The 124946-nt window shown below is 37.7% G+C and overlaps 1 protein-coding gene across 7 annotated transcripts; it reads left to right on the plus strand.

Moving 5' to 3' along the window:
* The first annotated feature begins 2336 nt into the window (after nucleotides 1-2336).
* Nucleotides 2337-110360, plus strand: LOC137236860 (organic cation transporter protein). Of its 7 annotated transcripts, XM_067759955.1 has the most exons (7): nucleotides 7701-7998; nucleotides 99407-99565; nucleotides 99633-100236; nucleotides 100310-100464; nucleotides 108883-109386; nucleotides 109442-109582; nucleotides 109667-110360. In XM_067759955.1, the coding sequence occupies exons 2-7, from the start codon at nucleotides 99544-99546 to the stop codon at nucleotides 110077-110079; spliced, it is 1839 nt and encodes a 612-aa protein (XP_067616056.1). In that variant the 5' UTR covers nucleotides 7701-7998; nucleotides 99407-99543; the 3' UTR covers nucleotides 110080-110360. The 7 variants fall into 7 exon arrangements, with proteins under 7 accessions (XP_067616010.1, XP_067616056.1, XP_067616015.1 ...); XM_067759909.1 differs by lacking the exon at nucleotides 7701-7998 and adding an exon at nucleotides 2337-2517 and having other exon boundaries at nucleotides 99407-100236; XM_067759914.1 differs by having other exon boundaries at nucleotides 99407-100236.
* Nucleotides 110361-124946: the final 14586 nt, after the last annotated feature.

The raw sequence follows: 124946 nt of genomic DNA on the forward strand, positions 1-124946 counted from the left end.
AACAAAAATAAATATTTTGTGTTATACACTTAAACACATATGAAATTTCACGAAATCCAAACAAATCATTATTTTAAAAAATATCCTAATCATATTAGAGCACTTACTTGATAGTATGATCTGAATGACTAGATTTTTACTTGCTTCAAAACAACCGGCAAATAACATCTTTCCACGTTGGTAGGTGAAATTGTTGTTAACATATTGTAACGAATTTACTTGCAAATACTCTTATTTGCAATCCTCTGCTAAGTTCGAATCACTATACTGTTGAATAAATAACTCCAATTTGTAATAATTCAAAATGGCCTTTATTAAAGTACTTCACAATAACACTCAAACTGTGCAACGAATAGTTTGCTTAATAACCAAACTGATTGACAACTCAAATCAAACTGAATTTCAGCGCCTCTACAATTGTCGCCTTTTATACTCTTTGATTTCAACCTTCGCATCTTCTAGGCGCTTCCAGAATCTACTAGTCCAGCAGCTCTCAAACTTTTCAGCTGTAACTACAATTGCACAATTTGATAGTTTTTCTCATTGCATACTTATAGGAGTATCTCAGATATATGCATGTGTTTGTGCATTGACTCTCCGCTGCTCGTATACGTACATGGTACATATGTGTAGACGCGATTATTGTTTCGTTTATGTAGATACATAATGATTGATCTATGGATGTGAATTCACGTCACTGCTTAGCATCGGCTTAGAGATGGCATTACTCCTTAGTTTTGCTAATATTCGTAACAATATTATACATCAGGCATGCTTAACCAACGAACCGATATCATTTCGTTACGTTAAGAACGTCAAATTAACGAAATGATTTCGTTTCGTTTTCCGCCATATCAAAACGAAATCAAATCGTTTATGTTGATTATAAATTTCAAGCTATGCTGGCAAAGCTGATTGGTGGCGGAGTAATTAAAGGTGGAAGCATTAGCCAAGCTGATTGCAACTTTTGTCATGAATTTTGACAGTACGAACATTTCTCAGAGAATTTTTGACATTACCAAAAACGAATTACACAAACAAATTACATGGAGTTTGTGTGTGCATGTCCGCTCGCTGTTGCCACCTTACGGCTTCACCATGGCTATAGCATTGCCAGCACAATTCAAACATAAAGTATCACGTTTTTGTTAACATTTTTAACGTTAACGATAGCTTTTCGTTTCGGTTAAAAACGAGATACAATTTATCTTGATAATTTCTTTATCGATAATATTTCGAAGTGTTTCAACGGAAACGGTGGAAATTTTTTGATAAACGATTAGCTTCACGTTACGGTGCATCCCTGTTATACATCATTTCTAAAGGTAGGCTATGAAATATAAATAAATAAATAAATGTAAGGCGCTATAACCTCCGACGAGATTTTAGGCCGAGCTTTTCTTCCAATTTGCGCCATGCTCATTTTTAATTTTACCTTCAAATTGGAGGGACGGGACCTACATATTTAACGACGACTCCGAACGTCATCTCCAAGTCAGATGAGTTTTCACTGAGAAGCTTTTCATGGCAGAAATACACGAAATATACTGGTTATAAAAATGTCTATTTCCCATGAAATCAGATTATTGAGACTTGCAACGTCTAAAGAAGGCTGTTTTTGTCATGAAAGAGGACTTCCTTTTGCCTTAGAATTAGAACTTTCCAAAAATAAAAACCAGGGATACCATTAATCAATTAAAGTTTTTTTGTACTATCAAGTGCCCTTTGTTGATTTTAATGTATCAAAACATTTTTTAAAGCATTTTTATTTTTTTGTTAATTAAAAATTTTGAATTTATTTAAATTTTTCCCAATTTATTAAATAAAGTTTTTTAAATTTGCAATATAAAATCTCGCGAATCCTAAGGACCCGGGATTTTAATAAATATAGTCCCGTGATTTCGGGATGGCAAAATAGGTCGGGAGTTCCGGGATCGGGGTTCACTGACTTGGTGTCTTAGCTGCGATACACCAGCATGAATTTTTCAATTTAACAACAGAAGTATCAAAAAAAGGCGACAAAAGTCGGCTTGATTAATGATCACTTTTCCCATTTTAATGTTTGCCTGTTAATAGCATTAATTCAAGGGCTTGGAGTTAGGAGTTGTTTACAGCATATGAATGATATCTGCTCCCTTTCTTCACGCTATAACGCCGACCGCACGCACTAACCGGATTGGTTGCGAACTCACTTAAATACCTACCAACTTTCGTTCGTACTTATACCCACTTGAATGTCAATGTTTTTTCTCCTTTTTTTGTTCTAAGTTAAATTGATCATCGTCAATGTTGATTGAAATTATTTTAGTTGCATATTCGTTGTCGAATCGGTTAGACAATTTTACGCAAGTCAATTCAAAAATATATAAAGAACCGGGCTAACTTCACTTGCGCGGGAGTTGCTTTTATACCTACTCGTATCAATAAAGTGTTTGTGAAATTTATTTTGAAAAGGATTTTTTTGCTTTTATTATTTATGCGCCTGTGCGGAAAACGCATTTTATATATGCTGCACAGGTACTGTATTCTTCCTCAGTATCTTCATCTATACATCTAAGAATTTAAAGAGTGTGTAGAACTGCATATTCCTGAAGCGAATAAGATCCAGGATGATTGAAAGTAAATGTATATCCGAAAGGTTGCCAATAGATGGCGGTGTGACCCAAGAAAAGATAAAATTTAAACTGTGGATAACCCCCGTTCATGTTTAGATCAGTTTAATAAAATTTCGATGTTGGAGGTGGTGCCATGCCCGCCAGAAAGTGTGTGTGCGGTAGACAGAAGAGAATGAGAAAATATTTAAATTTATGACGGCCAAGGTTAGGTCGGGTTGGGTGGCCTTTGCCCAGTTAAAGGCCACCTCACTTGGAAAATTTAAGGGTTCGATGTGTTACTACATTATCTAAACACATTACTGGCTTTCAATTATTTAGCGAATCGCTGCGTAGAAACAGTAAAGTTAGGGACAAGGCAGACATCGACGATATTGGACGATTTCTTCTGGTATCACACAAAACTGGGGATATTGAGACATACGTATAGACTCCCATTAAGAAATTGCCATGAATAGATAAACGTAAGTATACCTTAACATTTCCGCCGACCGCAAAAGTATCACAAATCAGTATGGCGTCAGCATAGCGCTGACCAAATTGGCTCGAGGCCCGCCTGTGCAGAAGCAAAGAGCAACTGACGAACGTAATTTCAAAGTCCCTGATGCCAGGCCACTTTAAATTCGCAGCAGACCAGCGCGACAGCTGCCAGGGATGTCACAATGTCCTGGCACCAAGTTAAATTTTATAACAAATAATATAAATATGTATAGTTCAAAAAAATGAAAAAAAAACGTAAATATGGTGCCGTTTTAAGCTGGAGACATTGGTGCTTTATCGGTAACCATATCGGTAACCTTATAACAGCTGATTCGACCAACCTTATGGGAATCAATGCAATCGATTATTGGTGCCGCTAAGGTCGTAACCGTATCGTAGCCAACCAATTGGTTTTTGGTTTACCGTCGTAACGATAAACAGCTGATTACGTTAGGGATACGACTACAGCGATACGACAAATGGCACCAATGACTCCCGCTTTAGTATATACAATCCACTTAGATATTTGATGTTGGTAGCATGGTAGTACATAGGTTCGTGTCTCCGCTATTAAGCACAACTCGTTTTGTAGCGAGTTATTTAACCACTTCAACAATTGCCGCTACGTGGGTATAACTCTCCTTTGCGCGCCTAGGCTAGGGAGAGAGTTACAAACAAGCATACATACAGGTGAAGCTAATATAAGCGTGTTGACTATCCCAGTAAATATCGAATTTCATAAGAGTTGAATTAGCTGATAAACATTCCTACGGCAGAATTCTTATTTTCGGCGGACTCCGCTTGGAAGTCGCTGCGTGATCGGGAAGTCTCCCCCAACCCTCAGCTTGGATCCATCCGCGAATAAGTTTCCCAGACCCCAGGTAGTAGTTCTTCATACCATTCCTTGATTAAGAGAGTTTATATTGCAATCTTAAAAGATGGTTAATAGCCTCAACAAATACACAGTGAAATCTGCTGGCTCTGTTGGTTATTATTATTGTTTTTCTTAATCGAGAATTTAGGAAATTACTTATAACTCAAGTACTTACCTGGAATTGAGTCGTAAACAAATACCTAATTATCTTTGTTTCCGTTTTCGCAAGCTCCAGACTGAGTCATGCTACTTTAAAATAGCTAGCACAACAACAGCTGTCAGAATTGTATTACTTTCGCCAAATCGACCGTTAAAATTATAGCGGCATACCTATACGGCAAACAACTCTTTTGTGTGATTTAAACCGGGATAATTTAATTATAATTCAAGACACTTCAAATTCGGGCGAATGTCAATGATAAGAGAACCGATATCGGTCATTTCTTTGTCGATTACAAAGGTGTTACTAATAGCACGAAAGAAAGCTACGTATGCATGTAAAGCTTATAGGGCTGCGCTAAAGACGTTGAGTAGTGAGTTGGGAACGGACCTGTCAGAGAAGTTGAAGACCAAACTAGGTTTATGATTTGACGACTCCCCATTGTACGTTCTTTGACCTTATGCTGTACAATATAACGGAACAGAAAAACTATATGGGACAGCTACATTATTTCGAATAAGAAAGATGCAAACGGCAGATCATTTTATGAACGAAAACGAGGCGTCGTAATTGTTGTCATCAAAAAAAGAAAAAGCGCACTTTTGCGAAGGAAAATAATGAAAAATATTTTCTATCGTTCTGTTTAAGTGAAAACCATAGTTTCTTTCGCAGAACTTTGATCTGAATGTACCTATTTAGTCAAAACCTGTACATGTACTGGGTTAGTTCCTATACGAAATAAAAGAAGTTGCCAAACTCCGTCCTAAATTTGAAGCTTATGTTGAGAGGGTCTCGTTTTTCATATAACTGGTTTTGCTATAATAAAGCCACCTCCGAGCACAAAGGACATTAAACGAATTTATAGAAATTCTCAAGAATTATGACATATCAAATTTAAAAACGAGACATGTATAAAACAACCAAGTTACAACAAAAACAATTTCAGCTAAATTTACAAGGATCTAAAAAAATTTCCGAGATCCTCTCAACATAAGCTTCAAATTTAGAGGCGAACTTTTGCAATTTTTCTTTTCGACCCAGTTTACTGACCATAGATACAGATGTTTGCCTCGCCTGTGTAGATTGCTCACAGGACTCGAATCATATTTACACATACCTGAGCGGGCGAAGTGTTGGTAGGTACTATAACACCAACCATCATCATCAACGCAAGGAAGAGCCCTCTACTTCAAGTAAAATTATTCCTGCGATATACTGTCCAAATAACCACCGAACTCTTCAAACACAGAGGCGAAGAGTTAATAAAGAGCATGCATCAGTACCAAAATACGGTCAGATGAGCGCTTGCCTCCAGATTGGAGCTTGCGTGTACTCTGCACAGTCTGCTTAATATCGTGTATAAAGTTCTACTAGCGTATTGTTCGAAAGACTGAAGCCCACAGTTAACCAACTGGTTGAACCTAATCAGTGCGGCTTCTGACCCGGAAAATACTCACGATAAGGGAATCGACACTCACCATCCTTTCGTCAACTTCAAAGCAGCCTTTGGCAGCATGAAAACAAGCTGCCCGTATGCTGTTATGTCTGAATTTAAGTTCCGAGCCATTCGAAGTCAGATAAGGCGACTCCCTTTCGTGGGATTTCTTTGATATAGTGCTGTAGAAGATAATTTTAGCAGCATAACTAAAACGTGGCGGTACATTATAATATTAATATTTATGCGACCTTTGCTTGAAATTATATTTATTGACTTTTGGCTGGCTCTAGGTCATTAGGAATAAAAACGCACGTTTGTTAAGTTTTTCCCCAATATATATTTCGGTACATTATATTTAAGAGTAGACAACTACTGGCGTATGCTGATTATATTAATATTACTAACAAACGCACTGTGAGTTCTGACTGTTCTGGATTAGATAAAGAAGCAAGAAAAGTGGATATTGCGGTAAAGAAGGACAATCAGAAATACTTACTGTCATCTAAGAAAGAATCGGCGCATTCGGAAGGTCTAACCTTCCCCCGCTTGCCTCTCCTAACGCAATGGAGGCCTTACCCTCCCTTTGCTTCCAAACTGCGGTGTCGACTGAAATACTTTCTTGGCCGGAGCATCTTCGTCCATTCGCTTAAAATGACATAACCAGCGAAGCTTTTGGGTTTTTATACGCTGCACTACCGTTATATCTGCGTAAAGCTGATACATATCATCATTATACCTCCATCAATACTCGCCGTCGGCATTGTGGACAGGGCCATAGATCCTCCGGAGAACATTTCTCTCGAGCACTTCAAGAGCCACCTCATCTGCTCTCGACACCGTCCATGATTCTAAGCCGTACATCAGGACAGGAATGATGAGCGACTTGCAGAGCGGGATTTTTGTTCCTCAAGAGAAGACTTTAATTGTCAGTTGATCTCCGTTTGATTTCTAAGCTGAATTTGTTTTTGCTTTTAATCCTGGTTCCCAAATACGACGAAATCCTTTACAGTCTCAATTTATATCCGTCAACAATGACGTGGCTGCAAAGGCGCGAGCGCGCCGATTCTTTCTTGGATGACTTCGGCATGTCCTCGTTTACCGCAAGACTCACTTTTTTTGCTTCTTTATCTTATCCAAAGAAATTGTACGCTCTTAAATATATTATACCATCACGGTTTAATTCTGCTGCTATTGTTATCTTCTGCAGCACTATGTTAAAGAAATCCCACGAAAGGGAGTAGCCTTATCTGGTTTCGGATGGCACGGAGACGTCTTTACCAATCCTTAAGGAGCTAGTGATGTTGCTCAGCGGTATTTGGCAGAGCTTTATTCACTTTGCAGGAAACTTAACTTCAGACATGGCAGCATACAAGCAGCTTTTTTCCGCGCTGTCAAAGGATGCTTTGAGGTCGACGAAAAGATGGTGAGTGTTCCAGCGCATCGTGTAAATCTGGTCGATAGTAGATTTACCAGGTCTGAAGCCACACTGATAAGCTCCACTCAATTTGTTGACAATGGGCTTCAGTCTTTCGCACAGTAAATTAGATAGAACCTTATTCGCGATATTAAGCAGGCTGATTCCGCGGTAGTTGACACGGTTCGCGGGATCACACAAGATTTATGCTGTAATAAAAAAGATCGGTCTAATTTAACTAATGAAAAGCCAAGCTCGATCAGTGCAACATCTTCCAGGAATCAATCCTACAACTAATTTATGTGCATTTGTATGTTTTTATATTTATTTAACAATATATACTCAATTGCGTGTCTGAATATATGTTTGCGATTGGCTTAAATATACACAATATAAGACAACTTGCGTCAATTAAATGAACAATTAAACAAATGTTAGTACGAAAGTGAAACTGCTGTATGTCATTAGCAATTTTTTTTTTAATTTTAGTTTACTAACATAATTGAAGAAATTTAAATAATAATTAACAGCTGTTACTGAAACGTTAACTGGGTATTATTCGCAAGCATTAAGTGGCTCAAATAGATTTTTATTGTATGTTAAATAAGAGAGAAAGCCAAGTGTAAATATTTAATTAAAAAATAATTAAAGATAGCAATGAATTTAGAAAACTAACTCTTTGGTTGAATAATAGATTAGTTAGTATAAGCAGGAAATGGGAATCATGCTGATTACCTACTGGCCGCTCTATTGTCATTGCATTTGTTTTAAATTTTAATCTGAAAGTAAATCGTGGACAGTCGGCATACATTGCTATTAATTTAATATCGTATGTACCATTTTACGAATTTTCGGAATTAAAGTTTGGAATAAAATTTTTCAAAAAAGTCGATTATCTTAAACGTTTGGGAAAACAAAGAAAAACAATGAAGGATTAAATGTTGGTAATTTATCTGAAAAAAAGGTTACAAAAATCTGTCACATACCTACTATCGTGCGACGTTACATACCTACTATTTCGTGAGTGATATGCAAAATCTATTTTCTATTAATATTATAAAATGCAGTACCCAAAAGGTGACCGGGCAAAACTGCCGAACGGCTTTACCGATTTTCAATGAACAAAGGTTTCGATCACAGAAGAGTATGTGCAAAAAAAAAAAAAAATTGTATAAAGTTATGGCGGAAAGGAGTTAGAGGGCTTTTAATTATAAGCCCCGACACATAAGTAGTTTTTCATATAGATAAGTTTAACACAAGCTTATGCATTATGAGTAGATTGCGCGTATTTTTATGGAGAACGGTAGATTGAGCGACACTGGCGCCATCTGACATGCAAAAAATGAAGACAATTCCCAAATTTTGTTACAAGCAAAGAAGCATAAGAAGAAGAATTTGACATTTGCTTTGGCTAAGGGTGTTGGCACACTTTGCAAGTGAAACTATTTTTCCCACTCGTTGGTAACTTTTATAAAATTTTTCGCAAGTAAAAACTGCAATATAACAAATGAGTACGACACAAAATATGTGGCGAATCCTGTTACATTAACAACCGAGGCTCTGGCGAACCCGATCTAGGGCGTGGGAGGGCGATATGGCCTAGAAAGTCGCATGTGGTCATAACAAATCGTTCCCGAGATGGTCGGGCTTGGTACCGGAACGTACCGGATCTGCATCCGCCGAAGGGCCATCAACATCGATAACACTCCCCAAGACCTTCGGGAAGTGTCCTTATCGCTACAACAACAACAACACAAAATATGTTAGCAAGTATTTTTGTTGTATAGGGAGAATGTTTATACCAGTGCTTCGCGAAATTTTGTATGTAAATGTAGAAGGCGAAATAAGGTTCAGTTGCCAAGTCTGAAGTTCCTTCATATTTACAAACGCAACATCTTGGTTGATTGTGGCGATGTTTTACTGGAATGTATAAGCTTGCGTTAAACGCATCTATGTATATGAAAAATGACGTTGTGCCGCGGCCTTCATGTCCCTTTGATTTCCTTACGTGTTGTCTCTCTGTTTATCAATGCACACACAATCGAATACACAAAAGCATTGGCTTGATAGAAGCAAATCTCTTCTTTTTATTTGTTACATGTCTACCAGTCTACGGAAGTTGCAAGGTAAACGCAAATCAAACTTATTTAGCTTCGCTTTCCCAGCTCGTATTAATTTTTATTTCTCATTACATCTGAGAAAACAATTTACCAAGTCCACTCACTGTCTGTAAATCTTATAAAATCAAGTCGCTAAATACCGTTGAACGCCCATCACTTCACGTGAAATGCTCTGATTTTAAAACAGTTGTTTTGCAGTAAAAAGTTATGAAATTTTTGTTTACATAGCTATTGCTCAAAAACGGATGCATCGATTTTAATATTTCCTCTTTGCAGTAAAACATTGAAACATTTACCTTCGTTTTGCATCAAAACCTATGTTATAAAATAACTCCGTCCTCTTGGCAAATACTAGAAGCTTCTTAGGACTTAAGCCACTTGCTGCTTCTATATCTGACAGCTGTATCACTCCTAATAGCTGGGGTCCTAGCCTGGCAAGTGCACGGTACGAGCACAGAACGTGCTCGATCGTTTCCTCCTCCAACCCGCACTTCCTACATCTGCTATCACTGACCAAGCATTAGGCATGTGATGCCAGAAAGCAGTGTACAGTCAGAATACCCGTCAAGAGTCTACAGTCCTATCTTTTTAATGATAGAAGCAACTTTGTTAGTCTAAGGTTGTAAGACCTACACATAATCTTCGACACTTTACAGCCCCACGCTTGAACCCACGCCTTTCCCGCTTGGTCGATCATGTGCACATCTCACCTTCGCTTAATCTCGTGGGACGTCTACGGAGCAAGCTTCAAGGAATGCGCCCTTTTTAGCTAGTTCGTCCGCTTTTTCATTCCCATCTATTCCCATATGCCCTGGGACCCAATATAGATGTATGCTTCTTCCTGTCCCAATTCTCTCCAGAGACTGCTTACACTCAAACACGGATTTAGATGCTGTGCTATGCGAGATTATTGCCTTAATTGCTGCTTGGCTGTCAATATAAAAGTTAACACGGTTGCAGCTTAAGCTATTCTCTTCCAGGGTTTTTACTGCTTTGGTTGCGGCTAATATTTCCGCTTGGAAAACGCTACAGTAATCCGGCAGCCTGTAGGATCTGCTTATTTCCGGATCAGCACAGCATACCGCAGACCATCTGTGTACACATGCATCGCCTCGTCCGGCATTTGCGCACCCTTGCGCCAACTGTCGACCTCTATTGTTGGCCTTAAGATCTCCCTCGAATCGCAGATAGGAAATCAGGTAGTCTGTTCGTCTTGTGATTGATGATGCTATACTACTATGGCCATATGGTCGGCGCTCAAGCTGCACCGAGGCATCGAGCCTGGTTGCAATTGTTAATGCTATGTTCTTTCCTACCAGGTCTACAGGTGGAATGTACAGAATGGCATATAGTGCAGCCGTCGGGGTTGTTTTCAGGGCTCCCGTAATGCTAAGCATCGATAGTCTGCATACCCCCTCTAATTTTTTGAGGTATGTTGTTTTTTGTATGGCTTTCCACCAAACAAGAACTCCATAGTATAGAATACGGCTTACAATCGCTGTAAAAATCCAATGAGAAAGAGAGGGCGATAAGCCCCACGTCCACCCCAGCATTCTTTTACATGCATAGACTGCCGTTGAGGCCTTCTTCACCCTCGCCTCCACGTTGAGCTTCCATGACAGCTTACTGTCTAGGATGATTCCTAAATATTTTGCGCAAGGTTTCTCTTGTAAGGTCACCCCTCCTAACTTAGGCCTGGTCCAATTTGGGACCTTGTACCTTTTTGTAAACAAGACCATATCCGTCTTCTCCGCATTCACTTTAAAGCCGACATTAGATGCCCAGGTATGAATATCCCGAAGCGCCCGATCCATCAAAGAACTAATCGTTGGAAGGCACTTTCCACTTATGACAATTGCAACGTCATCTGCGTAAGCCGTACGTTTTACGGGTCCCTCATCGAATCGCCTGATCAGTTGGTTGATGACCAGCGTCCACAGCAGAGGAAATATACCAAATTGAGCTTTATTTTTAAAGTACTTGATTCTACGGCAATTAGATTGAGAGTGACTAATTTATTTTACTTTTATTCTGATACTAGCAGACCCGTCAGAAGTTGTTCTGCCCTAAATTTGGTCTATCTGCATTCATTTTAATAAGCTTTTTCCGTCTAACTCTACGCTCCCCGCTCTTCGCTTTTTCTTAGTCTTTTTATTCACTCCTCCCTCCGTCTTTTTCGCTTCATCTATCTCTATCTTCGTCTCACTCTATCTCATTCTCAGTCTCCTCCTTCCCTCTTCCCTCTTCTCTCAAGTTCTTCTCATTCTTCTTCATCTCTTATTGCCAGCCCCAGAGGGCGGTATGTATTTTGTTCCAGTCCCAATCCCACTCCGAGTCTCAGTCCAAGGTCTAGCCCTAATCTCAGTCCAGTCCGTATCGTCTACTTCCCGGAAAAAAGGATCGTAAATACTAATATAGGCAAATTTATATACCAAACTTCAGGCAAATCGAATAGGACGTATGTAAATAGGTATGTGGGTATTATTAATTCATGTCGTTATTTCGGCTTCGCATGCACATTTATCAGTTTTGCCAGGTTTATGCAAACTACCCTGTACTAAAGCACTCATCAACAGCTTTCATTTGTTATCCATATTCTATAAACACATTCGAGGGGTACCCGGGTCCACGTTTTCGCCTATATCTCGAGACCCTAGTCAGCCAGGGGTAAATAACCCGTATCAAAGTACTCATAAACAGCTTCCATTTGATACCCATATTGTACAAACACATCACAGGATTACCCAGGTCCACATATTGATCTCAAGTCCCTAACCAGAACGGGATAACGTACCCTATGTCCTTCTCCTGGTTCTAGGTTACAATTCCACCAATTTTCAGCCAAATCGGTTCATCCGTTCTTGAGTTATAAGTAAGTGTAAGTAACACCACTTTCTTTTATATATATATATTACATTAGAAACTTCAAAAATAACAGTATTTCTCCACTATTTAATGGATGTTATTATACATATTCTCTTCAATCACTCTATCTATTAAAAAAAAACCGCATCAAAATCCGTTGCGTATTTTTAAAGGTTTTAAGCATTCAAAGGGACATAGGGACAGAAAAAGCGACTTTGTTTTATACTATGTAGTGAAGACGGCACTAAAAAATTCAGCGTTATCATTTAGCGTTTGCTAGTGAATTTAAATTGCATTATTGAAACGATTTCGATTACAGTACGGAGTAATTCAAAGTGGCCTCTGAGATAAATTATTTATTATTCAGTGGCCAACAAATTTTTGTCCTTTTGTGGTGCTAACCTTTATTGATTGGGAACGTTTTTATAAATATAAAAATTATGACTATACCAAGTGCTTTTACACTTAAATTTAGGATTTTTGAAAAAGTGGAGTTAGTCGATTTGTGCAGTGAACGGCTCATATGTATGTATATATAAAGAAGAATGTATGATTTTATGCAGCTTATGGACTTCAACTCAGCAGATTTTATTAAAATTTGCTGGGTCGCACAGCAGCTCGATGATTGTTCCTGTGAAGTTTCTTCCCAGGAAGTGGACCAGGGACTGATCTATTCGAACAAATTCTGTTCACGGTTCGATTTGCCTGAAATTTGGTATTGGTTAGTATTTACGATACTTTTTTTCCCGGAAAATGGACCAGGGTCCAAATGGGACTGGGGCTGATACTCGGACTGGGACTTGAACTTGGACTTGGGCTAGAAATAAGGGATGGAGAAGAATAAGAATAACTTGAGGGAAGAGAAAAGAGGGAAGGAAAAGGAGACTGAGAAACAGAAAGGGATAGAATTAGACTATGATACATAAATAGGGATAGATGGAACGGAAAGAAATGGGGGGAAATACGGAGAGGGAGAACGAGACGAAGATAAAGAGAAATGCAGAGGAAGGAGTGAATAAAACGATGAGGAAAAGGGGGACTTACGTCTTTACCCTCAGGAGAATTTTAGAATTTTCATTGCAAAAATTATTTGTTCAGGCTATTTGCACAGCTGGGTAATCAGTTTAAAAATTGAAAGGAATCAACGTTGAATATAGACTTCATGGATTTTATCATAATTGTACAATTTTCGAAGTATGAGTCTGAAATCAAAAACCGGCGGTGGAAATGGGAAAATATAAATGGTACACAAGAAACTGCTTAACGATGAGTGTTTAAAAAAATTTATTAATTTAGTTTTTCTTCTGGACAAGAAGTACGTATCACTTTCGGAAATTTAGTAGCGTGATTCACACTTGGCTTTGAAGTTTGTTAGTTGACAGTTGGGAGTTTTTTTTTATATATAATTTGTTTTCATAAAACTAGATTTGATAGTTTTACAAAGATTTGATGGGCACAAAAAAGTATGTATATATAAAAAATTCGACCGCCTAGCGATCCCGGTATGTATCATGGTATTAAAAATAAGGCATGTATTTCCATTGTCAATTTTCGGTCGCCATATTTACTACCTGACATTTAAACAGATAGAGACGTTTCGTGCTGCCATTTCGCCGGAAAAAACCAGTTATATATACATAAAAATTATCCGTTGTTTATTTCGATAGGGTATATATGCACATATCGTTAGCTTAATGTGAAAACGTGCTAAGTAACTTTTTACGAATTTTACAGGAGACGAAAAAAACTCAATAATTTTTGAAATAACCTTCTTTTTTAAAAACTGTGAATGAGGTTACCTTAGTTGCAATACTTTTGAGTGTAGAAGCTTTGAAAAAAATAAATAAAAATCATGTATGCTAACCCAGCAGCTATTTTATGACTTAGCACAATTTCCTCACTCAAAAAAAAATTTTTCTCCTGACTTAGCACTTTTTACTCAATATGTTTTCCCATCTCTTCTCGCTTATAATGATTGAAATAAAACACTAAAACTATATATTTCACAAAAAAAACTATTTATTTGTCAAACTATTTCCAACTATTGGCGACCACCGTGGTGTGATGGTAGCGTGCTCCGCCTATCACACAGAATGCCCTGGGTTCACACCCCGGGCAAAGCAACATCAAAATTTTAGAGATAAGGTTTTTCAATTAGAAGAACATTTTTCTAAGCGGGTCGCCCCTCGGCAAGCACTGCGAGTGTATTTTTGCCATGAAAAGCTCTCAGTGAAAACTCATTTGCCTCGCAGACGCCGTTCGGAGTCGGCATAAAACAAGTAGATCCCGTCCCGCCAATTTGTAGGAAAAATTAAAAAAAAGGAGCACGACGTAAATTCGAAGAGAAGCTCGGCCTAAAATCTCTTCGGAGGTTATCGGGCCTTACACTTATTTATTTATTTTATTTTTAACGGTTCTGATCTGGACTCTTTTGCCGGATGGTGCGCAGACAATAACTTATTTTTAAATTCAAACAAATGCTGTGTTGTGTCTTATTCCATAAAGACAACTGCCACATACTTTATCTACAAACTAAATGCTAAATCTCTTAATCGTTGTCAAGAAAGTAAAGACTTGGTTGTAGTTCATGACTCCAAACTCTCTTTTTCTAGTTATTTTGATTTCGTTGTTTTAAATTTTGTTGCAATGGCTGTGTTCAGTAAACGTAACTCCAGTGACTTTAAGGACACTATGACGTTGAAGGCACTTTATATATCCTTGGTCAGAAGTGGTATTGAATATTGCTCAACAATATGGAATCCTTTCTATGAATCTTAACTCCTATAAAATTGAGAAAGTTTCAAAAATTTTTACAAAATTGCTTTACGTATGCTTCACTGGCCAGACGGCCTCCCATCATATCAGTCACAAATTGCTTGGTCTTCAGGCTTTGAATGACAGAAGAACTTTTATCTCACTCATGCTTGCCTATAATGTAATAAACTTGAGCATAAATTGCTCTGACTTGTCTACTTTGTTCATTCCATATATTCCACTGCGTGATCTTCGGCATGATAGATTATTTATCGAAATAACTCATAAAACGAATTATGCTATGAATGAACCTATAACTAGGACTATACATCTAGCAAATCAATTCAGTATAGTATTATTAACACAACATATAATAACAGCTTAGGTATATAAGTTTAAGCTTGAATTGTTTTCTATTTTTAACTAGTCTGTAAGAAAGCATGTAATTATCGACATGTAAGAATTGAAGTAGATTATACTCAGCGCAAAGCATTTATCATACACTAAAGGCATGTCTCAATTGGGTAAATCCAATTTCAAGGGGTTGCCAGCACAATATATAGCTTCTCCAACCCAATCGTCAACTCACCAAACCGTGGCGAATCCTGTTTCATTTACAGCCTAGGCTCTGGTGACCCCAAGTTCCTCATGGAACTAGGGGGTGGGGAGGGCGGTATGGCCTAGAAGGTTTAATGTGGTCATATAAATCGTTCCCGAGATGGTCGAGCTAGTAGTACCTTAATAGTGCTTTGTTACCGGAACGTACCGGATCTATATCCGGCAATGGGCCATCAACATCAGTAACACTCCCCAAAGCCTTCGGGGAGTGTCTTTATCGTTAATACAACAACAACAACAAAGCATGTACTTTTAGACTGAATGAATTTAATAAATAAATAAAATGCGCGCACAAAGAAATGACTAGTAATCAGATTGATATTATTGACAGGTTGACTTAGCACATTTACACATCATTGCCCACAGCACGTAAAAATGAAAAATTTAAATATGTTTTTTCACATTAAGCTAACGATATGTATATTGCGAGTAAAGGGCACTTATCGTCGGGAACTTCCGAGACAGACAGCCACGATTTTGTTGAAACAACTGGGTCTTAAGGAAGCGGTTTATTGTACCAAAAGTTCAAATTTATTATGGGAAACTGATTTGACTACTGGGACCAGGAAAACCCGGCAAATCAAGAAGAACTGTATTCACCGAAATCTTTCCTCGGCGTTTTAACGAGCTGGGCACAGTCAACGCTCAGATAGTACTAGTGTATTACTTCAATCAATTGCGACCCTGCCAGAGTACCGCTAAAAGCTTTAAAAATATCCGACGTGACGGTTGGAAGGCATCGGATGCTTTAATTTAGCTTGAAAACAGTGCTTCAAGGTGGTTTCCCATTAACATGTCGTAACCTACAACTTTGGCGTCATGAAACCCCTAACCAATGCAAGATCCGGTAAAATATCAACCAAGCAAATACCTTTCTGAACTCAGCCCATTATTTCAAAAGCTACCGGCGCACTCTATCGCCAGAAAAAATAAATTAAAGTTCAAGTGAACATCCTCGATAGATAATACTTTGTAAGAATAAAGAGATGACTCTAGCAACCTATAAGGTGATAAGCTGGACAGCTTTAACACTAGCCCCAACACAATCCCCAAGGCCTCTATTGGTGCCTTCTCATATGCCCCGAAGTATAGTATTGGGGTTCAACTTTATCTTGTACGCTCTCATTTTAAAATATGGATCTGTAAAACTTTAAGTAAAATATTTTGAAAAATCCACACTATATATACGTATGTACCTTTAACCATGATGAAATGTTCTCATCCCGTTGACGTTTTCCCTTATTCTGACAAGTTTGGCATGCATATCTTAGAGGGTTGTGTATCATACATAACTGCCTTTGAGTTCTACTACGATCGGAGCAAATTATACTATACGTTTAGAAATATAATAACTATGTATATACATACATATGTATGCCGCTACTAGAACTGTTTAGCCAAAAAGATTAACGTAACTTTGTGTTGCCTATAACAATATAGACAGGATTTTGCAAAAAAAAAAAAAACTATTTTTTGGGGAAATTTGTATGAAAAATGAAGCAATCAAAATTTAATACTTTGTAATACAAGTAAATATTGGAAAATAGAGCTACCGAAAAAGTGAGGTTGTGTTGTTGACATCACCTTTGTAATTACATCATGCCTTGAACAACGCCTCTTTGACCTCTGTGCTACACTCTTTTACAATCGGAACCAAAACTTGATATATACTTACATATATATAATATATATGTACATATATATGATATTTTTGGCATACATAGATATTATCATCAGAAGGGGTGAGAATTGAAAAGTTCATTATTTAATTTATAAGGACCATCCTCATCTACATATACATATGTATATACGTACACATATTTCCAAGTTCCGCATTCCAAATAAGATATTTAAAAATAAATTCACCGAATTTCTTTACTTTCATGCAACCGGTAGGTATATGTAACTGTATACGTTTCATGATACACTTTTCGATAGACACAACCTCTTACGGATCGACTACATGCGTCAGTTGTTTATATAAACAATTAATCAAATAAAATCTTTATTAAAAAGTCATTGATCGAAAGTGCAAAAGACGGTTATATTTACTTATTCTGGGTATTGCAATAAACGAAATTATACAAATGCAGCGAACACGAGCGCAAGTTAAATGCTCCTACAAATATACGTTTCCTTTATTTATGCAACTGTCAAAGAGATCGAATTGCATTTTGTAGGTGATATAAAAAACGTGCTTAGTTACTTTTATGTGTCAGACTTTATAAACCAGTATTTTTCTGTTAGTACTTCTTTTTCCCATTCAAATTCATCATTTACCAGTCGAAAGTCTTAGAATTGGTTTATGGTAATGTGCCAATTTGAAAAGGAACCTACTTATGAGTAGCTATCAAAGCATTGAACACAAATCTTTACTTTTGACATAACGGTATCTGCAGTATCAACACATCGCAAATGGTTAATGGTTTGCGTTTCATGGCCTCGTCACAATGAAATTTTTTATCTTAATATATAAAACACACGTGTCACAGGCTTGAAGCCAATGGACTGCTAAACTACTGAACCGATTTTGAATTTGTTTTGCACCCCGTGCGTAGTTTGATCTAACTTGAAATATAGGATAGGTTATATCTCAGTTTATAGTCGCAATATTATTTTATTGCATTTTTTTTTATTTGTTTATACGTAATATTAAAATGTACGTATACGGCACTCACATTTTCAGGTGATGCGGATATACTTCCGTGCAATTGCTTGGTATTCAATTAAAAAACTTGCTTATCAATAAAAAATATTATACCGAATGATATCAAGTATAGCACATGACGAGGCCCGCCGAGAGAGGGGGGGGGGGGGGGGGGTTCTGAGGGGGGCCGCGATTTCGAGGTACTATGACATTTTTTTTTATACAGGAGAGTCTTTAGTTGTTCCATGTGCAATTTTTAAGCCGAATTTCAAAAGCAACGAAAATCTGCATTTCGTTTTAATATTATAGTGAAGTATGAAAAATAAAAATCTATATATATAAAAATATATATTATTCTGTTTTATGAGCTCTAGGCCTGTTTTAAATAAAACAACTCCGTTTGTTGCTTATATGTATTTAATTTCGATATTTCGATCTCAATCTGAGATCATCATCAGGAATCTTCCGCTGTGATGCTGTGATGCTTTGCCTAGAGCTCATAAAACAGAATAATATATATATTTATTCATTAACGGCCAATAAACAAATTAATTATATATATATAAAAAGAAGGCTAAAATGTGTGTTAGTTGGTCGCCGCTGTTTGAAGAGATGCGTCGGGCGATTTTGTTCAAACTTTCACACAAGTTGCGTAAACCTCACGCGGTGGCTACTACAGGTACAGGGTCTCGAGATATAGGCCAAAACGTGGGCCAGTAAATGCCTAGACAGTGTTTATACAATATGGATATCAAATGAAAGCTGTTGATGAGTGCTTTGGTACTAGGGGTGGGACTATCCGAATAAAAATTATTCGAATAATAAACCCTTTTATTCGCCACGTATTCGTAATCCGAATAATATTTATTCGGATTTTTTATTCGTTTATTCGGATAGTACTATCCGGATAGTGCGCACTATCCGGATACTTCGAATAGTAAAATAAAAGACATTGCGTTTATGTTACGCTCATCGCTTGTGCTGATGAGCATGTACATATATTTATACGTACATATATTTATGTGTGTATAGATGCATATATGCTTATATTTTTTTTGTTTGGGGTTGCTTCGTTAATATTCATTTATTTAGTTACATATATTTACCTAACCAAAGTTGTGCTTGAGGCTTAAGCTAGAAATAGTTATCGGGGTCGTTTAACACTGTACTGATCATAGAACTTTGTTTATTAGTAAAGAGGTGTGGAAATGTTCATACATAATGGTACATGTAAAATATGTACCTAATTTTAATAAGATTAATATTTTTTTTTTTTATTTAATATGGTAGGGATTTTGGTTTCCCATATACATACTGTAACGAATTTGCTGCAAATCCTCTTATTTGCAATCCTCTGTTAAGTTCGAATCACTAAACTGTTGAATAAATAACTCCAATATTGAATAATGGAAAAATGGCCTTTATTAAAGTACTTCACAATAATAACACTTATACTTTGCTACTCGCTGGCTTAATAACCAAACTGATTGATAACTCAAATGAAACTCTACTATTGGCCGCCAGATCGCGTGCTTAATCAAACTGATTGATAGCTCAACTCAAACTAAATTACAGCGCCTCTACATCTGTTGCCTTTTATACCCTTTGGCCTTTGGTTTCCTGGTTCGCATTTTTCCAGAATCTACTAGCATTGTCCATAAGCTCTCAAACTTCTCAGCTATATGCATGTGTTTGCGCATTGACTCCCCGCTGCTCGTATTCGTATATGGTACATAGGTGTAGACGCAATTATTTATTCGTTTATGTAGATACATAAAGATTAAATTATTGATGTGAATGTTTGTAGTTTACAGTCTCTCGCTCGCACATAGGCGTATAAGTAAATGCATCTGTGTGTGACATCTGTCAGCTGCCTTATATATGTGTATACATGATTTGATTATTGACGTAAACATCGCTTAGCATGGCCTTAGTGATGGTATAGCTTAGTGATGCTAATATCCGTGACAATACATATGTATATACATATGTATGTAAGTTGTATGGAAAATTTTGTTTTGTTTTGATATCTTTTGGTTTGTATAAACATCTAATTGGTCACCATTAAAAAAATAAATTTAAATGTCATTGTCAACATTTTTTGCGAAGTCTGATGGATCAAAAGTTATTTAAGGTCAATGTTAACTTAATGAAAACTTTGGAAAAAAATTTCCTAAAATAAAGTTTGAAGCAATCCATTTTAAACGTAACAAAATTCTAGTGGAATTAGTGACTAGTTTCAAAAACGGCTGTCTGTCTGTTCTTGCCGCTCCTTAAAATTTTGATTGTCCTTGAACGCGTTAAACGCTGTAATATAAATACCCAAATGTGCATGTAATCACATTCTAACATATGTACATGTTGTATTCTTGCAGATTCCTTTGAAATTAGATTCATATACAAGTTCATGTGGGTATCTCTATGTGTATGTATATGTATTCAAGAAAATGCGCAAAGGGTGATAAGAAATAAGAATCCCACCTACTTTTACGGTTAGTGTGGGTATTATGTTTATTTTTTTATACTCAATTGAGCAGAGCTAACAGAGTATATTAACTTTGATTGGATAACGGTTGGTTGTACAGGTATAAAGGAATCGAGATAGATATAGACTTCCATATATCAAAATCATCAGTATCGAAAAAAAATTCGATTGAGCCATGTCCGTGCGTCTGACCGTTAACACGATAACTTGAGTAAATTTTGAGGTATGTTGATGAAATTTGGTATGTAGGTTCCTGGGCACTCATCTCAGATCGCTGTTTAAAATGAACGATATCGGACAATAACCACGCCCACTTTTTCGATATCGAAAATTTCGAAAAATCGAAAAAGTACGATAATTCCTTACCAAATACGGATAAAGCGATGAAACTTGGTAGGTGATTTGAACTTATGACGCAGAATAGAAAACTAGTAAAATTTTGGACAATGGGCGTGGCACCGCCCACTTTTAAAAGAAGGTAATTTAGAAGTTTTGCAAGCTGTAATTTGGCAGTCGTTGAAGATATCATAATGAAATTTGGCAGGAACGTTACACTTATTACTATATGCCTGTTTAATAAAAATTAGAAAAATCGGAGAACGACCACATTAGAAAAAACTTTATAAAATGGTTGTGAACCTACCATATTAAGTAGAAGAGGTATTACATATATAAATAAATTAGCGGTATCCAACAGATGATGTTCTGGGTCACCCTGGTCCACATTTTGGTCGATATCTGCAAAACACCTTCACATATACAACCACCACCACTCCCTTTTAAAACTCTCATTAATAAAAACATATTCTAAAGTCACCCCTTGTCCACCTTTATGGCGATATCTCGAAAAGGCGAACACCTATAGAACGAAGGCCCACTCCCTTTTAAAAATACTCATTAACACCTTTCATTTGATAGCCATATCGCACAAACAAAGTCTAAAGTCACCCCTGGTCCACCTTTATTGCGATACCTCGAAAAGGCGTCCACCTATAGAACTAAGGCCCACTCCCTTTTAAAATACTCATTAACTCCTTTGGTTTGATACCCATATTGCACAAACGAATTCTAGAGTCACCCCTGGCCTACCTTTGTGGCGATATCTCGAAACGGCGTCCACCAATGGAACTAAGGATTACTCCCTTTTAAAATACTCATTAACACCTCTCTTTTGATACCCATGTTGTAAAAACAAATTCTAGGGTCACCCCTGGTCCACCTTTATGGCGATATCTCGAAAATGTGACCACCTATACAACAACCACCACTCCCTCTTAAAACCCTCATTAATACATTTCTTTTGATACCCATATTGTACAAACAAATTTTAGGGTCACCCCTGGTCCACCTTTATGGCGATATCGCGAAACGGCGTCCACCTATGGAACTAAGGATTACTCCCTTTTAAAATACTCATTAACACCTTTCATTTGATACCCATATCGTACAAACGCATTCTAGAGTCACCCCTGGTCCACCTTTATGGCAATATCTCGAAAAGGCGACCACCTATACAACAACCACCACTCCCTTTTAAAACCCTCATTAATACCTTTCGTTTGATGCCCATATTGTACAAACAAATTCTAGGGTCACCCCTAGTCCACTTTTATGGCGATATCTGGAAACGGCGTCCACCTATAGAACTAAGGCCCACTCCCTTTTAAAATACTCATTAATACCTTTCGTTTGATGCCCATATTGTACAAACAAATTCTAGGGTCACCCCTGGTCCACCTTTATGGCGATATCTCGAAACGGCGTCCACCTATAGAACTAAGACCCACTCCCTTTTAAAATACTCATTAACACCTTTCGTTTGATGCCCATATTGTACAAACAAATTCTAGGGTCACCCCTGGTCCACCTTTATGCCGATATCTCGAAACGGCGTTCACCTATAGAACTAAGGCCCACTCCCTTTTAAAATACTCATTAAAACCTTTCGTTTGATGCCCATATTGTACAAACAAATTCTAGGGTCACCCCTGGTCCACATTTGTGGCGATATCCCGAAACGGCGTCCACCTATAGAACTAAGGCCCACTCCCTTTTAAAATACTCATTAATACCTTTCGTTTGATGTCCATATTGTACAAACAAATTCTAGGGTCACCCCTGGTCCACCTTTATGGCGATATCTCGAAACGGCGTCCACCTATAGAACTAAGGCCCACTCCCTTTTAAAATACTCATTAACACCTTTCGTTTGATGCCCATATTGTACAAACAAATTCTAGGGTCACCCCTGGTCCACCTTTATGGCGATATCTGGAAACGGCGTCCACCTATAAAACTAAGGCCCACTCCCTTTTAAAATACTCATTAATACCTTTCGTTTGATGCCCATATTGTACAAACAAATTCTAGGGTCACCCCTGGTCCACCTTTATGGCGATATCTCGAAACGGCGTCCACCTATGGAACTAAGGATTACTCCCTTTTAAAATACTCATTAACACCTTTCTTTTGATGCTTATATTGTACAAACAAATTCTAGGGTCACCCCTGGTCCACCTTTATGCCGATATCTCGAAACGGCGTCCACCTATAGAACTAAGGCCCAATCCCTTTTAAAATACTCATTAATACCTTTCGTTTGATGCCCATATTGTACAAACAAATTCTAGGGTCACCCCTGGTCCACCTTTATGGCGATATCTCGAAACGGCGTCCACCTATGGAACTAAGGATTACTCCCTTTTAAAATACTCATTAACACCTTTCTTTTGATGCCCATATTGTACAAACAAATTCTAGGGTCACCCCTGGTCCACCTTTATGGCGATATCTCGAAACGGCGTCAACCTATGTAACTAAGTATTACTCCCTTTTAAAATACTCATTAACACCTTTCTTTTGATACCCATATTGTACAAACAAATTCTAGGGTCACCCCTGGTCCACCTTTATGGCGATATCTCGAAACGGCGTCCACCTATAGAACTAAGGCCCACTCCCTTTTAAAATACTCATTAATACCTTTCGTTTGATGCCCATATTGTACAAACAAATTCTAGGGTCACCCCTGGTCCACCTTTATGGCGATATCTCGAAACGGCGTCCACCTATGGAACTAAGGATTACTCCCTTTTAAAATACTCATTAACACCTTTCTTTTGATACCCATATTGTACAAACAAATTCTAGGGTTACCCCTGGTCCACCTTTATGGTGATATCTCGAAACGGCGTCCACCTATGGAACTAAGGATTACTCCCTTTTAAAATACTCATTAACACCTTTCTTTTGATACCCATATTGCACAAACAAATTCTAGGGTCACCCCTGGTCCACCTTTATGGCGATATCTCGAAACGGCGTCCACCTATGGAACTAAGGATTACTCCCTTTTAAAATACTCATTAACACCTTTCTTTTGATACCCATATTGTACAAACAAATTCTAGGGTCACCCCTGGTCCACCTTTATGGCGATATCTCGAAACGGCGTCCACCAATAGAACTAAGGCCCACTCCCTTTTAAAATACTCATTAATACCTTTCGTTTGATGCCCATATTGTACAAACAAATTCTAGGGTCACCCCTGGTCCACCTTTATGGCGATATCTCGAAACGGCGTCCACCCATAGAAGTAAGGCCCACTCCCTTTTAAAATACTCATTAACACCTTTCTTTTGATACCCATATTGTACAAACAAATTCTAGGGTCACCCCTGGTCCACCTTTATGGCGATATCTCGAAACGGCGTCCACCTATGGAACTAAGGATTACTCCCTTTTAAAATACTCATTAACACCTTTCTTTTGATACCCATGTTGTAAAAACAAATTCTAGGGTCACCCCTGGTCCACCTTTATGGCGATATCTCGAAAATGTGACCACCTATACAACAACCACCACTCCCTTTTAAAACCCTCATTAATACCTTTCGTTTGATGCCCATATTGTACAAACAAGTTCTAGGGCCACCCCTGGTCCACCTTTATGGCGATATCCCTAAATGGCGTCCATCCATAGAACTATGGCCTACTCTCTCTTAAAATACTCTTTAATACCTTCCATTTGATACACATGTCATACAACCACATTACTGGGTTACCCTAGGTTCATTTTCCTACATGGTTATTTTTCCTTATGTTGTCACCATAGCTCTCAACTTAGTATGTAATGTTCGGTTACACCCGAACTTAACCCTCCTTACTTGTTTTTATTTCATTTTGTTGATGCTTGGACAAGCTGAGTATTCTACCTGCTACTGACTGATCACAGTCCTACAACCATAAATACGTACGTGTAGGTAATTCTAAAATAAATTTGCATATACATAGATGGAAATATTCAGGCAAACTTTTCCTTCCGTTTTTAGTTGTGGGTTTTTAATCGATTATGTATATGTTCTTTGTCTTTCTTTAAATGTCGCGCTTGGAAATTTCGTTAACAATGAATATTAACCAGCATTGTCCTTTTATATCCTGCATCGCATTGTTTATATGTACATAAGTATGTACGCATTTCATCGAATAGAATAGAAAACTTTAACTGCTACTGACTGACCTAACTACGATCGTTACAGCAGATCGCTTAAAAAAAAGATGCTTAAAGTAAAAGAGTTTCACACCTCAAGCAAGAACGTTCTGTTGATCCAAGCATAAATCAAGACATTTAAAAAATCACAATGCCCAGAAGAAAAGTTTGGCAACATTTTACAATCGTGGAAAACACTGGTGAAGTCTCCTGCAATTATTGTAATGCTGTGCTAAAACACATGGGATCCACTACTTGTTTATGGAACCATTATAACTTCAAGCACAAACTCAGTTATGGAGTTGATTATCAGCAAGCAACTTCAAGCAGCAATGCTACTGATGATTTTGTAGAAATTTTGCCACCAAACCGGAAACGGCAGTCACGAGTTAGTACATCAATCAGCAATTCCTGGAATATCAGTCAAGACCGGCAGGAACTGATAACACAGGCGTTAACGAAAATGTTGACATTGGATATGCTGCCGACGTCGTTTGTTGAAAATGAAGGATTTAGGTCTTTAATGAGTACTTTGGAGCCAAGCTACAAAGTTCCTTGTCGGAAAACTATTCGGAAACGAATTGAAGCTCTGTACTTTGACGAATTAGCCAAAGCTAAAGATGTCATTGGCAAGGTTAATACATATATAGCCCTAACCACAGATGGTTGGACTTCAAGGGCGTTAGATTCCTACGTCAAAATAACAGGTTAGTTGTCTACAATATATCTATTTATGGTTGGCTTGCGGCCAGTCTTATGTAAATAATTTTTTTCATACGTGGAATTTTTTCGAGCGTTCTAAGAGTTATGCCAAAAAATAATTTCTTAAAATAAAATTTCTTATATTGTAATTGAAAAACTGTTTTGGAAAAATAAAAAGTTATAATATATATAAATTTTTTTTTTATAAAAATATTTGTCTGTAGCGCATTATTTTGATTCTGATTGGATCCTACATTCAATGAATTTGAAACAAATGAATAGGGTTCAATTCACACATCGGAAAACTTGCGCAACTTTCTTCTGGACTCCATAGAGGTATGGGGAATTTCCGGAAGAATATCAGCTGTAGTGCACGGTAATGTGACAAACGCGGTTCGGAATTTGCAAAGCAAGGACATAGGCAACGTGGCTTGTGCAGCACATACGCTGCAGTTAAGCATTAAAAAAGCCATGGAGATGGAAGACTGTAGCAACCTCTTAAAAAAGGCATCAAATTTAGTAAGTGCCTTCAACCATTCGGCAAAAAGAACTGCAGCAGTAGAGAAACACCTTGAGCAACTTGGAAAACCGGCACTGTCTCTAATACAAAGTTGCCCCACAGATGGAATTCCAGTTTTTATATGGTCGAGCGGTTAATAAGCCTGAGACTATTATTGGAGGCAGCGCTTGCAGATAGAAAATTTTTTGATGGTCGAACGGCCCAAAAAATGGAAGTTTTTGAGGACGAGCGGCTGAAGCTAAGTGACGTCTGTAATTTGTTGCAGCCTTTAGAGAAAGCAACAACTGTGTTGTGCTCTGAAGCTATTATAACAATATCTTTAGTTCAGCCAATTGTAAATAGTTTAGTATACAAACACCTCAGACCGAACTGTAGTGATTCCAGTTTTGTAAAGGATATCAAAAACAAAATTTCCGATGACTTGGTTCAACGGTTTGGGCTTTATACAACGTTGGAAACATGATCCGTCGAACCATGTCACATCGCATCATTCTTAGATCCGCGATATAAAAATTTACTTTTTGAAAGTTCAAAGGAGTTAAGAGCGAAGATATGTACAACGGCAAAAGAACTATATAAATCCGGCATAAACACGCCGTCAACTTCGGTCGCTCAGGATGCACCAACAGTGATGGATATACTTCTTTGTGGCGAAAACATAAACGAAATGCAGGATGAGTACGAAAGATATATTTCAGAGCCTCAAATAAACCACAATTTAGAGGCAAGAATTTGGTGGAAGGATCATGAAAAGCAATATCGCTTACTTTCTATGCTGGCAAAGCAATATCTTGCCATACCAGCTACTTCAGCAAGTTCCGAGCGAGTTTTCTCAAGTGCTGGTTAAGTGTTAAGCCTCCAAGAAGTAAACTTAAACCATATCTTGTATCAGCTTTAATATTTTTACATCAAAATAAAAAAAATTAAATATTTACACAGATTTTAGAACTAAGTCATCATTTACATATATATAAATAAGAAAATCAACTTTATGTGACACTGAAATGAGTAATTAAGCACACATACATACAATAAATAAATAAAATTTTATCATGAAATTAAAAAAATTGTTCACTTTGAAGGGCAGAGGTTAAGGTTTTTTGCTTTTTTAATGTCTTATAACTCGAAATAAACCTCAAAATACTACTGATTATTTGCGATAAGTGATTTGTCTTCGGTTCAATTCCTTAGTATAGGTACCCACACCATCAACAAAAAGAAGGTGGTATCCTCATTTTATACTTTCCATTGTGTCGTTTTTTAATTATGAATAAGTTACGCGATGCAGGATATAAAAGGACGTTGCTGGTTAATATTTATGGTTAACGAAATTTCCAAGCTCGGAATTTAAAGAAAGACAAAGAACATATACATAATCGATTAAAAACCCACAACTAAAAACCGAAGTAAAAGTTTGCCTGAATATTATGCAAATTTACGTCTTAGAATTACCTGCGCGTATGTATTTATGGTTGTAGGACTGTGATCAGTCAGTAGCAGTAGTTAGGTCAGTCAGTAGCAGGTAGAATACACGATTATGCACACATAAAATTATTGCAAAAACCAAAATATTTAAAAGAAAAGAATTTCATCCGCAAGCAAGAATACTCAGCTAGTCCAAGCATCAACAAAATCAAATAAAAAAATAAATAACCAATACCCACACTAACCGTAAAAGTAGGTGGAATTCTTATTTCATATCACCCTTTGCGCATTTTCTGGAATACATATACATACTCATAGAGATACCCACATGCACTTGAATCTAATTTCAAAGGAATCTGCAAGAATACAACATGTACATATGTTAGTGCTTATATGCACATTTGGGTATTTATATTACAGCGTTTAACGCGTTCAAGGACAATCAAAATTTTAAGGAGCGACAAGAACAGACAGACAGCCGTTTTTGAAACTAGTCACTAATTCCACTAAAATTTTGTTGCGTTTAAAATGGATTGCTTCAAACTTTATTTTAGGAAATTTTTTTCCAAAATTTTCATTAAGTTAACATTGACCTTAAATAACTTTTGATTAATCAGACTTCACAAAAAATGTTGACAATGACATGTAAAAATATTTTTCTTAATGGTGACCAATTAGATGTTTATACAAACCAAAAGATATGAAAAGAAAATTTTTCCATACAACTTACATACATACATATGTATAAATGTATGTATATGGGAAACAAAAATCCCTACCATATTAATCTTATTAAAATTAGGTACATATTTTACATGTACCATTATGTATGAACATTTCCACACCTGTTTACTAATAAACATAGTTCTATGATCAGTACAGTTGTAAACTACCCCGATAACTATTTCTAGCTTAAGACTTATGCGGCAGTTACCCACCGACGTGTGCCGTACGTACGGACGTTTGTCGTACGAAGCACGTTTGACCGAATTCTCAAGCCCGTAGGAATCAATGTGTGCGTCTTTGTACATGTACATAACATATTTGTGTGTGTATTGTTTACAACAAAGCACTGTTGCCATTGGCCAGTTTGCATGCATGCTTATGGAAACATCAACTTTTTCCAATTTAATTTTTGATATTGTAAAAGGCCGGAATAAATATTAAATAAGTATAAATAGATTACATATTTATAATCTGCACTTTTACATAATTATTTCGAATTATTTTCACAATTTTTCAAACCTTAATTAGGTGTTTTTGCATAAAAGTGCAAACGATCAAAAATTAGCGCACAAAAGTTTACTAGGCAACTCTGTCTAGTGAGAGAGCGATCAGCTGACACGTTCTTACGGAAAAAATCAAAATTGTTTTGATTTCTACGTTCCGGGCTACGTACGTACGGGCGTTGCACGTCGGTGAGTTTTCGTTTACATTGCACACTCATAAGATAGGTCGTGTCAGCTGACACGTTTTTGGTACGTACGTTCGTGAGTAACTGCCGCATTAAGCACAACTTTGGTTAGGTAAATATATGTAACTAAATAAATGAATATTAACAAAGCAACCCCAAACAAAAAAAAATATATGCATATATGCATCTATACACACATAAATATATGTACGTATAAATATATGTGCATGCTCATCTGCACAAGCGATGAGCGTAACATAAACGCAATGTCTTTTATTTTACTATTCGAAGTATCCGAATAAACGAATAAAAAATTCGAATAAATATTATAAGGATTATTTGAAACGAATAAATTTATTCGTTTATTCGAATAACGTTTATTCGAATATATTTCGAAAATAATCCCACCACTAATCCAAATTGATGGTGAGTTTTGGTGAGCGGAGAGAATTTCGACGGGCATTAACACAGCCACAACAAATAAAATCTTGACCGCTCTTGAGTTGATAATCAAGATTAGCTGAACGGAATTTAACACATTCTAGGTGGTAGAGTCCATTCAATAGGGTCTTTAGGTACAATAAAACATCTTTAGGTAGTAAGTGTGGAGCAGGGATTGAATTACTTGAATGCAGTTCAAAAGGATATTTCCCAGGTGGCAAAGCAATTTCGCTGGAATAATTAGATTTGAAAAATTGAGCGAAAAAATTCGCCATCTCTTGACTGTCGCTAGAAATGTTACCATTAAACTTCATAGCGGAAGGAAACCCCTTACCCCACGTTTAGAATTTTCGAAACCACAAAACGACCGCGGGTTGCTAATAATTTTCTTCTTAATTTTACAGACGTAAGCTTTATAGCACTTTGTATTAAGTTCAAGATAGATGCGTTCATGATGCACCCATTTTTATGAAGAACGGCATCTGACATACTATACACTATACCATCTGACATACAAAATTCGGCAATCTTCAACTTTATTTACATTTGCTTTGGCTATGAGTGGTTTCACACTTTGCAAGTGAAATTATTTTACCACTCACACTAAAACTGCATTTTAACAAAAGAATAGGAGACAAAATATGTTACCAAGTATATAGAAATAAGTTCCAGCTGATAAATCAATATTGCGCGATTGACGATATTAATGTGTTGTTGTTGTTGTAGCGATAAAGACACTCCCCGAAGGAGAGGAAAGAGTGTTATCGAGTTGATGGTCTTTTGCCGGATGCAGATCCGGTACGTTCCGGTACCAAGCCGGACGATCTCGGGAACGATTTGGTATGACCACTTGCGACTTTCTAGGCCATTCCGCCCTCCCACCCCCTACATCCATGAGGAGTTCGGGGTCGCCAGAGCCTCGGCTGTTAATGAAACAGGATTCGGCACGTATAGGTGAGGTTGACAATTGGGTTTGGAGAAGCTATATATTGCGCTGACAAGCTGAAAGGGTTGCGCTACACAACCCCTTGAATCTATTTGGTATTTTAGTCGCCTCTTACGACAGGCATACCTACCGCGGTGCGATGTTACTGTCATGCTTAAGATTGCGTTGAACGCACCTTTATGAAAAAGTACATTGTGACGCCGCCATCAATGTGTCAATTGAATTCAATTGAATGTTAAATAAGATGCAGGCAAATTGATAACTAGTAGTTATAATAAGAATTGGGAAATACCGTAACTTTTGACAATGTTATTTGCGGGGACTTTGATTCGTGACTGTGACTGATAGAAGGGTATTCGTATGTATGTATGTATATATTCTCCTTAAGCGTAACTTCAATGGAATTATATCCATCTTTGATCTTGCGTTTCGATAGCTGAAAGATCTGGCTATGTCCGATGGGAACCTAATATATTTTCGGTATTTCTAGGTTTTCTCCTTGTTTTTGACTTCCCAGTATTTACTGACTTGCTGTGAAGAGAACAGATTATCGTCCATGTTCGGCTTTAAATAGCCATTATTTATATTAATCTCTCCAGGATTTTACATAGAAAAGATGTTTAGGAAACGTGCGTATAAACGACTGTGTTTTCGCACCTATACCAGCAGATTTGACGCGCGCCGTCTTCAATCCATCAATATAATAATATGGAGGTATTATACTCATGATTGCTTTACTTGCCATTTGTAGCATAATAGGATCAGCGGTTTAAATTCTAAAAATTTAATCTCAATGAGCTTGAATATGTATTTCAACCGTGAAACTGGCGGGATAACACAAATCCGTTGGAGTTGCCTGCTCCCATTCAGAAAAGTAATTTTCTGGCGGCCAAGTCGAGTTAAATTCGTCTTTCGTCAGTCATATGCTAAAATCTAATTAGGATAGGATAGGATAGGTTAGGTGGTAGCTGCCCTGATAAGGATAGCTCACTTGGACAACACGAAGGTCCGTTGTGATACCACATACACCAAAAATAACGGTGACCTAGATCCAGCTACTTAGAGAATCGTTGGGTAGCAACGATAAAGCTCCGAATGATACCGATCTCAACTTTGGATATATCCTCGGGAGATCCAAGTGAGTCGCGACCGAAGTACTTTCGCCTAATTCTGGCAAAAGCTGGACAATCAAGCATAAAGTGATTTGGTGATTCCACCTCATCATCCTCCATACAGCTGCAGCAGGATGGAGTTTCCAGTATATTGAGACGTACCGCATGGATACCCATGGGACAGTGCCCTGTCAAAACCCCAATGACCATTGATAGGTGAGCCTTAGTGAACCCAATTATTTCAGCAGACCTCCTGCCATCCACTTTCGGCCAGAAAGATCTTGCTACCCTGCAAGACGTGGTATCCGCCCAACGTTTGCTGAGCTGATTCGAGGCCCAGCTATGGAGGAGCAATCCACAGGTGGCCAGCGGGATCCCGAAGTCCCTACAGCCATCTTCATCCGGTTCAGTTGTACCGATGCGGGCTAAGAGATCCGCTTGACAGTTACCCGGGATATCACTATGGCCCGGGACCCAGATAATCTTAATTGTAAAATAATTCGATGCAATCGCAAGCGAGGTCAGGCACTCCCAGACCACCCTCGATCGCACTGTAGTTGAGCTCAAGGCCTTGATAGCCGATTGGCTATCAGAGTAGATGTTAAATTCCCTAACCGTGGTAGCACTGGATAGCATTCCATCCACCGCATCCTTAATCGCAGCAATTTCCGCTTGGAATACACTGCAGTGATCAGCCAACTTAAACTTGCGGCTTAAATTTAGCTCTTGACAAAAGACCCCCCCACCAACCTTTCCATCCAGCTTTGACCCATCCGTGAACAAGTTAACCCGTCCCATGCCCCAGATAATTCCTCTTCCCCAATCCTCTCTCTCTGGAATAACTGGGGTGAAGGTTGTATAGGGAGCTGTTATCGGCATACAGTAGTCCGTTCTGTCCGGGATGAAGTCGAAACTGGTAAGAAGGCTAGAGTGTCCGCGGTCAGAAAGTCTATATCCCATATCACGAAGCCTGACCAACGACCTTGCCGCGGCTGCCTTTCCCGCAATATCTACTGCGTATATGTTCAGCATGACGTTCAGTGCCAAGGTAGGCGTTGTTCTGAGAGCGCCACTGATACCGATCAGCGCCGTCCGTTGCACTGACACTAACATTTTGGAGGTGCTCGCCGTGTCCAGTGCTTTCCACCAGACCAGCACCCCATATAGCAGAATCGGTTTGACCACCATCTCATAAAGCCAGTGTACTATTCTTGGCGAGAGTCCCCATCTCTTTCCGATAGCTCCTCTGCAGCAGTACAAGGCAATGGCGGCCTTCCTGGCCCGATCTTCCGCATTGGGTCTCCAGGACAGTTTCTTGTCCAAAACAATCCCCAAATATTTAACCCTATCAGAAAGTACCAACGGTACCCCTGCAATCGAGGGAGTTCTGAAATCGGGCACCTTATATCTTCTTGTGAAAAGGACCAATTCCGTTTTTCCCGGGTTGACCGCCAATCCACATGATTCAGCCCACCTAGCCACAGTATCCAGGTAGCCCTGAAGAACATCGCGCAGGGCGCCCAGAAATTTGCCTCTGACTAGGATAGCGAGGTCATCTGCATAGGCAACCACCCGACAACCATTGGCTTCCAGCTCCACAAGAAGCTCGTTGACTACCACAACCCAGAGGAGAGGAGATAGGACACCCCCCTGTGGCGTGCCCCTGCACACCTTCCTCTTAATTATGGCCCCTCCCCACTCCGCTGCGACAATTCTGCCGCATAGAAGTTTGCTAATAAATTCAACCAGAGCCGCCTCGACTCCTAAACCCACCAGAGCTCTTTCGATTGACCCCGGTAAGACATTGTTAAAAGCTCCCTCGATGTCTAGAAAGGCACCCAGAGCATACTCTTTGTGTTCTAGGGACCCCTCTATTTGCTTTACAATCGAATGGAGAGCCGTTTCCGTCGATCTGCCCTTGCAGTACGCATGTTGTGAAGCCGACAGTAACCCCCGAGGTATCCTTTCCCGTAGGTACAGGTCAATCAACCGCTCAAACGTCTTAAGAAGAAACGACGAGAGACTGATTGGCCTGAAATCCTTAGGTGATACATGAGAGCTTCTGCCGGCCTTCGGAATGAAAATAACCCTAACCGTGTGCCAAGACTTCGGGATATAGTTAAGCCTGAGGCAGTTAGTATATATGATGGCCAACCAGCGGCAGGAAATCCCCAAAGACCTTTGAAGCTGCGCAGGAATGATTCCATCCGGGCCCGGAGACTTATAGGGCTTGAACGACCCTATAGCCCAGGTTATCTGACTTTCCCGTATTGGAATGGCAGGCACTTCTGCATGGCCAACGACCGCCGACCATGCAGGCGAAGATCCCTGCGCAACTGGGACATCGGGAAAATGATTGTCCAGTAAAAGCCTTAGGGACTCCTCGCTACTCATCGACCAGTCCCCACCATCATCTCTCAGATACCCCAGAGGAGCGGGGTTCCTAGAGAGTATTTTTCTAAATCTCGCGGATTCATTGCAGCCTTCTACGTTTTCGCAGAAGCTTCGCCATGCATCTCGCTTGGCTATCCTTATTTCATCCCCAGACTCACCTTATAGAGCTCCCAGTCCGAGGGTAATTTACTCCTCCTGGCTCTGTTGAAGAGCCGCCGACTGGACGCTCTTAGGTCGTCAAGAGAATCCGACCACCAGGGCGGCTTGCCCTTCCCCCTGTAAGTTTTCAATGGGCAGGACAGCTGAAAGGCGCTATTGCTTGCCGAGGTGAAGTTTTCCACCAGAACGTCTATCTCAGATTCGGACAGGCCCGAACTAATGATAGGCACCGCAGGCAGTAGCTCTCCCAGCTTCCTACAATACAAGTCCCAGTTAGTACTTTTAGGGTTCCTAAAAGATATTTTACCGGGACGTTCTTCGTTCACTGAGAACTGAATATATCGGTGATCAGAGAAGGAGTGCTCGTTGAGAACCCTCCATCCAGATATCCGACCTTCCAGTTCTCTACTAACCAGGGTGAGGTCCAGGACCTCCTCCCTTAACGCAGTAATAAAAGTCGGGTCATTCCCCCTATTACATATACAAAGTCCCTCATCTACAATAAAAGTAAATAAAGACTCACCTCTAGTGTTGGTATCCGAGCTTCCCCAAATGCTATGATGGGCATTTGCATCGGCACCGATGATCACGCCAACACCTCTCCGCCTTGCTTCAGCGGTGATTTCACCCAGTATCGCAGGTGGTGGTCCCACTACGTCCCCGTGGGGCATGTACGCTGAGACCACCCACATTTCATTACTTCCTCGCTCGAGGCAGACCGTGGTTACGTCAGCATTGCTGAAATTAGAGAGAATAAAGGCTTTAATCTCTTTTTTAACAAGCACACAGGATCTAGGCCTACTTGCCTCCGTATGCACCAAGGTGTTGAATTTTCCAGTCCTTAATCCAGAAATCTTACTGCCGTTACTACTCAGCCACGGCTCCTGGACAAGGACTATATCCACTCCGCCTTTTTCAAGGCAGAGCAACAAATTTGCGGAAGCCGCCTTAGAGTGCTGAAGATTGATTTGACGGATTTCCATCAAAAGCGCTCTTCTTGCGCACCCCATCCTTGGCGGATTCGTATTAGTATTGTCCATTCTAAAAAAGTCCCCCCTCAAGGCCGCTATCCGGAGCCGATTGTGTAGTCGCCCTTTAACGATCTCGTGGTTATCTATGCTACGCAGGGAGGCCACGCGAGGGTTGACGCATTACCTTATGAGTAATGCGTTCAGAGCCAGACCGGACGCGAAGCGGGAAAATCTTCAACCGCACCTACACCACCAACTTAACGGCGACGGAGCCGGAACGTACCTTGAGGCCCGCCACGGTTTTAACGGGACGTGGGCAGGTGCAGCATTAGCCTACCAACCATTTTGGTAGGGTTTCACCCCGACCTACTAAAGTGGCAGAATACCGCACCTACCAGCCCAATGTCATCAAGTCAAAATGTAAAGTGAAATCAAAGTCCTTAAACAGTCCAGTTCGTCACCGTTGTGTACCGATCTTGACTCTCCCTCCCCTGAGCTCGGCACAATGACTCGAGGGGTGCGGGTTTTATCGAGTTGTCCTCTCTAGATCCGCCATTATCAGTAGAAGCAGGGGCACCTCGTGCAGGACGTGATAACTAATCACGCGTGACATTCGTCACTATGGCCGGTCTAAGACTGATATCAGTCCCTGATCCAGAGCCTGAAACCACTTATGATATCCAAGCCAAGTATCTTAGCCCCCATTAATCCTTCTTAAAAAATCCTTGCGCAATTTCTGGATGTCTGTATCAAATATACCAAGAGCTCTTCCGTTGCTTATGATATACTTGTTGACTTAAAATAAAGAATATTGTGGTAGAATGTACATATTGTGGCGAATATTGGCATCACTATGCTATTAGTAAATTATCACAACAAGAAATACAGTAAGCACCAAAACTTATGTACATGCATACACATAACCAGCAGCTCGAAGTGAAGAGAAATCTCACATACACACATGTAGTCATCAGCTACCCTGCAAAATATCGTGCGATATATCCATAGAGAGAGCGGTCTGCGATTGAACTCTTTTGTCCACAATGAGGTATAATTATCCCCTATAGTCCCTTTTGGATATATTTGGCATCAGTCAGTTTGAAATTTATGTAACCAATTGAAAAAAAATAACAATAATAAAAATCAAACATCAACGAAGTTAATAAAATATAAAGATTAAATGTGATTGAATAGCATTATTTAGGTTCAGTTCAGTTGCCAAGTCTGAAGTTCCTTCATATTTACAAACGCAACATCTTGGTTGATTGTGGCGATGTTACTGGAATGCATAAGCTTGCGTTAAACGCATCTATGTATATGAAATATGTCGTTGTGCCGCGGCCTTCATGTCCCTTTGATTTCCTTACGTGTTGTTTCTCCGTTTATCAATGCACACACAATCGAACACACAAAAGCATTGGTTTGATAGAAGCAAAGCTCTTCTTTTTATTTGTTACATGTCTACCAGTCTACGGAAGTTGCAAGGTAAACGCAAATCAAACTTATTTAGCTTCGCTTTCCCAGCTCGTATTAATTTTTATTTCTCATTACATCTGAGAAAACAATTTACCAAGTCCACTCACTGTCTGTAAATCTTATAAAATTAAGTCGCTAAATACCGTTGAACGCCCATCACTTCACGTGAAATGCTCCGATTTTAAAACGTTTTTTTTTTGCAGTAAAAATTATGAAATTTTTGTTTACATAGATAGCTATTGCTCAAAAACGGATGGATCGATTTAATATTTCCTCTTTGCAGTAAAAAATTGAAATATTTACCTTCGTTTTGCATCAAAAAATGACCTACGTTATAAAATAACTCCGTCCTCTTGGCAAATACTAGAAGCTTCCTAGAACTTAAGCCACTTGCTGCTTCTATATCTGACAGCTGTATCACTCCTAATAGCTGGGGTCTTAGCCTGGCAAGTGCAGGGCACGAGCACAGAACGTGCTCGATCGTTTCCTCCTCCAACCCGCACTTCCTACGTCTGCTATCACTGACCAAGCCTAATTTAAAGGCATGTGACGCCAGAAGGCAGTGTACAGTCCTCTCTTTTTAATGATAGAAGCAACTTTGTTAGTCTAAGGTTGTAAGACCTACACATAATCTTCGACACTTTACAGCCCCGCCTTGAACCCACGCCTTTCACGCTTGGTCGATCATGTGCACCTCTCGCCTTCGCTTAATCTCATGGGACGTCTACGGAGCAAGCTTCAAGGAATGCGCCCTTTTTAGCTAGTTCGTCCGCTTTTTCATTCCCATCTATTCCCATATGGCCTGGAACCCAATATAGATGTATGCTTCTTCCTGTCCCGATTCTCTCCAGAGATTGCTTACACTCTAACACGGATTTAGATGCTGTGCTATGCGAGATTATTGCCTTAATTGCTGCTTGACTGTCAATATAAAAGTTAACACGGTTGCAGCTTAAGCTATTCTCTTCCAGGGTTTCTACTGATTTGGTTGCGGCTAATATTTCCGCTTGGAAAACGCTACAGTAATACGGCAGCCTGTAGGATCTGCTTATTTCCGGATCAGCACAGTATACCGCAGACCCTACTCCTTCCACTACTTTGTAACCATCTGTGCACACATGCATCGCCTCGTCCGGCATTTGCGCACCCTTGCGCCAACTGTCGACCTCTATTGTGGCCTTAAGATCTCCCTCGAAGCGCAGATAGGGAATCAGGTAGTCTGTTCGTCTTGTGATTGATGACGCTATACTACTATGGCCATATGGTCGGCGCTCAATCTGCTATGCTAATGCTGTGTTCTTTCCTACCAGGTTTACAGGTGGAATGTGCAGAATGGCATACAGTGCAGTCGTCGGGGTTGTTTTCAGGGCTCCCGTAATGCTAAGCATCGATAGTCTGCATACCCCGTCTAATTTTTTGAGGTATGTTGTTTTTGTATGGCTTTCCACCAAACAAGAACTCCATAGTATAGAATAGGGCTTACAATCGTTGTAAAAACCCAATGGGAAAGAGAGGGCGATAAGCCCTATGTACACCCCAGCATTCTTTTACATGCATATACTGCCGTTGAGGCCTTGTTCACCCTCTCCTCCACGTTGAGCTTCCATGACAGCTTACTGTCTAGGATGATTCCTAAATATTTTGCGCAAGGTTTCTCCTGTAAGGTCACCCCTCCTAACTTAGGCCTGGTCCAATTTGGGACCTTGTACCTCTTTGTAAACAAGACCATATCCGTCTTCTCCGCATTGACTTTCAACCCGACATTAGATGCCCAGGTATGAATATCCCGAAGCGCCCGATCCATCAAAGAACTAATCGTTGGAAGGCACTTTCCACTTATGACAATTGCAACATCATCTGCGTAAGCCGTACGTTTTACGGGTCCCTCATCGAATCGACTGAGCAGTTGGTTGATGACCAGCGTTCACAGCAGAGGAAATATACCAAATTGAGAGTTATTTTTAAAGTACTTGATTCTACGGCAATTAGACCGAGAGTGACAAATTTATTTTATTTTATTGTGATATTAGCAGACCCGTCAGAAGTTGTTCTGCCCTAAATTTGGTCTATATGCATTCATTTTAATAAGCTTTTTCCGTCTAACTCTGCGCTTCCCTCTCTTCGCTTTTTCTTAGTCCTTTTATTCACCCCTCCCTCCGTCTTTTTCGCTTCATCTATCTCTATCTTCTTCTCACTCTCTTTCTCAGTCTCCTCCTTTCCTCTTTTCTCTTCTCTCAAGTTCTACTCATTCTTCTTCATCCCTTATTGCCAGCCACAGAGGGCGGTATGTATTTTATTCCAGTCCCATTCCGGGTCCCAATCCCACTCCGAGTCTCAGTCCCAGGTCTAGTCCTAATCTCAGTCCCAGTCCGTCTCGTCTACTTCTCGGAAAAAAGTATCGTAAATACTAATATAGGCAAATTTATATACCAAACTTCAGGCAAATCGAATAGGACGTATGTAAATAGGTATGTGGGTATTATTAATTCATGTCTTTATTTCGGCTTCGCATGCACATTTATCAGTTTTGCCAGAATTATGCAAACTACCCTGTACTAAAGCACTCATCAGCAGCTTTCATTTGTTATCCATATTCTATAAACACATTCGAGGGGTACCCGGGTCCACGTTTTCGCCTATATCTCGAGACCCTAGTCAGCCAGGGGTAAATAACCCGTATCAAAGTACTCATAAACAGCTTCCATTTCCAAACACATCCCAGGATTACCCAGGTCCACATTTTGATATCAAGACCCTAGCCAGAACGGGATAACGTATCCTATGTCCTTCTCCTGGTTCTAGGTTACATTTCCACCAATTTTCAGCCAAATCGGTTCATCCGTTCTTGAGTTATAAATAGTGTAACACCACTTTCTTTTATATATATACATTACATTAGAAACTTCAAAAATAACAGTATTTCTCCACTATTTAATGGATGTTATTATAGATATAAACCTTTCTCTTCAATCACTCTATCTATTAAAAAAAAACCGCATCAAAATCCGTTACGTATTTTTAAAGGTTTAAGAATTCAAAGGGATATAGGGACAGAAAAAGCGACTTTGTTTTATACTATGTAGTGAAGACGGCACTAAAAAATTCAGCGTTATCATTTAGCGTTTGCTAGTGAATTTAAATTGCATTATTGAAACGATTTCGATTACAGTACGGAGTAATTCAAAGTGGCCTCTGAGATAAATTATTTATTATTCAGTGGCCAACAAATTTTTGTCCTTTTGTGGTGCTAACCTTTATTGATTGGGAACGTTTTTATAAATATAAAAATTATGACTATACCAAGTGCTTTTACACTTAAATTTAGGATTTTTGAAAAAGTGGAGTTAGTCGATTTGTGCAGTGAACGGCTCATATGTATGTATATATAAAGAAGAATGTATGATTTTATGCAGCTTATGGACTTCAACTCAGCAGATTTTATTAAAATTTGCTGGGTCACACAGCATCTCGATGATTGTTCCTGTGAAGTTTCTTCCCAGGAAGTGGACTAGGGACTGATCTATTCGAACAAATTCTGTTCACGGTTCGATTTGTCTGAAACTTGGTATTGGTTAGTATTTACGATACTTTTTTCCCGGAAAATGGACCAGGGTCCAAATGGGACTGGGGCTGATACTCGGACTGAGACTTGAACTTGGACTTGGGCTAGAAATAAGGGATGGAGAAGAATAAGGATAACTTGAGGGAAGAGAAAAGAGGGAAGGAAAAGGAGACTGAGAAACAGATATAGATAGAATTAGACTATGATACAGAAATAGGGATAGATGGAGCGGAAAGAAATGAAGGGAAATACGGAAAGGGAGAACGAGACGAAGATAAAGAGAAATGCAGAGGAAGGAGTGAATAAAACGATGATGAAAAGGGGGACTTACGTCTTTACCCTCAGGAGAATTTTAGAATTTTCATTGCAAAAATTATTTGTTCAGGATATTTGCACAGCTGGGTAATCAGTTTAAAAATTGAAAGGAATCAACGTTGAATATAGACTTCATGGATTTTATCATAATTGTACAATTTTCGAAGTACGAGTCTGAAATCAAATACCGGAGGTGGAAATGGGAAAATATAAATGGTACACAAGAAACTGCTTAACGATGAGTGTTTAAAAAAATTTATAAATTTAGTTTTTCTTCTGGGCAAGAAGTACGTATCACTTTTGGAAATTTAGTAGCGTGATTCACACTTGGCTTTGAAGTTTGTTAGTTGACAGTTGGGAGTTTTTTATATATAATTTGCTTTCATAAAACTAGATTTGATAGTTTTACAAAGATTTTATGGGCATAAAAAAGTATGTATATATAAACAAGTAAGGAAGGTTAAGTTCGGGTGTAACCGAACATTACATACTCAGTTGAGAGCTATGGTGACAACATAAGGGAAAATAACCATGCAGGAAAATGAACGGAGGGAAACCCTGGAATGTGTTTGTGGTGTTAATGAGTATTTTAAAACGGAGTAATCCTTAGTTCCATAGGTGGACGCCGTTTCGAGATATCGCCATAAAGGTGGACCAGGGGTGACTTTAGAATATGTTTGTACGATATGGGTATCAAAAGAAAGGTGTTAATGAGTATTTTAAAAGGGAGTGATGCTTAGTTCCACAGGTGGACGCCGTTTCGAGATATCGCCATATGGGTGGACCAGGTGTGACCCTAGAATGCGCTTGTACAATATGGGTATCAAACGAAAGATGTTAATGAGTATTTTAAAAGGGAGTAATCCTTAGTTCCATAGGTGGACGCCGTTTCGAGATATCGCCATAAAGGTGGACCAGGGGTGACCCTAGAATTTGTTTGTACAATATGGGTATCAAAAGAAAGGTGGTAATGAGTATTTTAAAAGGGAGTGATGCTTAGTTCCACAGGTGGACGCCGTTTCGAGATATCGCCATAAAGGTGGACCAGGGGTGACCCTAGGATTTGTTTGTACAATATGGGTATCAAAAGAAAGGTGGTAATGAGTATTTTAAAAGGGAGTGATGCTTAGTTCCACAGGTGGACGCCGTTTCGAGATATCGCCATAAAAGTGGACCAGGTGTGACCCTAGAATTTGTTTGTACGATATGGGTATCAAATTAAAGGTATTAATGAGGGTTTTAAAAGGGAGTGGTGATAGTTGTATAGGTGGTCGCCTTTTCGAGATATCGCCATAAAGGTGGACCAGGGGTGACTCTAGAATGCGTTTGTAAGATATGGGTATCAAATGAAAGGTGTTAATGAGTATTTTAAAAGGGAGTAATCCTTAGTTCCATAGGTGGACGCCGTTTCGAGATATCGCCATAAAGGTGGACCAGGGGTGACCCTAGAATTTGTTTGTACAATATGGGTATCAAAAGAAAGGTGGTAATGAGTATTTTAAAAGGGAGTGATGCTTAGTTCCACAGGTGGACGCCGTTTCGAGATATCGCCATAAAAGTGGACCAGGTGTGACCCTAGAATTTGTTTGTACGATATGGGTATCAAATTAAAGGTATTAATGAGGGTTTTAAAAGGGAGTGGTGATAGTTGTATAGGTGGTCGCCTTTTCGAGATATCGCCATAAAGGTGGACCAGGGGTGACTCTAGAATGCGTTTGTACGATATGGGTATCAAATGAAAAGTGTTAATGAGTATTTTAAAAGGGAGTAATCCTTAGTTCCATAGGTGGACGCAGTTCCGAGATATCGCCATAAATGCGGACCAGGGGTGACTCTAGAATTTGTTTGTACAATATGGGTATCAAAAGAAAGGTGTTAATGAGTATTTTGAAAGGGAGTAATCCTTAGTTCCATAGGTGGACGCCGTTTCGAGATATCGTCACAAAGGTGGACCAGGGGTGACCCCAGAATTAGTTTTTTGAACAATATTGGTATCAAAAGAAAGGTGTTAACCAGTATTTTAAAAGGGAGTAATCCTTAGTTCCATAGGTGGACGCCGTTTCGAGATATCGCCATAAAAGTGGACCAGGTGTGACCCTAGAATTTGTTTGTACGATATGGGTATCAAATTAAAGGTATTAATGAGGGTTTTAAAAGGGAGTGGTGATAGTTGTATAGGTGGTCGCCTTTTCGAGATATCGCCATAAAGGTGGACCAGGGGTGACTCTAGAATGCGTTTGTACGATATGGGTATCAAATGAAAAGTGTTAATGAGTATTTTAAAAGGGAGTAATCCTTAGTTCCATAGGTGGACGCAGTTCCGAGATATCGCCATAAATGCGGACCAGGGGTGACTCTAGAATTTGTTTGTACAATATGGGCATCAAACGAATGGTGTTAATGAGTATTTTAAAAGGGAGTGGGCCTTAGTTCTATAGGTGGACGTCGTTTCGAGATATCGCCATAAAGGTGGACCAGGGGTGACCCCAGAATTAGTTTTTTGAACAATATTGGTATCAAAAGAAAGGTGTTAACCAGTATTTTAAAAGGGAGTAATCCTTAGTTCCATAGGTGGACGCCGTTTCGAGATATCGCCATAAAGGTGGACCAGGGGTGACCCTAGAATTTGTTTGTACAATATGGGCATCAAACGAAAGGTGTTAATGAGTATTTTAAAAGGGAGTGGGCCTTAGTTCTATAGGTGGACGCCGTTTCGAAATATCGCCATAAAGGTGGACCAGGGGTGACTCTATAATGTGTTTGTACGATATGGGTATCAAATTAAAGGTATTAATGAGAGTTTTAAAAGGGAGTGGTGGTAGTTGTATATGTGAAGGCATTTTCCAGATATCGACCAAAATGTGGACCAGGGTGACCCAGAACATCATCTGTTGGATACCGCTAATTTATTTATATATATAATACCTGCCAAGATTTTAAGGGTTTTTTATTTCGCCCTGCAGAAGTTTTTCATTTTCTTCTACTTAATATGATAGGTGTCACAACCATTTTATAAAGTTTTTTCTAAAGTTATATTTCGCATCAATAAACCAATCCAATTACCTCACCATGTTTCATCCCTTTTTTCGTATTTGGTATAAAATTATGGAATTTTTTTCATTTTTCGTAATTTTCGATATCGAAAAAGTGGGCGTGGTCATTGTCGGATTTCGTTCATTTTTCATACCAAGATAAAGTGAGTTCAAGTAAGTACGTGAACTAAGTTCATTAAAGATATGTCGATTTTTGCTCAAGTTATCATGTTAAAGGCCATGCGGAAGGAGAGACGAACGACTGTGTATAAAAACTGGGCGTGGCATTAACCGATTTCGCCCTTTTTCACAGAAAACAGTTAACATCATAAAATCTATGCCCCTACCAAATTTCAAAAGGATTGGTTAATTTTTGTTCGACTTATGGCGTTAAAAGTATCCTAGACAAATTAAATGAAAAAGGGCGGAGCCACGCCCATTTTGAAATTTTCTTTTATTTTTGTATTTTGTTGCACCATATCATTACTGGAGTTGAATGTTGGCATAATTTACTTATATACTGTAAAGATATTAAATTTTTTGTTAAAATTTTACTTTAAAAAAATTTTTTTTTAAAAGTTGGCGTGGTCCTTCTCCGATTTTGCTAATTTTTATTAGGCGTACATATAGTAATAGGAGTAACGTCCCTGCCAAATTTCATCATGATATCTTCAACGACTGACAAATAACAGCTTGCAAAAGTTTTAAATTACCTTCTTTTAAAAGTGGGCGGTGCCACGCCCATTGTCCAAAATTTTAGTAATTTTCTATTCTGCGTCATAAATTCAACTTATCTACCAAGTTTCGTCGCTTTATCTGTCTTTGGTAATGAATTATCGCACTTTTTCGGTTTTTCGAAATTTTCGATATCGAAAAAGTGGGCGTGGTTATAGTCCGATATTGTTCATTTTAAATAGCAATCTGAGATGAGTACTCAGGAACCTACATACCAAATTTCATCAAGATACCTCAAAATTTACTCAAGTTATCGTGTGAACGGACGGACGGACGGACGGACGGACGGACGGACATGGCTCAATCAAATTTTTTTTTCGATCCTGATTATTTTGATATATGGAAGTCTATATCTATCTCGATTCCTTTATATATGTACAACCAACCGTTATCCAATCAAACTTAATATACTCTGTGAGCTCTGCTCAACTGAGTATAAAAATTCCACCGCCTAGCGATCCTGGTATGTAAGTTAGCACCAACTAAGTCAACATTCGAGCTGACGCTAATGTAAAGAGCTTAGTCAGCAATACGCAAGTTGATGGCTCAAAATACTTAATAATAATTTTGAAGCAAACAGGAAAAGGCCCAGACGCCTGATCAGCAAAAACACAAATATTGTGAACGACATCCGGAATTGAATTGGGAACAACATCCGCCATGCGCCGAACGAAATAATGCTGGCACAGGTAGAATTAAGTTATATTTAGAACTAATTTACCATTTTTAAGTCAGTCAGTTGTAAGCAGTTAGTTGTAAACGTTTAGTTTTAATTAGTGAGTAACAAAGTAAGGTCTTACGACCAATAATTAAATTAGTGAATAAATAATAATAAAGGTCTTGAGACCCAAAAAAATTATTTTTTTAGTAACCTTAACAAAGGATATAATAATTGGCGCCCGAGCTAAAAGGCTTGGCTTGGTAAACTTATAGTGTTGTAAAATCGGTATAAAGCTTAATAAAGTGCCGCGAAGGAAACTGTTATCAAAAAATTCCCAAAGTGCCACCAGTATAGCATTAACTTTCAAAAAAAGTGCCACAATACAAAAAGTGCCACAATAGAAAGAAAACCGGTAGAAAAAAACTTTCAATAAGTACCACAAATAATAAAGTGCTACGAAAGAAAAACTATTCCAATATGTATTACTAAACGATACCTATAAGAAGAGGCGTGAAAGGGGTAGCGAAAACTTACAAACTTCCCGGACGCCCCAACGATACCAGCCAAGGAGCCACCCCCAGCAACAAGGTATAAACCAGTGTACCACGAGTACCGCCAGGAAAAGGGAAGAATACACACTTATCGAGATGGAGCTGAAATTAATGTAAGAAAATATTTATATATTTAAGAAAAATATTTAAAAACAAAAAAATTCAAATCTACTACATTTTGAAATTTCATCTTAAAAACGCATATTTGAAAAATTTAGAAAGTAATGAGCGAAAAAAATATTGGAAAATAAGTAACTTTCAAAAAGATTTATAGGAATTAAAAATTATAAAAAATAAGAGAAGTAAATTACTACATAAAAATTACAATTACGAAATTCGAATACTTATTGTGGAAGTCACTCAAAAATTTAAATAATTTAGAATTTAATAACTTAGATATTTCATTTTAAAAGTGAAAGTGCGGAAATAAAAAAAAAGAAAAAATTTAGGAAAATCCTTTTCAAGACAATCGTAATTTTTTTTTGTGATTTAAGAAGTCCAGAAAATCAAATCCCTTACCGAAAGAAAAAAATCAAAAATTCCTTACAATGTCAAACCCAAACAATTTGATTAGACCCTCAATGCTTGGAGCTAACCCTCCTGCTGCACCACCAGCACCGCCAAGCGCTAATAACCAAATTTCACCAGACTTGGCCAATATGATAAAAAGCATGATATCCCTAGCCATAGAGGCAAGCGTGCCTAATATAGTACAGAGTGTCCTTAACAACACAACAAATCCTATCATAACTGATCAAACTATAGACGCCCAATTCCAAAATAATATGAGTGAAATGGATAAGATTTCAGATGTTGTACGTTCATTAAGAGAATTCTCAGGAAATGCCTCAGAGTTTAGCTCCTGGAAAAAGAGTGTTGAAAGAATTTTGAGAATTTATGAACCCTCAAAGGGCACACCTAGATATTTCGGCATTTTGAATGTTATTAGGAATAAGATAATTGGAAAGGCAGACATAGCTTTAGAATCGTACAACACCCCTTTAGATTGGACAGCAATTTCCCGCTGTCTAACTACCCACTACGCCGACAAACGAGACATAGGCACTTTAGAGTACCAAATGACATGTCTCATACAAGGACGAATGTCCATTAATGAGTTCTACCAGAAGGTATACGGACACCTATCACTACTTTTAAATAAAATAGGCTGTATGGAGATAGGTGAAGAAGCAGTTCACCTGTTAACTGAGAATTACCGAGCTAAGGCCCTCGACACCTTCGTCAGAGGACTTTCGGGTGATCTCCCCAGGTTACTTGGCATAAAGGAACCAAAGAGTTTGCCAGAAGCCTTACACCTTTGCTGAAGCTCGAAAACCAAAACTTCAGGGCATACCACGCGAACAACCAGATGGCTAACTCCCGTCAACAAAGCTTTAATTCTCCGAATCCACGACAGCAGCCCTTCACGGTAAAATACCCCCAGCCGCAATCTTACCAACAATTCCAACCACAGTCAAGGTTTTATCCCGAACTAGCACACCTACCTCAACCCATATCAAATCCCATTCCACAAAACTATCATCAACAAAATTTGAATCCTCCCAACTATCAGCTATACGCCAACCAAAACTCAAACCAGGTAAATAGATACCAACCACAAAACCCTTTTAACCAACAACACCACGCTCCTCCAAGACCACCTAAACCACCTGAACCCATGGACGTAGACGAAAGCGTCAGGACAAGAGCGGTAAATTATATGAACCGCCCTAAAGCTCAAGAAATGGGCAAACGGCCACCTAATACATCAATGATAAACCATCCCCCTATCAAAGTTCAAAGGAACTTTCACATAAACACCGACGGAGCGACGGATAGCCAACACTACCATAACCAACACTACCATGACCAATACTACCAAGACCAATACTACGAAGATCCAAACGACCACAATCAAAACACAACCTTTAACAACGAAAAGGAAGAACCGCAGGATCTGAGTGATGTACATTTTTTAGATTGAACAGCTCTTCGTTACCCTACTTTAGATGCAGGACGAAGAGCGGCGAAATTTTAAACATTTTAGTGGACACTGGATCTAACAAAAATTATATCCAGTCCAGCTTAGTAACAAAATCAATAGAAAACGACAACCCCTTTTTTGCAAATTCTGTCGGGGGAAAAATCAAAATTACCCATCACACATATCTCAACCTCTTCAACTTAGAAAAGTACAAGCTTAAATTCTTCTTACTACCCACTCTCAAAACCTTTCATGCAATACTAGGCAATGACAGCCTAAAAGAACTCTCAGCGGTCATACATACAAAAGAAAATTTTATGGTTATAGCAAACATAAAAAAAATCTTTTTAAGACAATACAGTGTACAAAATGTTAACACAATACAAATTCGGGACCAACACATGACCACGGAAGAAAAAAACGAAATTAGATAATTAGCACAGAAACACCGTAATTTATTTTCAGAGCCAAACGAAAAATTAACTTATACAACAAAAGTAATTGCCGAAATTCGCACAAATTCTGACACACCAATATACTCAAAATCATACCCATATCCCATGAGCCTTAAGCAGGAAGTTGAAACTCAGGTAAACAAACTGCTAGAGGACGGAATAATACGCAAATCAAGATCCCCATACAACTCACCCGTCTAGGTCGTGCCTAAAAAGGACGATGCCTCAGGGGAAAAAAAATTTCGAATGGTCATTGATTACAGGAAACTTAATCAAGTAACAATCGCAGATAGGTACCCAATACCCGAGATAAACGAGGTACTTTCCCAATTAGGAAAGAATCGAATTTTCTCAGTGATTGACTTAAAAAGCGGTTTCCATCAAATCCCTCTTAAGGAATCCGACGTGGAAAAAACAGCCTTTTCAGTGAACAACGGAAAATACGAGTTCACGAGACTTCCTTTTGGCTTAAAGAACGCCCCTGCCATCTTTCAACGGACACTGGACGACATACTTAGGGAACACATAGGTAGAATTTGCTATGTATACATAGACGATATAATTATATTTAGCGGGGACGAAAAAACGCACGCTGAACATATCGACACAATTTTCGAAACTCTTAACAAGGCAAACATGAAAGTCCAGATTGACAAATGCGACTTTTTCAAAAAGAAAGTCGAATTCCTGGGATTTGTCGTCTCTTCTGACGGAATCTCTACAAACCCAGCCAAAGTACAATCAATAACAGACTTCCCCTACCCCAAAACAATTAAAGACTTACGCTCATTCTTGGGTTTATCCGGATATTATAGAAGATTCATCCAAGATTATGCGAAACTAGCAAAACCACTGACATCCCTACTTCGAGGAGAGGAAGGAAGAATGTCTAAAAGCAGTTCAAGGAAAATTCTAATAAATTTGAATGAAAAGCAAAAGAAGCATTCAATAAAATTAAAGCCACCCTCACATCCAAAGATGTTATCCTACAATACCCCGATTACAGTAAAGGTTTCGACTTAACTACAGATGCCTCACAATATGCCATAGGCGCAGTTTTGGAACAGAATGGCAAACCGATCACATTTATTTCAAGAACATTAAACAAAGCTGAAGAAAATTATGCAGTAAATGAAAAGGAAATGCTTGCAATAATTTGGGCTTTAAATTCCTTCAGAAATTACCTATACGGCACAGCGAAAGTTATTATACACACTGACCATCAGCCACTCACCTATGCCTTAAGCAATAAGAACACTAACTCTAAATTGAAACGATGGAAAGCAATACTAGAGGAATATAACTACGAAATACAATATAAACCAGGAAAGGCCAATGTAGTTGCAGATACATTATCAAGGCCATTTGAAGTAAATTCCTTATCAGTCGCGACGCACTCAGACGACAGTTCATCGCACAACCTAATCCCAGCAGTAGAAGGACCCATAAATGCCTTCAAAAACCAAATTTGGATCTCGCTAGGAGATGAAGACAGCTATCAGTTTAAAATACCATTCCCGACCTATCATAGACACTTAATTTGTAAACCCCAATTTTCAACCGACGATTTAACAGCACTACTAAAACGTTACCTAAATCCTTCAGTGATAAACGGCTTATTTACCTCTGAAGAAATAATTGGAAAAATTCAGGAAATCTATCCCCTTCATTTTTCCAATTACAAAATTCGCTATACCCAAACAAAAGTACAAGATTTAGTAAACGAGGATGTTCAAAATGAGGAAATATTAAAAGAACACACACGAGCACATAGAAACAGGGATGAAAACAAAAAACAACTAATACAAAAACATTACTTCCCAAAAATGACAGCAAGAATAGAAAATATAATTAAACAGTGCAAAGTTTGTAAAGAAAATAAATATGACCGTCACCCTAATAAACCACATCTACTTAAAACCCCAATTCCACAGTACCCTGGTGAAATAGTTCACATAGATATCTATAATACGGAGAAACTCCTGGTACTAACAGCAGTAGATAAATTTTCTAAATATGCCCAGGTAAGAATAATGCAGTCAAAGGCAATAGAACATATCAGAGAACCTTTGCGACAAATACTCTTCGCATTTGGTGTACCTAAGACAATAGTTATCGACAATGAAAAGTCCCTAAACTCACTATCCATACAATTCATGGTAGAAGATCAACTTGGAATTAAAATCTTTAAAACACCCTCATACGCAAGCACAGTTAATGGTCAAGTGGAAAGGTTTCATTCCACCTTATCGGAAATTATGCGCTGCCTCCAAACAGAACGCACCCATCGTTCATTTCAAGAACTATTAGATAGATGCACATATGAATATAATTACTCCATACACTCTGCAACAGGAAAACGACCTATAGAAACATTTTTCGGTAGACGAGTCTCGATAGACCCAGAACAATACGAGAATTCAAGGCGAGAAAACATAGAAACCCTTCGGAAAAGACAAGAAAAGGATTTAGAAATCCATAATAAAACACGGAAACCCATTAAGACATACACCCCTGGTGACATAATTTATGTTAGGATTAATAAAAGAATAGGATCAAAACTCACTGCTAGATACAGGAAGGAAATTGTGAAAGAAGATAAATCTAGTGTAGTAATTACTGAAAAAGGAAGAATAGTACATAAGAGTAACATTAAGACTTAATATGATTTTAGTAAAATAAGAAACTCCCCTTTCAAAATTCTCTCTTACAGACTTCTCGTGCACCTAGTGTACGCGGACTTTAAAATAATAGATTACTCCAACTCTCAACTTGCAACATTTAATACGGGACAAACCAAAATTCAAACAGGAACTTACAAAATTATACATAAAATAGATCTGGACGTATGCCAAAAGACACTAAATGAACTTAGCCATACCATTAGGACACAAATCAATGAAGGAAACCCCCTCTTGCCCATTCTCAATAATGAATTAAGATCAATACAAGATTATTTGAATTAGCTTAAACCAAGGAAATTTAAAAGAGCAATTAATGAACTAGGAACCATCTGGAAGTGGATCGCAGGAAATCCCGACCACGACGACCAAGTCATCTTAGAAAATGAAATAAATAATATAGTTGAAAATAATAACCAGCAAGTGGTAATTAATAAAGTAATTTTTGATAAAATAAATGAAATTACAGCAATTTCTAATAAAATCGCGAAATCCATACAAACGGATGAACACACTCAACATAATTTTGCTATTGAAATGAAATATAAGTTAAAAATTATCAAAGAAGAAATAATTAATATAGACTATGCGATACATTGGGCTAAGGCCGGCATAGTCAACTCCTATATATTTTCAAATGAAGAAATTATGTTAATTAAATCAATATATGAAAAAAACAATTTTACCCTAAGTAGTATAGAAGAATCACTAGAAATCGGAAGCGTAAAAATTGCAACAAACGATAAAATGTTATTTTACATAATAGGATTACCAATAACAAATGAAGACATTTGTGAGTCAATTTTGATAAAACCTATAAAGATAGGAAAATTCATTAATAGAGTCCCTTACGAGGACATTGTAACATGTAATAATAACGTAGTATATGGAATTGAATCTAAATGTAAAGAAAATAATAATGTAAGAATATGTAACCGTAAGGCTATAGTAGACATTAGCAACACTACCTGTGTCCCACCTCTACTGAGAAGGAAGCCAGCTGAATGCGTTTTTGTTAACAACCAGCACATCCCAACCGTAGAAAGCATCACTCCTGGCATCATACTATTAAATCAATACAACGGCACTATAGATATCGACAACCAAAAAGTAAACCTGACAGGGTCATACGCAATACAGTACCATAATTCCACAGTTCGTATCAATAAACAGATATATTCTTTTAACGAACTACTAACCAGCAAACCACTACCTGCAATTCTCCAGTCAAATGTCCCATCAAAGCAAGAAGAAGAAATCCTAAGTTTGGAAATGATGAAGGAACTCCATATAAATAACACAAATCGTATAAATTCATTGCGCACAAAACACAAAGCAGCCATAATCACAAATTTTTCTCTAACAATCATGATAATAATCTGCCTAGGAGGACTCATATTCGCACCAGTAATAAGAAGATATTTTACAAAGGAACCAGAAGAGCTATCAAGCTACAAAGTAAGCATCCAGGTAAACGATAACAAGGAACCTGTAGCATCCGAAATACCTACCTTAACAAACGAGGACGTTCGTTTTTGGGGTGGAGGAGTTAGCACCAACTAAGTCAACATTCGAGCTGACGCTAATGTAAAGAGCTTAGTCAGCAATACGCAAGTTGATGGCTCAAAATACTTAATAATAATTTTGAAGCAAACAGGAAAAGGCCCAGACGCCTGATCAGCAAAAACACAAATATTGTGAACGACATCCGGAATTGAATTGGGAACAACATCCGCCATGCGCCGAACGAAATAATGCTGGCACAGGTAGAATTAAGTTATATTTAGAACTAATTTACCATTTTTAAGTCAGTCAGTTGTAAGCAGTTAGTTGTAAACGTTTAGTTTTAATTAGTGAGTAACAAAGTAAGGTCTTACGACCAATAATTAAATTAGTGAATAAATAATAATAAAGGTCTTGAGACCCAAAAAAATTATTTTTTTAGTAACCTTAACAAAGGATATAATAATTTGTATCATGGTATTAAAAACAAGGCATGTATTTCCATTGTCAATTTTCGGTCGCCATATTTACTACCTGACAGTTAAACAGATAGAGACGTTTCGTACTGCCATTTCGTGAGCGTTTGGAAATTCGAGAATCTTGCCGGAAAAAACCAGTTTTATATACATAAAAATTATCCGTTGTTTATTTCGATAGGGTATATATGTACATATCGTTAGCTTAATGTGAAAATGTGCTAAGTCACTTTTTACAAATTTTACAGGAGACGAAAAAAACTGAATAATTTTTGAAATAACCTTCTTTTTTCAAAACTGTGAATGAGGATACCTTAGTTGCAATACTTTTGAGTGTAGAAGCTTTGAAAAAGATAAATAAAAATCATGTATGCTAACCCAGCAGCTATTTTATGACTTAGCACAATTTCCTCACTCAAAAAAAAATTTTCTGCTGACTTAGAACTTTTTACTCAATATGTTTTCCCATCACTTCTCGCTTATAATGATTGAAATAAAACAATAAAACTATATATTTCACAAAAAATACTATTTATTTGTCAAACTATTTCTAACTATTGGCGACCAGCGTGGTGTGATGGTAGCCTGCTCCGCCTACCACACCGAATGCCCTGGGTTTACACCCCGGGCAAAGCAACATCAAAATTTTAGAAAATAATGTTTTTCAATTAGAAAAACATTTTTCTAAGCGGGGTCGCCCCTCGGCAGTGTTTGGCAAGCACTGCGAGTGTATTTTTGCCATGAAAATCTCTCAGTGAAAACTCACCTGCCTCGCAGACGCCGTTCGGAGTCGGCATAAAACAAGTAGGTCCCGTCCCGCCAATTTGTAGGAAAAATTAAAAAAAAAGGAGCACGACGTAAATTCGAAGAGAAGCTCGGCCTAAAATCTCTTCGGAGGTTATCGGGCCTTACATTTATTTATTTATTTTATTTCTAACGGTTCTGATCTGGACTCTTTTGCCGGATGATGCGCAGACAATAACTTATTTTTAAATTCAAACAAATGTTGTGTTGTGTCTTATTCCATAAAGACAACTGCCACATACTTTATCTACAAACTAAATGCTAAATTTCTTAATCGTTGTCAAGAAAGTAAAGACTTGGTTGTAGTTCTTGACTCCAAACTCTCTTTTTCTAGTTACATTGATTTCTTTGTTTCAAATTTTGTTGCAATGGTTGGGTTCAGTAAACGTAACTCCAGTGACTTTAAGGACACTATGACGTTGAAGGCACTTTATATATCCTTGGTCAGAAGTGGTATTGAATATTGCTCAATAATATGGAATCCTTTCTATGAATCTAACTCCTATAAAATTGAGAAAGTTCCAAAATTTTTTACAAAATTGCTTTACGTATGCTTCACTGGCCAGACGGCCTCCCATCATATCAGTCACAAATTGCTTTGTCTTCAGGCTTTGCATGATAGAAGAACTTTTATCTCACTCATGCTTGCCTATAATGTAATAAACTTGAGCATAAATTGCTCTGATTTGTCTACTTTGTTCATTCCATATATTCCACTGCGTGATCTTCGGCATGATAGATTATTTATCGAAATAACTCATAAAACGAATTATGCTATGAATGAACCTATAACTAGGACTATACATCTAGCAAATCAATTCAGTAGTATTATTAACACAACATATAATAACAGCTTAGGTATATAAGTTTAAGCTTGAATTGTTTTCTATTTTTAACTAGTCTGTAAGAAAGCATGTAGTTATCGACATGTAAGAATTGAAGTAGATTATACTCAGCGCAAAGCATTTATCATACACTAAAGGCATGTCTCAATTGGGTAAATCCAATTTCAAGGGGTTGCCAGCACAATATATAGCTTCTCCAACCCAATCGTCAACTCACCTAACCGTGGCGAATCCTGTTTCATTCACAGCCGAGGCTCTGGCGACCCCAAGTTCCTCATGGAACTAGGGGGTGGATAGGGCGCGATGGCCTAGAAGGTTTAATGTGGTCATATAAATCGTTCCCGAGATGGTCGAGCTAGTAGTACCTTAATAGTGCTTTGTTACCGGAACGTACCGGATCTATATCCGGCAATGGGCCATCAACATCAGTAATACTCCCCAAAGCCTTCGGGGAGTGTCTTTATCGTTAATACAACAACAACAACAAAGCATGTACTTTTAGACTGAATGAATTTAATAAATAAATAAAATGCGCGCACAAAGAAATGACTAGTAATCAGATTGATATTATTGACAGGTTGACTTAGCACATTTACACATCATTGCCCACAGCACGTAAAAATGAAAAATTTAAATATGTTTTTTCACATTAAGCTAACGGTATGTATATTGCGAGTAAAGGGCACTTATCGTCGGGAACTTCCGAGACAGACAGCCACGATTTTGTTGAAACAACTGGGTCTTAAGGAAGCGGTTTATTGTACCAAAAGTTCAAATTTATTATGGGAAACTGATTTGACAACTGGGACCAGGAAAACCCGGCAAATCAAGAAGAACTGTATTCACCGAAATCTTTCCTCGGCGTTTTAAAAAGCTGGGCACAGTCAACGCTCAGATAGTACTAGTGTATGACCTCAATCAACTGCGACCCTGCCAGAGTACCGCTAAAACTTTAAAAATATCCGACGTGACGGTTGGAAGGCATCGGATGCTTTAATTTAGCTTGAAAACAGTGCTTCAAGGTGGTTTCCTATTAACATGTCGTAACCTACAACTTTGGCGTCATGAAACCCCTAACCAATGCAAGATCCGGTAAAATATCAACCAAGCAAATACCTTTCTGAACTCAGCCCATTATTTCAAAAGCTACCGGCGCACTCTATCGCCAGAAAAAATAAATTAAAGTTCAAGTGAACATCCTCGATAGATAATACTTTGTAAGAATAAAGAGATGACTCTAGCAACCTATAAGGTGATAAGCCGGACAGCTTTAACACTAGCCCCAACACAATCCCCAAGGCCTCTATTGGTGCCTTCTCATATGCCCCGAAGTATAGTATTGGGATTCAACTTTATCTTGTACGCCCTCATTTTAAAATATGGATCTGTAAAACTTTAAGTAAAATATTTTGAAAAATCCACACTATATATACGTATGTACCTTTAACCATGATGAAATGTTCTCATCCCGTTGACGTTTTCCCTTATTCTGACAAGTTTGGCATGCATATCTTAGAGGGTTGTGTATCATACATAACTGCCTTTGAGTTCTACTACGATCGGAGTAAATTATACTATACGTTTAGAAATATAATAACTATGTATATACATACATATGTATGCCGCTACTAGAACTGTTTAGCCAAAAATATTAACGTAACTTTGTGTTGCCTATAACAATATAGACAGGATTTTGCAAAAAAAAAACAAACTATTTTTTGGGGAAATTTGTATGAAAAATGAAGCAATCAAAATTTAATACTTTGTAATACAAGTAAATATTGGAAAATAGAGCTACCGAAAAAGTGAGGTTGTGTTGTTGACATCACCTTTGTAATTACATCATGCCTTGAACAACGCCTCTTTGACCTCTGTGCTACACTCTTTTACAATCGGAACCAAAACTTGATATATACTTACATATATATAATATATATGTACATATATGATATTTTTGGCATACATAGATATTATCATCAGAAGGGGTGAGAATTGAAAAGTTCATTATTTAATTTATAAGGACCATCCTCATCTACATATACATATGTGTATACGTACACATATTTCCAAGTTCCGCATTCCAAATAAGATATTTAAAAATAAATTCACCGAATTTCTTTACTTTCATGCAACCGGTAGGTATATGTAACTGTATACGTTTCATGATACACTTTTCGATAGACACAACCTCTTACGGATCGACTACATGCGTCAGTTGTTTATATAAACAATTAATCAAGTAAAATCTTTATTAAAAAGTCATTGATCGAAAGTGCAAAAGACGGTTATATTTACTTATTCTGGGTATTGCAATAAACGAAATTATACAAATGCAGCGAACACGAGCGCAAGTTAAATGCTCCTACAAATATAAGTTTCCTTTATTTATGCAACTGTCAAAGAGATCGAATTGCATTTTGTAGGTGATATAAAAAACGTGCTTAGTTACTTTTATGTGTCAGACTTTATAAACCAGTATTTTTCTGTTAGTACTTCTTTTTCCCATTCAAATTCATCATTTACCAGTCGAAAGTCTTAGAATTGGTTTATGGTAATGTGCCAATTTGAAAAGGAACCTACTTATGAGTAGCTAGCAAAGCATTGAACACAAATCTTTACTTTTGACATAACGGTATCTGCAGTATCAACACATCGCAAATGGTTAATGGTTTGCCTTTCATGGCCTCGCCACAATGAACTTTTTTATCTTAATATATAAAACACACGTGTCACAGGCTTGAGGCCAATGGACTCCTAAACTACTGAACCGATTTTGAATTTGTTTTGCACCCCGTGCGTAGTTTGATCTAACTTGAAATATAGGATAGGTTATATCTCAGTTTATAGTCGCAATATTATTTTATTGCATTTTTTTTTATTTGTTTATACGTAATATTAAAATGTACGTATACGGCACTCACATTTTCAGGTGATGCGGATATACTTCCGTGCAATTGCTTGGTATTCAATTAAACAACCTGCTTATCAATAAAAAATATTATAGCGAATGATATCAAGTATAGCACATCACCAGGCTCGCCGAGAGGGGGGCGTTTCTGAGGGGGGTCGCGATTTAGAGGTACTATTACATTTTTTTAAATTTTTCTCTTAAAATACTCTTTAATACCTTCCATTTGATACACATGTCATACAACCACATTACTGGGTTACCCTAGGTTCATTTTCCTACATGGTTATTTTTCCTTATGTTGTCACCATAGCTCTCAACTTAGTATGTAATGTTCGGTTACACCCGAACTTAAACCTCCTTACTTGTTTTTATTTCATTTTGTTGATGCTTGGACAAGCTGAGTATTTTTGCTTGCGAATGAAATTCTTTTCTATTAAATCTTTTGGTTTTTGCAATACTTTTATGTGGGCATACTCGTGTATTCTACCTGCTACTGACTGATCACAGTCCTACAACCATAAATACGTACGTGTAGGTAATTCTAAAATAAATTTGCATATACATAGATGGAAATATTCAGGCAAACTTTTCCTTCCGTTTTTAGTTGTGGGTTTTTAATCGATTATGTATATGTTCTTTGTCTTTCTTTAAATGTCGCGCTTGGAAATTTCGTTAACAATGAATATTAACCAGCATTGTCCTTTTATATCCTGCATCGCATTGTTTATATGTACATAAGTATGTACGCATTTCATCGAATAGAATAGAAAACTTTAACTGCTACTGACTGACCTAACTACGATCGTTACAGCAGATCGCTTAAAAAAAAGATGCTTAAAGTAAAAGAGTTTCACACCTCAAGCAAGAACGTTCTGTTGATCCAAGCATAAATCAAGACATTTAAAAAATCACAATGCCCAGAAGAAAAGTTTGGCAACATTTTACAATCGTGGAAAACACTGGTGAAGTCTCCTGCAATTATTGTAATGCTGTGCTAAAACACATGGGATATATATGTATACATGTATGTATATGGGAAACAAAAATCCCTACCATATTAATCTTATTAAAATTAGGTACATATTTAACATGTACCATTATGTATGAACATTTCCACACCTGTTTACTAATAAACACAGTTCAATGATCAGTACAGTTGTAAACTACCCCGATAACTATTTCTGGCTTAAGCCTTAAGCACAACTTTGGTTAGGTAAATATATGTAACTAAATAAATGAATATTAACCAGGGATGCACCTTAACGTTAAGCTAATCGTTTATCAAAAAATTTCCACCGTTTCCGTTGAAACACTTCGAAATATTATCGATAAAGAAATTATCAAAATAAATTGTATCTCGTTTTTAACCGAAACGAAAAGCTTTCGTTAACGTTAAAAACGTTAACAAAAACGTGATACTTTATGTTTGAATTGTGCTGGCAATGCTACAGCCATGGTGAAGCCGTAAGGTGGCAACAACGAGCGCACATACACACACAAACTCTATGTAATTTGTTTGTGTAATTCGTTGGTGGTAATGTCAAAAATACTCTGAGAAATGTTCGTACTGTCAAAATTCAAGAGAAAAGTTGCAATCAGCTTGGCTAATGCTTTCACCTTTAATGACTCCGCCATCAATCAGCTTTGCCAGCATAGTTTGAAATTAATAATCAACATAAACGATTTGATTTCGTTTTGATATGGCAGAAAACGAAACGAAATCATTTCGTTAATTTGACGATCTTAACGTTAATAAACGAAACGAAATGAGTTCGTTTCGTTTATTAACGTTGATTATCGTAACGAAATGATATCGTTTCGTTGGTTAAGCATGCCTGAACAAACAAAAAAATATATGCATATATGCATCTATACACACATAAATATATGTGCATGCTCATCTGCACAAGCGATGAGCGTAACATAAACGCAATGTCCTTTATTTTACTATTCGAAGTATCCGAATAAACGAATAAAAAATCCGAATAAATATTATAAGGATTATTTGAAACGAATAAATTTATTCGTTTATTCGAATAACGTTTATTCGAATATAATTCGAAAATAATCCCACCACTAATCCAAATTGATGGTGAGTGGTGGTGAGCGGAGAGAATTTCGACGGGCATTAACACAGCCACAACAAATAAAATCTTGACCGCTCTTGAGTTGATAATCAAGATCAGCTGGACGGATTTTAACACATGCTAGGTGGTAGAGTTCATTCAATAGGGTCTATAGGTACAATAAAACATCTTTAGGTAGTAAGTGTGGAGCAGGGATTGAATTGAATGCAGTTCAAAAGGATATTTCCCAGGTGGCAAAGCAATCTCGCTGGAATAATTAGATTTGAAAAATTGAGCGAAAAAATTCGCCATCTCTTGACTGTCGCTAGAAATGTTACCATTAAACTTCATAGCGGAAGGAAACCCCTTACCCCACGTTTAGAATTTTCGAAACCTCAAAACGACCGCGGGTTGCTAATAATTTTCTTCTTAATTTTACAGACGTAAGCTTTATAGCACTTTGTATAAAGTTCAAGATAGATGCGTTCATGATGCACCCATTTTTATGAAGAACGGCATCTGACATACTATACACTATACCATCTGACATACAAAATTCGGCAATCTTCAACTTTATTTACATTTGCTTTGGCTATGAGTGGTTTCACACTTTGCAAGTGAAATTATTTTACCACTCACACCGTTTTTCGCAACTAAAATTGCATTTTAACAAAAGAATAGGAGACAAAATATGTTACCAAGTATTAGAAATAAGTTTCAGCTGATAAATCAATATTGCGTGATTGACGATATTAATGTGTTGTTGTTGTAGCGATAAAGACACTCCCCAAAGGAGAGGAGGGAGTGTTATCGAGTTGATGGTCTTTTGCCGGATGCAGATCCGGTACGTTCCGGTACCAAGCCGGACGATCTCGGGAACGATTTGGTATGACCACTTGCGACTTTCTAGGCCATTCCGCCCTCCCACCCCCTACATCCATGAGGAGTTCGGGGTCGCCAGAGCCTCGGCTGTTAATGAAACAGGATTCGGCACGTATAGGTGAGGTTGACAATTGGGTTTGGAGAAGCTATATATTGCGCTGACAAGCTGAAAGGGTTGCGCTACACAACCCCTTGAATTTGGTATTTTAGTCGCCTCTTACGACAGGCATGTTACTGTCGTGCTTAAGATTGTGTTGAACGCACCTTTATGAAAAAGTACATTGTGACGCCGCCATCAATGTGTCAATTGAATTCAATTGAATGTTAAATAAGATGCAGGCAAATTGATAACTAGTAGTTATAATAAGAATTGGGAAATACCGCAACTTTTGACAATGTTATTTGCGGGGACTTTGATTCGTGACTGTGACTGATAGAAGGGTATTCGTATGTATGTATGTATATATTCTCCTTAAGCGTAACTTCAATGGAATTATAACCATCTTTGATCTTGCGTTTCGATAGCTGAAAGATCTGGCTATGTCCGATAGGAACCTAATATATTTTCGGTATTCCTAGGTTTTCTCCTTATTTTTGACTTCCCAGTATTTACTGACTTGCTGTGAAGAGAACAGATTATAGTCCATGTTCGGCTTTAAATAGCCATTATTTATATTAATCTCTCCAGGATTTTACATAGAAAAGATGTTTAGGAAACGTGCGTATAAACGACTGCGTTTTCGCACCTATACCAGCAGATTTGACGCGCGCCGTCTTCAATCCATCAATATAATAATATGGAGGTATTATACTCATGATTGCTTTACTTGCCATTTGTAGCATAATAGGATCAGCGGTTTAAATTCTAAAAATTTAATCTCAATGAGCTTGAATATGGATATCAACCGTGAAACTGGCGGGATAACACAAATCCGTTGGAGTTGCCTGCTCCCATTCAGAAAAGTAATTTTCTGGCGGCCAAGTCGAGTTAAATTCGTCTTTCGTCAGTCATATGCTAAAATCTAATGAATCTTTCTTAAAAAATCCTTGCGCAATTTCTGGATGGCTGTATCAAATATACCAAGAGCTCTTCCGTTGCTTATGATATACTTGTTGACTTAAAATAAAGAATATTGTGGTAGAATGTACATATTGTGACGAATATTGGCATCACTATGCTATTAGTAAATTATCACAACAAGAAATACAGTAAGCAGCAAAACTTATGTACATGCACACACATAACCAGCAGCTCGAAGTGAAGAGATATCTCACATACACACATGTAGTCATCAGCTACCCTGCAAAATATCGTGCGATATATCCATAGAGAGAGCGGTCTGCGATTGAACTCTTTTGTCCACAATGAGGTATAATTGATCCACTATAGTCCCTTTTGGGTATATTTGGCATCAGTCAGTTTGAAATTTATGTAACCAATTGAAAAAAAAAAATAATAATAAAAATCAAACATCAACGAAGTTAATAAAATATAAAGATTAAATGTGATTCAATAGCATTATTTAAGAAAAATGTGGAGCTCTATACCGAACCTAAAATACTAGAACCATATGTTCTATTATCATAATATTTGTTTTGTTTTTATTATTCTACAACACCAATACGAAACAAATTAAGAATATTGTATTATATTGTGAGTTTAAAAAATTATAAATCCGTAAGAAATTCCGTCCGACAGTTCCCATAGGCGAGCAAAATAGACTTGTGTGACTGTGGCTGTAGGGCCAGGAAGATAATATGTCCGACACTACTCGTATGGATACAAAGAGGGCCTTCCGGACACTTCCCATAGGGGTACAAAGAGGAAGTGTGGAACATTACAAAAAGGATCCATCCGACAGTACCCTTAGGGGTAAAAAGGTGTCGTGTCGAACAGTACCCAAAGGGGTAAAAAGAGGAAGTGTCTAACATTACAAAATATCCGACACTACCCGTTCAGGCATAAAGAGGTACAATTGCTCTCCATAGGACATACTCAAACAAAAGGGGCCACTCCAACCCATATAAAGAGATCAGAGCTAGCTATAGTCGCATACTCCTTTGCGACTCATGCCGGATTCACCCTAGACTAGCCGAATTTTTTGCAGGGTAAGAGCAGAACTTTTTACTCACACATACACACGCATATGGCTAGTAGGAAAGCATAAACTACAAATATACATGTACATATATGTAAAGTATTATATTTTAGTTAAGCAAACGAATGATACAAAGTTAATAAAAAGTATTAAAACAATTAACAATAAAAAATGACTGCTGGTACTTTAGTGATTGCTTTCTAGTATTACGGCTGTCTGCTGTTCGGCTGTTAGTCGCAATCTGTCTCCACTGACTCTCTTTATGTGCCTTGATTGTGGTTAACAGATGCAGCGTAGATAATTGTGTATTGATGCCACCATTTTACACTCGGCCAGCCTGATCATCATCTGACCCGGATGACCACCCGTCTTCTGCGGTCTCAACGAACCTCCATAATTTAACATTGTCTGCACTTGTCGATGTACGATTGGGCCCCTGAATGTCAGCTGATTTTTCTACGTCATAGCGGCTGTTACGTTTAACCTTCACGATTTTGTATGGCCCAATATATTTGTTTGCTAGCTTTTTACCAGCTCTGAACTGTGTGTACTTAATTGCAACAAGATCTCCGACTCGATACGCATAGCTTGCTTTGCGTTTTTTATCGTACTGTGCTTTGTATATTTCTTGTGCTTTCGATATCTGGGATCTAGCTTCTTTCCTTATGGTGCTACGTTCGTCGTTTAAAGATTGAATACTTTCTTCTCCCAACATCTTGATTAACTCCGCATTCAGCTCGTGCCTCATTTTTATGCCGAACAAAACCTCAAATTGTGTGTGTTTAGTTGAATCGTGGACATGCGCGTTGATCGCTTTTGGCACCTGGCCTGTGTGCTTAAACCACTTTTCGGGCTCCGCTGCTGACAACTTCGAAGTATTGATAATATTACCCGGTTTACGCGTTCTATCTGGCCGTTGCCTCTTGCTACACCAGTCGTAACTTCAATATGGTTAATATTGTTGTGTGTACAGAAGTCCTTAAACATGTTGGACGTGAACGCAGATCCTTTGTCGCTTACCAGTATTTCTGGACTTCCAAAGATATTTACCCAAGTCTGCATGTGTTTTACAACTTCTTTTGCATCAGTGGACTTTGTAGTAAACAACCAAACAAATTTCGAGAAACCATCCACTATGGCAAATATGTATTTATACCCCTTAACCGTCGCATCAAGTGGCCCAAGATGGTCAACATGAATAGTGTTTAGCGGCACTTGCCCTTTGTCTATGCAATGAAGGAAATCTTCTTGTTTACCTAATTTTCTATTATGCGTTATACACTGTATGCAATTAGCTATGTGCTGCTTAACTTTACTTTCTAAATGAGGGATAAAATACTCCTGCTCGATAGCATGCATCGTTTTTTTTACTCCCATGTGACCAAAGTTGTGTGCACTCGTAACGATTTCTTTCTCCATACATTTCGGCAAAACGAGTAGGTTTTGACCTTGCCGCTGTTTGTAGAGTAGCGAGCCTATCATCTTGTAGTCGCCAAACTGACGTTGTTTTAGCATTTCTTTAACTGCTTGTATATGTTCGTCGCTCTGCTGCGCGTTGTGTATTCGTGCCTGCAACTCGGATGTGATGACCATAATAGGAAAACGGCTTCACGAATCCACATGTTTCATCCGACTTCCCGGTCTACGCTCGACGGTGAAAGAAAAGTCTTGCATGTACATTATCCACTGCGCTACCTCCCTGGACAAGTCTTTCTTTTGCGTAGTCTGTTTAAATGCTGCACAATCTGTCACGAGTGTAAAGGTGTTTCCAATTAAATACTGCCGGAACTTCTTAATAGCTATGTATGCTGCTTTTACTTCGAGTATGTAGCTGTGCATTTTTTCTTCGGTTGAAGAGGATTTCTTACTCCAATAATACGTCGGATGCCATTCTCCTTCGAACTTTTGTAAGAGCGTTCCACCAAATCCGTGTTTAGCAGCGTCTACGTGCAGCTGTGTTTCAGCGTTTTGATTGTAAATTTTTAAAACTGGCTCTTGCGTTAAAATTGTATCCAGCTCTGCGATCGCTAGCATTTCCGCTTCACCAATTTTGAACTTAGATTCCTTTTTCAACAGATTTGTAAGGGATCTGGCAATGATGGCGTAATTCCTCACGAATTTGCGAAAGTAGCCGGTTAGTCCCAGGAAGGTCTGCACACTCCTGACGTCTGTTGGTACTGGACAATTTTTCATAGCCTTTATTTTCGCTTCGCCTGGCCAAAACTTTCCGTTCTGTACTGTGTGGCCGAGAAATTCGATTTTTTCTTTCAAAAATTTACATTTCTGCCATTTAATTTCCAACCCGAAACATTGCGCCCTGTCTAACACCTTCTGCAAATTTTGAAGACAACTCTCGTTTGACTGACCGAAGACAATGATATCGTCGACGTAAAGTTCCATGATACCATCGTTGACTAGTTGCCTGAATATATGGCTGATGTATCGCGCAAATGCCGCTGGCGAGTTACAGAAGCCGAAAGGAGCTCCGTTAAATTCATATAACTCCTCTCTTGTGATGAATGCCGTATATTTTTTGCTGCCTTCATCCACCGGTACGTGAAAGAACCCGTTTTTAAGGTCCATCACGGCGAACACTTTTGAGGTTTGCATCCTCTCTAACACTTCATCAATTAGCGGAACGGGGTATCGGTCTTTTAGAACACAGGTATTCAATACGCGATAGTCAATGCATACTCTATACGATCCATCTTTCTTTTTGGCAAGTACAACTCTGCTTGCTACATCTGAGCTCGACTCTCTGACTATACCCTGTTCAACCCACTCTGTAACCTGCTTTTGTATTACCGCATGTTCAACTGATGCCAATCGTGTTGGGCTTTGCCTAAAGCTAAGATCTTTGCACGGTAAAATCTTCAATTGTGTCGGACACTCCTGCTGAGCACTTGCTGGGTTATAATTACTAATCATCGTTTGAATAGCTGCCTTGTACTGCGCTGGCACTTCAATTTCATCGATTATACTGCTTATGTTATAAACATTGAAACCTACTTTATCGACATCTGCTTCGCGACTCAAAAATTGATAGCCATTCGCATTCAGCACAACCGTGAAATTTTCAATAAAATCATAACCCATTATCACATCATAATTTATTTTGCTGTCAGGAACGATTAAAAATTTGTGCTCGTGGTGTAATCCATCTACCTCCACTCTCGCTATAAATGTCCCGAAAACTGAGGTGGGGATGTTTCCCAAACCATACAAAATAACACTGCTTTTTTGCACAGCTAAATCAGCAAACATTGTTTTATAAACATTTTCTTGAATAAGTGTCACATCCGCGCCTGTGTCAACAAGACAGCTTAGCTTTTTGTCGTTTATTTTGATTACTTTTGTACGTTTCTTTTTGTCGATTACGTTCACCTCGTTCTTTTTCGTTCCTTGGTTACAATTTTTCGCCATATGACCGCTGCCATTACACTTAAAACATTTTGTCTCTGCCTTGCAATCTGATCTTTTATGACTCGATGATCCACAGTTGAAGCAGTGCTGCTTACGCTCGTTTTGTTTTTGTTCATCTTCGCGCTTACCTTTATGTACCTTTTGCCTGGTTTCGCCCTGTTGTTTGCCAATCGCCAATTCCATCAAGTCGTGTTTGTCGCGTAGTTCTTTAAATGTTGTTACTGCGTATAGTTGCATTGCTAACTCTGCTCTCAACGCCAAACCATCTACAATATAGCGAATGGTCGATTGCTCGTCTACTGCACCTAACACAGCCAACTTTCGCATTTGTAAAATGTACTCGTGAAAACTCTCACTATCGCGTTTTTTTCTGCTACTTAGTAGTCTGTGCACCTCTGCGCTATTAAGCTTTTTATCAAATTCTTCGATTAGAGCTTTTTGCAAGCTTTCGTAGTTCGAAACAGACACTGATTCCAAAAACAATTTCGCTGTTCCAGTCAACTTGCTTCTTGCATTGACATATTTCTGTTTATCGCTTAGCTCATACGCTTCGGCATTTTGGTTAAAGTTTTCCAGCCATTGTCGTATTGGAATTGAAGCGCCGTTGTATTCTGGAATAACTTTACCGAAATTTTCCACTGATATGTTGTTCTTGGTTTCGTATTCTTTCTCTAATTTTGCGGAAAAAAGCCGTATTAAGTCGCCTAAGTTCTCCATCGCCGTTTCGTTACCTGGAGATGATTCCTGCTGCGCTTCTAGCGGATATTCCTCTTTATATTCGGTAGTGTCGTTTTCTTGTTGTCCCTTTGTTTTACTTCTCGTTTGTATGCTCATTTACATTAATGTTCGGTTCTATAGCTTACCGCATGTGAACCCTCATGGGTCGCCTTCGGTTGAGCCCCCAAATGTAAAGTATGATATTTTAATTAAGCAAACGAATGATACAAAGTTAATAAAAAGTATTAAAACAATTAACAATAAAAAATGACTGCTGGTACTTTAGTGATTGCTTTCTAGTAATACGGCTGTTGCTGATGTCTGCTGTTCGGCTGTTAGTCGCAATCTGTCTCCACTGACTCTCTTTATGTGCCTTGATTGTGGTTAACGGATGCAGCGTAGATAATTGTGTAGGGATGCCACCATTTTACATATATAGCTGGTAACCAAGCATGAGATACAACTGTTTTCGAACAGTTTTCCCGAAATGACTAGACCTTAGGAGAAATGGGTGAACGAGCAAAGCCGAGAGTATAAAAGTAGCGAAAGCTGAGGAAGCTGTATTCATTTTGATGGAAACACGCATTAGTTGTGAAGTACGTGATATTGAAGTATAATTGCACTACTCCCAAAGTAGACGAAATAAAGCCCATATTGCAATACTGAATATCGGAGTTATTTATTCGACAGTTCAGCGATACGAGCGTCGGCAGAATGCAAAATAGTCAGGAATCCCCCAAAATTCATTACAATATTTTAACACAAATTTGTACAAATAAGTGTTCTTTCTTAAAAGAACCAATTTACTTTAACTACATATTTTGATGCATTTCCTATTAATTTAGCAAGTGAAAAAAAATCCTAAGAAATGGCAGAAAAATCTCCCTCTCATTCACCTTCATAATACCTACTTTTCTCCCATAACCGTTTTCCGCTTTTTCGAACATTGTTCAGAATAAGAGGAAAGGGAGAAATGAAAAAACTCACAAGGATTTTTTATTTAGAATACGAGGAATGGGAGAAAGGAAAAAACTGGCACGGAATTTTTGTTTAGAATTGGGCTGAATATGTTTACACTGACGCTTTTCAGAAAAGAAAACTTATTCAAGACGAAATGTTGGGGTGGTAGGCGACAGAGCTACGGGGGGCAATTCGGTACTCAACTTGGCGCGCAGCAGCTGCTTGCAATATACGATAATGTTTTAAAAGGAATCGTTGGCTACGAAATCCTTCATTTCGTACAGTCATATCATTTACGGTTATGCTGCAGAAACTTTCCTCGGCGCTCTGCTGCTTACCAATCGGTAACAGAGCAACTTGGTTCTCTCAGACAAATGAGCGTGTGTAAATAAGGTAACTGTAGTCGCAATTCTTTGCATACCTTTGTGTTTAGTTAAAAAAAGGTTGCGTGATATACTTAGGGATGAAGGAAGTAAAGAAATGTTCGTACTGAATTCCGGATTTTGTACATTTTTACATCGATATAAGTGCGAGTCAGTGGGTAATGTAATGAACGTGTTTTTGTAAATAACAAATGGTGCTCACTAAAATGCGTACGTAAGCTCGTATAATCGATTTGGTTAATTACGTCAAACATTTGCATAATAAACCTTCCGATATCCCCAAATATATACATACATACATACACATTTATTTGTTTACAAAAATTACTCACTTTATTAATTTTTTTATTTGTAATCCGTATCTTCAATTACTTTGCAAATGCATTTATTTTCAAGCAGCAGACGGAACTAGTCATCTGCGCCTGGAATTTAAAAACATGCAGAGGCTTGACCATAGCGGAATGATACAAGGTGGCCGCATGGTGACATACCTACAAACATAAATAAAAATTCCATGTACTTTGTTTTTGTAAATTCGATGGACAAATGTCAAAATCGTACGGCACCGGAAGTTGATGTATCAAATCAAATAAAAAAAGTTTATAATCAGCTGTTCCATGCTGCCACTTGTATCGTTGCGCCATGGACTTGACGTTTCATTTGTTGGCAATTAGTTTTTAACTCGAGTTGAACGTGAGAAGTCGCTGTCAGTTGTAGTGATATTTTGTTTATGTGAGGTTTTGAAGTTTCCTTTGTAGTTATAACTTTTTTTTAAGTGTGCTACTTAAAAGTTACGAATTTCAAGTTGTAAATAAAAGAAGCTATAAAGTAGGTGGGTAATAACGTCGTTGCTGTTTCCTGAATGTTGATTAAAAACGCTTAATTTTTGTTGTTATATCAGCCTACTGATTTGTAAGATCGCGGGTTCGAATCGAGCTCAAGGCCTAACAATAATTATTTTATTATTATTATTGTTATGATTAATTTTTTCTTAATTGAAAAAATTATTAAATTAGAATAGAAGAAAGAAAATGCTCGTTGTATATGTAGATCCATTTCGGGAACTGCTAAATTCCTTCATCGGCAACGTTTAGGCTATAACCATTCAGCCATCACAGCGGTTTTTTGTTTGTCTTCATTATTCCTACTCCAGTTCTGATTCTTGCCAATTCACATTCACAGCACTGCGACATCTGTTGCAGAATGCATGTGAAAATTGGACTTGTTTCATGGCAATGATGCCATAGTGTCATATTTCATGGACACTTTTTTCCCGTGCTCTGGGATGTATTAACAATTTTTGTTGTTATATCGGCCTACTGATTTGTAAGATCGAGGATAAAATAATAATTGTTAGGCCTTGAGCCCGATTCGAAACCGCGATCTTCAAAAAGCTTCATTTTTTGCTTTTCAAAAATTCAATTCTTTGTGCTTTTGTTTTGTTTTCCGAAGCCTATGTATACTAAAGGCTCCCAAAGAATATTATTATTTTCGCGTGTAGATAGAGACCAAACTTCGCAGTTGGTTCTTGCTCAAGGGATTGCAAACCACTAACGCGATGAGACCCTTTTTAGAAAAATTTTCTAAAGTATTTTTGATGTTAGTAGTACAATCAGTTTTGGTAAGTTCACCCGGAAGGCTACCACTACATCACGGCTACGGCCGTTCGAGACTATTACTTGTTTAAGGTGGCCAAAAGTTATGCTACAAAATTTACACATTGCACTGTCCATCTTTAGTTAACGCTAACCAGTAGTTTATTTGATAGAAATCGTATTCATAAACTTGGTTAAACCCTTTGGTAGCGCATGCCCAAAGAATCGACTGTAACATCTCTAAATACTTTTTCAATAGCACAACCTTGGTAGTGCATTATGTGTGCACTTAAAACCCAATTCAAGCAGTATACTTCTTTTGATGGCCATGACAGAAATAGATACTCAGGGCCGAATTAACCCTCAACGGGCCCTAGGCAACCATCAATTTGGGGGCCCTTTTTTCACGTCCGTTCCCTTCTTTTTTTCGGTTAAAAAATACAAGCTTATATCTTTCATAAAAATTTGATTGTCACAATGTAATAATATCAATAAAATTACTATCCACATTTTAAACACGTCGTTTTCTACATTTATTTTCGGCAAATTCATCAATTATATCATCAATATCGATTTTGTTCAATAAATCTGACTCAATGCAAAGTATACCTAACATCTCGAGTCGCTCTTGTCGCGTTGTAGCTCTTTCAGCAGCTTTGATTCTTTTTAATTGCGAAAAGGATCGTTCGGTAGAACAACTTGTGATCATTAATGTTAAACAAATCTGAAGAGCTATTTCTGTGTTAGGAAATACCTCGGCTAATTGATCTTCCATTAGAATCTTATACAAATGACTATGAGTTTTTTTGTGCATCAGTGTATCTGGAGTTTACGTAACTTTGGAATTGTTTCATTTCGATACAAAATTCTTCCAAGTCTCTAGAATAAAAAATAACTAAGTAATTTATATCTTCGTGGAGGTCTCCATCACTTAGAGAAAAGTTGATGAGAAATGCAAATCTCTCTGAAACTTCCATATACTTTCACTGTGTAGATTATCGATGATTTCGAGGAAACCTTTTGTCCTAAAATCATCGCAAGGCGAAAATTCTACTTCTGGAGCATTTCCGTCATTAGGTTGTTTTTTTCTACGACGAGTACGTTTTACGATTTCTGTATAAACTACACCAGGTAATAATTGTTTTGTTTTTTTCTACGAAATCATTGAACTTTTCACGGAATGAAACTAAACTCTCTTCTAACGATCCGTACAAAAAAGCACACGTTTTCAAATCTGCTTTTTCACTTTGCAATGACTTACTCACTGAACGCATAGCAGCCAAAATAGAGTTGAAGGCTTTACACCACATTTCCAAAAGTAAACACAATTTTTCAAAATATAAATAACCAGTGTACATTTTGAGATCATTTTTTTTTTTTATAATTCAATATACTTTTTAGTCTAAGAGCCCGTGATTGCCAGACCTTCATTATTTTATAAAAGTTGAAATTTCGCCAGTGCATACTTCCAACTGAAGCAGGATCGTTGGTCTATTATAAAACTTGAATCATAGTGGCTTTAACAGATACCGTGCAAAAATTTTGCAGAAAAATAGACATTTCTTTCGTTATTTTATAAAGACTGATTTTCATATATGGTCTTCGTCACGATATAAGAAGCAACCAGCCTCATTGCCAGACACCTTCCATAGTGGCTTTGTCCAGCCAGACACTTTTTATAATGCAAAACTGTACTTTTTCATAAAGCTAAACACTTTTTCATAAGCTGAAAGTTTTTTACGGCAAACAAAATTTCAAAAGTTTTTTTTTTAAGATTTTGTATTCGAATTTCAGTATAAAATTGCTTCGATGTTCTTTGAAGTTTAGAAGGATTAAAAGTGTCTGGCTAATCAAAGCCACTATGGAAAGTGTCTGGCAATGAGGCTAGTGGCTTCTTATATCGTGACGAAGACCATGTATGAAAATCAGTCTTTATAAAATGACGAAAGAAAGGTCTATTTTTCTGCAAAATTTTTGCACGGTATCTGTTAAAGCCACCATTACTCAAGTTTTATAATAGACCAACGATCCTGCTTCAGTTGGAAGTATGCACTGACGAAATTTCAACTTTTATAAAATGACGAAGGTCTGGCAGTCACGGGCTCTTGCTCTATTTCTTTCACTTCGATACACTTCTTTGCACGCTAATACAAATTATCAAATGAGTCGGAAATGTCCTTTTTAGGAACCTTGTCTAGTTTGTCGGTCGTCGCCTTTTGAACGCGGTCAATTGAGTTTTATTTATTTGTGTAAAAAAATATTTTCAGTTCTGATTATATTTTTCTTTCACTCTCTAGAATTTTATGTTTGTAAACAAATTTTAGAAGTCTTTTTCATTTTTCGGGATCCCCTAAAATCGGGGGCCCCAGTCAAGTGCCTATTCTGCCTACTTGTTAATCCGGCCCTGTATATACTATAATTTGAGGACATTAGTTAATGACCATTGAAAACAAAGAATGAAGTGATACTTTACAATAAATGTTTTAGGCTCAGGCATTCAGTCATTTGATTGTAAAGTGCGAAATTAAACTGACCATGTAATTGTATTCTTGGCGGAAGACATGGATGCAACAGAGGTACGCACTCCACCATTTTATGGCAACTTTAATATAACAACAAATGAAATGCTCAACTGGTGGCAGAGAGAGTCTTTCGCTAGATACCTGCTCACGAAGAAAGCAACCGCCGCCAGCGGGCTAAGGGGCTTAAAATATTCCCGCTGTATGCATGCTTGTCGAAAAAGCATCCAAAATGCACAGATCTGAAAGTTTCAGTATTGATAGCTTCAAAAAGTGGTAGTGCCAGAGAATATCGGACCAATATTCGTTAAAAGCCTAGGCACCCACATCGGCAGAACTCCCCTAAACCTTGCGCGGAACTGTTTTTGCGGTTACAATAACAATATCGATTCCCCATTCGACCACCGGGCTACGACGTAGTATGCAATATTCAAAAAAATTTAGCTTCAAAAATTATGTTTATTTTATATATTATTTCAAATATTTGACAATATTGTGACGAATATGAGTGACACTAAGTGATACTCACATCCCTAGTCTGATGCTAAGTAAATAAAGTCACAACAACAATAAATCAGACAGTCACTTGTATCTACATAAACGAATCAATCATTATGTCTACACATATGTACGTACACGCAGCTGAGAAGCAACGCACAACCACATGCATATATCTGAGATACTCCCGAAAGTATGCAATGAGAGAAGCTATAAAATCGTGCAATTGTAGTTACAGCTGAGAAATTTGATAGCTGATGGCCAACTAGTAGATTCTGGAAATGGAAGCGCCTAGAAGATGCGAACGAGGAAATCAAAGAGTATAAAAGGCAGCGACAGATAGAGGCGCTCGAATTCAGTTTTGATTAAGACGCTATCTGGCGAGCAATAGCAGTATTATTTATTGTGAAGTACTTTAATAAAGGCCATTTTCCATTATTCAATATTGGAGTTATTTATTCAACAGTTTAGTGATTCGAACTTAGTAGAAGATTGCAAATAAGGGGAATTGCATGCAAAATTCGTTACAATTGGTGTCAGAAGAGGAATTGTTGAATAAATTCCATAGGACAACAAGGACATGGCAAAGTTCAGTGAATTGAAGATCCAGCAACTGAAGAAGGAGTTGGAGAGCCGTGGATTGAATACAACCGGCATTAAACTCGAACTTCAAGCACGACTACGAGAGGCAATGGAAGTAGAAGGAATTAACGTGGAAGAGTATGTCTTTCATCTTGATGTCGACGAGACAACAAAAATTGAAGAGAAAAACGAAACATCGCAGACAGTTACGAGCACAGACTTCAACATGATATTGGCTGCAATATCTGCACAAACATCGACAGTGGCATCAATGTCGTCGCAATTGGCATCCCAACTGGAAGCGCAGGAGGCACGTCATATGTCATCACAGATGGAATCGCAGGAGAACCGTATAACATCGAAGATTAAAGCACAAGAGGCACGAATATCCGAAATGTCGGCACAAATATCAGCGCAGATCTCTGCACAACTGGAAGAGCAAGAAGGATGTATTTCTTCAAAGATGGAAGCGCAAGACACAAAAATTTTGCAACTTGAGAACAAAATCAATGCCGAGATTGAAACATTGCGAGGTCATATACAGGAGTTGCAACTAAATCGCCCAGTTGTTTCAGCAAGCAATACGAAGGTAAAAACTACATATTTTGACGACTCTGTTCCTTTCCAGGTGTTTAAGATTCCGTTTGAGAAGACCGCAGCAGTGAACAACTGGAGTGCTGAAGATAAAGTTGCTGTACTATTCGTGGCATTGAAAGGATCTGCTGCTGAAATCCTACATACTATTCCCGAGGGAGAGCGGAACAGCTACGAAACATTGATGAGCGCTCTAGAGAGGCGATACGGAAGCGAACATAGAAAACAGATATTCCAAATTGAGTTGCAAATCCGTCACCAAAGAGCGAATGAGACTTTGCAGGAGTTTGCCTCGGATGTTGAAAGATTGGCTCATCTCGCCAATGCGGACGCCCCCGTGGAATACACCGAGAGGGAAAAATCCAGATTTTTATAAATGGCATATGGGACGTGGAAATGAAGCGAGCTACATACGCAAACCCAAAGCTGGCATTTGCTGAAACGGTATCACATGCATTGACTCAGGAAACTGCCTCCCTATTGAGTAAACCAGCATATAAGACCAGAGTGGGTAGACGCAATATTGGAGGCACTGAAAGGATCGCAAAAGCGGAGTGAAAAAGTTATCATATGCTTCAAATGCGGGAAGCCCGGTCACATTGCACGTCATTGCGATCTTGATCCTAGTGGTTTCAACAGCATGGGTGGTCTTAATAACAAAGCTGGAGGGGATGAGCAAGGCGAGTAAGATGTAGAGATCGAGAGCTAGCTCCAGCTATTGAATGTCCTGTGATATCTGTGTCGCAAATTGGTAGAAAATCGATCATTCTTACCGTCAGAGGGAATGTGGATGACAAAGAACGTGTACTGACTGTAGATACGGGCGCATCCCATCCCTTAATTCGATCTGACTTGATCAACAGAAGAGTAAAAACGTTACCTGGAGCAAGGTTGCGTACGGTCACTGGCGAGTATAACCAAGTCCAGGGAGAAGTGGTATGTGAAGTCTTGATTGGAAAGGTCACAGTTCTACACAAATTCGTTGTGGCGGAGATCGTTGATGAAGTCATATTGGGAGTAGACTTCTTGGTTGACCATGACATCAAGATCGATATGCAGAGAAGGGTGATGCGTTATAAGAACCAGGATATACCACTTAACTTCAGTTTGCAGGAAGGGTTCAGTAGTAATCGAGTACTGGTGGAGAAGACTCGGCAAAGAACACGAAAGTCAAAGGCAAAGGTTGATAGATCGAATGGGCCAAATAAAGCAAAATCAAAAGTACCTGCGAGAGAAACACTGGCATTGACAAAACCTAATTGACGCACAAAAACGAAGCAACGAATTTCCCAGAAAGAATGCGAGGGTAGTTTCAAGCCGGAGCGCACTACTGTTGTGAAACGTGGGAACGATACTGATTATGCGAAGCCAATCCGTCAAGCGCAAGCTCTACGAAGTAGTTCATTGGCCAAACAACAGAGTGTGAGGGAACGGCCCAGGGTAATGAGTAGTAAAATCAAACACCCGGAAGGTTTCCGGGTGGGAGATTTGGTACTGCTATACAAACCTTACCGTCGGAAAGGTGTTCCATCCAATATTCGGTGCAGTTGGGAAGGCCCGTACAAAGTTGTGAAGAAGATCAGTGATACCATGTACCGCATACAAACCATTGGAAAACCACGAAATAGAAGAGTGGTACACTTGGAGATGCTAGCAACGTTTAGATCGAGAGATTTATCTGACCGGGACGATCAGACTTAGGTGGAGGGCAGAATATTAGCAACACTAAGGGGTACTGCCATCTCTAAGCCGATGCTAAGCAGTGATTGTATGCACATCCATAAATCAATCATTATGTATCTACATAAACGAATCAATCATTATGTCTACACATATGTATGTACACGCAGCTGAGAAGCAACGCACAACGACATGCATATATGTGAGATACTGCCGAAAGTATGCAATGAGAGAAGCTATAAAATCGTGCAATTGTAGTTACAGCTGAGAAATTTGATAGCTGATGGCCTACTAGTAGATTCTGGAAATGGAAGCGCCTAGAAGATGCGAATGAGGAAATCAAAGAGTATAAAAGGCAGCGACAGATAGAGGCGCTCGAATTCAGTTTTGATTAAGACGCTATCTGGCGAGCAATAGCAGTATTATTTATTGTGAAGTACTTTAATAAAGGCCATTTTTCCATTATTCAATATTAAAGTTATTTATTCAATAGTTTAGTGATTCGAACTTAGTAGAAGATTGCAAATAAGGGGAATTGCAAGTAAAATTCGACCGTTATGTAGCGGTCGCTATATAGCGGCACCGCTTTCGAGGAAACCAAGCCTTTAGATGAGATAGCTGGATTTGTCCACCTTGAATATAGAAATGATAATTTTTAAAGCATGTTAGTAGGATAATAATATCAGATGAGTTTATCCTAAATACAATAAAATATATTCGCCAGAAAAGTTTTTCTTAAGAGCCTCTTTGTGCCTGAGAAATATAGTATTAAAGTAATTAATATGACAACAAATGACCAAAAATACGCATGCGATACAAAAATTGGCCAACATTAGGGTGACTCATGAAAGCATATAAGCTTATAAGGTGTAAAATTATATCCATTTACACACGCGGTTATATGAACGCACCTAGTAATACTCTTGATAAACTTGATTGTTTATCAGCTGTATTATTGCCAAACAAAATTTTTTTGATTGTTATACAAATTAAAAAATGCCAAGATTAAGTGAAAAATCAAAACTAAAACGTCTTTACTAAGATATTCTAGTAAATGACTTGCTGATGTTGGATATTTCTGATGAAAATGCCTGCTGTAATGTCTGCAAGGTTGCATTCCTTTCAGCTTACCTCGTTTACACAATGAAATGTGCGCGTAAATTTATACAAATTGTGTAAATGATTTTTATACTCAGTTGAGCAGAGCTCACAGAGTATATTAAGTTTGATTGGATAACGGTTGGTTGTACATATATAAAGGAATCGAGATAGATATAGACTTCCTTATATCAAAATAATCAGGATCGAAAAAAAATTTGATTGAGCCATGTCCGTCCGTCCGTCCGTTAACACGATAACTTGAGTAAATTTTGAGGTATCTTGATGAAATTTGGTATGTAGGTTCCTGAGCACTCATCTCAGATCGCTATTTAAAATGAACGATATCGGACTATAACCACGCCCACTTTTTCGATATCGAAAATTTCGAAAAACCGAAAAATTGCGATAATTCATTACAAAAGAGAGATAAAGCGACGAAACTTGGTAGATGAGTTGAACTTATGACGCACAATAGAAAATTAGTAAAATTTTGGACAAAGGGCGTGGCACCACCCACTTTTAAAAGAAGGTAATTTAAAACTTTTGCAAGCTGTAATTTGACAGTCGTTGAAGATATCATGATGAAATTTGGCAGGAAAGTTACTCCTATTACTATGTGTACGCTTAATAAAAATTAGCAAAATCGGAGAAGGACCACGCCCACTTTAAAAAAAAAATTTTTTTAAAGTAAAATTTTAACAAAAAATTTAATATCTTTACAGTATATGAGTAAATTATGTCAACATTCAACTCCAATAATGATATAGTGCAACAAAATACAAAAATAAAAGAAAATTTCAAAATGGGCGTGGCTCCGCCCTTTTTCATTTAATTTTTCTAGGATACTTTTAACGCCATAAGTCGAACAAAAATTAACCAAAACTTTTGAAATTTGGTAGGGGCATAGATTTTATGACGTTAACTCTTTTCCGTGAAAATGGGCGAAATCGGTTGATGCCACGCCCAGTTTTTATACACAGTCGTCCGTCTGTCCTTCCACATGGCCGTTAACACGATAACTTGAGCAAAAATCGACACATCTTTAATGAACTTAGTTCACGTGCTTACTTGAACTCACTTTATCTTGGTATGAAAAATGAACGAAATCCGACTATGACCACGCCCACTTTTTCGATATCGAAAATTACGAAAAATGAAAAAAATGCCATAATTCTATACCAAATACGAAAAAAGGGATGAAACATGGTAAGGTAATTGGATTGTTTTATTGAAGCGAAATATAACTTTAGAAAAAACTTTATAAAATAGTTGTGACACCTACCATATTAAGTAGAAGAAAATGAAAAAGTTCTGCAGGGCGAAATAAAAAACCCTTAAAATCTTGGCAGGTATTACATATATAAATAAATTAGCGGAATCCAACAGATGATGTTCTGGGTCACCCTGGTCCACATTTTGGTAGATATCTGGAAAACGCCTTCACATATACAACTACCACCACTTCCTTTTAAAACTCTCATTAAAACGTTTAATTTGATACCCATATCGTACAAACTCATTCTAGAGTCACCCCTGGTCCATCTTTATGGCGATATCTCGAAAAGGCGTCCACCTATAGAACTAAGGCCCACTCCCTTTTAAAATACTTATTAACTCCTTTCGTTTGATACCCATATTGCACAAACGAATTCTAGAGTCACCCCTGGCCCACCTTTATGGCGATATCTCGAAACGGCGTCCACCTATGGAACTAAGGATTACTCCCTTTTAAAATACCCATTAACACCTTTCTTTTGATACCCATATTGTACAAACAAATTCTAGAGTCACCCCTGGTCCATCTTTATGGCGATATTTCGAAAATGCGACCACCTATACAACAACCACCACTCCCTTTTAAAACCCTCATTAATACCTTTAATTTGATACCCATATCGTACAAACACATTCTAGAGTCACCCCTGGTCCACCTTTATGGCGATATTTCGAAACGGCGTCCACCTATAGAACTAAGGCCCACTCCCTTTTAAAATACTCATTAACACCTTTCATTTGATACCCATATCGTACAAACATATTCTAAAGTCACCCCTGGTCCACCTTTATGGCGATATCTCGAAAAGGCGAACACCTATAGAACGAAGGCCCACTCCCTTTTAAAAGTACACATTAACACCTTTCATTTGATACCCATATCGTACTAACAAATTCTAGAGTCACCCCTGGTCCATCTTTATGGCGATATTTCGAAAATGCGACCACCTATACAACAACCACCACTCCCTTTTAAAACCCTCATTAATTCCTTTAATTTGATACCCATATCGTACAAACACATTCTAGAGTCACCCCTGGTCCATCTTTATGGCGATATTTCGAAAATGCGACCACCTATACAACAACCACCACTCCCTTTTAAAACCCTCAGTAATACCTTTAATTTGATACCCATATCGTACAAACACATTCTAGAGTCACCCCTGGTCCACCTTTATGGCGATATTTCGAAACGGCGTCCACCTATAGAACTAAGGCCCACTCCCTTTTAAAATACTCATTAACACCTTTCATTTGATACCCATATCGTACAAACATATTCTAGAGTCACTCCTGGACCACCTTTATTGCGATACCTCGAAAAGGCGTCCACCTATAGAACTAAGGCCCACTCCCTTTTAAAATACTCATTAACTCCTTTCGTTTGATACCCATATTGCACAAACGAATTCTAGAGTCACCCCTGGCCCACCTTTATGGCGATATCTCGAAACGGCGTCCACCTATGGAACTAAGGATTACTCCCTTTTAAAATACTCATTAACAACTTTCTTTTGATACCCACAAATTCATTCTAGAGTCACCCCTGGTCCACCTTTATGGAGATATTTCGAAAATTCGACCACCTATACAACAACCACCACTCCCTTTTAAAACCCTCATTAATACCTTTAATTTGATACCCATATCGTACAAACACATTCTAGAGTCACCCCTGGTCCACCTTTATGGCGATATTTCGAAACGGCGTCCACCTATAGAACTAAGTCCCACTCCCTTTTAAAATACTCATTAACACCTTTCGTTTGATGCCCATATTGTACAAACAAATTCTAGGGTCACCCCTGGTCCACCTTTATGGCGATATCTCGAAACGGCGTTCACCTTTGGGACTAAGGATTACTCCCTTTTAAAATACTTATTAACACCTTTCTTTTGATACCCATATCGTACAAACACATTCTAGAGTCACCCCTGGTCCACCTTTATGGCGATATTTCGAAACGGCGTCCACCTATAGAACTAAGGCCCACTCCCTTTTAAAATACTCATTAACACCTTTCGTTTGATGCCCATATTGTACAAACAAATTCTAGGGTCACCCCTGGTCCACCTTTATGGCGATATCTCGAAACGGCGTCCACCTTTGGGACTAAGGATTACTCCCTTTTAAAATACTTATTAACACCTTTCTTTTGATAGCCATATTGAACAAACAAATTCTAGGGTCACCCCTGGTCCACCTTTATGGCGATATCTCGAAACGGCGTCCACCTATGGAACTAAGGATTATTCCCTTTTAAAATACTCATTAGTGTAGGGTTCTTATTATTTTTATTTTACTTTGTATTTTAGTTACTTTGAATTTTTTAATTTTTAAATGTATTATCAATATTTTAAGTTTCAAAATTGATTTTCAATTTTCAAAAATTTTCATTATTGTGCAAAATAAAAAAATAAAATAGACGCATAATTTTAGGCGTGTTTAAAAAAAATATAATTTAAAGTTTTGTTAAAAAAAATAATACGTGGTTTAAATTACTACATTGGCGATCTCTGCCTATTTTAAAATTTTAACTTGGTGTGGTGGAATTATCAAAAACGTTTTTATTTTGAGGTCATATTTGACCAAGATAATTCAACCGGCTGTTCAATTCGATAAAAATCGCAATATAGTGCACAACGCCACAAATTATACAATTTGTATTTAAAAAAAAACTAAATAAACAATATAACTCAATGAAAAGTATATATGTACGCAATTTAAGTCGTATCATAATCGACATTTGCTTCTAACACCTGCTATGCATTTTTGATTTGGAACCTATGAGTTCTTTGAACAAAAGTCATTTATGCGTTTGTGCGAAGGAAACGTTCTATTAAAATATTTAACTTAATTAAATCACATACAATTAACGAAAGTTATTAAAAAGGAGGTCCACATTTGTCAAATGCAAATGCTTCAAAACAGTGAAACCAGCATCAATCAATCTGTCAGAGGCTCAATCCTTTCTAAAGCCATTGCATAATTTCATCAATCAATTTCAAAGCCATTGCATGAACACAACTGTTATTTTTGAGTTCCCTGATTGAGCAGCTAAAACATCAAAAGCCATTGCATTAACAGCAACAAACTGCACATTCACAGCAAGTATTTTGGTGAACAGTTATATTTATATTATATGTGTTTATGTATGTATACTAATATATAGATATATTATTATTATTATTGTAAACTCTCTCTTTATAGAATTACTAGTTTATTTAACTTTTTTTGTTAGTTAACTCTTTTTTCATTTAATTCAATATGATTCGTTCACCACAACATACAACGCAAATATCCACATTTACTAACAATTTAAACGACACTTTGATAGATTTACCACATGACACTTCTCAACAACAAATTACAAATGCATATGCAAATGTTACTGAAAATGAAATTTTGTCAGTTTCAGTAAAACTTCCACAATTTTGGACTAATTGTCCTGAAGCATGGTTTATTCATGTCGAAACACAATTTAATACTAAAAACATTACACAAGAAAACACTAAATACGAACACATCATTACAGCACTTCCGCAGGAAGTGATAATAACTATTTTGGATTTTATCCAAAATCCCCCCATTAATAACAAATTTACTGAACTTAAAAAAGTGTTGATAGAAAGACACTCACTTAGCGAAAATTCGAAACTTGATAAAATTTTAAACGATTCTGAGATGGGTGATCGTAAGCCATCAGAATTTTATCGTTCATTAATTATATTAGCCGGATCAAATTTTAGTGAAAATATTTTAAAGAAAATTTGGATGCGTAAACTTCCTAAAATTTGAGTATGATTTTGGCTAGTTCGAGTTCTAATAATATTACCGAATTAACAAAATTAGCAGATAATATTTGGTAAGTGATAAACAAAAATGAAGTATTTTCGGTTAATAATTTTTCGGATACAAAAGCACAAAATTCTGTTGTTGAAAACTTGGTTAAAACCACCTCTTTGGTGAGTGAAAATTTTCAGAAACTTTCTTTGGAGTTAGGTGAAATTAAAACAGAAATGTATCGGAATCAATCTAGGTCGCGTTCTAATCCTAGAAAAAATTTTAGAAATTCTTTTAGGCGTCGATCTAACTCGAGTAATAATCCAAATCTACACAACCAAGATTTCACTACAAATTTGGAAATAATGCTAGAAGTTGTGAACATCCTTGTTCTTATAACAAAAAACAAAGACTCAACAAACTAAATTCTTCCGTTGTTGCAGCGACGAACAACGGAAACTTAGAATTTTCGACGCGTCGCTTATTTATTTTTGATAGAGAAAACAAACAAAAATTTTTTAATTGATAGTGGAGCAGAAATTTCGGTATTACCCGCGTCTAAATTTCCTCACACGAAATGTTCAGACATAATTCTCACTGCAGCTAATGGCTCAACAATTGCCACTTACGGGAAAAGGCTTTTAAACGTAAATTTGGGTTTAAGACGTGAATTTCCGTTTACATTTTTGATTGCAGATATAGCCAAGCCAATAATTGGCGCTGATTTTCTTTGTAAATATGGTCTTCTTATAGACATTAAACATAAACGTTTGGTAGATCCATTAACCAATCTCTCAGTTAATACAGTATCCTACTTTTGTGATATTCCATTACCGAAATTATTTGTGGTTGACAATAAATTTACAAAATTATTAAAAGAGTTTCCGTCACTTATTTCTGAACCAGATTATACTAAACCTGTTAAACATACAACAGTACATCGACTTGTAACAGAAGGTAATCTTCCATTTTCTAAGCCCAGGCGCTTAGATCCGGTAAAATACAAAGTCGCGAAAACGGACTTTGATTTCTTAGTTAAAACAGGCATTTGTCGGCCTTCAAATTCTTCAGTAGCATCACCACTTCACCTTGTACCTAAAAAAGAGTTGAATGATTGGCGTCCATGTGGTGATTTTAGAAGATTGAATATTGAAACTGTTCCCGATCGTTATCCCTTACCTCACATTCAAGATTTTAATATGAACCTTCATAATAAAAATATATTTTCAGAATTAGATTTAGTTAGGGCATATCACCAAATTCCTATGGCTGAAGAAGATATTTATAAAACTGCTATTACAACTCCTTTCGGTATGTTTGAATTCATGAGAATGCCTTTCGGACTTAGAAATTCTGCACAAACCTTTCAACGATTCATAAATGAGGTAGTAGGTGACTTAGACTTTGTATATGCTTACATCGACGACTTACTTATTGCAAGTACAGACGAAGAACAACATTTAAAAGATTTACGTATCCTTTTTCAACGCCTTACAGAGTACGGTTTAAACATTAAACCAAGTAAATGTACTTTTGGTTTAACGAATATAGATTTTTTAGGACATAACATTTCTGGAACAGGTATTCGACCTTCCGATGAAAAGGTATCAGCTATTCGCAATTTCGAACGTCCAAAATCAGTTAAGCAGGCACAGAAATTTATTGGTATGGTAAATTATTATCATAGATACATTCCAAAACTAGCAGAATTTACAAACAAAATTTATGATCTAATTAACAAAGTAAATAAGAAACGTGACAAAACTTTGGTATGGGATGAGAATTCGAATGAAGCTTTTGAATGCATTAAAGATAAATTTGCATCTACGATATTGTTAAATCATTTTAACAAAGATGCTAAATTATCTTTAACAGTAGATGCATCTAACACAGCGATTGGGGGAGTTATACAACAAAATTACAATAATAAAATTGAGCCAATTGAATTCTTTTCTAAAAAACTTTCTCCAACTGAAATTAAGTATAGTGCTTTTGATAGGGAATTATTGGCGATTTATTTAAATATAAAACATTTTAGATATCTTTTGGAAGGACGACAATTTACAGTTTATACGGACCATAAACCTTTGACTACTGCTTTAAATTCAAAAACAGAACGAAGTCCTAGACAAACGAGACACTTGGAATTTATAGCACAATTTACTGATGACATACAATACATTAAAGGAGAATCCAATGTTGTAGCAGATACGCTATCTAGAGCTTTTGAGGTTAATGCAATATATAAAACAGAACTGAATTTTAAAATTTTACAAACTGAACAACAAAAAGATGATGACTTAAATCAATTTGTATCTGATTCTCAATATCTAAATTTAAAGTTAATTAATATTCCCATTTTAAATTTTAATATTTGGTGTGAAATTTCAGGAGAAACTCCTAGGCCATTTGTACCGAGTAATTTGCGAAAGAGAGTATTTGATATTTTACATGGAATAGCACATCCGGGTACAAGAGCTACACGACGGCTCATAGTTAAAAAATATTATTGGCCTAATATGAATAAGGATATTAATATTTGGTCAAAAGAGTGTCTTAATTGTCAAAAGTCTAAAGTTTATTGTCATACAAAATTCCCTATTGTCAAAATTCAAATTCCCAAGAATAGATTTGAACACATTCATTTAGATATAGTTGGACCATTACCTATTTCAAAAGGTCATCGCTATATTTTAACGATTATTGAAAGATTTACCCGTTGGCCTGAGGCATATGCATTAAAAGATATTTCAGCATCTACAATTGCAAATAAGTTTTTTAGAGAATATATTTCTCGGTTTGGAGTTCCGTTAAAGATAACAACTGATCAAGGTAGCCAATTTACATCGAAATTGTTTTCAGAGTTAACTAAATTACTTGGTAGTCACCAAATTACAACATCCGCATATCACCCTCAAGGAAATGGTATGGTTGAAAGGTTTCATAGACAACTAAAGACTACTATAATAGCTAGAGAGGACACAAATAATTGGTATGACGAGTTACCTGTAATATTACTTGGTTTGAGATCTATTTACAAAGAAGATATTTCGGCTACACCAGCGGAAATGGTTTTCGGTCAGAATTTACGTTTGCCAGGGGAACTTGTTGTGCCATCAGCTAAAAATTTCTCATCAACTGAAGTTTTAAGTAATTTACGTGAACATTTTCAAAATGTTAGATCAAATTTAAGTCATCATAAAGATGCTGATACTGGAATTTATGTTCCAAAAGATCTTCAAACTTGTAAATTTGCATATGTTCGAGTCATTAATAAACATTCATTACAACAACCATATGAAGGACCTTACAAAATTGTGGAAAAAGACCAAAAATGTTTTAAACTTGAAATAGATAATAATATTAAAACTATTCCTATTGATAGATTAAAGCCTGCAATAATTGAGACAACAGACACATACAACACCAAGAATTTACATAAAAAGAGAGTTACATTCAATTTGTTTAATGATAAATTTTCTTGAAGGGGGAGTAATGTAGGGTTCTTATTATTTTTATTTTACTTTGTATTTTAGTTACTTTGAACTTTTCAATTTTTAAATGTATTATCAATATTTTAAGTTTCAAAATTGATTTTCAATTTTCAAAAATTTTCATTATTGTGCAAAATAAAAAAATAAAATAGACGCATAATCTTAGGCGTGTTTAAAAAAAATATAATTTAAAGTTTTGTTAAAAAAAATAATACGTGGTTTAAATTACTACAATTAGCACCTTTTTTTTGATACCCATATCGTACAAACGCATTCTAGAGTCACCCCTGGTCCACCTTTATGGCGATATCTCGAAAAGGCGACCACCTATACAACAACCACCACTCCCTTTTAAAACCCTCATTAATACCTTTAATTTGATACCCATATCGTACAAACACATTCTAGAGTCAACCCAGATCCACCTTTATGACGATATTTCGAAACGGCATCCACCTATAGAACGAAGGCCCACTCCCTTTTAAAATACTCATTAACACCATTCGTTTGATGCCCATATTGTACAAACAAATTCTAGGGTCACCCCTGTTCCACCTTTGTGGCGATATCTGGAAACGGCGTCCACCTATGGAACTAAGGATTACTCCCTTTTAAAATACTCATTAAAACCTTTAATTTGATACCCATATCGTACAAACGCATTCTAGAGTCAACCCTGATCCACCTTTATGGCTATATCCCTAAATGGCTCCACCTACAAAACTATGGCCCACTCCCTCATAAAATACTCTTTAATGCCTTTCATTTGATATACATGTCATACAAACACATTCCAGGGTTTCCCTCGGTTCATTTTCCTACATGGTTATTTTCCCTTATGTTGTCACCATAGCTCTCAACTGAGTATGTAATGTTCGGTTACACCCGAACTTAACCTTCCTTACTTATTATACTCAGTTGAGCAGAGCTCACAGAGTATATTAAGTTTGATTGGATAACGGTTGGTTGTACATATATAAAGGAATCGAGATAGATATAGACTTCCATATATCAAAATAATCAGGATCGAAAAAAAAATTTGATTGAGCCATGTCCGTCCGTCCGTTAACACGATAACTTGAGTAAATTTTGAGGTATATTGATGAAATTTGGTATGTAGGTTCCTGAGCACTCATCTCAGATCGCTATTTAAAATGAACGATATCGGACTATAACCACGCCCACTTTTTCGATATCGAAAATTTCGAAAAACCGAAAAATTGCGATAATTCATTACAAAAGAGAGATAAAGCGACGAAACTTGGTAGATGAGTTGAACTTATGACGCAGAATAGAAAATTAGTAAAATTTTGGACAAAGGGCGTGGCACCGCCCACTTTTAAAAGTAGGTAATTTAAAAGTTTTCTAAGCTGTAATTTGACAGTCGTTGAAGATATCATGATGAAATTTGGCAGGAACGTTACTCCTATTACTATATGTACACTTAATACAAATTAGCAAAATCGGAAAAGGACCACGCCCACTTTTAAAAAAAATTTTTTTTTAAAGTAAAATTGTAACAAAAAATTTAATATCTTTACAGTATATGAGTAAATTATGTCAACTTTCAACTCCAGTAATGATATAGTGCAACAAAATACAAAAATAAAAGAAAATTTCAAAATGGGCGTGGCTCCGCCCTTTTTCATTTAATTTGTCTAGGATACTTTTAACGCCATAAGTCGAACAAAAATTAACCAAAACTTTTGAAATTTGGTAGGGGCATAGATTTTATGACGTTAACTCTTTTCTGTGAAAATGGGCGAAATCGGTTGATGCCACGCCCAGTTTTTATACACAGTCGTCCGTCTGTCCTTCCGCATGGCCGTTAACACGATAACTTGAGCAAAAATCGACATATCTTTAATGAACTTAGTTCACGTGCTTACTTGAACTCACTTTAGCTTGGTATGAAAAATGAACGAAATCCGACTATGACCACGCCCACTTTTTCGATATCGAAAATTACGAAAAATGAAAAAAATGCCATAATTTTATACCAAATACGAAAAAAGGGATGAAACATGATAAGGTAATTGGATTGTTTTATTGAAGCGAAATATAACTTTAGAAAAAACTTTATAAAATGGTTGTGACATCCACCATATTAGGTAGAAGAAAATGAAAAAGTTCTGCAGGGCGAAATAAAAAACCCTTAAAATCTTGGCAGGTATTACATATATAAATAAATTAGCGGAATCCAACAGATGATGTTCTGGGTCACCCTGGTCCACATTTTGGTCGATATCTGGAAAACGCCTTCACATATACAACTACCACCTTTTAAAACTTTCATTAAAATGTTTAATTTGATACATATATCGTACAAACTCATTCTAGAGTCACCCCTGGTCCACATTTATGGCGATATCTCGCAAAAGCGTCCACCTATAGAACTAGGGCCCACTCCCTTTTAAAATACTCATTAACTCCTTTCGTTTGATACCCATATTGCACAAACGAATTCTAGAGTCACCCCTGGCCCACCTTTATGGCGATATCTCGAAACGGCGTCCACCTATGGAACTAAGGATTACTCCCTTTTAAAATACTCATTAACAACTTTCTTTTGATACCCATATTGTACAAACAAATTCTAGAGTCACCCCTGGTCCACCTTTATGGCGATATTTCGAAAATTCGACCACCTATACAACAACCACCACTCCCTTTTAAAACCCTCATTAATACCTTTAATTTGATACCCATATCGTACAAACACATTCTAGAGTCACCCCTGGTCCACCTTTTGCCGATATTTCGAAACGGCGTCCACCTATAGAACTAAGGCCCACTCCCTTTTAAAATACTCATTAACACCTTTCGTTTGATGCCCATATTGTACAAACAAATTCTAGGGTCACCCCTGGTCCACCTTTATGGCGATATCTCGAAACGGCGTCCACCTTTGGGACTAACGATTACTCCCTTTTAAAATACTTATTAACACCTTTCTTTTGATACCCATATCGTACAAACACATTCTAGAGTCACCCCTGGTCCACCTTTATGGCGATATTTCGAAACGGCGTCCACCTATAGAACTAAGGCCCACTCGCTTTTAAAATACTTATTAACACCTTTCGTTTGATGCCCATATTGTACAAACAAATTCTAGGGTCACCCATGGTCCACCTTTATGGCGATATCTCGAAAAGGCGACCACCTATACAACAACCACCACTCCCTTTTAAAACCCTCATTAATACCTTTAATTTGATACCCATATCGTACAAACACATTCTAGAGTCAACCCTGGTCCACCTTTATGACGATATTTCGAAACGGCATCCACCTATAGAACTAAGGCCCACTCCCTTTTAAAATACTCATTAACACCATTCGTTTGATGCCCATATTGTACAAACAAATTCTAGGGTCACCCCTTTTAAAATACTCATTAAAACCTTTAATTTGATACCCATATCGTACAAACGCATTCTAGAGTCAACCCTGATCCACCTTTATGGCTATATCCCTAAATGGTGTCCACCTACAAAACTATGGCCCACTCCCTCATAAAATACTCTTTAATGCCTTTCATTTGATATACATGTCATACAAACACATTCCAGGGTTTCCCTCGGTTCATTTTCCTACATGGTTATTTTCCCTTATGTTGTCACCATAGCTCTCAACTGAGTATGTAATGTTCGGTTACACCCGAACTTAACCTTCCTTACTTGTTCATACAAAATTTGACAGTTCGTTTACGCACTAGATAAATTTATACGTTTACACACTTTATAAGGCATTTATACGGTTACATGAGTCCCCCTATTATTTACACAAATTTATGTCATCACGATATACATACATACATATCAACATATATCATTATTATGACGCTGAACTTTAGATGGTTTTGCTTTGTTCTAAAATTGTCATTGTACATACTAAAAATGGCGAAATATTCTCCCCCTTCTTGGTGTAGCTTTCATTTAACGCTTATTTTTTTATATAAACCCAGATTTAAATATCGATCGAAATCGTCCACACATGACTCATGCTATTAATTCCAGTTTGTTGAATTTATGTAAATGAAAAAAAATTTGCAAATATTTAAATTTCTCAGACAATCTTTTCGAAATCTGTAAAGCCAGGTTGTTGCTTCAATTTAACAGTATGGCTTTGTTCAAGTGAAACGATAACTAAAGGGAATAAAATGAATGCAAGAAAACAGGTCGGTATTAAACGGTCAGTGTGATAGTGACACTAAAAATTTTTTAAGACTCATATGTACATATATACGTATATATAAATATATGCATTTATAAAAAGTTGTTCAGATTTTACGCATCAAAAAAATTTAATTAATTAAAACAACTGATGAGATTATTTATTTATTCAGATTTATAGTATCTATACCCAAAGAAAAAAAAAAATAACGAAGATGTGTACATTCATACATATGTATGTACATAGATATCTTTGAATGTAGTTTTTATAATAGAACTCTATTGGAAAATACAACTATTTTAGAACCATCCCGAAAATTCCAAATTTACGATCAATAGAAAATATAAAAAATTATAATGTTGTGTGCGGCCACCGTGTTGTGATGGTAGCGTGCTCCGCCTACCACACCGGATGCCCTGGGTTCAAACCCCGGGCAAAGCAACATGAAAAATTTTAGATATAAGGTTTTTCAATTAGAAGAAAATTTTCTAAGCGGGGTCGCCCCTCGGCAGTGTTTGGCAAGCGCTCCGGGCGCATTTCTGCCATGAAAAGCTCTCAGTGAAAACTCATCTGCCTTGCAGATGCCGTTCGGATTCGGAAAATCAAGAGGAGCACGACCCAAATTGGAAGAGAAGCTCGGCCTTAGATCTCTTCGGAGGTTATCGCGCGTTACATTTTTTTTTTTATTTATAATGTTGTTCATTAACTTGCACAACTACCTTTCCAAAAAGGAGAAAACTTTCTTCACTCTCCAAAAGCAGCCAAGTTATTTTTTTTTATTATATTTTCTACATTCTATGTTGTTGTTGTTGTTGTAGCGATAAGGTTGCTCCCCGAAGGCTTTGGGGAGTGTTATCGATGTGATGGTCCTTTGCCGGATACAAATCCGGTACGCTCCGGTACCACAGCACCATTAAGGTGCTAGCCCGACCATCTCGGGAACGATTTATGTGGCCACATTAAACCTTCAGGCCATTCCCTCCCTCCCTACCCCCAAGTTCCATGAGGAGCTTGGGGTCGCCAGAGCCTCGTTTGTTAGTGAAACAGGATTCGCCGCGGACAGGTCAACGACCGCCGACCATGCAGGCGAAGATCCCTGCGCAACTGGGACATCGGGAAAATGATTGTCCAGTAAAAGCCTTAGGGACTCCTCGCTACTCATCGACCAGTTCCCACCATCATCTCTCAGATAACCCAGAGGAGCGGGGTTCCTAGAGAGTATTTTTCTAAACCTCGCGGATTCATTGCAGCCTTCTACGTTTTCGCAGAAGCTTCGCCATGCATCTCGCTTGGCTATCCTTATTTCATATTTATAAATCCCCAGACTCACCTTGTAGAGCTCCCAATCCGAGGTAATTTACTCCTCCTGGCTCTGTTGAAGAGCCGTCGACTGGACGCTCTTAGGTCGTCAAGAGAATCCGACCACCAGGGCGGCTTGCCCTTCCCCCTGTAAGTTTTAAATGGGCAGGACAGCTGAAAGGCGCTATTGCTTGCCGAGGTGAAGTTTTCCACCAGAACGTCTATCTCAGATTCGGACAGGCCCGAACTAATGATAGGCACCGCAGGCAGTAGCTCTCCCAGCTTCCTACAATAAAAGTCCCAGTTAGTACTTTTAGGGTTCCTAAAAGATATTTTACCGGGACGTTCTTTGTTCACTGAGAACTGAATATATCGGTGATCAGAGGAGTGCTCGGTGAGAACCCTCCATCCAGATATCCGACCTTCCAGTTCTGTACTAACCAGGGTGAGGTTCAGGACCTCTTCCCTTACCGCAGTAATAAAAGTCGGGTCATTCCCCCTATAACATATACAAAGTCCCCCATCTACAATAAAAGTAAATAAAGACTCACCTCTAGTGTTGGTATCCGAGCTTCCCCAAATGCTATGATGGGCATTAGCATCGGCACCGATGATCACGCCAACACCTCTCCGCCTTGCTTCAGCGGTGATTTCACCCAGTATCGCAGGTGGTGGTCCCTCTACGTCCCCGTGGGGCATGTACGCTGAGACCACCCACATTTCATTACTTCCTCGCTCGAGCCAGACCGTGGTTACGTCAGCATTGCTGAAATTAGAGAGAATAAAAGCTTTAATCTCTTTTTTAACAAGCACACAGGATCTAGGCCTACCTGCCTCCCCATGCACCAAGTTGTTGAATTTTCCAGTCCTTAATCCAGAAATCTTACTGCCGTTACTACTCAGCTACGGCTCCTGGACAAGGACTATATCCACTCCGCCTTTTTCAAGGCAGAGCAGCAAATTTGCGGAAGCCGCCTTAGAGTGCTGAAGATTGATTTGACGGATTTCCATCAAAAGCGCTCTTCTTCCGCACCCCATCCTTGGCGGATTCGTATTACTCTTGTCCATTCTAAGAAAGTCCCACCTCAAGGCCGCTATGCGGAGCCGATTGTGTAGTCGCCCTTTAACGGTCTCGTGGTTATCTATGCTACGCAGGGAGGCCACGCGAGGGTTGACGCATTACCTTATGAGTAATGCGTTCAGAGCCAGACCGGACGCGAAGCGGGAAAATCTTCAACCGCACCTACACCACCAACTTAACGGCGACGGAGCCGGAACGTACCTTGAGGCCCGCCACGGTTTTAACGGGACGTGGGCAGGTGCAGCATTAGCCTACCAACCATTTCGGTAGGGTTTCACCCCGACCTACTAAAGTGGCAGAATACCGCACCTACCAGCCCAAAGTCATCAAGTCAAAATGTAATGTCGAATCAAAGCCCTGAACAGTCCAGTTCGTCACCGTTGTGTACCGATCTTGACTCTTAAAGAGTCCACCCTCCCCTGAGCTCAGCACAATGACTCAGGGGGTGCGGGTTTTATCGAGTTGTCCTCTCTAGATCCGCCATTATCAGTAGAAGCAGGGGCACCTCGTGCAGGACATGATAACTAATCACGCGTGACATTCGTCACTATGGCCGGTCTAAGACTGATATCAGTCCCTGATCCAGAGCCTGAAACCACTTATGATATCCAAGCCAAGTATCTTAGCCCCCATTTTAAATCTTAATAAAAATAAGTTCTTTTTTAACCCTGTTATACAAAATTACCCAAATTTTTATAAAAATAAAGGTTTGGAAGTTAATTTGAATATTTTTATGAAAAATTTTGCTTAAAACCTGAAAAATTTTTTTTTTTCATTTCCAGCCAGTTTTAAAGGCCCGTTTCTTTTCAATTTTTTCACATGTACGACTTATACTAGCGATCCCTTTTTGCAACGAAATACCCCCATGAATATCAATTAAGACTATCAAAATGAAAGAAGAGTGAACGACGATGTATTAACGGTGAATTTTTATTGAAACTTTTACCTCTGCCTGGATCGTACGTTCGCGACCAAATAAATACATTTTTTGTTACCATTTCTCAAGGAGTGTAAGGAAATGTCTAGAACTACATTGCTAAAACCAGTTGAGTGCACTTAATTGAAAACCAAAACTACTTCTCGTGAAGGGTTTACCAAACCTTTTTTTTTTTAATTTTCAAAGTTACGTACGTCCGCGACCGTTTTGCATTTTGATATATTTTTGGCCGGTTCACTTTGAAATTATGTACTTTGTGCTTTATTTTTCTATCCATCGTGTTAGCAGTTGTTGTTAGTCATCTCGCGTATTGAAATTTAATAACGAAAAAATTTATAAAATATTATAAACGTAAGTACAGATTAACTCGTGAACTAATATTTTAATAGTTTTAAAAAATATATGTACATATATCTCTTAGATAATAAAGACGGGTAAAGCTCCTAATGAATCCCAAAAAGCAAAGCATAAGCGGTATTTTGCAAAATATTATGAGTGATCCCACAAAACTTAAGCAGTATCGTAAGAAAGCAGCTGAACGAATGAAGAGACGAAGGGAAGAACTAACGAAGTTGGGGAGAAACACTAAGCTGATGAGGGAGTTTAAAGAAAAAGAACGTGAGCGGTTGATAATATACCGTCAAAAAAAAAAAATTGCTTCTAGACAACAACGAAATGGTACAAACTATACTTGCAAACAAACCTTATACAAAGCTGTAAAAAAAGCAGAAAATGCTTTACCAAAAAATGAAGCAAGAAAAAAAGAGGTTGTTAATATACTTTGTAAAAAGTATTTGCCAGAAAGTAGTAGAACTCAAAATACTCTTGAAGAGGACATCAATGCAGAGATAGAGTTGAAATTGGCTGGAGACTTTTTTCTGCGGGACGATACCAGCGTTCAGGCTGCTGGAAAAAGAGAAACTCTAATATTAGATGGGAAAATTGTTGCTAAACGTTTATATGCTGATAACAGTTTCTGAGGCTTACGAGATCTACAAAACGCAAGTAATCGGGAAAACCGCAAGTAAAACACAGTTTTTTGAATGTCGTCCAAGAAGTGTCCAGCTTTCGAACAAAATGCCACATAACATGTGTGTATGCATTTATCATGCCAATTTTAATTATTTATACAGATACAAGTTCAACTGCCACTTTTCAAGGAACACTTTTTTTGTAAAGCGAGCACAGCAAAGCTATTTCGAAGCTGTAAGGAAAAATATGCCACCTGGAGTACTTGTTATACAAGTAGATTTCGCAGAGAATTATAGGCTAATCTGCCAAAACGAAATTCAGAGTGCGCATTTTAGTTATAAGCAAGTTTCTATTTTTACTTGCGTCGCTTGGATGTCTGACCAAACTAAGTCGTTTGCAAAAATAAGTGACAGTTTAACTCACAGCAAAATCGATGTTTACGTGGTTATAACTAGGGGTGGGACTATTCGAATAATAAACTCTTTTATTCGCCAGGTATTTGTAATCCGAATAATATTTATTCGAAATTTTTATTCCTTTATTCGTTTTCATTTATTCGAATTCCTTTCCTTATTATTCGGATAGTACTATCCGGATAGTGCGCACTATCCGGATACTTCGAATAGTAAAATAAAAGACATTGCATTTATGTTACGCTCATCGCTTGTGCAGATGAGCATGCACACTTACTTTGCTACACTTACTGTCCTACCGATTTGAGTTCCTTGTATCTTCTTCAGGCCGACTTGGACTCGTTCCAATGTTGGTGCACAACAAATTTACTAGCTTTAAATTGCTCTAAATGTAAGCATATGACATTTCACCGAGTGAAGCCAGCATTGAAATCTCATGTAATAGATGGTACGCCTTTGGAGCGTATATCTATTGCAAATGATCTAGGTGTCCTTTTTGATCCGAAATTGAATTTTAACATGCATATTTAATCTATAGCCAACAAAGCGTTGGGTTTACTTGGATTTGTTAAAAGATGGGCTAAAGAGTTCGATGATCCGTACCTCACTAAGGTTCTTTACACATCGCTGGTTCGTCCAATACTCGAGTATTGCTCATGCGTTTGGTCCCCTGTTTCTCAAAAGCATATAAAGCGTCTTGAGTCAGTTCAAAAGCAATTTTTGATATTTGCATTGCGCGGCCTTAATTGGGACTCAAGTCTCCACCTTCCTCCATACAGAAGTAGACTTCTTCTTATTAACTTACCCACTCTGGAAAATCGGAGAATATTACTGGGGGTATTGTTCATCCATAAGCTCATTATTGGAGAAATTGATTCCGCGGACCTCCTCAGCCGCTTGTTTTTTGCGGTTCCCCCTAGAGTATCCAGACACTACGTTCCTTTCTATTTACCCCTTTGTCGACGAAACTTTGCTAAAAATAATCCTCTGCTTATCTGGTGCGCGCACTACAATGACTTGTATAGCTGCATCAGCCTTGAATGTACTTTTGCCACTATACGTAATGCAATACTTGCCTATCTAATTTAAGAGATACAAGCTAATTTAATTTGCCGGCATTTTATTCCTTCGATAAAAAACAGGAACTATCTCGCTTAAGGATGGAGGAACATTTATCAACATGTATCATTAAGAAGTAACAAGACAGTACTGTGTTGATTGGAATCTGGTGCATTCCAACAACGTAAAAAACATGCTTTTTCATGAGTCACTGACCGGAATCGTATGCATTCCGGCAGTCTAATCTTATGGGTCAGGCATCGAGCTGATTGGAATCCGGTGCATTCCAACAACACAGGTCATGTTACTTTTTTATGCCTTGTGATGGCGTATCCTCATTACACTACTCTTAGCACTGCCGGATTCCCATGACATGCTGATTGGAATCTTGTTGCATTCCAACAGGGAGATTGGAATCCACTGCATTCCGAAATCATGCTGAGCGGAATCTGATGCATTCCGCCAGTATAAGATTTCGGCATAAGATCTTATTTCTGCTCATATTTCTTATTATTATTATATTCTGAAATTAAATAGTAATGTTCATTAATATTTCTTTGTTTGTAATATAACATTGTTGAAAGCTCGATATATCTTAAATTTTATCTTTTGAGTTGTATATTTATATATCTTTTATATTATGCAGTCGACCATAGTTTGTCGTCGACTTTAAATAATAAATAAATAAATAAATATATGTATGTATACGTACATATATTTTTGTTTGTTTGGGGTTGCTTTGTTAATATTCATTGATTTAGTTACATATATTTACGTAACCAAAGTTGTGCTTGAGTCTCAAGCTAGAAATAGTTATCGGGGTCGTTTACCACTGTACTGATCATTGAACTGTGTTTATTAGTAAACAGGTGTGGAAATGTTCATACATAATGGTACATGTAAAATATGTACCTAATTTTAATAAGATTAATATGGTAGAGATTTTTGTTTCCGATATACATACATACATATGTATGTATGTAAGTTGTATGGAAAATTTTTGTTTTGATATCTTTTGGTTTGTATAAACATCTAATTGGTCACCATTAAAAAAAATATTTTTACATGTAATTGTCAACATTTTTTGCGAAGTCTGATGAATCAAAAGTTATTTAAGGTCAATGTTAACTTAATGAAAACTTTGAAAAAAATGATTTCCTAAAATAAAGTTTGAATCAATCCATTTTAAACGTAACGTATATAGTTCGGAGTCTTCCAGATTTGCTGACTCAATTCAGCTGCAAAAAGTTTGAGTGGAACTATTTTGCGACATCTCATGGCAAGCGTGCAGTCGATGGTGTTGGAGCAGTTTTGAAAAGAAAAGTCTGGCAACTAACAAGAACAAAAAATCTTATTTTAAATGATGCATTATCTTTTTATAATTGTGCAAAAGAGCACATCACTGGAGTTGAACTTAAATATATTGGAGCTGATTCAATCGCCGAGATATCCCCAACTTTAAGTAAAAAATGGACGAATATACCAACCATTCCAGGTATCAGATTGATACATTCAATTTCCTGTGAGGAAAACATGAAATTACCTGTAGCTCGTACGGCATATTCACAATATAAAGATATTTAATAATATTTCATTATATAGATATATATGTATGTATGTATATTAATAATAAATAATACTGATGCCGCTTTTTACTCCATAATTCAATATGCAGAAAATAGTAAAAAAAAATGTATGGAAAAATCGTACGTTTGCGACCGGTATTTAAGCGTATATATAAAAATGTACTGCAGATTTTTTAACGCGAAATAAATGTAAAGAAAGTCACTTTATGCCACTTCAATATGTTATCAACCGTTTTGGAAAAATCCATTCCATTTCGCTGAATTCTGAATTTTTCCAGTTCCACAAAAAAGTTACTTCCATTTTGCGTACGTTCACGACCACATGTTTATTGCCCCCACAGTCAAAACTAAAAATCGAACAAACCTGCCTCTTGCCCCTAAAATTGACCTACCAAAATGCTATCGAAGTAGCAAACAAAAAAAAAAAACCTATGTTTACTTTGTTTTTTGGCCCATAAAAGCGTACGAACGTACTGTTCGCGACCGTGGAAACACCCATATATAAAAATCATCAGTATCGAAAAAAAATTTGATTGAGCCATGCCCGTCCGTCCGTCCGTTAGTACGATAACTTGAGTAAATGTTGAGATATCTTCACCAAATTTGGTACACTAGCTTGTCTGGACCCATAATAGATTGGTATTGAAAATGAGCGAAATCGGATGAATCCCACGCCCACTTTTTATATATAAAAATTTTGGAAAACACAAAAAGCCTGATAATTTAGTAAATAATACACCTAGAATGTTGAAATTTGACATGTGGACTGATATTGAGACTCTTGATAAAAATTTTGCATATATTTTTATATAATTTTACAAATATTTTTAATCATAAATCAAAAATCGTTAAACCTATCGTAACAAAATGCGGCAGAGAGGTTGCCTTTACTACAAGGACTGATTTGAAGAAAAATTAACGAAATCGGTTAAGGACCACGCCCAATTTTATACAAAAAATTTTTAAAAGGGTCGTGGACGAATAAAATAAGCTATATCTGTGCAAAAAAGAGCTTTATATCAATGTTATTTCATTTCCCAAGTGGATTTATAACAATAAATAGAAAAAACTTTAAATTAAAAAAAATGGGCGTGGCACCGCCCCTTTTATGACTACGGAATTTTCTATGTTTCGGGAGCCATAACTCGAAGACAAATTAACGGATCGTAATAAAATTGGGTACACAAATTTTCCCTATAGCAGGAAATATTTCTAGGAAAAATGGACGAGATCGGTTAAAGACCACGCCCACATTTAAATAAAAGATTTTTGAAAGGGTCGTCGACGAAAATAATAAGCTATATCTTAGCGAAAAAGAGCTTTGTGTCAATAGAATTTTACTTTCTAAATTGAATTATAACATTAAATTGGAAAATACAAAAATTTTTGAAAATGGGTGTGGCACCGCCCCTTTTATGACGAAGCAATTTTTTATGTTTCGGGAGCCATAACTCGAAGAAAAATTAACATATCGTAATGAAATTGTGTGCATATGTTTTCCTTATAGCACAAAATATTTCTAGTGAAAATGGTCGGGATCGGTTAAAGACCACGCCCACTTTTATATAAAATAAGTTTAAAAGGGTCGTAGATTAGAATAATAAGCTATAACTTAGCAAAAAATAGTTTTGAATCAATGATATTTCGCTTATCAAGTTTTATTGTAAGAGCAAATGGGGAGATATTTTTTTAAACGGGCGATGCCACGTGGTATATAGAAAAGTATTTTATCTGAAATGAAATGTACAATTGAAGCTCACGCTGAGTATATAATGTTCGGTTACACCCGAACTTAGACACCTTTACTTGTTACTTTTGAAGTGTGGTAAATAATAGTACTATTTTTTATTTGTTTTTTGTTAAATTGACGCCCGTCAAGACAAGATGTGTACCCAGCCAGCATTTTTTGAAAATTTTGATCAAAAAATATTCAAATATCATACCCCCCGATGATTAAAAACGTTCAAATTTAAAAGCATTTTCTGTTCGAAAATTAACGTATCGTCGGGAGAAAAATGTACCATAAATGTGATTATTCTTAAATAATCATTTATGATTCATATTTCGAAACGCTTTTTGTTCATATCTGATATCATTGTAAAATTGGGCCTTAATTGTTTTAGAGTAATATTTGAATGATTTTCACGGTAATTTTCTGATCATATTCGTGAACATATTTCAACCATTTTGGTTGAGATTTTTGAATCATTTTTGAATGCGATTATCATGCATTTATTCTTCATATCTCATACAAAATAAGATACTACATGCTAATCTTATTTCATCAGGGGAAGAAAGCATGCGGAGGTGAGCTATTTGAACCAAAGGTAATTCGCAAACAAACTAGACCAATATACACCTGCGACTACAACATCCAGCATCAGCTATGATTGTCATCATCTTAAAATACGATATGGTACGGGATGTTGAAGCCATATCCAGGTACATATGTCAAGAGAGTTTCACTTACCTGGGGTTCAAATAGTTCACAACTTTTATATTGTCCAACTATTTATGTATTTTCTGGGAAGCCGAAGGTGGAGAAATGGTTGGGGAAATCTTCGGGCAAGAGCAGCATTTGCATTATATTGTCTTGAAGAATGTCTTAAAAATAAAAATTGTATATACATATTTTTTCTGAACTTCATGAATCATGATTGAAAAAATGTGTGTATTTGAAAAAAAAAAGATTTTCAATGAAAAGTAAAATTTTAACAAGTATAAAATTCATTATTCAGTCAACAAAGATTGTCAGAAAAGATTCAGAAAGCTGAACGAAAAATGATTAAAATTTTTGATCACCTAAAGTAAACATATATGATTCAAATATGATTCCAAAATGTGATTGAAAAACTATATTCAGTTTTTGATCATCAAAAGTATTCATATTTGATTAATTCTTTTAGTTGTATGATAACTCATTATTTAGCCAGAACGAGTAATCAAATTGTATTGAAATGTAGGGAAATTCAAAATTTAATCACCTAAATGCTGAGTGGGTATTTGAATATATTTGTAAAAATTGCAATCCATTTGTTATGCTCTCAAGCTTCACTTGCTGATGTTAGATCGGCCAATCCGAGAGTTTGCTATCTAATTACCTCCTGTCTGGCTTTGTTGCTACAACAGTTTTAAGTAAATATGAAACCTTAACCTATGTATGTTTAACATTACCTCTTATCTTGCTTTTCAGGCTCTCCAATAGCCCAACAAGTACCGCACAATTCCATTAAATAAATTAGTATGCACTTTTGATATATCTCTATCAATAAGAAACAACGAAAATCGCACTTAAGTTATGGCTCTCGATTTGTTGCATGAACAGGATCAATGCAACGACTGCAATCAAAATGTATACAAAAACAATCACTCAGAAACTTATCACAATTGTAGTATAAACAACATTAATGGACTTTCAGCAGCATCAACCGTAACAGCCCCACGATCATTACATAGCCACAGTGACAATAGCATTTACACGTTATCGAATCAACAGCCACCAACAACGCCAGTTATACGAATGCAACAACAAAATGGTATACATCTAGAAAAGGTGAGCGTAGTACAAAATAACACACCCGAACTCAACGCTTCGACCATCGACATTATTGGTAGGGTGCTAGGCGATTTTGGGATCTGGCAACTACGTTCAGTACTCATACTTTTTCTCTGTAAAATTCCTGCCTCCTGGTTTATGGCCTGTATTATTTATACAGCTCCAGATCTTAAGTCAACCACACAGTATCGTTGCGATTCGAGTGATCTTGGTGCAAATGAAACGATAAGCGGTGATCAATGTTATGTGGTAGATTGGAGCGCTAATGTGGCACCAAATGGTAGTGGACAAGGCGAAGTACTTTCACTGGAAACATGCACAGACTTCAATTACGACGACGTCTTTTATTCGTTGAGAATGCAATTCAATTTGGTTTGTGCGCGTCATATATTAGTAACTTGGACACAATATTGGCATCTATTCGGTGTACTTGTGGGCGGTGTGATAGGCACCAAAGCCATGTTAAAGTGAGTAAACTAGATATTTAATCAAGAAGGAGAAGATATGAGATACCAAGATTAAATTTTTTCTCATTTTCAGGATCAGTCCACGTACAGTTTACATCATTGGCGCTGTACTACAAATCGGAATGGGCGTCATCACTGGCTATGCGCCTGGCTTAATCCTGCATACAATTTTTCGTTGTCTTTCAGCTGTTTGCTGCGCGTTGATGTTCACCTGCTCGCAGGCGATTTGTAAGTATACACAGAACTCCAAAATATATTCAGAAAGGCTCTAAACCATTTTCGACCAAGTTTGGCAAGTCCACTTCAAGGAATCTCGTGTAAGAGCTTGTTGGGATATCCGACACATGTAAAGGAGGATCTGCTTTAGCAAAATGGGTTACCTTTGGGCTCGGGATATTACATTTAGATCTAGAAATTGAATGTTTATACGCCAAATAAAATAGCAGCATCAACCAGAGTTAATATAACCGCTGTTCTATTAAAGTCATTCAGGAACAAGGCCAACTTCCATCGTCCCTACACATGCGTTGTATCGTTAAAAATACATAAATAAATACAAGGTGGTATAACCTCCGAAGAGATTTGTGTCCGAGCTCCTCTTCCGATTTACGTCCTTTTAATTTTTCCTACAAATTGGATCTACATATACTACGCCGACTTCGAACGCAACTGCAAGGCAGATTCAGGGCCGCAGAAGCAACGAAAAATATGCTCTGATACTGCTCCGGCTCTATTTCGAAGTCAATTTGTGGTAATTTCAGGATTCTCCCGACGTTATTTAGGGTTCACTTCATGGTAATTTTGAGATTGCTTCGGATGCTCTCTCGGGGTCATTTGATGATTATTTCGTGATGATTTTAAGGGCTATTTCAAGGTAACTTCCCATAATTTCGGGTGGTTTTGGGGCTCTTCGGGGATCAATTTGTGGTAATTTCATAATGATCTTGGGGACTATTTCAAGGTACTTCGAGGGTAATTTTTCTCATAATTTCGGCATAGTTTTGGAGACTATTTTTAGGCTCTTACGCGTCATTTTTGATTCAATTTTATGAGCTTGGGGACTATTTCAGGGTATTTTGATCGTCATTTATCCCCACATAGTACAGCAGCTGCTTTCTCAAACGCCTTAAACATTTTACCCAAATTATTTATTTCATCTCATTTGCAGCACCCTGTCTTCTACAAAACGTTGTTGTTGTAATGCAGCGTTACATAACTGATGCACCCAAGTGCCCGGATTATGTTGTCACTATTTTCGTTATTATTTAATGGTAGTTCAGAACTATTTCTAGAAAGATTGAAATATTGAGGGAACCGAAAATTTTCGAAATAGTTTAAAATTGATTGAAATAATATCGAGGTGAAAATCATAAATAATGCGGGATGTGTATTTAATGGCCCCTTCGTCTCCTTTATTTCTAAGCTAAAGATATTTTCAATGGCCACAAATCGGTTGCCCCTAAAACGAAAGTTTTGTATTGCTTGCTAATGTTTTTTCACGGAATACGAAATTTCGAAAATTTTTTTTTTTGAGACATACTATTCCAACATTTCAATATCTTCTAACGGATCGAATTAGCAAAGAAGAAATATTTGGTATATATCGTATACCTAATGTTTTTGTCTGAACACTTCATACAAAATTGAATTTGAATCAACTATTCGAATAATGAAATTCGATTAATAAACGTACAAAAATCTAAAATCGACATCCTCATTTTACAATGAAAATCTCTTAAACAAAATAATAAAGATATTATATAAGCTTCTATTAAAAACAGTTTACAATAAAATACCCAATATTTACTTTAAAAATACCATCTCCTACATACATTGGACTGGGCAACGCTATGCTAAATTTTGGCATCATGAGAAACTTCAATAATCTGCTTTTTAATCAAAACTGACAACCTCATAATGACTGTGGAATTACCTTCGCCTTTATAACACATTGTGAATGAAACTAAGTGTGATATCTTATCTCTCAACTGTCTGACAGGATGCTCAATATGGCTACTTTTTAGCGTTTTGACAGGTGTTCAATATGGCGGCGCCTATCTTCAGCGGGTGATAGAAACAGATACAGAATAAGACAGCGAGAGACAATTACAAATCAGGTGATCCAATCCCTTTGGAATTTTGACGTCTATGCAGAAGAAGATATCACACTTAGTTTCATTCACAATGTTATACCATGCTCCCAATCAGATTGGGCGAGATTAAAAGAAGGCAAAGTATCGAGTCGACGAGAGGGGGGGGGGGTGATTCCCCGGGCCCGGGGTTTCTCAGGAGGCCCGCGATTTAGAGGTACTAAGACATTTTTTTAATTCAGGAGAGTCTTTAGTTGTTCCATGTGCAAATTTTAAGCCTAATTTCAAAAGCAACGAATATTGAAAGAAATTTTATATAGAATTTTGGACACTATTATATTTTTGGGTGAAAGAGGCCTAGCTTTCAAAGTCGAAAGTATATATCTTGGTGTACGAAACGATGGACATTTTTTGGGCATCTAAGATTTCATAAGCCAATATGATCCGATACTTAGAGATCATTTGGAGAAAGTTAGCATTACACAACAGCAGCGCAAACGTTTACAAGTTCACTATCTTTCCCCAGACATTCAGAACGAGTTTATTGAAATTTGTGCTGGTGAGGGAAACTATACGAGTATTAGATCAAGGCAAGAAAGCCAAGTATTTTGCTATTATCGTTGATGCTATGCCTGATGCTAGTCACGTTGACTACGTTCATTTCAATTCGAAAGCAACAAATTTTACAAGCCAAGGTTTTTGGCTTTCGTGAATTATAACCAAAAAACTAGTCAGCAAATCATTGATCTTATTTGCCATACTTGATGGAAGATTGTCTGGCACAAGGGTACGATAACGGCGCCAATATGAAAGGAGCTTTCAACGGAGCACTACGTTACATTCTCGACAAAAACTCGAATGCTGATTACTCGCCTTGTGCAACCCCCAGTCTCAATTTATGTGGTGTTGATGCTGCAGAATGTTGTACGGTTGCAATTACTTTCTTCGGAGTTGTACAAAAATCTTTTACTATTTTCAGCAGCACTCCACAACGTGGGACATCCTCAAAAAAAAAAAAAACTGTACCGAGCTCTCTTCATAGTCTTTCACCCAAAAGCCAAATTTGTCTGCGCAAGCATACGGCGATGCTACCGGCATTCTCAAGTACATCAACAAGTTCGAATGTATCTTTCTGTCCTCAATTTGGTTCAAAATACTGACTACCATTAATGAAAGAAACGTGGTCCTCCAAGCTAGAGACGCCACCATAGATGTTGAGATCCGACATCTAGATGCCTTATTAGCTGATTTGAAGTTAATCAGGAAGCAATGGGAAACAAGTTTGCAAAACAGTTGCTATTGAATTGAACATCTCGCCAAAGTTTCCGAACATTCGAAAGATAAAACCCAAACGACGTTCTGTAGATAATTTAAATGAGATGATTACGGATGATTCAGAGTCTGATTTTAAAAACAATACATTCCTGGTGATCTTTGATTCGGTAATCACTGGCATTACTGAACGATGTGCAGCTATGAGAAACGCGAGACGTTTTCCTTTTTGTGGCAATTTGAAGGCATGGATGAAACTACGCTTCGGGCGAGTGCAGCAAAATTTGTCGAAAAATACAAGTCGGACATTTCTCAAAGCTTAGAATGCGAAATAATTGAAAACGCATTTAAGAAGCAAATTTAGATAAAGGTCTGTCACCATTGGAATTGCTAAATGCCATCTACATATGTTCAAAATCTGTATACGATTTTCCCCAACATTTGCGTGGCTGTACGTATCTTTTTCACTGTACCTGTCACTGTAGCTAGTGCAGAACGTTCCTTCAGCGTCCTTGTATAAATCAAAAACTTTCATATATCGTGTTCATCACAAGAGCGAGTTTCAGGACTTGTCAAGCTTTATGTTTAATCCGCTTTGGCAAGACAGTTAAATTTTGATATTATTATAAAAATTTTGCAGCGAAAAAAGCCAAGTAAAGCCACTCTTTGATATCCGAACTATATATGCGACCCGGTCTATGAAAAGGTGGCTTATGACTCAAACAAGAAATTGTGAGAAACACCTGTTAAAACCTGTTTTTTTTTTTACTCATAAGCCACCTTTTCATAGACCGGGTCATATATATTGAATAATTAAAATTTACAATCATCCTTAAATTTATCAGAAATGTATTAAAATGTTACCAAATAACTAGAAAAGATTATTTGAAACAATATGTGGCTGTTAAAAGAGAATTTATTTCTACGTTACAATAAAATAGTATAAATAGTGTAACGAATTTACTTGCAAATCCTCTTATTTGCCCTTTTGATAAGTTCGTATCACTAAACTGTTGAATAAATAACTCCAATATTGAATAATGGAAAAATGGCCTTTATAAAGTACTTCACAATAAAACTTATACTTTGCAACTAACTGGCTTAATGACCAAACTGATAGCTTAAATGAAACTGACTTTCAAAATAATACTGCTAGGGCTCGCTAGATAGCGTCTTAATCGAAACTGCTTGATAGCTCAAATCAAACTGAATTCCAGCGCCTCTACATTTGCTGCCTTTTATATTCTCTGATTTCAACGTTCGCATCTTCTAGGCGCTTCCATTTCCAGAATCTACTAATTGCCGTCAGCTCTCAAATTTCTCAGCTGTAACTACAATTGCACGAATTTATAGCTTCTCTCATTGCATACTTTCAGGAGTATCTCAGATATATGCATGTGTTGGTGCTTTGATTCTCCGCTGCTCGTATGCGTACATGGTACATATGTGTAGACGCAATTATTGTTTCGTTTATGTAGATACATAATAATTGATCTATGAATGTGCATGATATTACTGTTTAGCATCGGCTTAGAGATAGCAGCACCCCTTAGTTTTGCTAATATTCGTAACACTGCCCTCCACCTAAGTCTGATCGTCCCGATTAGAGAAATCTCCCGATCTAAACGCCGTTAGCATTTCCAAATGTACCACTCCTCTAATCCGTGGTTTCCCAGTGGTTTGTATGCGGTAGGTGGTATCACTGATCTTCACAATTTTGTACGGGCCTGCACCGAAATTTGGCTGGAACATCTTTCCGCCGGTGAGGGTTGTTTAACAGTACCAAATCTCCCTCCAAGAAACCTTCCGAATTTTTGTTCTCATTGTACCTGCGTTTCATCTTACTACTCATTATTCTTGATCGTTCCCTCGCGCTCTGTTGTTTGGCCAATGAACTTCTTCGTAGAGCATGCACTTGCCCGATCATCATTATCGTCTGGACGTTTCACAACAGTAGTGCGCGCTGGCTTGAAAACACCCTTGCATTCTTTCTGAAAAATTCTTTCAGTCATTTTAGTGCGTCCATAGGGTTTGTCGATGCCGGTCTTTCTCTCGCAGGTACCTTCGGTTTTGATTTGTTTGGTCCATTCGTTCCATCAACCCTTGCCCGATCTGCTGCCTTTGACTTTTGCGGTTTTTGTCGAATCTCTTTCACCAGCACTCGATTACTGCTGAACCCTTCTTCCAAACTGAAGTTAAGTGGCACATCCTGGTTCTCATAGCGCATAATCTTTCTTGGCATATCGATCCTGATGTCATGGTCAACTAAGAAGTCCACTCCCAATATGACTTCATCAACGATCTCCGCCACAACGAATTTGTGTAGAACCATGACCTTCCCAATTAGGACTTCACATATTACTTCTCCCTGGATTTGGTTATACTCGCCTGTGACCGTACGCACCCTTGCTCCAGGTAACGGTTTTACTCTCCTGTTGGCTAAATCAGATCGAATCAAGGAATGAGATGCGCGCGTATCTACAGTCAGTACACGCTCCTTGCCATCCACATTCCCTCTGACGGCAAGACTGCTTGATTTCCTTCCAATTTTCGACACAGATATCACAGGACATTCAATAGCTGTGGCAAGTTTTCGTTCTTTACAACTGTCACGCTCTTGCTCATCTCCTCCAGATTTGCGTTTACGGCCATCCACATTGTTGGAACTATTAGGACCAAGATCGCAATGACGTGCAATGTGACCGGGCTTTCCGCATTTGAAGCATTTGATAACTCTTCCACTCCGCTTTTGCGATCCTTTCAGCGCCTCCAATATTGCGTCTACCCACTCTGGCCTTTCTACTTCCACACGGCGTGCTTTGAAAACTGGCTTACACAGAAGCGACGCTGTTTCCTGAATCAGAGGTTGTGACACCGTTTCTGCAAATGTTGGCTTTGGGTTTGCGTATATAGCTCGCTTTGTTTTGATGTCCCGTATGCCATTTATATAGCTCTGAATCTTTACCCTTTCAGTGTATTCCATGGGTGCGTCCGCATTCGCTAAATGTGCCAGCCTTTCAACTTCCGAGGCAAACTCCTGCAAAGTCTCATTCGCTTTTTGGTGACGGTTTTGCAACTCGATTTGGAATATCTGTTTTCTATGCTCGCTTCCATAACGTCCCTCTACAGCGGCCATCAATGCTTCATAGCTGTTCCGTTCGTACTCTGGAATAGTCTGTAAGATTTCGGCAGCTGGTCCTTTCAATACTACGAAGAGTGCAGCAACTTTATCTTCAGCATTCCAGTTGTTCACTGTTGCGGTCTTCTCAAACTGTAGTTTAAAGACCTGGAAAGGAACAGACCCGTCAAGGGATGGTTTTTTTACCTTTGGATTACTCGCTGAAACAGCTGTGCGATTTAATTGTAACTGCTCCATACGACCCTTCAAATCATCGACCTCTGCCTGAAATTGAGCGATTTTTGCATCCTGCGCTTCCAGCTTTGATGTTACCCTTGCTTCCTGTGCTTTTAACTGTGAAGACATTTGTGCCACCTGCAATAATAAGCGCTCCTCTTGTTCTTCCATCTTGGATGTTATGTGTGTCTCCTGCGATTTTAGTTGGGATGCCATATATGTCGTCTGTTCTCCCAGTTGAGTTTCCATCTTGGATGTTATGCGCGTCTCCTGCGATTCTAGTTGGGATGCCATATATGTCTTCTGTTCTTCCAGTTGAGTTTCCATCTTGGATGTAATCTGTGTCGACATTTCTGACATACGCGTTTCTTGCGCTTCAGTCTTCGATGTTATTTCTGACGACATTTCTTTTACTGTCGATGTTTGTGCAGATATTGCAGCCAAAATAATGTTCAAGTCTGTGCTCGTAACTGTCTGCGATGTTTCGTTTTTCTCTTCAATTTTTGTTGTTGTCTCATCCCCATCAGGATAAAAGACATATTCATCCACATCAATTCCTTCTGCTTCCATTGCCCCTCGTAGCCGTGCCTGAAGTTCGAGTTTAACGCCGCTTGTATTCAATCCACGGCTCTCCAACTCCTTCTTCAGTTGCTGGATCTTCAATTCACTGAACTTTGCCATGTCCTTGTTTTCCTCTGGAATTTATTCAACAATTCCTCTTCTGACACCAATTGTAACGCTTTTACTTGCAAATCCTCTTATTTGCCCTTTTGATAAGTTCGTATCACTAATCTGTTGAATAAATAACTCCAGTATTGAATAATGGAAAAATGGCCTTTATTAAAGTACTTCACAATAACACTTATACTTCGCAACTAACTGGCTTAGTAACCAAACTGATAGCTTAAATGAAGCTGACTTTCAAAATAATACTGCTATGGCTCGCTCGATAGCGTCTTAATCGAAACTGCTTGATAGCTCAAATCAAACTGAATTCCAGCGCCTCTACATTTGCTGCCTTTTATACTCTCTGATTTCAACGTTCGCATCTTCTAGGCGCTTCCTTTTCCAGAATCTACTAATTGCCATCAGCTCTTAAATTTCTCAGCTGTAACTACAATTGCACGATTTTATAGCTTCTCTCATTGCATACTTTCAGGAGTATCTCAGATATATGCATGTGTTTGTGCATTGATTCTCCGCTGCTCGTATACGTACATGGTACATATGTATGTGTAGACGCAATTATTGTTTCGTTTATGTAGATACATAATGATTGATCTATGGATGTGCATGATATCACTGTTTAGCATCGGCTTAGAGATAGCAGCACCCCTTTGTTTTGCTAATAGTCGTAACAATAGTAAATATTCTGTGTTAATTTTATTTTCAGCTCTTAGTTTAAAAATCATTTAGTTGATGTGGCAAAAATTTTTTTTGATGTAATCCATAATAATAATGATTCATTAATGAGACGTCCTCAATTCAAATTAATTAAATGTATTAGTGGATTTTGTATAGGGGGCCCGTAAATTGTTTAGTCCCGGGCCCGGATTTTCTCTCTACGGCCCTGAGCATATGTATCCAGGTTTTACAACCTTAGACTAACAAAGTTACACTTATAATTGACATTGCCTTTTGGCGCCATAAGCTTTTACAAGGCCTTATGTCAGTGGGAGTTCAGGTTTAAGAATGGGTTTTTCGATTTGAGAAACCTTCTGGTAACACTATGGACACATTCAGTCTATGTGAAGACCACACGAACCGGCCTGTTCAACCCAACCTAACTTCCTAGTGTACATAGAGTATGAATAAAATGAAAGTATTTTTTTTAGGTTTTAAAACTTGCTAAAACTTTTTTAAGTTTAAGTTATTAGATCTATTTCTAAATTATTTTCATCATAAAGTCGTTATCTCTCTCTCTTTTAGTTGTCGACATAACGACCGGCCGTTATCGTTCGGGTGCCATCATACTCTACGACACTTTCTGGTCAATCGGAGTCATTTTATTGCCCGGACTTTCATCGTACTTCAAAAACTGGAGCCACATATATTTGGGCATAACATTTCCCACACTCATATTGTTGTTGCTGTTACAATGGACACCCGAATCTCCACGTTGGCTTTTGAAGCATGGCAACAACCAAGACGTCTACCGAGTGGAACATATGATACGCAAAGCAGTAGATATCAACGAACGTACTTTCCTTATGCCTGATGATTTTCGGCAGCAGCTGGAAAAGTTACGTGAGAGCTTGCGCTCCCAGAAGCCACCCGCGTCATGGCTGGAATTGTGGCGTGGTCCGCGTGCTATACATTACATGTTGGCGGCTCATATTGGGTTCGCTTGTTACATTGTCAATTATATGGGAATGCTGTTGAATATTCGTGCGTTTGGAAGAGACTATCGAGTGCCGAATACGATAACGATGGGTAAGCAGTCAACAGCAACGGGTTTATAACCAGATTTGACAATATTTTTTTGTAGGAATCGTCGAGATAATTGGCTGTTTCATTGCACTTCATTTTGCTATGAAACATAGCCGGAGGAAATTAATGTATGCAGGCTATTTCAATATAGTTGCAGGATTCGTTGGTTGTCTAGGCTGGACTTTCACTGGCTTTGACTGTAAGTATCTCAAGAATTTCAGTATTGTTTATTGGTTCACAGTTTTATGGTGTTTGACCTTCATATCATCTGTGCTCATTTCAGTAAATCCTGATTTTAAAGTCATTCTTTGGATGCTGATCGCAGTAGTTCCTAAAATAAGTGTTTCTTGTGGCTTATCAATGCTGCAAGCTTGTCTGGCTGATTTCATGCCCGTGAATAAGAAACAGCCTTTTGTTTTTTCTGTCGTTACATGGGCACGTATTTGGCTTTTGACTGCTCCATTTATTAATGTACTCAAGATCGTCGATACTGCTCTCCCTTTAACAATTTTTTCGGTGCTCTCTGTGATAGCCGGTGTTTGTACGTGCTTATTGCAAGCGCCAAAAGAAAAAAACGAAGCAAATCCCAGCTTATCTCGAATTGGTGGTATTGAGGAATCAAATAAGAAGGAACATTTACCGTTAACCAATGCTGTTTGGACAGTCGAAAGTGATGTTTATATTACGCACTTATAAGTTAATTAGATTTTTATTTTAGTTTTGAAAGACAAAATCTTGTATTTTTAGTTAAATTATTAACATATGTATGTATATGTATGTATGTAGTACAGCAGCCGATTCCAGTTGGGTCATATATACTATATATTACTACGTTTATACACATGCATTACCCGTATTGATTTAAGGGCCAATTAAACTTCCTTAACCCTAACACCATAGTCATAACCATATTTTTACTTAAAAAATAAAAAAAATAAATGTAAGGCACGATAACCTCCGAAGAGATCTAAGGCCGAGCTTCTCTTCCAATTTGCGTCGTGCTCCTCTTGATTTTCCCTACAAATTGGCCGGACGGGACCTACATATTTTATGCCGACTCCGAACGGCATCTGCAAGGCAGATGAATTTTCACTGAGAGCTTTTCATGGCAGAAATACACCCGGAGCGCTTGCCAAACACTGCCGAGGGGCGACCCCGCTTAGAAAAATTTTCTTCTAATTGAAAAACCTTATTTCTAAAATTTTGATGTTGCTTGCCCGGGGTGTGAACCAGGGGATACGGTGTGGAAGGCGGAGCACGCTACCATCACACCACGGTGGCCGCCGATTTTTACTTATCCATATCAAATTGGCATTAGTTATTGGTGCCTTAACTTAAAAATCGTGAAAATTTCATAAAAATGAAGAAAACGCAAAATTTACAAACACATACCGCAAAAAGAAGTCTCTTAGTCAAAACGTACACAAAACAATAAATAAAATCTACAAAAAGTTAATAAATTCTCCAACTCAAGTTGGTTGGCTATGATATGGTTATGGCTTTAGCGTTATGGTATGGCACCATTAATCGATTACATTGATTTCCATAAGGTTGGTTCGATCAGCTATTTTATCTGGTTATGGATAAGTCACCATTAATTGGCCCTTTAGTACGCTTTGACTTAAGCCCCTTGTAATAAAAAATCTAGATTTGCTTTAAATCCTGGACGCACTTTCCAGTGGGTGCTTTTATTCTCTAAACAGTAAGAAACAGACTTTTAAACACTTGCTAAGCATAATTTCTTTATAGTACTTTAAATATTATTTAATATATACAATTAGGTAGTTCACAAGGTCTCCTATTCGTCGTATGTGTTACGTTTCAATAAAATCTCATATTGGAAACCATGGAAACACATGTGATGAGCCTTAAAATTTGTGTGCAATACGGATTGTGCATTGGTATAAAAAGGTATAAAACCATCGCCATTCATTTTTTAAAAAACATCATGCAATTTTAAATACCAAAACAGGAATCCGGATGCAGTTGTTATCGCTTAGATATTAAGTTTTAGTTAGGAAGTAGACAAATGTAGGGGAAAGTGGTGTATCATTGTTGTTGCTTCTTGAACGCTATAAGTGAGCTTTTACATATTTCTGATTTTTGTTTTATCGGAGGTCAAAATTTTTTTAATTAAACTTATTCATCATTATATAATTTCACCAAATCCACTGCCACCGTGGTGTGATGGTAGCGTGCTCCGCCTACCACACCGTATACCCCAGGTTCACACCCCGGGCAAAGCAACATCAAAATTTTAGAAATAAGGTCTTTCAATTAGAAGAACATTTTTCTAAACGGGGTCGCCCCTCGGCAGTGTTTGGCAAGCGCTCCGGGTGTATTTCTGCCATGAAAAGCTCTCAGTGAAAACTCATCTGCCTTGCAGATGCCGTTCGGAGTCGGCTAAAACATGTAGGTCGCGTCCGGCCAATTTGTAGGGAAAATCAAGAGGAGCACGACGCAAATTGGAAGAGAAGCTCGGCCTTAGATCTCTTCGGAGGTTATCGCGCCTTATATTTATTTATTTAATTGAAAAATCAAAAAAATAAACCAAATTCAAAATTACCACACTTTGCCCTACTGCCATATTTATGAAGTTGTAAATGTTTTAAGGTACTTTATTAAAATTGTAAATACCCATGTTTTATTTTTTAAGAGTTTTTAATAGAATAGTAATCAATAACTATCTCTAAGTAAATTTATAGGAAAAATAGATTTTGTATTATAAATTATAACATAGAATGTCAGTCCACATACCAAAAAGTTTACCATTAAAAAATGTTTCTTCAAAACGAATTCGGTATGAAAATGATTCATTTAACGTAAGTACCTGCCGTCGTCGGCCTAATCTTCTGTTGTACCCATGCACTAAGGTCTAGGAATAGCGCTCAATAATCGCCGTGGTGATGAGTGAACACGCCATCACATTGGAAGGGTTGGAGGTATATCAAAAACTTCTTCTAATCTATGGCTCATGGCAAGCGGTTGCAATGCAACTCCACATTCGGGTTTCGCCAGCAGTTCGTGGTTCGGCGTCAACCTAAAAAACTCACTGACTATCGGGTTTAAACTGAGGTAAGGGGCAAACTATAATCAATCAAGCTACTTCTGATGATGTAGTTTGATTCACCACTTCAAATTACATACGAAAACACCTTTTCATTAGATTTGCGAGATTCACAAACCCCCAAATTTCGCAAACTACTAACACATTCAAATTTCAATAATTACCAGTAGACAAGCCTAATTCTTTCAAAAGGATTTGGTTTCACGAATTTCAACGACGGGATATCCTGCATTTTCAATGTGAGATATAACAGTTTCCAGAATGTTGCTCGTCATACTTATTGCAATCAAACGCGTTAAAAACTGGTTACTTCCAAGACTTTTTTCAGCCCTCGTGCTGTAACGATTTTAGATCGTGCTCATAAGATCAATGGGCCCATATTTAGACTTTCCATGCGAATTGCCTTACAACAAATTTCAAACCACCGTGATGGAACTTGAGTCTCTGAAGCCATCTCGACAAAGAGATGCAATGAAAATCCCTTACGGATCAAATTATTGTATGCCCTAGGCCCCACTGCATGTAACGGTACTGCCAACGCAATATCCTCATACACAAAATGTATACTTTTGTTAGGGTTTTTCGACACGATGGAGTTTCAGCGTAGCGAAAGCTGGAATTTGGGTGCAGCAGCAAAGAATCGTTACTTCTCTTTCAAGCGTCTCAAAATATACGCTACTATAGTAAAATTCAAACACAACACCATGCAGATGAACTTTAAATGGAGAATATTTTTACAGGAGCTTAGTTTGCAACTCTTATCAGAGTTCCGAATTGACAAACCCCAGAACCCAAATATTCCAAGAGTACTGCCAGCTACTGATCGTATAAATGTAGAGCAGCCTCTCCCAAGCGTTGTCAATATAGCAGGAGATGTTCGGAATGTCCTAGAAATAAAGATTGGAAAACTTTTAATGGATGCATGTTGTGGAGCCAACCACTTTGCCTAGAGCACGCGATGATGACATAAACAAATTTTGCCAATTTCGCGTCGCCATAACTTTCATAATTTATACATTTTAGTGGAATCTATTTCCCCTGAATAAGTATTATTTTCACTTTTGAAATGTATACACACTAGGGCTGGGACTATCCGCATATTCGAATATCCGGATATCCATACGGATATCCGTTGACAAGGATAAAATCCGGACGGCATGGATATCCGGTTAATATTCGTTTGTGAAACTATCCGGATTAATGAAGATCTGGTGAATAACCGTATTTTTGGATATCCAGTTCAAGCAACAAATTTATGTACCATATATGTTTACTTAACATTAATAACACAATATTCACAATATAAACAACTGGCACTGTTCTTATTTGCACTTGTTTGTAAAATTGTAGCTTCTTAATTTTTGACGTTAATTTAATAATCTACAAACATATTTTGTGAATAATTTTTCGATGTTTGCTTCGCTCGATTCTGATATGCAGATATTCAACTATTATATTCCAGTATCCGGACATACGGTATCCCAATAGCCAGATAGCCGAACAGCGGATATCCGGATTTCCCATTTATTAATCTGGATATCCGGATAGCCGGATTTTTTGCTTAGTTATCCCGTTATTCGAATATCCGGTTTATGCGGATAATTGAAAAATCCGGATGCAGTTAACAGCCCTAATACACACCTTTAAAATCTATAAAATAAAAAACCTTTTACATTTTAAACAAGTCAGGAAGGCTAAGTTCGGGTGTAACCGAACATTACATACTCAGTTGAGAGCTGTGGAGACAAAGTAAGGGAAAATCACCATGTTGTAAAAAGAACCCAGGGTAACCCTGGAATGTGTTTGTATTAAGAGGAAGTGGGCCATAGTTCTATAGATGGACGCCATTTAGGGATATCGCCATAAAGATGGACCAGGGGTGACTCTAGAATTTGTTTGTACGATATGAGTATCAAATGAGAGGTGTTAATGAGTATTTTAAGAGGGCATGGGCCTTAGTTCTATATGTGGACGCCTTTTCGAGATATCGCCATAAAGGTGGACCAGGGGTGACTCTAGAATTTGTTTGTACTATATGGGTATCAAATGAAAGGTGTTAATGAGTATTTTGATAGGGAGTGGGCCTTAGTTCTATAGGTGGATGCCTTTTCGGAATATCGTTATAAAAGTGGATCAGGGGTGACTCTAGAATGCGTTTGTACAATATGGGTATCAAATGAAAGGTGTTAATGAGTATTTTAAAATGGCATGGGCCTTAGTTCTATAGGTGGACGCCTTTTCGAGATATCGCCATAAAGGTGGACCAGGGGTGACTCTAGAAATTGTTTGTACGATATGGGTATCAAATGAAAGGTGTTAATGAGTATTTTAAAAGGGCGTGGGCCTTAGATCTATAGGTGGACGCCTTTTCCAGATATCGCCATAAAAGTGGACCAGGTTTGACTCTAGAATGTCTTTGTACAATATGGGTATCAAACGAAAGGTGTTAATAAGTGTTTTAAAAGGGAGTGGGCCTTAGTTCTATAGGTGGACGCCTTTTCGGAATATCGTTATAAAAGTGGACCACGGGTGACTCTAGAATGCGTTTGTACAATATGGGTATCAAATGAAAGGTGTTAATGAGTATTTTAAAAGGGCGTGGGCCTTAGTTCTACAGGTGGACGCCTTTTCGAGATATCGCCATAAAGGTGGACCAGGGGTGACTCTAGAATTTGTTTGTACGATATGGGTATCAAATGAAAGGTGTTAATGAGTATTTTAAAAGGGCGTGGGCCTTAGTTCTATAGGTGGACGCCTTTTCGAAATATCGCCATAAAGGTGGACCAGGGGTGACTCTAGAATTTGTTTGTACGATATGGGTATCAAATGAAAGGAGCTAATGAGTATTTTAAAAAGGAGTGGGCCTTAGTTCTATATGTGGACGCCTTTTCGAGATATCGCCATAAACGTGGACCAGGGGTGACTCTAGAATTTATTTGTACTATATGGTATCAATTGAAAGGTGTTAGTGAGTATTTTAAAAGGGCGTGGGCCTTAGTTCTATAGGTGGATGCCTTTTCGAGATATCGCCATAAACGTGGACCAGGGGTGATTCTAGAATTTTTTTGTACGATATGGGTATCAATTGAAAGGTGTTAATGAGTATTTTAAAAGGGCATGGGCCTTAGTTCTATAGGTGGATGCCTTTTCGAGATATCGCCATAAACGTGGACCAGGGGTGAATCTAGAATTTTTTTGTACGATATGGGTATCAAATGAAAGGTGTTAATGAGTATTTTAAAAGGGCGTGGGCCTTAGTTCTATAGGTGGACGCCCTTTCGAAATATCGCCATAAAGGTGGACCAGGGGCGACTCTAGAATTTGTTTGTACGATATGGATATCAAACGAAAGGTGTTAATGAGTATTTTAAAAAGGAGTGGGCCTTAGTTTTATGTGTGGACGCCTTTTCGAGATATCGCCATAAACGAGGACCAGGGGTAATTCTAGAATTTGTTTGTACTATATGGGTATCAAATGAAAGGTGTTAATGAGTATTTTAAAAGGGAGTGGGCCTTAGTTCTATAGGTGGACGCCTTTTCGCGATATTCCCATAAACGTGGACCAGGGGTGACTCTAGAATTTGGTTGTACTATATGGTATCAGATGAAAGGTGTTAATGAGTATTTTAAAAGGGCGTGGGCCTTAGTTCTATAGGTGGATGCCTTTTCGAGATATCACCATAAACGTGGACCAGGGGTGACTCTAGAATTTGGTTGTACTATATGGTATCAGATGAAAGATGTTAATGAGTATTTTAAAAGGGCGTGGGCCTTAGTTCTATAGGTGGATGCCTTTTCGAGATATCACCATAAACGTGGACAAGGGGTGACTCTAGAATTTGTTTGTACGATATGGGTATCAAATGAAAGGTGTTAATGAGTATTTTAAAAGGGCGTGGGCCTTAGTTCTATAGGTGGACGCGTTTTCGAAATATCGCCATAAAGGTAGACCAGGGGCGACTCTAGAATTTGTTTGTACGATATGGGTATCAAATGAAAGGTGATAATGAGTATTTTAAAAAGGAGTGGGCCTCAGTTCTATGTGTGGACGCCTTTTCGAGATATCGTCATAAACGTGGACCAGGGGTGACTCTAGAATTTGTTTGTACTATATGGGTATCAAATGAAAGGTGTTAATGAGTATTTTAACAGGGAGTGGGCCTTAGTTATATAGGTGGATGCCTTTTCGAGATATCGCCATAAACGTGGACCAGGGGTGACTCTAGAATTTTTTTGTACGATATGGGTATCAAATGAAAGGTGTTAATGAGTATTTTAAAAAGGAGTGGGCCTTAGTTCTATATGTGGACGCCTTTTCGAGATATTGCCATAAACGTGGACCAGGGGTGACTCTTGAATTTGTTTGTACTATATGGGTATTAAATGAAAAGTGTTAATGAGTATTTTAAAAGGGCGTGGGCCTTAGTTCTATAGGTGGACGCCTTTTCGAAATATTGCCATAAAGGTGGATCAGGGGTGACTCTAGAATTTGTTTGTACGATATGGGTATCAAATGAAAGGTGTTAATGAGTATTTTAAAAGGGCGTGGGCCTTAGTTCTATAGGTGGACGCCTTTTCGAAATATCGCCATAAAGGTGGGCCAGGGGTGACTCTAGAATTTTTTTGTACGATATGGGTATCAAATGAAAGGTGTTAATGAGTATTTTAAAAAGGAGTGGGCCTTAGTTCTATATGTGGACGCCTTTTCGAGATATCGCCATAAACGTGGACCAAGGGTGACTCTAGAATGTGTTTGTACGATATGGGTATCAAATTAAAGGTATTAATGAGGGTTTTAAAAGGGAGTGGCCTTTAGTTGTATATGTGAAGGCTTTTCGAGATATTGACCAAAATGTGGACTAGGGTGATCCAAAACATCATCTGTCGGGTACCGTTAATTTATTTATATATGTAATACCACGAACAGTAATCCTTCCAAGACTCCAAGGGCTTTTGATTTCGCCCTGCAAAACTTTTTCATTTTCTTCTACTTAATATGGTAGGTGTCACACCCATTTTACCAAGTTTTTTTCTAAAGTTATATTTTGCGTCAATAGACCAATACAATTACCATGTTTCATCCCTTTTTTCGTATTTGGTATATAATTATGGCATTTTTTTCATTTTTCGTAGTTTTCGATATCGAAAAAGTGGGCGTGGTCATAGTCGGATTTCGGTTATTTTTTACTACAGATAAGTACGTGAACTGAGTTTAGTAAATATATATCGATTTTTGCTCAAGTTATCGTGTTAACGGCCGAGCGGAAGGACAGACGGTCGACTGTGTATAAAAACTGGGCGTGTCTTCAACCGATTTTGCCCTTTTTTACAGAAAACAGTTATCATCCTAGCCTAGCATCTAAGCCTCTACCAAATTTCACAAGGATTGGTAAATTTTTGGTCGACTTATGGCATTAAAAGTATCCTAGACAAATTAAATGAAAAAGGGGGGAGCCACGCCCATTTTGAAATTTTCTTTTATTTTTGTATTTTGTTGCACCATATCATTACTGGAGTTGAATGTTGACATAATTTACTTATATACTGTAAAGATATTAACATTTCTTTTAAAATTTGAATTTAAAAAAAAAATTTTTAAAAAGTGGGCGTGGTTTCTCCGATTTTGCTAATTTTTATTAAGCAGACATACAGTAATAAGGGTAACGTTCCTGCCAAATTTCATCATGATAACTTCAACGACTGCCAAATTACAGCTTGCAAAACTTCTAAATTACCTTCTTTTAAAAGTGGGCGGTGCCACTCCCATTGTCCAAAATTTTATTGGTTTTCTATTCTGGGTCATAAGTTCAGCTCACCTACCAATTTTCATCGCTTAATCCATATTTGGTAATGAATTATCACACTTTTTCAATTTTTCGAAATTTTCGATATCGAAAAAGTGGGCGTGGTTATTGTCCGATATCGTTCAGTTTAAATAGCGATCTGAGATGAGTGCCCAGGAACCTACATACCAAATTTCATCAAGATACTTCAAAATTTACTCAAGTTATCGTGTTAACGGACAGACGGACGGACGGACATGGCTCAATCGAATTTTTTTTCGATACTGATGATTTTGATATACGGAAGTCTATATCTATCTCGATTCCTTTATACCTGTACAACCAACCGTTATCCAATCAAAGTTAATATACTCTGTGAGCTCTGCTCAACTGAGTATAAAAATGTAACTCATATTATTTTGAACTAATTTTAATAATTTTTTTTATTCACTGTTATTTTGTTATATAAGAATGAAAAATTGCGTTGATTTCTTATTGACACCTTTGAAAATGAATTAAAGAATAATAAAACACTAGAAAAGAATAAATATTTTTGAAATTTATGTTTATCTAAAATTTGTAAGCATGGGGTATGTTATACCCCACCACACCAAACACCAATTGAGCAGCTTTCAGTCGCCACACCAACGTGGGGTTAAAAGTTTACTTGAATACGACACTCTTGTGAATTGCCCAATTTATTGTAATTTTTTAATAAATTTACCTTCATTGGCGCATATTCATAGTCAAAATAAAATAGTTTTTCAATTTATTTGCATCTTTTTGACAGAATCATAAGAATTTATTTCAAAAAGCGTCAATGAGCTACCAAAGAGCTGACACCGGAATTGGCGCTGGAGCAGTGCAATTTACACCACTAAACATGCGCGAATGCCAAGGCTTATGACTTTTTTAATCCAGATGGTGAAAACGAAGCAGGGGCAAAACATATAGTGAATTCCGCTCGCAACCGTTATACACCTATGTATATATACACCCCACTCTACAATGCGTCCTCTTATTTTTGTATCCTCTTTGTATTAGAGGTTTACGCCGATCACTTTATCGGCGGCGCCGGCGTACGCCGGTTTTCTTACTTTAAAACCTTGATTTTTCTATTTAAAAAAATAATATTTAGGAAAGGTTTTGTTTATATGTATTTAAGGAAATCAACGTGTTGGCCATTTCGGAAAGATACGGAGTTTTTGCATCAAAATCTCGCAGACTGTTCAAAAATTTTCAGGAGTCCAGAGAGGCTTCGAACCTAACCCCGGTCTTTGGAATTGGTACTGCTGCGTCTGCTGAAAAGGAATAGAGATACATAAAATAGTCACACTTTTGCCTGTATATCTCGTGCAAAGCGTAGTTTCACCTAGGGTTAACTCCTAATAATCGTCGCTCCTTGGCGGTCACGCATAAAGGCGACTTAGGATTGCTATGAATGGTTTATTAATACTCATGACTATCGTGGCACAGGGCACCTCCAGTTTTTTCGGCTGTTTTTAAGAGCTAAAATTTCCGATGTGCGAAGAGTAGGAATCCCTACCACCAGTCGTTCCACGCCTCCTGAGCCTCACACCATATGCCAGTACAGAAGCTATAGGACTGCGACTTCGAACTCATACCTTCGTCGACGTCACTTTCCTAGAAGCTCTAGGTGTAGCTCCGAAGACTTTCCAACGGATGCCTTTGTCGCGCTATGCTGCCGAGCTACACTTTGAAACGTTAGGGAGTGACTATTCGGCCAAAGATTCCGCCCTCGAAATCATAAGCAGTCTAAGTGGATGTCATTGCGTCATGGATGAAGATCCGTATAATCCTCGGCGCATCTACATAATTAAAATTTTACAAGGACCCTCGATAAAATTTTTAAAATGTAGACCAAAGATTGCAGACGTTTGTGTTCACAACGTTGATTTCAATAGTCTTCGTTAAATCAAATTTAGAATGAAAGTCGACGGATTTTAAGTTGAAAGTTGTTAACTACTGTTTTCCGGCCTTACGATATAGGAGCTTATTATGGATGACCGCGTGGCTTCAGTTTTCAGACAAGTTCGACTGTCCACTACGCTAGGGTAGTATCACACACGGTCATTAGTTCCACTGGCTTGGGAAAGCTTTTGCTTCACCACTTTGAGTGTTCTTGCGAAGGACAAACCCTCACCTGTTAGATATATGTGCCTACGTATTCACAATTGTAAAAGGAGCCGTAACGTGTAGGTGATATTTAAACTTGGTTGATAGGCTATAATCAATGTGATTCACTCCAAGGGACTAGTTTTGGATAGGGCCGCCAACTTTAGGAAATGTTCAACCGGGAGACTTGGGTGTTGAAGGATGATGTGTGAAAATCAAAATTAACATTTCATACGCTATTGTATAGCTTCGCAAATAAACAGCAGATGTTTGAATGCAGGACTTAGCGATTTTTCAAACCCTTCTCATAAGTACATATATCCTCAACTTAAGTATGAGGTAAGAATAATTTCAAAGGAGTGTTTATGCCCCTAGAACCTATTAAAGGATTTTGCATCACTGATTTCGCTTATTCTTGAGGATAATTTAAAAACATGGTCGCTTTGGGTCATTTTATTTGAATTATGCAAAGTGAGCATATAAATTTATTATATAACTTTTCTTTTAGTATTTGGTTTTAATAACTTGCTGAATTGGGTGATGGAAAGTCCGTGTTGAGCTGACATCGAAAGCGCCTGTTATTTTAAATAACTTTTGAATAGTTATAAAGAGTTAAATTTCGCTATTAGTTTCTTATAACTGGCAGTGATGCGCATCCGTTGATACCACTTTCGACCATATCCGACCAATTTTCGACATGAACAATAAATGGCCTAAACAGTCTTAAACGAGTAGAAAATATAGTAACGCGCCGGACGCCACGCCGCCGCGCCGATATTTTTGACATTCGGCGGCGACGTGCGAAAAACGACCAAAATCGGCGGCGGCGGCGGCGTTTATCGGCGGCGTATATCTCTACTTTGTATATCTTATAACTTTAAACGAGCAATTCTTGTATATTTGTATGTTTGTATAGCCGAACGATCCCGGGAACGGCTCAACCGATTTAAATGAAATTTGGCACAGAGATAAAGAATGTATAACCTTTGAAGACTTTCTACCTAGGTGCTGCCACTCAGAATGTTTCACAAGGTTGCCACCTATTCGAAATTAAAAAAAAAATTGCATGAGATACGCCGATATGGGTATCAAACGAAAGGTATTTCATTACGCATTACAATAGGGAAATTTTTGAGTAGGGTTGCCATTTAGGGTTGCCACCTATTATATATATATAGATAAATTAAAAAAAAATTGCATGAGATACGTCGACATGGGTATAAAACGAAAGGTATTTCACTCCGCATTACAATAGGGACATTTTTGGGTAGGGTTGCCATTTAGGATTGCCCCCTATTCGGAATTAAAAAAAATTTCATGAGATATGACGATGTGGGTATCAAAAGAAAGGTATTTCACTCCGCATTATAATAGGGACATATTTGAGTAGGGTTGCCATTTAGGGTTGCCACCTAATCGAAATAAAAATAAATTGCATGAGATATGCCGGTATGGGTATCAAACGAAAGGTATTTCACTCCTCATTACAATAGGGACATTTTTGAGTAGGGTTGCCATTTAGGATTGCCACCTATTCGGAATTAAAAAAAATTGCATGAGATATGACGACGTGGGTATCAAAAGAAAGGTATTTCACTCCGCATTACAGTAGGGACATTTTTGATTAGGGTTGCTATTTAGAGTTAGGGTAGTTAGACGAAATAATACTCTACTTACTCATATTCTATTAAAGCTTTAAAGGAGAACATTAAAGTAAAAAATCTTCGTAAAAAAATCTTACACATGATTCGACTTAATTTTCTTAATTTCACACACGCTAATAAAATTGAAATGCAATATCAAGGCACTGTGGCAAATTCTAGCAAAATATATTTAAATGCATATTTTTGGCTAATATGAAATTAATAAGTGCAATTTCTCACAGATTACTATTAGAAAGATTGCTCACCGTAGCAAAAAGATATATCACCATGGTAATTTGCTACCGTTGAACACTAGAGGCATATTTTCGATTTGAAAACGACATCTAACCATTTAACTACTTACCAATAGATGGCGCTTAGGGAAGTAAGTTGACATCTAATTAAACTAGCTGATAGTTGTCATAACTGATAGTTGTCATTCGTGAAATTTACAAGTTTTTGGAATGTAATAAAATTGTGAGACTTTCATAGTGTATAACTAAAAAAATGTTTGAAATTAATAATTCGGGGCATGAAGATACTCGACCTAGATAACTTAGTTGTCGATTTCACTAATTGTCATAACAATCCCTTATACTATAGGCTGGAATTACCCATTTCAAATTTTTCATTCCAGGTCATTTTGCGCTTAGTGTTTGATATGTTTTTGAAATCTATATTTAAGGAAATCAATTATTGGTAACTTTTTTTATATGTACATATATTATATACTTTATATATGTACATATAAAAAAAGTTGAGTTTGATTAATGATGACATGTAGAACAAAGTATGTTATGCGGCATACTTGAAGATTGCCGAACAAAACTCGGTCACCCAGGTACTATTTTATTTAATTTTCGTGAAAATACTGTAGTATGGAATCTTACATTTGAGTCCAGATAGAGAACCACAAGTTGGGAATTAAATTTTTTCAACTTAATGGAAGTTTTTGCTTCATAAAAAGCTCTCTTTTTTGCTGAGTATGCTATAATTCTCGAGTTGAGCTACTGTTTGGAAACAGCTCTTGAGATTTTAGAAGTATGCCTAGTTATCAACATGAGCTCTAATGGTACTCAACCCTAAATGCTTGTTGGGTATATTCGACGCCATTTCCAACGAACGCAAATAACTGATAGCTTAACTAGAGTTTAACCCTGCCAGATCGGCAGCTTAAGTTCAGCTTAAACTTCAGTTAAATTACACTAAAAAACTGCAGAATAAGTTTAAGCGTAGTTTAACTGATAAACTGAGTTGAAGCAGTTGGTTAAGGTAAGTTTAAACTAAGTTTGCTTAAACTCTAGTCAAATTTAAACTCCAGTTAAACTACTAAGCAATTTTTCAGTCAGAGTTTAAGGCCGCCTGGGGTATGCTTTTTTGTACGGCAACAATGCCTTTTTTATTATCTAGATAAAGCCGGAGTCATTGGTGCCGTATGTCGTATCGCTGTATCCGTTTCGCTAACGTAATCAGCTGTTTATCGTTACGACGGTAAAACAAAACCCATTTGGTTGGCTACGATCCGGTTACGACCTTAGCGGCACCAATAATCGATTGCATTGATTCTCATAAGATTGGTCGAATCAGCTGTTATAAGGTTACCGATACGGTTACCGATAAATCACCAATGTCTCCAGCTTAATATGTAGATACGGCAACAGCTGGATTTTGTTTACCCAACAAACATTTCTCCCGCGAAATATATATACGGTGATATCCAACATCATTATTTAATTATTCTTAAACCAGATAGTTCTCGAGTTGATATCCAACTTCATTCACCAATCACTATCCAACCTTTGAGAAATTTTTTAAAATTTAGAGTTCTCGAGTTGATTATCATTATCAAATTATTATCCAACCTTTCTCGGAGGTAAATTTCTACAGCGCTTCGCCCCAACCAATAGGTGCGACCACGCACAAATTGTCATCAATGTCCTCTAACGGGAGTCCAAGGAAACCTGCTTGCGGAGATGACTTCTTAAGACCCTGGGAGGCTGGACCTGTTTAATAAGATGTCTGTTGAGATGCCCAGGTTTCTGTATATTCAACAGAAACATTTTTTTCAGCATTTAATTTCCCTTCCTAATGGGTGTACTCTCGCCTCAATATGTAGGTGGTGCTCTGCGGACATAAGAAGACAGCCCGTGTCGGTTCTGAGAGCGGTGTTTTCACAGGCCTGTATTTTCTTCAACTGAGTAAACTTAAGGCCCGGCGACCACATCGTAGACGTGTAGCATGCAAGCGGCCGACCAATTTTTTTGTAAGTGGTAATGAGCGTCTCTTTATCTTTACCCCAAGTGATGCAGGATGAGAAATAGGGGAACCTTACAAGTCTTGCAGTAACGTGCCATGGTTGAATGTATCAAAAGCTTTTGATAAGTCTATCTCTACTGGTAGTATTGTTATATACCATATATGTATGTATATATTGGAAAATTTGTTAAGATTCAAACTTTAAGCCTCATTTCTTAAAAATAGGCGTGGTCCTTAACCGCTTTTGATCGGATCTATATACAATACCAAGGACCATATTTCTGCCTTATTGCAAAGTGATATGAACGGCTTTTAATTAACGGTTTGCAAAACTTTTAAAGTTTCTTCTGCCTAATGTGGGCGGCGCCACGCCAATTTTACAAAATTGTAATAAATTAATATTATCGTTATTTTTTTTTAGCCACTCATCACGTTTCGCCACTTTTTTGAAAGCAGGCGTGGATATAATCTGATTTCGACCATTTTCAATACCTCGTCGACGACGCTGTAAAAGCTGCTAACTCCATCCAACAAAATTCCAGAACGAAAAAGCTCTATTGCATGACAGCTTAAAATGCATTGAAATTTTATGGAGCTAGCAGCTTTTCATAATTTTATTGGACTTAATGATTCTGGAAAACAAACACATACTTTTCTTTTACCACCATGTGCAGAAAT

Source organism: Eurosta solidaginis, chromosome 1, assembly GCF_040869045.1.
Source record: "Eurosta solidaginis isolate ZX-2024a chromosome 1, ASM4086904v1, whole genome shotgun sequence".
NCBI lineage: Eukaryota > Metazoa > Arthropoda > Insecta > Diptera > Tephritidae > Eurosta > Eurosta solidaginis.

Excerpts from the sequence above, each read along its gene's own strand:
- LOC137236860 (XM_067759909.1), top strand. The coding sequence starts at position 99,512 with ATGGCTCTCGATTTGTTGCATGAACAGGATCAATGCAACGACTGCAAT. Across the intron at positions 100,237-100,309 it reads GGCACCAAAGCCATGTTAAA|GATCAGTCCACGTACAGTTT; the intron begins GTGAGTAAACTA and ends TCTCATTTTCAG. Across the intron at positions 109,387-109,441 it reads GCCGAATACGATAACGATGG|GAATCGTCGAGATAATTGGC; the intron begins GTAAGCAGTCAA and ends ATTTTTTTGTAG.